At 44.9% G+C, this 144,179-nt stretch overlaps 2 protein-coding genes and 1 long non-coding RNA gene across 3 annotated transcripts; 1 reads left to right on the forward strand and 2 right to left on the reverse strand.

The window, feature by feature from the left end:
- Positions 1 to 1,022: 1,022 nt before the first annotated feature.
- Positions 1,023 to 3,358, reverse strand: FOXL3 (forkhead box L3). Its single transcript, XM_068146746.1, has 3 exons — positions 3,187 to 3,358; positions 2,245 to 2,413; positions 1,023 to 1,926 (listed from the first exon to the last, which is right to left on the reverse strand). The coding sequence occupies exons 1-3, from the start codon at positions 3,291 to 3,293 to the stop codon at positions 1,444 to 1,446; spliced, it is 759 nt and encodes a 252-aa protein (XP_068002847.1). The 5' UTR covers positions 3,294 to 3,358; the 3' UTR covers positions 1,023 to 1,443.
- LOC137445211 (uncharacterized) lies at positions 1,395 to 39,922 on the forward strand. Its single transcript, XR_010988368.1, has 4 exons — positions 1,395 to 1,484; positions 32,796 to 32,931; positions 37,759 to 37,848; positions 39,387 to 39,922. It is a non-coding gene; the product is annotated as an uncharacterized lncRNA (long non-coding RNA).
- A 720-nt stretch (positions 39,923 to 40,642) lies between these two features.
- On the reverse strand, positions 40,643 to 119,966 carry FAM20C (FAM20C golgi associated secretory pathway kinase). The gene is made up of 10 exons (XM_068146745.1): positions 118,204 to 119,966; positions 115,775 to 115,947; positions 106,187 to 106,265; positions 56,843 to 56,935; positions 54,942 to 55,057; positions 44,682 to 44,862; positions 43,975 to 44,084; positions 41,667 to 41,748; positions 41,476 to 41,535; positions 40,643 to 40,951 (listed from the first exon to the last, which is right to left on the reverse strand). Exons 1-10 carry the CDS (start codon positions 118,713 to 118,715, stop codon positions 40,699 to 40,701), a joined length of 1,659 nt encoding a protein of 552 aa, XP_068002846.1. The 5' UTR covers positions 118,716 to 119,966; the 3' UTR covers positions 40,643 to 40,698.
- Between the last annotated feature and the right edge of the window lie 24,213 nt (positions 119,967 to 144,179).

A 144,179-nucleotide genomic window follows, 5' to 3' on the forward strand; every position in this document is an offset into this window, starting at 1 on the left:
AGCTTCTGCATTAAAAATTCAAGTCATGCCCAAGCATATCTCTAGCACAGTTTTGCCTCTCTCATACACCTTCATTTACCTTTAGTTCACGTTGCAAAGATCATTTTCTCTCTCTCTGTGTAATTGCTTAAAACCCCCAGAGTCCTTGTCTTTTTTTTTCACCATCATCTGTGCTAGGTGAAGCTTGTTGTAGCCAAGCCCAAACCAAGATTTTGTGGAGTCTTTACTGATGGTGCCATTAGGCATTGGGAAGCAATTAATCATGAATGAGTTGCATAAAGGCAGGTTCTCAAATGCTTGTTACGGTTCAGCATTGTCCATCAGGTTCTGCCCTGCAATATCCCACCACATGCAAATGGTGATGAAATGGAGCTCATGATCTAACATTGCCCTCTCTAAATTACAAACCTCACCAGCTTGGCTGAAATTGTATCAAGTACCACTTTGGTAATTGCTTCCAAGGAGGATCAATAAAGTCTATTTAATAGGAATATGCAATTTGTCTCAAAGCAGGGAGGTGGAATTCCGGCCTTGGTTAGCACTGGATGAAGCTCCTTGCAAAGCTGGGTCTCCATTCACGCTTGCTAAATGAAAGATGTTCAAGGACTATCCTGCAGCATCTCAGGAAGCTTTCTGACAATACAAGGGGAGAGGGTTATGTTTTATTAGTTTCTTTTTTAAATCAAGGCATTAGGGAGGTTCTGTTCCTCTGTCACATCACCCATCAAAGTCAAGCAGAGTTCAACAGCTGTGCAATTAGCTTACTCGAAATGATTTTGAATACAATTTCACTTCGACAGTTTAAGCAATCCTGCCCTGAATGTCAACAAAAATATACTTTAAATCCCTCTAAGTAATTGCATTTTGGAAGGAGTGGTGAATTAAAGCTGCACAACAGTGTGAAACATGGTGTTACAACAAAAAAAAAATAAGGGAAGACAAAGTGGTTGTCTAGGTTTGCTTTGAAGAAAACAAAGTTGCCCCCCTCCTCCTCCCCCCCTCTCAGCCAGTGTAAATCGACAGAATTACACTGCTTTAGATCAGCTTAAGTTCTGACCTATATACTTCAGTGGAATTAATCCTAATTTCCACTGGTGAAAGTGGAATCAACTTCACTTTAATACAGCAAGGGGTGAGCAGTGAGTCTCTTTTCTGTCAGATTTTGCTCGAGAAAAGGAGAGTCTCTGTGGTGTGGAATGATGTCCACAGCAGTTCAGAAAACAAAGTTGGGATTTCATGAATTTGAGCATAGCCAAAGCCAATCTTGGTAGATGTTGTTTGTGCTTTAATCTCAGCAAAGTTCTTAGGGCACAGGCAGAGGTCAGCTGGTGAATCAGTAACCCTTTCTGAGAAGTGCTCGGGAAGCAAACGAGGAGGCAGGCAGCTGACTTTCAGTGACATGAGGGCTGCTGAACACACTGCAACGACCACAAACAGATAACATCACATTGTCCAGAACTGGAGATTGATTTGCTGGGCCTCCAGTAGGTGATATTTACTTTCTTGCATACGATATTGAGATCTCAGGACAGGCAGAGGGTCGGGGGCTGAAAGGATGTAATCAATGCTGAATTTGATTTCGGAATCCGATTTTGCTAAGGAGGAACTGCTTAGGCTCTGCCTGTTAGTCATGCTGTTTGGAGCAAGCCCACGAGCCTCCAGTAGTCTTGGGCCTGATTCAATTCTTTCGTGTTTACTTTCGGGAGAGGAAATGTTGTTTAAAGCAGAGTCCATGGAAGACATGTTGGAGGATGAAGGACTTTTCCCTCTGCTTGGTCTCTGCTCCTTATGTTCCCTTTTCATGTTCCTCCTCCTTCGTCTCCGCCTGTAGTTCCCATTTTCAAAGAGATCCAGCATGGATTCGCATCCCGTCGCAAAGCTCCAATAGTTTCCTTTCCCCTTCTCATTCCCTTCTGTTCTGGGGACCTGTATTTATTTAAAGGCAGTTCAGTATTTGTATGTGTTACAGATGCTGCTGCTTAACATCTGCATTCATTTACATTCAAGAATGGTGTAAACACACAAGACAAGCCTAGTCTCTTTTATTGTACGAACAGGATGCAAACTCCGTCCCCTCAATTTGTTATCTATATCTATTTATATCTCTAATTGACAACCCAGAGAGCTTTTAAGTGATTTGCAGCTCAGCTGTTTGTTTCCCTTCTTTCCCAGTGATGAGATTATTCCTACATCTATTTCTTTTCCCAGCCAGTGTACACATAAATATACAGTTACTGATCTTACCTTTACAAAACAACTGTTAAGTGATAAGTTATGTCGGATGGAGTTCTGCCAGGCTCTTTGATTTGATCTGTAGTAAGGAAATTTCTTCATTATAAAGTCATAAATGCCAGAGAGGGTGACTTTATTTGAAGGACTTTGCTGGATGGCCATTGCAATTAAGGCAATATAGCTGAAAAAAGGAAAACTTGCTGTTACACCATCACCTCACTCACACACTCGGTTTTTAGGACCACATGGGTAGGTGTGTGCCTATATTCTGCTTACAAAAGTTTTCCTGGTGGATTTGTGCCCTGACCTAAGACATCTGAGGGCTAAGTCTTGAGTGTGGTTGCTGCCTCTCCTCTGAGAGTCCCTGGGGTGATAACTCCAGGCAGTTAACTCCAAACTACGCTGTTTGCCCTGGAACTCAGCACAGACTGCTTAGGTACAGGAGGATTACTGAAAGATCACCTACTTCTCAAGCCCCATCAGAAAAGTTTCTCTGACCTGGAAGGCTGCAGTGAGGCAGATCAGGCTCAGAGACACAGTCACTGGAGACCTTGCCTGCTTGAGGAAAGGACCTTAGGTGCCCCTGTGAACATCTATACTATGTGTCTTCCCACCACATCAGGGATTATCTGCCTTTGTTTCTTCCATTGGCATGATGAACATTTAATTCCCCTTCTGGGGAAACCATGAGGTCAGAGGAGACCATCTGAGGTCTGGTGGCTCTACAGCATCCCAGAGTTGCTACGTCCCCACACTGGAGGAAACAAATCATGAACACTTCAAACACAGAGAGGGGGGGAAAGAAATTTGCCCACTGCTGTGCCTGCGCTGGGACCAGAACCACTGCACACACCTGGGGAGAGGTCCTGCACTCCCCAAGAGCTGTGACCCCACCATCCCAGAGCTCAGAAACCTCCCCAGAGATGGGGGGGACTTGGAAAAACTTCATCTTACCTGTATGCCGGTCTGGTGAATTTTTTCTCTTCATCAGAACTACAGGTAGGATAATCATCCCCATCGTAATTAAAGCAGTTATAGGGGTACTGCGTGTTGTCAAACATGGTCCTGCTCCTTGCTCAGCTCCTGTGGAGTGAGAGAGATGGAGTGATGTTTCTCAGAGCCTGGACTCCCTCCTCCCTTCTTCCCTCCCCTCTGTCTGTCTCGTTCCCTCTCTCCCCCCTCCTCACACTCGCTCTGCTCCGTGCATACACACTCCCCGTGATGGGGTGGGGATTGGTTTTGCAATTCTCGCGTCCCAGACAGCCCGTCTGTTAGGATATTATATTTGGGGGGTGGGGGGGGATTGGGAGGGGGTGGCTTGTTATTGTTGTTATTGCTGTTGCCTCCAATGGGGTGTTGGAGCCAGGCGGCTGGTGACGGATGGAGCTGGTGAATTGGGGGTGAACCTTTGAACCGGGGAGTGTGCACCGCCGGTAGCCCTGCTTAGCTCGCTGGGTGGTCCGGGCTGGAGCGGGGCCAAGCTCTCAACCCCTCTACCCACATCCCCCCCACCCCGCTCCCCCCCGCGCCACATCCCCAATGTGACAAAAGCAAACAGCATGATGTTAATAAATCAATGCTTCAAGGTCTCTACTTGGAAATTAAACTTTGAGAAGAGAGTGCAGCTCGCCCCAGCCCTCCCTCCCCCTTCCCCCGCCACCGAGTCCTCCCCCTTCCTATTGCTTCTCTCCCCAGTGAAGCAGGGTGGCTTTCTTATTTATTTATTTTTAGAAACCCCACGTACAACAAACAGACGTTCCAGGCAGTCATGCACGCCTGTCCTGATCTGCAATCTATAATGCAGCATAATGGACATAAATTATGTTTCCATGACTAAAGGAAAATGTGTATGTTCAAAGAAAGTAGAACAGAGGGATGTGAGGGACTACTGTCAAGCAGGAAAGTAAAAGGAAAATAGCTGTAGGCAGGAGAGCTGCCTGTGTGGGCTTTGATCTGAAGGATGAATTAGACTAATAGCCCTGTGTGTTGGCATCCAATACTGTAACAATTTAATAGTTTTTTCGATGCTTTGGAGTGTTTTCCAGCGAGTGATGTAAACTGAAGGCAGCACGCACTGTTGCAGGGGGAACTGAAAAGGTGTAAGCCACACGATAATTAAATTATTTGAAGACAGCTCTGTCCCAGGAACTAGCCCCAGGAGGAAATGGGTGTTGGAAAAGAGAAAGCAAATTGGTGTGCAGAGAGTTACCTGCATGGAAGTCTAAAAGGAGAACCACTCGAAATGCAACTCCTCTCTTCTATAGCTTCTCCCATACGAAGTAACCCCCCCCTAACCTTTTGGGGTTAATGGGTGCAATTAGGAGGAAACTCATCCATGTGATAAAGAACCCTCCAAAGTCATCCTGAAGTGGCTCCCGTAGTTTTGACAAAGATGGACACAGAGAATGGTTTTTCTTCTGTGGGATGTAACAATATATTGGAGTGGGGAGTAGGGGGAATCACATGCCACGAAAAAAAAACCAGCTACAAGAGGTGTTTTCATGGGACTAGGAAGCCAGAGCAGATACCCAAACCAAAAAATTATCTCCACTTAAAAATACATCAATAGGCATAGGCATGAGGCATCCACTGCAGAGAAGATCTTAATTCAAAGGGTCAGCTGCTGCTGCCTTAAGGCGTTACCAAGGCTTTAATATTGAGTAAGGTAGAGCAGATTCTGTGGTGGAGAATGAAACATGCAATGTCTGATCTTCAGTCATACTCTGTCCAGCTGGATGAGAAGCTTTCAAGTAAACAAGCAGACTGGCCACAGGTTGGGGAAGATATTCCCTGACTAATACCTGTGATTTTTGAGACACAAGTAGATGTCTACTTGGACTTTTTTTTTTCTTAGCAGTGATTCTTTTCTTTGGAGGTGTTCTACCTCCCTGAAATTTTAGCAAATCAGAGGGTCTTGCTTCTGATTTCTAACCATTTTGAAAAAGCAGAACTGGGTTAGTTGATGCTGATTTTGCATGACCTATTAGTGTCCTTTTTTCAGGTCTTCATATTCTGTTTATCAAAATTGATTTGCTAAGACAGTCAGACCATAAAACTTGGACCAAAACCTGTAGATATTTGCTGACAGTGTATGTTGGGTGAAGTTTTCTGTGACAGGACTTAGGGGAAAATGATGGCAGTGTCATACATTTAGTAATGTTATTTATCTCATTTCCTGTGTTTCATTGCTGTGTTGAGTGTAAGCAGCTCTGCCATGCCTAGCACCCATTGCAGCTGCTGGTTATCTCTACCCTCTGTGCCAGAGCTCATGACCATTGCATTTCTCACCCATCTCAGTGGAACACCACACTTAAATTTCCACCTCAGTGGCTGGTTTGGGAGACTGAATTCAGCAAATGGAGGTGGGGCATAACAAGCAGTGCTGGTGTCCTTGAGCAGCATCTGAAGAAGGAGTGAGATCGTGGGTGGGTGCAGGGGCAGCTCGGTAAAATCCATAGGAAAGTCCTGTCAGTGCCATTTGTGCAACACATAATCTGTGGATAAATATGATTATTTCCTGATAGCCAGCAGTGGGCTGGAAGATTTAGTTTCTGGCTCTGTAAATATCACTAAATTCACCTGCTGTGAATTCATGTAGACCACAAGGAGGATGCAGACCAGTTTTGAGCCCTGTGAGATCAGAAACAAATCATACATTCTCTCTCATAAACTTGCTCCTGAAATCCAGATATGCAAAGCCAGCTCAGTAATTCCCAAGGTGGTTTTGGTTTTGCCTCTTTCTTTTTTTTTGGTTTGGTTAGTTTGGTTTGTTTTTAAAGCCAGCATACTGATATGCTCTCCCCAAATGAATGTTTATGGTCCCATTATAACCCCTTGAAAATAATCTTCCTGAAGAAATGCTAACTCGCTCTCCTGTGTCTCCTGGCGGAGCTAGCAGGTGCCATGCCTGTGGTGGCAAAACATGTTGTACAATAGCTTTTTTTCCCCCCTAGCATTTGTGCAGCCATTACAGCTGAACTAGGCTAACCATAACTCATCCCTGTCATTACCATAAAAGCATAATTTTTTGCCAGGCTAGTGTTTTCTTACGTTGTATATTTTCAGAACAGAAAGTTGTAAACCATTTGATTTGAGCTTGTAAATAAGCAATAAAAATGCTGTGAGTGATTTCCACTCCTTTCCTCCCCCACCCCTCCCTTTCCCCCCCCCCCCCCTTCTCTTTTTCTTTTTTTTTAACATTGATATTAAAAAGTTATTTGCAATTCTGGTAATTATGACACAGCTTGTGAAAGTCATCCATGAAATACAGAGTGGTCATAAATCCAAACAAGGCTGAGCTACTGATCATTGTAGCTCCTTGGAATAAGAGTCCCTCGGTGTGCAGGACTGCTTGCTGACACCCCAGTTCTTCAGTGTTTCCCAGCATGGCTTCTCCTGCTTTCTCACTGACACTTGAGAGTCAGAGCTGTTTGCAGCTTAGAATCGTAGAATCATAGAATCAATAAGGTTGGAAAAGACCTCAAAGATCATCAAGTCCAACCTGTCACCCAACACCTCATGACTACTGAACCAATGCACCAAGTGCCACGACCAATCCCTTTCTGAACACCTCCAGGGATGGTGACTCCACCACCTCTCTGGGCAGCATATTCCAATGGCTAACAACTCTCTCTGTGAAGAACTTTCTTCTCACCTTGAGCCTAGGACTTGATCCCAAATCTTTTTAATTTATCATAGAACTGTTTGGGTTGGAAGGGACCATTTAAAGGTTATCTAGCCCAGCACCCCTCAGGCAGGAACATCTTCCACCAAATCAGGTTTCTCACATCCCCATCCACATTAACCTTGAACATTTTCAGTGATGGGATGTTTGTAACTGCTGGGCAACATGTTCCAGTGTCACACCCTCACAGGAGAGAATGTCTTCCTTATATTCAATCTAAATTCACAGAAAGAGTAATTGGCCAGTGGAATGTGCTGCCCAGGGAGGTGATGGAGTCCCTATCCCTGGAGGTGTTCAAAAAAGGATTGGGCATGGCACTTGAAGCCATGGTTTAGTTGTCATGAGGTGTTAGGTAGTAGGTAATAGGTTGGACTTGATGATCTCTGAGGTCTTTTCCAACCTGGTTGATTCTATGATAGTGATGCATTCCATTCCATTCCATTCCATTCCATTCCATTCCATTCCATTCCATTCCATTCCATTCCATTCCATTCCATTCCATTCCATTCCATATCAGCCTTTCTTCAGTGTAAATCAGCAGAAACAAGTGGTGGCCTTCAGCATGCTTTGGATCACTCAGTGGTAGTCCATACCAGCAGTACACACATTTTTTTTTAGTACAAGATCTGCAGCTCTGGCAAGTAAAGGAATGGATGAGGAAATGAAGGTGGTGGCACTTACATTTCTGTTTGCTTTGGTATGTGAGAAGAAGGAGAAGGAGAATTCCCCAGACTTGGATGGGTATTTGGTTGTGATGGCAGCTCATACCCTATCATATAAGGGATCTTCTGCCATTCAGCTCAGTGACTCTCATTTATAGGAAAGCATTGAGTCTTGCCACATGGTCCACCTGCACTTCAGTCTAAATTTCTCTCTGCTTCACCCATGTCTGTTGGTTGAATAGCTTTCCCTTCTGCTTCTCTTTTGTGTTAATACGTAGTACTTCATGGAAATACAATTTGCACCACAATTTGTGGTTTTTCTGTTGAAGCTCAGAGGGAATTGTTTGTGTTTCCTAGCTAGGGGATTGTTTGGAGAGGCTTTCCCTCATCTGCATGCCTTCTAGCTGCAGCCACGTTAAGACTCATGCATAAAACACAGCACAGGTTTCTACCAAACCCGGGAACTTGGATGAGAAACCTTCAGTAACAATTCATCACGTTAGAGGTGGTAAATAAGAGAGCAGCTATATAACTAGCTCAGACATATTGTCCCTGCCTTAGCTAGAGGTGGAGATTCACAAAGCATATGTGAAAATCCATTTTTGGCGGTGCTCAGTATGCTTTGGTAGTGAAAAATAGAGAAAGGATGCTTTTCAGGGTGAAAAATCATTTCTTCCACCTCCTTCTGGTTTCTGACTAATGGCCAAACCTCTTTCTTTTTATTCTTTCAGAAGTTCCATCTGGCCAAACTGAGGGCTTTCCACAATCTTGGTAAGCCCTGTGACCACACTGTCATCAGGATGGATTACATTTCCCTCTGGGCCATTGAGAGTTTAGATGGCACTTTCACCAGCTGCCCTGCTCCACCACTCTCCAATGCAATGGGCTGCTCTTTTTTTCCTAACATTACCTACCTTTTCTAGAGAAAAAGAAAGACTTTTCCAATGAGATGTTCTCAAATAGGTGAAGTGATAGCCACTGTGTGTGTGAGAAGCCAGGAGCTGTGGAGAAAGCCTGCAGGTCTGTGAGACCAGCTCCTGGGAGCACTGACTGTCCCGGTGGACCTATGCACACTGACATTTGAGGATAGACTGTGAGTAATATCACACAAATGCTCCCTCCAGTATATTATTTCTCCTTTGCTCCCATGAGGTGATGGCTTCAAAGGCAGTGAAAGGAGAACGTGGACAGGTCTCAAGCTTTTAGACATGTAGGAAGTAAAATTATTCAACCTTTTTTAAGAACCATTTTTCTACTTCCAACCAAAAGTGAGGGAAAGAGATTTTAAAAGGCTAGCAAAGAATTAACAGAATGATGTGAGTTCCATAGGAGGATTTTCAACATAGAATCACAGAATCAATAAGGTTGGAAGAGACCTCAATGATCATCAAGTCAAACCTGTCACCCAAGACCTCATGACTACTAAACCATGTCAACAAGTGCCACGTCCAATCCCCTCTTGAACACCTCCAGGGATGGTGACTCCACCACCTCCTTGGGCAGCACATTCCAATGACTAACAACTCTCCTTTCTCCTCACCTCAAGCCTAAACTTCCCCTGGCGCAGCTTAAGTCTGTCCTTGATTTACACAGGACCTCTGCAGGAGGGATGCTGGTGATTAAGAGGACACATCCCCATTCAGATTTTGGGATTTGGTATCCTTGTCCTCCTCAGTGGCAAAAATTAAAACCCTCCTCTTTAACTTCACAGACAGATGGGATAAAACACACTAGGGACGTGGAAATTTGCACAGGAGGACTGTCCTTTGTGTTGGTGGGATCGTTCCATCCCCCCCAGCTTTGAAGGTTTCCAGAATCACTGATCCATGAGGCTTTTGGAGACAAGTAGGAAGAGCCAGAGGGTTTGAAGAGGGGATAAAACTGAGAGGTGATGCCTATTCCTTGCCACACAGCACACCTCTTGGACCAGCACAACAATCGTGCCTTGACTCAGTCTACACTTGTTTACCACACACGGACATCATCTTGGCACAGCCGCCATACCTCATCCCTCTTTGGTCATTTCTCATTTCAGCTATGTACAAAATCATTTGGCTGTAGGCCTCACTTCATACATTGTTTGAATTCTGCACCAGGCACAGCTAATAACTCGGGCCAGGAAACTTGTTCCAGATGTTAATTAACTCCCTCTGCATTAACTGGAATCACACAATTAAGGCCTGATTATTTATAAAACCATTTTGTTGAGAGAATTAGGGGAATGAACACAAACATCCTGGCTCACACTTTCACACAAATGTCCATGTGCTGCTAAATTGTGGAAACTGGCACAAGTTGTCCCACGCATTTATTTTCAGCCACCATAATTATTCTAGAGGAAAAAGGACAACAGTCAGCCAGGCGTGGAAGAGCAATGATGAAGCAAAGAAGACAATTCCCAGCCAACATAAGGTCTACTGCTGTGGGACCAACAAGCCTCAAAGATGTCTATCAAGTACTCCCTAAGCAATGTGTCTCTCCTACTGCTGCAAAGCTAAATGGCAGAGCACCCTCTTCTTAGCCCCTCACCAACTGCAATATGTAGGAATTTGGTAGCTGCTACTGGAAGAGGCTGCCCAGGGAGGTGGTGAAGTCATCACCCTTGGAGGTGTTCAAAAAGTGTGTAGACATGGCAGTTCAGGACATGATTTAGTGGGCATGGTGGTGTTGGGTTGATGGTTGGATTTGATGATCTTTGGGGTCTTTTCTAACCTTAATGACTCTATGATTCTGCTCAGGGGCTGGAGGGCCTAGCCAGTGTCACATATTTCTTGCTTCAAGAGATTTTTGGGGGTGTCACACAAGCACTTGATAGATCCATGATACAGCAAATTTGAGCTAGTTCAAACCTGTTGCTCCCATGTGCCTTGCACACAGCAAAGTGGGGACTTTCTAATCTCTGATATTGCAAAGTGGACAAATACAAGGCAAGCAAACATGAGATGCCAGCAAACTTTCCCCAGGCTGGCTGAAATCGAGTTGGGGCTGTTCAGTCTGCAGAAGAGAAGGCTCCGAGGTGACCTAATTGTGGCCTTCCAGTATCTGAAGGGGGCCTACAGGAAGGCTGGGGAAGGACTTCTCAGGATCTCAGGTAGTGATAGGACTAGGGGGAATGGAGTGAAGCTGGAGGTGGGGAGATTCAGGCTGGATGTGAGGAGGAGGTTCTTCACCATGAGAGTGGTGAGACCCTGGAATGGGTTGTCCAGGGAGGTGGTCGAGGCCCCGTCCCTGGGGGTGTTTAGGAGCAGGCTGGATGAGGCTCTGTCCAGCCTGATCTAGTGTGGGGTGTCCCTGCCCATGGCAGGGAGATTGGAACTAGATGATCCTTGTGGTCCCTTCCAACCCTGAATGAAACTATGAAACTATGAAATCATGGTGCTGTAAGTGCAAAGGTCCCCTGGCTGTGCAGGTCAGCATCTTCTGGATGGATGAGGAGATGGGGTCTGAGCTGCTGGAGCACATGCACAGCTTGTCTATGTTGCCTGTGTTTCCAGCCACCAGATGGTCACTGAGAAAAGCCATGACTCTCCAGGGACTGTCTGAATCCATTCTGAATCAAGGGGCCATTTGTATCAAGAATCCCTTGACTCCTGAATCCTCCCTTAGACAGTAGTGCTCATGGAACCAGAACACAAAGCTGTGGGGCACAGGGAGACTAAGCAGCTGACGGTCGTTCACTGCCTCTCTCTGCACCCCGTTGGCACCTTCAGCATTACAAACCCTGCACCCTGGGGAGCAGAAGGGAGATGTTGTATTTTGCTGATACTATTTTGAATTTGAAAGTAATAATTCATTCCAGTTCACTTACTCATAACTCTCACCCACGCAGATGTTTTCTGGGAGCTGCATGAACAGTTCCAGAACAACACAGATCAAACTGTTGGGACAAAAGTAACTGCCAACTGGACCCTCAGTGAGTGCTGTTACTGAAAAAGGATATGGTAGGCAGGGACCCCATCTATGTTTGTAATTGAGGAGATTACCTCTGTCCAGGTTCTCCATCTACCCATTTCCCTTGAGGCAGAATCCCTTGTAATTTCTCAGTGAACTGCACTTGTGGCTGCATAAACCTTATGACATTGCAGTTCTCTACTGTCTTTAAAAGGAGATCACACTTTGTGAGAGGTTTCCTACCTCTTAGTTACCAAGTGGTAATTACACTTCCCCTACTATGATTCCTTTGCCACATAACCCATCCCTCCTATAACAGAGAGATTTGATGCATTATTTCCCCCTGTAAGTTCAATTGTCAAGGTTTTTCTTCATTCTGAATAATTTTGATAGCACCAGTTAAAAGCACTCAACTTCATTCCAGGATAAACACTTGATGGTTAATATGTCAGGGGCTTTGATTACATTTCCCTCAATGCCAGGCATAAGCCTGCTTCTCCTCCTCTGAATTAAAGTAATCATTCACAGTTCATCATTTATCATCCTTCAAGTATTTGGGCTGTCTACCACATGAAAGCAACTCTCTGCAGAGAATCACCACCTAATATCATATTTTGAGGTTTCAGCTGATAGCTCCTTAAAGAGGTGTAAGATCCCTTCTTGCTTTTTTCCATCCTTTTCATCTTGTGAGAGGTCTAAAGAGAAATATAGCTTTGATGTCTGCCACCTGAAGTGCATTCTCACCGGTAGGAGTTTCAGGTGAAAATATTGGTCGCATGATGCTAGTCCTTGGATCTGCTGTCAGTGGGAAGGTTGGGAGCTTTGCTGCATCTCTATTTGTGAAGTCATGTTTTATGTTTGAACTGGGTAAGTGTGAGAAAAACAATGGATGTGAAAAAATATAAACCAGCTTTGTTTCTGCCTCTTCTCATGAAGTTGTGACCTTAGGTCCCTGTTCTTTATCAGCATTTCAGTTTGATCAGTCTGAAACGCCTTTGGGATCTAACAGTGTCTGTAGTGCTAAAAGTTTCTCACTTTCCTTATGCTCAGTGTGTCATTGCCTCCTTTAGACAGCTAAAGTTAACAAAATCAAACCTTTAGGAAACTATTTAAAGGGGAGCTCAACTTCTTCCCATTCATTTGGTGTGTGGTGCTTCCAGGCATATGGAATGCAATGGAATGGAATGGAATGGAATGGAATGGAATGGAATAGAATAGAATAGAATAGAATAGAATAGAATAGAATAGAATAGAATAGAATAGAATAGAATAGAATAGAATAGAATAGAATTAGAGTAGAGTAGAGTAGACCAGGTTGGAAAAGGCCTTTGAGATCATCGAGTCCAACCTAGCATCCAACACCACCTAATCAACTAAACCACGGCACCAAGTGCCCCATCCAGGCTCTTCCTAAACACCTCCAGTGATGGCGACTCCACCACCTCCCTGGGCAGCACATTCCAATGCCCAATAACTCTTTCTACGAAGAACTTCTTCCTAACATCCAACCTAAACTTCCCCTGGCACAGCTTGAGACTGTGTCCTCTTGTTCTGGTGCAGGTTGCCTGGGAGAAGAGACCAACCCCCCCTGTCTACAACCTCCCTTCAGATAGTTGTAGACAGCAATAAGGTCTCCCCTGAGCCTCCCCTTCTCCAGGCTAAACACCCTGATCTCCCTCAGCCTCTTCTCACAGGGCTGTGCTTCAAACCCCTCCCCAGCTTTGTTGCCCTTCTCTGGACATGTTCCAGCAAGTCAACATCTTTCCTAAACCGAGGAGCCCAGAACTGGACACAGTCCTCAAGGTGTGGCCTAACCAGTGCTGAGTTCTCAATAAACCACACATCTTGATGAAGAGTTAAAGATTTCCTTATCTGAGAGTCAAATTCTGTGTGTTTTCTGCCTAACCCGTTTTTGCAGTAGCATGTCAGACTAGATGTGTGAGCCAAGGGATGATTATATACAAGCACACCTCTCAGTAAGTGGGTATTTGTCAGGGTATTTATTTCTCTTTAGTAGCTTCCTTGTTTTCTAAGGTGTTCATCAATTCCTACAAATAATTCTCAGGACTTCAGGATTTAGAAATATTGGTCCTAATTCTTGAGCTCTGGATAGAGCATTTTGGGGGAGATAATAGATGATGACTTATATGCATTTAACTGCTGGTGTGAGTGCCTAGGCAAACAGCAATTTATGAACCTTCAAGGATTTGGGGACTCTCTATTTAGCTGCACATGCCAAGGCTGACAAATAGGATCTCAGAAATCATGGGGGAGCAAAGTCAGTGCTCTTACCATGCAAAAGCTATTCTTAAATCCAACTGCTTATGCACTCATCTGCTTTAATGCTTGTGAATAGTCCCCAAAGAGAACAAAATACATCTCTCCTTGCAATCCTCAGCCCAGCAGTATGGTGAAAATGGTATTATACAAAGTTGAAGCTTCACAAAGAGCAGAGCTTGGTTTGTGCCCCATTTACTGCAGCCACACCTCCAAGGGCAACCAAATAACCCAACCTTGCACTTGTCAAAGAGGGCCACAAGCACAGGACTTGTAGCATTCCACACCACAGCAGCTGCTTGGGGTGAATGGGAGCAGAGAAGGAAGAGTTATGTGGGAGGTGACAAAGGAAGTGACATGACCCAGGAAACAACAAGGAATGTGTCTATATTTGACTGCAGATCCTGTTAACGATAGCCTTAAGTAGCAACTTCAGTGTTACCATTTGCAGACTGCCCCATAAAGAGGTGATCAGTGGGTGGAGGTGAGATGTGGGGATGGTTTTGACTATCCTTTCTTTATAGCTGCTGCTAGTCTTGACAAATTGCCATTTTCATTTGATTTTTTTTCTTCTCTCCTTTGCCACCAGTCGATTTGGGGGGAAAAAGATTAGGTGCAACCACAAAAATGAATTCTAAATGCTCTGAGGCTCATGAAGAATGTGCTGACCCTCTAAAACACGTTTTGCCACTGCCCAACACACTGATCTGGTGAAGCAATGATGCAAGACAGACCTCATTGCACTCTACAACTACCTGACAGGATGTTTTAGAGAGGCTGGTGCTGGTCTCTTCTCACAGGTAATTAGTGATAGAACAAAAGGGAATGGCCTCAAGCTATGACTGGGTAGGATTAGACTGAATAGTAGGGGAAAAAAATCACAGAAAGAGTGATCAGACATTGGAATGAGCTGTCCAGGGAGGTGGTTGAGTCACCAACCTTGGACATGTTCAAAGGTCATTTGGATGTGGTGCTTGGGGGGGATATGGTTTAGGGGTGAACCCTGCAGTGCAGGGTTCTCAGTTGGATTTGGTGATCCTGAGGGTCTTTTCCAACCTGAATGTTTCTGTGATCCTTTATTTTGCTTCATGTCTTTAGTTTTATCCCAACCAAACGGCAGTGTGCCCTTGCTAAAAAGAGAAGCAGTGATCTGCAGCAGAAGTAACCCTGCTAAGCAAGCTGCAATGTCTGACAGCAGGAGAACAAATATGGCGCTTTGCTAACTTAATTCTTTGCTAACTTAATGAGAAGGGACCTGGGAGTACTGGTGGACAGTAGGCTGAATATGAGCCAGCAGTGTGCCCAGATGGCCAAGAAGGCCAGTGGCATCCAGAATAGCGTGGCCAGCAGGAGCGGGGAAATATTCTGCTCCTGTACTCAGCACTGGTTAGGCCTCACCTTGAGTCCTGTGTCCAACTCTGGGCTCCTCAGCTCAAGAAAGATGTTGAGTTGCTCAAAGGTGTCCAGAGAAGGGCAACAAAGCTGGGGAGGGGTTTGAAGCACAAGCCCTATGAGGAGAGGCTGAGGGAGCTGGGGTGGTTTAGCCTGGAGAAGAAGAGGCTCAGGGGAGACCTTATTGCTCTCTACAACTACCTGAAGGGAGGTTGTAGCCAGGTGGAGGTTGGTCTCTTCTCCCAGGCAAACAGGGACAGAACAAGAGGACACAGTCTCAAGCTGCACTAGAGGAGGTTTAGGCTGGATGTTAGGAAGAAATACTTCCCAGAAGGAGTGATTTGTCATTGGAATATGCTGCACAGGGAGGTGGTGGAGTCACTATCACTGGAAGTATTTAAAATAAGACTGGATGAGGCACTTGGTGCCATGGTTTAGCTGATTAGATGGTGTTGGGTGCTAGGTTGGACTTGATGATCTTGAGGGTCCTTTCTGACCTGGTTAATTCTGTATCCTGTATTAGCTGACCTCAGCGGTACCTGGAGTTATTTATTCACCATGCTTGGGAATGACCTGAAGCAGCCTCGTACCTGACATGGAGCTCTGGGCTGCTGATGGCAATTTATTCTGCAGAAGCAGCCTATAAACAGGAGCAGGGGGGATCCTGAAAATTGCTCAGATGTGGAGAGATGCATTGGTATTGACAAAGCACATCGGGGTAGGGTTAGGATTTCTAAGAAGCAGGATGTCTGCACTTAAGCAGAGGATTCTATTCTGGCACTTAGTGCAGAGATAGGAGATATCTGCTGGCAGTGAATCACTGTGTCCTGCCAGCTGAGAGAAGTGGAGCATGAGAGTTTTATGGGTCAGACAATGCACTTTTGAGCTATTCTTCAGTAACTAAGCTTGGAAGAGAACCCTTCTTTCTTTGCTCATTTTATTGAATAAGTAAAAACCAGACAGTAGAATGAGAAGGTTGTGGATCATGAAATCTTATTTGCATTTTGAAATTGAACTCAGTGGAAAGCTTGGATCCCAATGGCTCTAAATTTGGAGCATGCAGAATTCATCTCAGCCTTCTTGTGGTTAAGGGCCTACATATCTCTCGCTAGCTTTTGTGGGGGGAAACTACTGAAAAAGGACATTGCAACTATTTATGTATGCTTGTTTGTTTGGTATGGGGCTGAACAGCATCAAGTAGAGAGCCAGAGATGCATTTAGATTAATTCCCCTGGAATATGGGTGGGGGGTGAACATGGTCTTAATTAAAGCTTGGAGTTTAGAAGATTGTTTCCCAAGGTTATTTTTGGTTGCTGGAGTCTGGATCTGAAGTTTGTTGCCTGGCTCCAGCCCCAGTGCATTCATATCTGATTTGGGCAACTTAAAGCTTAATCTTTATTTGGAAGCAAAGGAGAGCAACCGTTCACTTCACAGACTGCAAGGGATGCCCCAAGTTTTCCTCAGGACAGTGCAAAGCTGGGAAATCTGAGCCTTATAAACTGATCCTTCTTGCAGCCTGTCAGTGCATTTTGTTTCCAGAGGAGAGGTAGACTGGGAAACCTCAGAATTTCTTTGAGAAAGAGCACCACCTTTGTGTCACAGTAGCCATCTGAAAAGATTCCTCATCCTGTTGTCCTGCTCTTGCATCTACTCCTCCATGCAATGGTGCTCAATGGCATAGGCTGTGCTATGATGGGAGAAGTGTTGGGAGGAGAAATAGTGATATGTTTGAATGGGATGCAGAGATCGCAGGGACAGATCCAGCAGCTTCACATCAGGAAAATCCTGTTCCCCTCCATCTGCAATGGAAAAGGCAATTCATGGATCCCACAGATAATAAAGCATACAGACATAAGTGAGGGCTTATTTGCCAGGATTCAAAGGGACTGAACTACACAAGTCTTATGAGGAGTGGCTGAGGGAACTGGGGTTGTTTGGCTGGAGAAAAGGAGGCTCAGGGGGACCTCATCACTCTCTGTTAAGTAGCTGAAAGGAGGTTGTACCGAGATGAGGATCAATCTCTTCTCACAAATATCAAGCAACAGTCCAAAAGGAAACAGCCTCAGACTGTGCCAGGGTAGGCTTAGCCAGGATATTAGGACCCTCTGAAAGGGTTGTCAAGCACTGGAACAAGCTGCCCAGGGAGGAAAGATGTGTAGATGTGGTTTTTAGGGATGTGGTTTAGGGGTAGACTTGTCAGAGTAAAGCTAACAGCCAGATTTGATGATGTTTAAGTCTCTTCCAACCAAAGTGATTTTATGATTCTAAAATGCCTCATATTCATTCTGAGGGAACTAATCTAATGGAGCTAATGAAATCATCATAAGACCTGCATTATGTGAGGTTCTCAAAGAACAATTAGATTTCAAGATGTCATGTCAAAGTGCATTCAGAAAGTGGCAGAGCTGTGATTCTGGTGCATGTTGCCTCTACAAAAATGCCCTCTGAAATGGTTTGGCTGTGTTCTGGACCACAGCACTGGGAGGTTCCCAGTGGAGCACCAGGATCTGGCAGGATGCAGGGACCTGGCAAGGGAGCACAGAGCTCAGTGGTCCCTTCTGCTCCATGTAGGGCAGGGTTTTCTTCTACCTTTGCCCACTTTGTGCTTCTCTGACCTAAGCAGGCTCACACAGGTTTGAGGAACAGGGGAGCACAGAGAATTTCTGAGCATGCAGAGATGATGAGGATATGCATTTTTTTAAAAGCAGAAGGCATGAGAGAGCTCTGTGCACATCATTGTGTACAGCATTGAGGCACAGAATAGAGTCATGCCCTGCTTTGGCTTGGAAAGGACCTTTAAAGGTCATGCAGTGCAATAGCTGCACCAGGGGAAGTTTAGGCTCGAGGTGAGGAGAAAGTTCTTCACAGAGAGAGTTGTTAGCCGTTGGAATGTGCTGCCCAGGGAGGTGGTGGTGTCACCATGCCTGGAGGTGTTCAAGAGGGGATTGGACATGGCACTTGTTGCCATGGTTTAGTAGTCCCGGGAAAGATGTTGACTTGCTGGAGCGTGTCCAGAGAAGGGCAACAAAGTTGGTGAGGGGCTTGGAACACAAGCCCTATGAGGAGAGGCTGAGGGAGCTGGGGCTGCTTAGCCTGGAGAAGAGGAGACTCAGGGGTGACCTTATTGCTCTCTACAACTACCTGAAGGGAGGTTGTAGACAGGCAGAGGTTGGTCTCTTCTCCCAGGCGGCCAGCACCAGAACAAGAGGACACAGTCTCAGGCTGTGCCAGGGGAGGTTCAGGCTGGAGGTCAGGAGGAAGTTTTACACAGAGTGATTGCCCATTGGAATGGACTGCCCAGGGAGGTGGTGGAATCGCCATCACTGGAGGTGTTCAGGAGGAGACTTGATAGGGTGCTTGGTTGCATGGGTTAGTTGATTAGGTGGTGTTGGACGATAGGTTGGACACGATGATCTTGAAGGTCTCTTCCAACCTGGTCTGGTCTATTCTATTCTATTCTATTCTATTCTATTCTATTCTATTCTATTCTATTCTATTCTATTCTATTCTATTCTATTCTATTCTATTCTATTCTATTCTATTCTATTCTATTCTATTCAGTTATATTGAAGGTTGGACTTGATGATTTTTGAGGTCTCTTCCAACCTTACTGATTCTATTATTATATGATCCTTGCAGGTTGCTCAGAGCCCCAGACAACCTGACCTGGAATGTTTCAAGGGGTGGGGTCTCTACCACCTCTCAGGGATGGGGCATCTACCACCTCTCAGGGCAGCCTGTGCCACTGCCTCACCATACTCAATGTAAAAAACCAAACTTCCTTATATCCAGTTTAAATCTCCCTCCTTTAGTTTAAACTATCACCCCTTGTCCTGTCATTACAGGCCATGACAAATGAACTGTAAAGGTTTCTTCCTTGTTAGAAGTTGATCATAGTAACAAAGGATCAAAGGAAGAGCCTGGCGCTAATGAGGGCAGGGCAGAGTTACCAGGGACTGGACTGTGTCCCTGAAGTGTTCCATCCTGCTGCAGCACACACAGCCTCCTGCCTTCATGCACCTGGCCAGCAACCTGCATCGAACCAGGACAGACTTTCCAATAGCATTCGTTCCTGCAGAATATTGTCTGGCCAGCTTTGCCGCACTGGTTCCCCTACAGGAGCTTGCAGAGCTGGGTGCTGCTGCCGCTGCCCTCTAGATGGTGCAGTCTGATAACAAATTTGAGGACAGGTTGGCGTTTGCTTGAACCGGGGTCTGCCTCCCTCTTTCTCTGGGCAGAGATTTGAAAATTGCATTCACGGGAGGGCACGTTGCCAATGACTGAGAACTGGAGCACTGCACTGCTGCTAATTCCCTTAAGTGTTGGGATGAGATCCAGATCCATATGGTGCATGCATATATCCTAAAACCTGGTGCACTGTACTATATTGTCACTTGACACATTTTGCACATCATGTGGAATGCTTTAGGTGGAAATCTTTCCTCTCTGTTTAATTATTAAAGCTTTCTTTTATTTTTAATCCAGGAGTCCATGTCAGAAAATGCACACCCCCATGGAGGTCAGGCTGGGAAAGAGCACAGAGCAGAGCAAGAGACCTTGTTTAATTGGTTTGAATATTTATATCTCAGAACCACAGGCTGCAACCGCAGAATGTTAGTGGACAAAACCAGCAGTGTGCATGCTGTGCTGGAGAGGAGATCATTCACAAGGCTGATCCCTGTCCATTGGAAATGATTGAAAGAGAAATAAACTAAAATGGGAAAACAAACACAGAGTCATAGAATTGTTGGGGTTGGAAGAGACCTCAAGAGCCATCTAGTTCCAACCCCCCTGACATGGACAGGGGCACCTCACACTAGATCATCTTGCTCAGAGCCACATCCAGCCTGGCTGCAAAAACCTCCAGGGATGAGGCTTCCACCACCTCCATGGACAACCTGTTCCAGTGTCTCACCACCCTCATGGGGAAGAACTTCTTCCTAACATCCAATCTGAATTTACCCATTTCTAGTTTTGTTCCATTCCCCCTAGCCCTATCACTCCCTGACACCCTAAAATGTCCCTCCCCAGCTTTCTTGTAGCCCACATCACGTACTGGAAGGCCACAATTAGGTCTCCTCGGAGTCTTCTCTTCTCTAGACTGAACAGCCCCAACTCCCTCAGTCTGTCCTCACAGGAGAGGTGCTCCAGCCCTCTGCTCATGGCCCTTCTCTGGACGTACTGGAGCACCTCCAGATCCTTCCTCTAATAGAGGCTCCAGAACTGGATGCAATACGCCAGGTGGGGTCTCACCAGAGCTGAGTAGATGGGGAGAATCACCTCCCTTGACCTGCTGGCTATTCTTCTCTTGATGCAGCCCAGGATGTGATTTCTTCAAATGCAAAAACTCCACTTCAGACAGAAGGTAGCAATTTAAAGTGAAAGCCCACTCCTGAGCCGCTGATGGAAGAAATGCACCCACTGTAGTGGAAAAAAAGGGCAACATACACCTCATGAGATTGAGGATGTGTGCAAATGAGAAGCAGCAACACAAACTGGAGATTGCATGGACCAGAAAATTAATGTAAGGGGGAGATATATATTAGTAAACCCAAAGCAGTAAGGGTTAAGGGGTGGTGGTGAAATGGTTTTAAGCAAAAACATATCCTAGCAACACCACAGGCCTAGTATTAGGTAGGGACATGGAAGCTGACAAGGGAATGGAAAAGGGTGATGTGTCCAGCAGATAACTTCTGTATTTGGAAAAGAAGCTCTTCTCTCACATGAGCTTGGCTGGTACCTCCTGGTCCATCCAGCTAGGAACATGTTAAGCATTATTTGCTAGTGAAAAATGAGACTTTATTGTTCTCACTGCTAAACATCTTGGCCAAAGAAGTCTCTGACCCATGAGAATTCATTTTTTGTTATCTTGAGCACAACAAATTGCAGGACTAGAAGGATGCTACTGCTATGTCAGTACTTAAGTAGGGTGAGCCATTCCCACCAGTGGGATGTCTTGTCATCCAAGAGGTGGATAGTGAATCCTGTGAAGATAAAGTACGGGCAGGGCTATAAGTAGCATTAAACAAATAGGAAAAAAAAGGTATTTTCCAGGTAAGGCCTAAGTTTACAAAGCTGTTAATTGTCTGCATGTGTTCTGATTGCTGGACTGGAGAGTAAGTAAACAGAAGGATGTCATTTTGCTTCTGATCAGTCACCCATGATGGCAGTGATGGGACTGAGGTTGGGAGTGACTGTCACTGAAGCTGAAGAGGAGGTTGCAAGGGAATGTTAACTCTAGGATATATGTGTAACATGGTGAAAAAAGGCAGCAAAATAAGTGACACATTCAGACAGGAGAGAAGGCATCAGGAGAGGCTGCCAAGGGAAGAAGGTCACTTTACTATTTCCTTGTGTCTTCAAATCTACTGTAGTTGCCTTTCAGGTAACTGCTTTGGTCAGATAATTACTGGGTTCAGTCCAGGGATACCTGGTGAAATGCTGACATAAAGGAGATCAGGTCTAAAGGTCGCCTCCTGGCCTTTACCTCTGAAGCAAGGAAAATTGTCTCTGAAGAAAGATTGATAGAGACAGTGTGGGAGAGGAAAGGATAAGCTGGGGATTTTCTTCTCCCCTCTTGTTCACGTATCTTGAAGTTAGTTGCTTTTTATCTGAAGCTTTATAGGTCTCTTACTCTGCAGAATAAAATAACAATGTTTGCAAAGGAAGGCCTTGAGAGATTTTTAAGGACTTTCAGCACCTGTCAGTATTTGAGGACATCCAGCACCGCTCTGACCTAGCTGCCACCCAGGTGCAATACAGCTGTGTTGGCACAAAGTTACACCTGAGCTCAGAAGCCACACAGAAAGGCTCCTTCCTGCACATTTCAGCAATTCACTGTGTCCTCCAAGGTAACACATCCCCTCCAACACCTGGTAGGTCAAGGTGCCACTGCTGGGGATGAAGGCATCAAATCTGAATCTGGGGAGCTTGCCTATGGATTGGGCACATCCATACCAGCAGCCACCCTGCCCAGCAAGAATAGAATAGAATAGAATAGAATAGAATAGAATAGAATAGAATAGAATAGAATAGAATAGAATAGAATAGACCAGACCAGGTTAGAAGAGACCTTCAAGATCATTGCATCCAACCTATCATCCAACACCATCTAATGAACTTCACCATGGCACCATATCTCCTCCTAAACACCTCCAGTGATGATGACTCCACCACCTCCCCAGGCAGCCCATTCCAATGGGAAATCACTCTCTCTGCATAGAATTTCCTCCTAACATCCAGTCTGAACCTCCCCTGGCACACCTTGAGACTGTGTCCTCTTATTCTGGTGCTGATTGCCTGGGAGAAGAGACCAACCTCCGCCTGGCTACAACCTCTCTTCAGGTAGTTGTAGAGAGCAATTAGGTCTCCCCTGAGCCTCCTCTTCTCCAGGCTAATCAACCCCAGCTCCCTCAGCCTCTCCTCATAGGGCTTGTGTTCCAAACCCCTCCCCAACTTTGTTGCCCTTCTCTGGACACGTTCCAGCAAGTCAACCTCCTTCCTAAACTGAGGGGTGGGGCTATTCTATTCTATTCTATTCTATTCTATTCTATTCTATTCTATTCTATTCTATTCTCCTATCCTATCCTATCCTATGCTATCCTATCCTATCCTATCCTATCCTATCCTATCCTATCCTATCCTATCCTATCCTATCCTATCCTATTCTCCACATTGCAAAGGAGACAGCCTGACTGGAGCAGCTGGGACTTCTTCAGATCAGGGAATGTGGTGGCAAAGAATATGCCTGTGAGGGTTTTGTTTTGGTGGGGTTTTTTGTTTGCTTGGTTGGCTTGGGTTTTTTGTTTGTTTTGAGTTTCAGTTTGTTTGGGAGGTTTTGTTTGGTTGGTTTGGGGGTTTTGGGTGTTTGTTTGGGTCTCTTTTTTGTTTTGCAATAGACTATAAGCTCCTGTCCAGTGGTTTTTTTTTTCTTAAAGTACCATCAGAAGTGAAAGGCTACATTTAAAAATGTATAAGCAGGGACTTTCAGCACTGCATGCCTTCATTCATAATTCACCAGTGCTCATTTCTAAAGAAGATTTGATATTTTTACAAGGTAGCTGTACTCTCCAAACCTCTCTTTACTTTGCAGTCAATGTGTGATTAAGTGGAGCTCACTGAAAAGGAGGAGAATGAAGCGAGGTTTAGAATAAGGTCACCCAGATAGCCGTGAATTGCTTGTAATCTGTACGGAATTCATCTGTGATTGGGAAAATGTTGTTGCATTCCTGTTTGTACTACAGCTGTGGGTTTGGTGCTGGTAGAGTGGCTTTTCTGCAAACACCTCTATAATCTTGGCTAATGACTATTATTCAGCTGCCTGGTGGAGAGGATGTCATTCTCATCTCTCTCCCTGGCCTACCAGAGCCCCACATTTCTGCAACCGGTTTAGCAGACTGGCCAGCATGCTCCAATATCTAAACCAACCCCAAAGGCTTTGATTTAGTTCTACTGCAAAGACACACTAAATCTGTTTATCCAAAGTCAGCTTGTGCCAGAACAGTGAAAGGGACTACATTTCAGCCATAATTTGGGTCTGAAGTGTTATGTTTTAAGTGTTGTTATGTTTTAAGCGTTGTTATGTTTTAAGCAGCAGCAGCATTTCATAGCACCTCTCAAGGTCTGGAAAGGCTTGCTCTTGGCACAGCAGATTGGTGCTGTTGTACCTTGGTGAGCAGCTCCAAAAGAGCTGGACTCTGGTCCACAAAAGCAGAAAGACTCTGGTACAGGTCATGAAGTCCCTTGAAGTGAGAGCACTTAGTGCTGAATAGAAGCACATAACTTTATTCAAAAGTCCATCATGCACAGGCTCCTGCTGGCACCAGCAAGCTGGTACCTGCTACTTTGCCACATGCACATGGACTGCTGGCCAGACCTAGTGTTGAGACTTGCATAGATGTAAGCTGGGAGAAGGACGAGGAGATGTTTACTCTAAAAAGAGATACCCACAGTTTCAGTCTCCACAGTAATTAGGAGCAAAGCACTTTTAAAGCACCTTCCCTGCACCTATTATACAGGCACAGTGTGAGGTGCAGCCATTAATCAGACAAGCTGCTGGAGGTAACTACTAATTGAGAGCAATCTGACTGCCTGAAGTTTCCCTCCCTCTTTCCACCCATGCTGAAATATATCATTTGCTCTGTATATTGGTGTTTGAGAGCAGGTTGTGGCAGGCTGTGGTTTTTACACTTCTGCTGTGCAGGGGATTGGAGGAGGGGATAAGCTGTGTTTGTACAATAACAAAGCATAGAATCATAGAATCATGGAATCAACAAGGTTGGAAAAGACCTCAAAGATCACCAAGTCCAACCTGTCGCCCAAGACCTCATGACTACTAAACCATGGCACCAAGTGCCACATCCAGTCCCCTCTTGAACACCTCCAGGGACAGGGACCCCACCACCTCCCTGGGCAGCACATTCCAATGGCTAACAACTCTCTCTGTGAAGAACTTTGTTCTCACCTCCAGCCTAAACTTGATCTGGTGCAGCTTGAGACTGTGTCCTCTTGTTCTGGTGCTGGTTGCCTGGGAGAAGAGACCATCCCTCTCTTGGCTACAACCTCCCTTCAGGTAGTTGTAGACAGCAATAAGGTCTCCCCTGAGCCTCCTCTTCTCCAGGCTTAACAACCCCAGCTCCCCCAGCTGCTCCTCAGTACTTGCTGCTTTATTTTGTAGCCAAAATCATAATTTTCATCCTCATTTTCACTTTCTGATGATGGATGTGTTTTTTTGGGTTTGGTTTTTATTCTCATTGTGATCATAAGAGAAGGGTGCTACTGAAATCTTTACTAAGTATTAACCACAAGAGACTTCTTGGTGTGGCGTTCCCTCTCTTAGGCACTCTTATCTTTCCTCTTTGTGGCTGGCCGAGGTGGGTGAGGAGAGAGATTGGCAGTTTGGGCTCTTCTGTACAAAGAGGGATGAGACAGTAACAGTCCTCCAGGTTACATCTGGAAAGGAGTGGGGAATCATTGCTAATTGGATGCCACACAGCCCTACATGGGGGAGTGCCCCTGCTTGGTTTTCTCCCCAGCACAGTTTTAGTATCCAAAGGGAAGTCTTTCTGGGGAAAATGTAAGGAGAAAGTCTCTCTAACAAGGCAATTTGGGGACAGTTTCTGTCTAAGTTTGTTTTCATGTAATCTTCAACTAGATCTGGCTTATTTTTTTCCCTTTCACTCTTCACTTCTTCATTCTTTAGGAGTTGCCTAGGACTTAGTGATGAAAGCCTGCCTTCTTTCCTCAAAGGACTGAATAATGGAATTGTTTTGGTTGCCCTTTCCCCCAGTCTGCTTGATGTTTATATCTATTAATTGTTTTCCCCCTCTCATTTTCTCATTTCCCACTGATATCACAGAAAGCCCTGAAGAAAACAACCTTTGATGGAGAAAAACCACATTTCAGAAGACAACTTCCCACCTCCAGTGTTTGAGGATAATTAGAAGATTGAGTTTAAATGGCTTGCAAAGCTGCTTATGCTTTTTTTTTCCCCTTCCACTACCTAAACCAGCTCATTTCTCTGTGCAACTTAGACATGCCAGGCACTTTCTCATGCAACAAGCAAGATGTGACCCCCTCTAAACCTGTTGTCCATGTCCTACCAGCTGTGATTTTAAGCAATAATTTGTAGCATCTCCTGCCACAATAAGTCCTGGGGTTTGCCTACTGCTTTATCTTCCACATGCATTAGCAACTGAGAATTGATTAACTCAGGCATTTTCCAAGGCAGCTAAGTCCTGTGAGTTTCCATAGATGGGCAAATTGAGGTGAAAAAAAAGGCAGTGATGTCACAAGATCACAGGAGGAGTTGAGATGAATGCTGCAATCATGGAATCATAGACTCATAGAATCAGTCAGGGTTGGAAGGGACCACAAGGATCATCTAGTTCCAAGCCCCCTGCCATGGGCAGGGACACCCCACACTAGATCAGGATGGCCAGAGCCTCATCCAGCCTGGGCTTAAATACCTCCAGGGATGGGGCCTCAACCTCCTCCCTGGACAACCCATTCCAGGGCTTCACCACTCTTATGGTGAAGAACTTCTTCCTCGCATCCAGCCTGAATCTCCCCATCTCCAGCTTGATTCCATTCCCCCTAGTCCTATCACTACTTGATATCTTGAGAAGTCCCTCCTCAGCCTTCTTGGAGGCCCCCTTCAGTTACTGGAAGGCCACAATAAGGTCACCTCAGAGTCTTCTCTTCTCCAGACTGAACAGCCCCAACTCTTTCAGTCTGTCCTCAGGAGATCTCCTTCCCAATAACTTCTGGCTCCAGATGAAGGTACACATTAATCACAGGATGTAGCCTTAGATCTGAGTCCGGTTAAGGTTTTTCACTTTTAACAAAGCCCAAGCTGGGAGTTCAGTGGAAAAAGGCTTTTGAGTCACAATATATGGCAAACATATTCAGCACAGATGGTATTTTCTAAAAGTAGCTGTTTACTCCTAGAATTACTCTTCTTCCTTCCTGTGGCATTTCTTCCTCATTCTGTGGTTCTTCTGCCCACAAAGTTGTCTTTTTTCAGCATATTTCTGGTGGCAATTTTAACTCTCTTTAAACCAAAAAAAGGCTATATAAAAACAAAACACCCCAAAACCTTCTCCCTGCCTTTGTCTTTTTACCTTCATGTTCCTCTGTGGCAATGTCCTGTCCTAATTATGGGGAAATGTAGACTATTTAGTTCTGTTGGAAAATGTCATTTGTCTTCATATAGGAGGTCTAATTAGCAACTGAGTTCATCTTGCTTTTTGCTCAGCCAAATGTCACTCCCTGTTTGTTTTGTTGCCTGTGCTAATGTCTAGGTAAGGAAATCAAGAATAGATTGCAAAAAACAAAACCAAAAGGGAAATGTATCTTGTTTTGTTTTCTTTTAGAAAACTGCTCTCAGATGCACTCTCCTCCTTTCACCTTTCACCTGCCATAAAGGACAGCAGACTGTCTCAGATGTCTGCAACCAGGCTCTGTGCAAATCAAGAGGGATCAGGATTTTATTAGAATAAACCTTTATTAGAATAAACCAAACCAGGTTGGAAGAGACCTTCAAGATCATCGTGTCCAACCCATCAACCAATCCAACCCACCCAAACAGCTAACCCATGGCACCAAGCACCCCAGCAAGTCTCCTCCTGAACACCTCCAATGACGGCGACTCCACCACCTCCCCGGGCAGCCCATTCCAATGGGCAATCACTCTTTCTGTATAGAACTTCTTCCTAACATCCAACCTGAACCTCCCCTGGCACAGCCTGAGACTGTGTCCTCTTGTTCTGGTACTGGGTGCCTGGGAGAAGAGACCATCATCAGCCTGTCTACAACCTCCCTTCAGGTAGTTGTAGAGAGTGATAAGGTCACCCCTGAGTCTCCTCTTCTCCAGGCTAAGCAACCCCAGCTCCCTCAGCCTCTCCTCATAGGTCTTGTGTTCCAAGCCCCTCACCAACTTCGTTGCTCTTCTCTGGACTCGTTCCAGCAAGTCAACATCCTTCCTAAACTGAGGGGCCCAGAACTGGACACAGTACTCGAGGTGTGGCCTAACCAGTGCAGTGTACAGGGGCAGAATGACCTCCCTGCTCCTGCTGGCCACACTGTTCTTGATTCATTGACCCAAACCCAAATCTTTAGGCACCTTAGTGGGGGGGTGGGGGGGAGAACTAGACCAAATTAAATACCGTAAAGGTGCTATTCTGTGTAAGCCTCACAGTCCTGTGTCAAGACTCAGCTTTTGGATTCCTTAGGTTCAATCCTGAGCATTGGATTCTCTGTTATTTAAGCCATATTTCGTTTCATTGTGGACAAAGATGACTTTCCACTGGTGCCATATTCATTAAACTACCTCTGAGTCCATGGCTGTATTGAAAAGTGATGCTCATTAAATCTTGGAAAGCAAAGAACTTTGTCTCGTGTATGTTGGAAAGGATGAGAGCACTTGCAAAACCTTCTTTATAGAAATAAAAATCATCCCAGAAGGTGCAGAATTGGTTTTAATTCCTGTTCTACACAGGTTGCTTTGCTAACAGTTGCAACTAATATTGGCTAATGTTCTTTCTGGATGTGTCAGATCCTGAGCTGCATCAAGAGAAGTGTGGCCAGCAGGTCAAGGGAGGTGATTCTCCTCCTCTACTCAGCTCTGGTGAGACCCCACCTGGAGTACTGCCTCCAGTTCTGGAGCCCCTATTACAAGAGGGATATGGAGGTGCTGGAAGGTGTCCAGAGAAGGGCCATGAGGATGATCAGAGGACTGGAGCACCTCTCCTATGAGGACAGACTGAAAGAGTTGGGGCTGTTCAGTCTGGAGAAAAGAAGGCGCCAGGGTGACCTTATTGTGGCCTTCCAGTATCTGAAGGGGGTCAACAAGAAGGCTGGGGAAGGACTTCTCAGGATATTAGTTAGTGATAGGACTAGGGGGAATGGAATGAAGCTGGAGGTGGGGAGATTCAGGCTGGATGTGAGGAAGAAGTTCTTCACCATGAGAGTGATTGTCCAGGGAGGTAGTTGAGGCCCCATCCCTGGAGGTGTTTAAGCCCAGGCTGGATGAGGCTCTGGCCAGGCTGATCTAGTGTGGGGTGTCCCTGCCCATGGCAGGGGGGTTGGAACTAGCTGATCCTTGTGGTCCCTTCCAACCCTGACTGATTCTATGATTTATGACAACCCCAGAGATTCTTCCCTTCATATAATTAAGTTGGATTCCTGCTGAAGTGTCTCATTGGCACCCATCACCCTGTTCTCAACACTCATTTACCAAATAAAATTAGAGACACAGATGCTGAATTTTGTTTTGTCTGCTTTTATCTTTTAACTCTCCACTTGCTAGAAAATTCAAGGCATCCTATCTCTCAAATCTGTGGATCTGCACTTATGTTAGGGGTAATGGAAAAGAAAAATGTAGTTATGAAATGGTTTTCTTGAGGGGGAGAAGAAAAAGTATTGTTGTTGGTCCTGCTAAAGCTATATGAAAAAGCATTGGCTTCAGATTGCATGGAATATGGGACTGAAAATATGGAGCCAAGTGGAAACCTGCAGTGCCAAACTGTTTGCAATTAATCCTGGCTCACCAACGCTTGGAAAGCAGATTTTCAGCTGCTATTTATTACATAGCACCCTGGAATGGGCAGGCAGTGCCTCCATTCCTCTGGCAAAATAGTTGTCTGTTAGAGAAGAATTAATCTGTGCAGGAGACAGAGCTTTCTCCAAGGTTATGCCCTGTGCTCCTGCAGGGAAAAAAGGGGCTGTGAGCAATGCTTGTGCTCTCACTTCCATCCTGATGTGGAAGTGCTATTTTTCAGGCTTTGCTTTCTCCAGTGGAATTGGAGTAATGAGATCTGTTAAAAGCAGGGGGGGGGGGGGGAAATTTCCTAGACAAAATATATACTTCAGTATGTGCATACTGTATTGGTTGAGCAAAACCACCCTTGACAGATGTCAGTCCCTCAGGGCAGCATTGGAAAGTGCCCAAACATTCTAACAGTGGCAGCAGGATCATCACTGCAGCCTCATGGCTGAGCAGACTGAGCAGGACCAGGGAAGACCAGAAGAATGACAGCTTTCAGGTGAAATGTTGTAAGGCCCTTTTTAGGAAGTAGCTATGGTTATGAAATTTTCCAGCATTTTATTCTTCTTGATGTATTCCTGTGAAAGATTAAAAAAAAACCCTTTTCCTTACCAGTCATTTGACTTTTGGTCTTCAGAGTATTCCTCTATCAGGAATAGCATGGCCAGCAGGAGCAGGGAGGTCATTCTGCCCATGTACTCAGTACTGGTTAGCACCTTGAGTCCTGTGTCCAGTTCTGGGCCCCTCAGTTTAGGAAAGATGTTGAGTTGCTGGAATGTGTCCAGAGAAGGACAACAAAGCTGGGGAGGGGTTTGGAGCACAGCCCTGTAAGGAGAGGCTGAGAGAGCTGGGATTGCTTAGCCTGGAGAAGAGGAGGCTCAGGGGAGACCTTCTTGCTGTCTACAACTACCTGCAGCGAGGTTGTAGGCAGGTGGGGGTTGGTCTCTTCTCCCAGGCAACCAGCACCAGAACAACAGGACACAGTCTCAAGCTGCACCAGAGGAGGTTTAGGCTGGATGTTAGGAAGAAGTTCTTCATAGGAAGAGTTATTTGCCATTGGATTGGGCTGCCCAGGGAGGTGGTGGAGTCACCATCACTGGAGGTGTTTAGGAAGAGACTTGATGGGGTGCTTGGTGCCATGGTTTAATTGATTAGATGGTGTTGGATGATAGGTTGGACTTGATGATCTTTGAGGTCTCTTCCACCTTGGTTAATTCTATTCTATTTTCCATAGCCACTCTGTTTAATTCTTGTTGTTGTTGTGCTTTCCCAGATATACATTTCAGGAGGATACAAACCCCACTTTTACTGTTAATTGGAAATAATTTTGTGTGTATTGTAGGATACTCCTGGTGCTGAATTTCCAGTGGAAGACTATCCACATTCCTTGCTTGGGTGGGACCATTCTCCAGGTTTCTTCCCAATGTCTCAGTCCTTGTGTGGGCTTGATTTTCTCTTTCTCCCTCTATTTTTATGTTGCTGAAGTGAAAGCATAGAAATTCTCTCCTGTAATAGTTGCCCTTGGCCCGTTCAGGTTTTCAGCATCACAACCTTTTAATAAACCTGGGCACGTAGAACTCCAACAGCCTTTAATGCCCCTTTAACGATGGGGAAGAGCAGCTCCTTCCATTCACAAGCACCAAGCACATTACTGCAGTCAGGCACAGACTGATGGTCTCATGAGCAACACTTATTTCCACTATTGTTCATGCTCATGCCAAAGATTAATTTCTTTGCCCACAGCAGACTACTTGTCTGATTTATTTCTGTGTATCAAAGGGACCCTACCCAGGGCTCTGGCTCTCCGCAGACGTTGAGAGGACATCCAATTATCAGTTCATCATTTCAGTTTGATTAAATGATAGTTATGATGAGCAGCCCCACTTGTATTGTGTCCTCTGCTCTTTTGTGTTGCTATTAACACACACTTAGGGCTGGCTGGGCAAGAGAGCAGCCCTTGCCTGAATGCAAAACCAGCTGGACTCAAACCAGGCCTTTTTAGCGACTTCAAGGGACCTTGGATCCAGCCTCTGAGCTGAGTAGTCATAATAATTTGCTTTTTCTCAATCACAGGAAACTTAATGCTTCTAGATACAGCCAGCTCAAACAAATACATATTCAAGTGAGAGTGCACCATAGGTGGGAAGAGAAATATAATTGCACCCAATTTTGCACTTGCACTTGTCCTCTAGGAGCTAAAATGAGATTTTTAATACTCTTCTTATGAATACGTGCATCTGCTCTGCCATTTTTTGCATAATGAGCACATCCCTGATACTTAAAGAATTAGCTTCCTTTCTCTCTAAGAGATAGGCAAAACGAGGCATGCTGTTAGCTGCATATTTATTCATTCATTCATTCATTATTATTTTTTTTTGCCTGGAGCACACTGGGCAATCCATCTTGTTCCCAGGAAACCCCAGGGGATGTGGAGCAGGCTCGGCGTTCAGCTCAGAACTCAATTATCACAAATCTCATCCTATAAATTGGAACATGCTGCAGAGAAAGAAGGAGAAAATACAGCTCCCCATAGTACATTTCCTGAAAGAGAGAGAGAGAGAGAGACAAAAAAATGCTTTTGGACAACTGCCTGGAGAAATTTACATTGGAGAGAAATTATCCAACCTCCCCCAGATCCATGCTGCAGGAAGACAAGGGGCTGCTAGCTGTGCTTCCAAATACGTTTTGCCACATCATGGTTTCATGTGCTGAGCAAAGTCCAAAGCAGCAGTGATAAACCCAGACAGCATACATCAGCCTGGACTCAACTATCTGGAACTCAGACATGATCCTTCCCTGAAAGGAAAGCATCTTTTATTGCTTGACTGAACCAAATCAGGAGCTTTTATTTCCCTGTTCAATGACTCAGAGGATAGTTCTAAGAATATATTATTTTCCAAAGTGATTCAGATGCTAGAAAGCTATCAGGAGAGCACCTATAGGGTGTATCCCTGCAGCAGGATTTATGTCTGAGTGACATATATCTCCCTCTGGGCTGTGCTGGGTTAGGTGAGTTGCTACAAAGGGGCTTGAAGGCTGAGGAATGAACAAGAAGGTTGTTGCCTGACTGAAGTGGTGCCTAACCAGTCAATTAACCACAATTCCTGGCAACCTAGGGGGATGTGGAAGGAAAGAGCTCTCAGGCTGCTGTGGGATTCTGTTAGACAGGCAACGTACCTGTGAGTCACCAGCACTCAGCATCTGAATTACCCAGTCTGGGGTGCAAAGTGTGGAGACCTGATAAATAAGTGTCTGAACTTGTTAAAATGCTAATCAAGCACGACAGGCTTGAGGTAGGATGCTCTAATAAGAGTGAGGAGGTGTGAGATGGTCTCATAAATATGCAGCAGCCTGCCAGCCGATTTGTAGCCTCATAGACTGCACAAGACTGTAGAGTCCAACTATTTTTCTTCTGTTTTTTTGTTGTTGGTTTTTTTTTTTAGCCTCTCTCCTTAGTAGGTGACATTTATTTTTCACTTGTTGCAAAACCAAGCCCCATGAAAATAGTTAAGGGGTTACTCTTTAACCAGGAAGCACTTGCACCACCACAAAGTCAAATAAAACACTGGTGCAACCATCAAGCTCTTCTAATTTGTAACATCCTTATTTGCAGGGTGTTTCTTGGAAGCTCAGGCAAACAAGGCTGTACCCCTAGCCCTCTGCAGCTGCCCTGGGATGGATCCAAACAAACCTGAAAGCATGACTTCACTAGATCAGATCCTCCAACAGGAAAACACTGAACCCTTCTGGTGAGTGTGGAGGCTTTGTGGATGGCTCTGCCACTGGCTATTTAAGTAAAAAAAAAAACTGCTCTAAGGATCTTGAACAGTATAAAAACTCCTTTCCACTGCAGCTATCTGGAATGGAATGGAATGGAATGGAATGGAATGGAATGGAATAGAATAGAATAGAATAGAATAGAATAGAATAGAATAGAATAGAATAGAATAGAATAGAATAGAATAGAATAGAATAGAATTAACCAGGTTGGAAAAGACCTTCGAGACCCTCAGGTCCAACCTATCACCCAACACCATCTAATCAAATAAACCATGGCACCAAGCACCCCATCAAGTCTCTTCCTAAACACCTCCAGGGATGGTGACTCCACCACCTCCATGGGCAGCACATTCCAATGGCCAATTACTCTTTCTGGGAAGAATTTCTTCCTAATATCCAGCCTAAACCTCCCCAGCTTGAGACTGTGTCCTCTTGTTCTGGTGCTGGTTGCCTGGGAGAAGAGACACAACCCTCATATGGCTACAACCTCCCTTCAGGTAGTTGTAGACAGCAAGAAGGTCTCCTCTGAGTCTCCTCATCTCCAGGCTAAGCAACCCCAGCTCCTGCTGCCTCTCCTCATAGGGGGAGGCTCATTCCTACATGAGCCATGGCACAGGTTTTTAACCTTATCTTGGCCTTTTCACAGAGAAGACCTTGCTTGCATCAAACCAGAAGACAGTCAATAGGCTCCTCTAGCTTACCCTGCTCTTAGCAGCTGTTAAGAGCCTTTATGACAGCAAGGAATGAGAAGGACTTGCACAACTGAACTCCCAGTTAGCTTTTGGTTGTTTTTACTTAATCTGTTACCAACACAAGGAGGTAAAAAGCCATCACAGCTACCATGACAGAACCACCCTCTGCAAATGGCTTGGTGTTAGAGAAATGCTGAAGGACCAAACCCCAGATTTCAATGCAGCTTCCAGGATACCAACTGAAGCTTGAAGGCACTGAATGCACAAGGATGTATTTTTTTCTCTTACATCAGACAAGTGCATTGCTTGTGCCAACATTACTTGCAGTCTCTCCTGGTGCAGGAAAGAAAGGGTTTGCTCTGATGAATTGAGGGAGCAAAGTTTGGCAAGGCTTTTCTGAACAAACAGAAGCAGGGGCTTCATGTGTAGGTATGGATAGTGCAGAAGGTGTCCTCAAATATAGCCCTCCAGTGGTCCCTCATTAGGGTAAAGTGCTTGGTCAGGCTCTGGAGGAGTAAGTGATTTCACAAGAATTACCACACAAACGCCCACAGAAGTCTCTCAGATGTGTCACAAAGGGAGGGCTCTGCAGGCATGAGCAACATTAAGAAACTTGCTGCAAAGAGCTGGTTCTAAAGACCACTGCCAGCATTTAAATGAAGCTCCAATTACAATGCAAAGGCTTGGCTATTAGATGCCTCCATTTATAAATAATGAATTTGGGAGTTTATTCAGGCTAAAAAAGCATCCATTAAACATGGAAATGCAGTGCAAGTCCATGAAGCAAACCACTAGAAATATGGAGAAAAGATAAACAATGCTAATAAATTATTTAAGCTTATAGCTAAGAAAGCCTTAAAAAAGTCAGAGCAATCATTCATCTGCAAATGGGGCAGTGAGAGGAGATAATGGACATGAATTCTCCTCTGTAAAACTCTCAGTGACTCCACTGATTAGGAAGGAGTTGCTTAAAAACCTGCAGAAGGGGTTGTGATTTGGTCTGGAAAATGCTGTGCACTGGATGTGGCTCTGAGCAACCTGACCTAGTGTGAGGGGTGCGTGCCCATGGCAGGGGGTGTGGAACTAGACGATCCTTGAGGTCCCTTTAAACCCTAACAATTCTATGATTCTAAATTTACTCAATGGTCTAACCAGAAAAGCCTTTTATTGACACTATTTACAAAGTCCTGCCTGTGGCAAAGATTCCTGGTACTGCTCTGAGAGGTTACACAAACTCTTGTGGTGAAGGACTAAGGAGGATTCACCAGAAGACTGCAGCTTGCAATTTTGGAGAGCCTGATTTGAATCATAGAATCATAGAATCAATAAGGTTGGAAAAGACCTCAAAGATCATCAAGTCCAACCTGTCACCACAGACCTCATGACTACTAAACCATGGTACCAAGTGCCATGTCCAATCCCCTCTTGAACACCTCCAGGAATGGTGACTCTACCACCTCCATGGGCAGCACATTCCAATGGCTAACAACTCTCTCTGTGAAGAACTTTCTTCTCACCTCAAGCCTAAACTTCCCCTGGCACAGCTTGAGACTGTGTCCTCTTGTTCTGGTGCTGATTGCCTGGGAGAAGAGACCAATCCCCTCCTGTCTACAACCTCCCTTCAGGTAGTTGTAGAGAGCAATAAGGTCTCCCCTGAGCCTCCTCTTCTCCGGGCTAAACAACCCCAGCTCCCGCAGCCTCTCCTCGTAGGGCTTCTGCTCGAGGCCTCTCCCCAGCCTCGTTGCCCTTCTCTGGACACATTCAAGAGTCTCAATGTCCTTCTTAAATTGAGGAGCCTCCTCTTCTCCAGGCTATTTGCTCAAGTTTACAAATCACAAGAGGCTTTGTGCTCCATTTCCAAAGCTCAGCCAGAGATCAGAGCAGTGAGTGCTGCACCTGGCTTATAGATCAGTGTCTCCAAGGAAGAATTTCACCCTCAACTTGCCTCTGTCACTTTTGGGTTTGGATTTTTCCCCGTGCTTGGTCCTCCTCAGCTGCATTGCTTCCATTCTGCTGACAGCTTTAACTTTCATTTGTCGTTTAGCTGTGTGTGAGGGTTTAGGAGATGCACGCAGATTGTAGTCCTCGCTTGATTTATGGCACCTTCTCCAAGCATCCAGGTGCTCCAGTGAGCAGTGCCAACATGCAGAGATCACTGTGTGTCAGCAGACTCCAACAGCCACCCCTGGAGTGACACATGGCTAGTGTTAGTACAGCACCAGCAGGTGGAGGGATGAGATCTTAAATTATCTGTCTTTTGGGTAGGATCTCTCTGAAGTTCCCCTGGGAGGTATTCTGGAGTTGTGTCAGGGTCAGCTAAAGCATGGGGGTGGTTTTCTAGGTATGTCTATCAATCAGTGAGCACCCTTCTAGAAGAAGTGGCAGAGAAATTTATGTAGGGATCTTACTGTGGCCAAGGCACAATGTGACCCAGATTCCCCCATTCATGAAAACAGAGAGTGCTCTGATCTGACACCTCCAATTTGGACATATTCTGCTTTAGCTCAAGCTGCCAATTCCATCTGCAAACTGCTGGGTTTGGGCCCATGTTTGAGTGAGATTCAAGACACAGCACGTGCTACTTCTGACAGGGGACAGGAGCTGATTGTGTTTGAAGGTCATTTGAAAGACAGCAGCTGATTTTCCAGCACACATATCTCCATAGAGTAGGTTGGATAGAGATGTGGGCATTTGCCCATCCTGCTCAAAATTCACTTTCATCTCCATGTTAACTTCATAAAAGTTGCATAAATGGCAAACCTTGGAAAGCATTTAATACCTCTAAAAGGATGGAGCAGCAGGTAGCAAATATTCCAGTAGCTCCTGAAGACAAGCTTTTGCTTTGACATCACATTAGGGGTTAGAGGCACTGTTACTGCCAAATCCATAGCCTCCTTTTCACTTATGCCTCATTTTTACCCATGGCCAGAGCTGCTCTGACCTCAGCTCTCAGGCTTTTTGACCCACCAAATTGTCTTGGTTTTAGGTGTTTTTTTCCTAGACAGCCCCCCAAAGCATTGGATTGTTACTTTACTGATGCAAATATAGAGGCAAGCAGACAATTCGGTTTGACCTGAGTCTGGCTGGAGGCCACCTATGACTTAGTTTTAGAATAACAAGAATATTGTCAAGCAATTCAGCAGTTTCTAAGTGGTAATATGGGAAAACTTATTACAGGCAACTCAACATTTCCCTCAAATGTTCAATTTACAGTTTGAAAAGAATCTTCCAGGTGCATGTTCACTTCTGCAAGACTGAGCCCCAAGTACTTTAGTGAAAACCCCCTGGCAAGAAAGTCCATAGAAATGACCCATGTCTGCAATAATTTCTGCAGAATTCATTTTGTGGCCTTACATTTCAGTACCAGAAGAAAGTTTTCTCCCTCAGGATGCAAATTTTCAAGGCTCTAGCTTATGTTCAGCTCCAAGCTGGGAATTCAGCACTCTTAGGCTGGGGCCACATAAACCTTGACCCAGGGAGAGTCCTGAGGTGGAGCTTGGATGTGTTAAGGGCACGATGCCACTGCTGCAATGGAAGAGAGCAGGATGTCCCCCTTGAACCTATAGGTACCAAGTACAAACACACTAGCAGAAACTGGAATAAGCATTGGACACTCCTCCTTGTAAAGCTCACATAAGACAAGTTCATTTTCAGTTCAGTGCCCAAAGGCAACAGTCAGGCTGAAATCCCAGGCTACCTCCTCCTCCATCCTTCTTGCTGTTGCTTACAATACAAACCCCTTCAGGCTTCCAGCTTGTATGTACATCATGGGCTCTGCCCAGTACTGCTGATCACAACAGTGATACTCAGTTCAGACAATGAGAGTTGGTTTGGCTTTTTTTTTCTCCCTCTTTAATTTGTGTGAACTTGCTTTGATGCTCAAATAACAGAAAAGCACCAAAACAAAATTATGCTTTTTTATCTGAACCACCCAGGAGAATACAGCAAGCTACTCCAGGCTGTCAGATTCAGTTGTAATTAGGTGCTTTTAGAAGCATGCTATCTATTTTTATCTGTTATTTCACGTGCATGCTATATTTATTGTGCTGAACACATCATGCCCCCGACAGACTACTGCGGATTTCTTGGTCTGTTTTTGTCTAGGTGCTGCTGTTAGGCACATTTGGGGAGCTGGAGACAAACCAATTGGATTCTGACATTTGTTTATCTTCTTAGAGCGAGTCTTTCTGTCTGGTAAGTATGCAGGACTCTTAAAGAGCTGTTATGCTGCATCATGCTAATCTTCCTTAGTTCCTGGATTACTGACCTAATGCACAGTGACAGCCCTTGCAGAGCCATTGTCTTGCACTGCAGTAATCTGCTGTCACATGTGTGAGCTGAAGTACACGACCTCTGCACGCCAAACCCACCGTGCCCTCCCTACAAGGACCCCCCAGAACCAAGCTGCCCCTGTGCAAAGATGCTCTCAAACTGTACCCACTGCTGAGACAGCTGAGAAAGCCCTCCTTGCCTGCAGAAGGCTGTATTTCACGCCAGAAGAGCAATGCCCTTTGCCAAATAGCTCCCAAAAACCCATGAGGTTTTCAAGAGAAGAAATCTGAGCCAGCTGCTAGCTGCTAACAGATGCACCCCAAAAGCAGAGGTTTGGAGTCACCGTCCCTGGAGGTGTTCAAGAGGGGATTGGACGTGGCACTTGGTGCCATGGTCTAGTCATGAGGTCTGTGGTGACAGGTTGGACTTGATGATCTTTGAGGTCTCTTCCAAACCTTATTGATTCTATGATTCTACTCTAACCTAAGACTGCATAGCAGCTCTTTCTCTCATTCATAATTTTAATATGCTGAAATGCCTACATTTTAATCTGTCTGACTACCAGCTTTTAAAGTATTTGTTTATAAATCCCTGAGAAGAAAGACATAAAATGAAAGAAATGACAGCTTTGAATTATAGATGTGCTGAATATTGTCATAATAAGTTCTCTCCTCAACCAAAAAGGGCGATGAGGGATTCCTTCTGCACCACACCATGTTTTCACAAGTCTTGCTCAATTTATAGCTTGTTTTGAGGCTGAAAGTCTCCACTCCTATTACCAGAACTCAGCTGAACGTGATTCAAAACTATTTGGTTAACCATGTCTTTTTTATCTAGTTAATTCAGGGTAATCCAGTTAATTTTTCTGGGTTGTGCAGGAACTTTTGCTACTCAAGTCAAAGCCACTGATGTATCAAAATCCCCTAGGCAAATTTTAAACCATAAGAGGTTTTGCTCTACGGCTTGTTTCGGCAGCTGTTAATTGCAAGAGCAAGGGCTGCTGAAATTCACAGGATCACAGGATGTTAGGGGTTGGAAGAGACCTCTGGAGATCTTCAAGTCCAACCCACCCTGCCAGAGCAGGACCATCAAATCTAGCACAGGTTGGATGGGAATGCATCCAAAGTCTGCAGAGGAGGCCACACAACCTTTCTGGGGAGACTGTTCCAGTCCTCCATGACCCTTACAATAAAGAAGTTCTTCCTCACGTTGAGGTGGAACTTCCTGTGCTGTAGTTTACAACCACTGCCCCTTGCCCTATCGCAGGTTGTTCTTCACAGAGAGAGTTGTTAGCCATTGGAATGTGCTGCAGGGAGTTGGTGGAGTCACCATCCCTGGAGGTGTTCAAAAAAAGGATTGGAAGTGGCACTTGAAGCCATGGTTTAGTAGTCATGAGGTCTCGGGTGACAGATTGGACTTGACGATCTTTGAGGTCTTTTCCAACCTTATTGATTCTACAGAAGCCAACCTTATGGATTCTGTGGTTTCCAGCCCCCCAGTCCTTATCGGAGGTGCAACGAACATGAACCACCAATTCCCTCCTTCAGCTTGCTGTGCTGCTGCCACAAAAGGGGATGGATATTTGAACAGCTGCCTCTGGAACACCTGGCTGGTGCGCACAGCTCCGCTCTGACAAGACTCCCAGAGGGAAATGAATCCATTTGGACACGAGGGCTACACATTTTGCCATATCTTTATTGCACTTGTACCACGTTGCAAACAATTCCACAAAAATGCTGCAAAAGTAAAGCCTAGAGCTGCTGAAAGCAGCTTTTTCTTTTTTTGTTTGCCTTTTTTTGTTCTGTTTTGTTGGTTGTTTGTTTTGGTTGTTTTTACCCCATATATGTATATATTTACACAAAACTATCAAAAGCAAAGTTGAAAAGGAGCAGCTCAGCTATGATAGTCTAGAAAGATAAGAGCTGCCACCTCGTTATGGACAAATAGTACAACTTGTCATTGTGGTTTTTTTTTACATCACTTTGTAAAACCAACATTCAAGTATTCCTGTCAATGCACAATTAGTGAAATTCCCTTCTGGTAACCACTGTTATTTATCATTATTATTATTATTATTATTACAATTACTAGGTTTTTTTTGCCTTTAAAGGTTCATAATGCCTTAACCCTTTAAATGCTGAGTAGCTGGCGGGGGGATGGGGGGGGAGAGGGGTGGGGGAAGGGGAGGGCTGGGGAGGGGATAAAAAGCATTCAATTTAAATAAGATACAGTGGATTAGAGCACTTAAAGGGTTAACACAAAATCCTAAGTGGACTGTCGGCACAAATAAAGTGTGAGTCACAAAATGACGCCAGTCCCTCGTAGTCCGGTTTGGTAGGCAGGTCCGGGGGTTCGTAGATATGCCATGTATAAATACAAAATATTAAGTAAAGGCCTCCTTTCTATACAAAACAAAAAAGGACAGGAGGTGTTTTGCTCTCAGAGTGCTGTCTGGTAGTGATCTGAGTATTTTCAGAGTCTCTTTCACAACCTCTCTGTAGGAACTAAGGAAAAGCATCACATTAGACTTTTAACTTTTCTTAATGAACTAATCCTTTTGCAGAGTCTACACTTTACCTACTCCAGGAACAACGATATCTCATTGCTGAATTCACTGAATTCACAAGTGGCATACACAGTCTTTTGCAAGACTTATTTTTCTTTCTTTCTTTCTTTTTGTTTTTTATCTTTTTATATTCCCCCCCCCCCCCTCCCCCCCTCCTCTTTGAATCTTCTTCACTTGGCTGGTAAAAACGTAGCCTTGCAATGTCACTACCTCTCGGTGGTGACAGTGTTAACGTCAGCGTTCAAGTCGTTTTCAACCACATTGTCATAGCCATCCTTTTCTATACAGTCACTAACAGCCTTGAGGACGATCCTCAGCCGCCTGTCCATCGCCTCCAAGTGAGGCTGGTAGAGAATGGGAGCTATTTTATCTTTTAGCAAGGATTCCTTCATCAAGAGACTGAGTTTGTACTCCTCCTTGGCTAACAACTGTAAGCGCAGATAGGTAGACTTCCTTATTCTAGGAGAAAGAGGAGAGAAAAAATGCAAATCAGTATTTTCATCACCATTGATCCAGACAGGGCTAAAAGGCTTAGAGTCAGCATAGTAATGACGGCATAAAAACTGTTGCTTAGCCTGGAGAAGAGGGGGCTCAGAGGAGACCTTATTGCTGCCTACAACTACCTGAACGGAGGCTGTAGCCAGGTAGGGGTTGGTCCCTTCTCCCAGGCAAGCAGCACCAGAACAAGAGGACACAGTCTCCAGCTGTGCAGGGAGAAGTTTGGGCTTGATCTTAGGAAAAGGTTCTTCACAGAAAGAGTGACTGACCATTGGAATGGGCTGCCCAGGGAGGTGGTGGAGTCCCTGTCCCTGGAGGTGTTCAAGAGGGGATTGGATGTGGCACTTGAAACCATGGCTTAGTTAGTCATGAGGTGTTGGGTGACAGATTGGACTTGATGATCTTTGAGGTCTTTTCCAACCTTACTGATTATGTCATGATTCTATGATTCTAAAACAGGAAACAACTCTGGAGGTGAAACATACCTGCAGCACTGGTTTAAAGGCACCAATATGGAAAGTTCATCATGGGAATATTTTCCAAACCTATTTAAAAACAAAAGCAAGAACATGACAAAGACTGCTTTAAAGACTTTCTTGTCTTCCTTTTTTTTTTTTCCTTTTCTTTTCTTTTTTTTCTTTATTTTTCCATCAGAAAGATTATTAAAGGTGTTTACCCTCTTCCATTATCCAAGTGGATAATAAACGTTTCATTTCCAAACTTCTCAAAGGTTTCATAGTGATGTCGATCCATGTTACCTACAGAATAAAGAGAAGGGAAAAAAAAAGTCCAGTTTCACTCTGGCTTTCTGCTGGGAGCAGGTCAGGGCAACACAAAAGCCATGGTTTAGCAATTTCCCACTGTTCCCCAAATGTGACAGCTGGGTAGGGCAGAGAAAGTACTGAGTCTGCTGAACTCATTTGCTTCTACTGTGAAACCCCTGAAGCTTGCAGTATTTGAAGATGGGCTGTCACCCATACCTGTCACCATCCCATGAGCCCTTCAAAAAACTTGTAGACATGGTTTAGTTGGCATGGTGGTGTTGGGTTGATGGTTGGACTTGATGATCTTTGTGGTCTTTTCTGACCTTATCAAGCCAGCAGTGTGCTCAGGTGGCAAAGATGGCCACTGACATCCTGGCCTGCACCAAGAATAGTGTGGCCAGCAGGAGCAGGGAAGTCATTGTGCCCCTGTACTCAGCACTGGTTAGGTCACACCTTGAGTCCTGTGTCCAGTTCTGGGCCCCTCAAATTAAGAAGGCCATTGAGACACTTGAATGTGTCCAGATAAGGGCAATGAGGCTGGGGAGAGGCCTCGAGAATAAGCCCTATGAGGAGAGGCTGAGGGAGCTGGAGATGTTTAGCCTGGAGAAGAGGAGGCTCAGGGGAGACCTTCTTGCTGTCTACAACTACCTGAAGGGAGGTTATAGCCAGGAGGGGGTTGGTCTCTTCTCCCAGGCAACCAGCACCAGAATAAGAGGACACAATCTCAAGCTGCGCCAGGAGAAGTTTAGGCTCAAGGTGAGGAGAAAGTTCTTCACAGAGAGAGTTGTTAGCTGTTGGAATGGGCTGCCCAGGGAGGTGGTGGAATCACCATCCCTGGAAGTGTTCAAGAGGGGACTGGACGTGGCACTTGGTGCCATGGTTTAGTCATGAGGTCCTTGGTGACAGGTTGGACTTGATGATCTTTGAGGTCTCTTCCAACCTTATTGATTCTATGATTCTATCATTTTGTGACTCTATGCCTCTGGGAGCTATTCAAGCTCTCTGAAGCTTTTATACTTAACCTCTAGAGGACCCATCAGGAGACAAAATGAACCTTCTTGCCCTCCAGCAATCATTCCTGGGGTGTGCCAAGGAAATCCCTCTCAAGCACAATGACATTGAACGAGTTATAGATGCCACATATGGCTCTTGAGGTATGATTTGGCCTCTTCTGTTGCAGCCTATTATAGGTATCTCAGCAGTGGCAGAGGATATGTCCATGCTGAGAGAGTTGGGCTTGTTCAGCCTGGAGAAAAGAAGGCTCTGAGGAGACCTTAGAATAGCTTTCAAGCATTTGAAGGGTGCCTGTAGGACAGCTGGAGAAGGACTTTTTGGAAAGGCATGTAGTGACAGGGGGAAGGGTAAGAGCTTCAAACTGGCAGAAGCTAGATTTAGATTAGACATTAGGAAGACATTCTTCACCATAAGGGTGGTGAGGCACTGGAACACATTGCCTAGAGAAGTGGAGGCTCCACTTGAGGCCTTGAGGAACCTGGTCTAGTAGGCGGTGTCCCTGCCCATGGTAGGGGATTTGAAATTGGATGATCTTTAAGGCCCCTTTCAACTCAAATGATTCTGTGATTCTATGGCAAGTGTCTGAGGATCAAGTTTGTATATTGGCACCTCATAGGTATACTCTAAGTGTAGAATATGAGAATGTCCCAGTGTTAACCACTGAGTAGGCTTGGGATAGGTCACCATTACCTGCTTGCTAATGATTATTCTATTCTGATCAGGTTACAAATTAAAAACCACTTTCTGACATACACCACAGTTGCTTTATGACTAAGCAACACCTCCCTCTTTTTCCTCCTTCTGACAGCTTATAGAACAAGCAGCAGTTAATGCTACTGCAGGTGGAAAACAATGTGCCAAAAATGAACAGTCCTTGAATGTGCATCCAGGAGTGATACATTACAATGGTAAGGCACTCACTAAAGCAAACTGTGAAGCCCTTAACTGTTGTGAAGGAGACTAGCCTGACCTGCATTCATCATCACTCTGCATTTCTGAGCATCTTTGTTCCTTTAATCTGCACTGATGGGAATACATAACCATGGAAATCTGCGTTTTCTCATAATCATCTGGACCAGCACACAAAGTGAATGCAGCTTCAACCATGCTTTAGCAAACTGCTGAGCTCTGCAGAGCAGGGGAGAAAGAAATGCTTCTTATTCCAATTAAATGTTGCATTTAATGCTTGAAAGGGATGAAACATACCCATTAGGAAATCAAAAACTGTCATATCCATTATATCCAGGATTCTGGTCCCACTGTCATATGGGGGTGTTTGTTTAACCTCTTCACAATAATCTGGATCAACTTCCCATCTGGAAAAGCCAATGGTTAGACATTTTAGGCAACATGCAAAGTTTACTGAGTGTTTTGAATTTTATACATGTAACTATAACTATATCTTGCAAAGATCTGGTTCTACCACATCAGGTAGAGGCAGCAAATTCTTCAGGCTGCTCCCAGTAATGCAGGCAACCGATAGAGATTATGACTGATGAAAAGGAAGAAAAATCACAAGATTGAAAACTATCCAGCTAATAGCTTCAAGATTTAGGAGACCAACTGCACCATCAGTCATATAATGAGAACATCTGAGACTTATTTAGGGCTTCTAATAGCAGTGAATCTTTCTCCCTCTGATAGGACTTGGACACATCCTGCTGAATCCTGTCAAAGCCACTGGAGGTATCTGTCCCACGAGGGAATTATGTCACTGAAGATCATCTCAGGTTCAGGATCATGAGCTGGAGCTCCTTGCAACTGCCCCTTCCCAGGAGCTGGACTCAGTGAAGAAATGCAGAAATTGTCCTAAGCCTCAATGCTCTATGTCAGGCAAGGGCAGTAACTGCAGCACGGTTACATTTTCCTGTCACCCTTTGCAGGTGGTGAATTCTTTGCTCACCACTACTCACTCTGCTTTCTTGCGCTTGTGGTAGGAACGTCTCCAAGGGTTTCTCCAGGTTTTCCTCTTAGCTAAGGACAAATCAGGGAGGAAAGCAGCCAGAGACCCTTCAATCTGATCTGGTTTTCCACAGAGGGCGTGTTCTGTTGAGCAGTAGTAGGAGCATTCCCCATAGAAACAAATGTTGTTGGCTGGAAGTAAAGGAAAACAGTTTCAAAACCTGCCCTTAAATCAGTGTTCCAAGAATTCATAAAAGCCCTGATGTATGTATGAGCAGAAAAATCTGAGGCCCAAACCCCTGCTACCACACAGTTTTCTTCCACTGAAACCACCAGAAAGACATTCATCTCAGTGGCTGGGATCACGTCCTATGCTGAGTAATATGTGACTGGTTTCAGTCTCTTTACATTCCACCCTCCCTCCCCCCAAATGTTAATATTCTATTTAATCATCTCCCTTCTCCCCTCATTTTCCCAGAATGATAAATCCTTTGGGATATATTTGCTACCCCAGGCTGGAACCCCGAATCCCGCAGCTGAACAGGTGGTCTGTGCCCAAACCCAAGTCACCTTTCCAAGTCTTGGCTCATTTCTTTAAGAACAGACAACAACGTTTCATTCATTTACTTGCACAGTATGAGAAGAACTGGCAGTTTTACTAAGGAGAATTATTTACTGTGAAGAGCCTTGTGGGTGTGTGTGTAGAAGGTGGAAATACCACAGATGTGACTCTTGTCAGCACACATCCCCGACACAAATTTCTTCCTCCACACATCAGGCTATTCCAACAGCCCCAGAAACAAAAAAGAACCTGCCACAGGTTTTGGAGCATGTGTTACCTTAAAACCTCCCCAAACCTGCCACCATGTATTTCTGTACCCACAGGAACAACCACCCCTTTACAAGAACCCCCTCCCCATATAAATTAACTGGAGGTGGGAGAGAGCAGCTCACCCCCAAGCCCCACGAAGGTTGCACTCTGAACAAGAGCAGGAGCACAATGTTGATGATCTTATTGGTGTGCAGTAATTCTTTCAGCATTGCCTAATGCACATAAAATGCTGTTAGAGGAAGACTGTGTCTTTTCCTCATGGTGATGCATGAAGCTGAGAAGTCACATTGCTTCCTCATTCCCCACAAGGCCTCTAAATTCAAATATTGCTTCTGAGCTACTCTTCCTTTGGGTAGGATCAGTATAACTGTGGCAGGAAGGGCTGGTGAATAGAGGGAGATGATTTTCTGCCTGCCACAGAAGACCATGTGTCTCAGAAAGGTAAGCTGGTGGACTTTCATCTCAGAGATGCCCTGCGGCATGCTGCCCTGCACATTGCTGCGATTTTTCCCTGTCCAGACCCAACCTACAGCAGGCAAAGAGATGGCACACTGCTGGTGGGTAATACAGGGAAGACAAGGAGTCAAGAGGAGAGGAAGCAACACCAGCCCTGGTACTAGGGAGGTAACAGGAAGGAGGGAGAAACAAGGCAAGGAGCTGAAGGAAGGAGAAGAATGTGGAAGAGCAGTAAGGTCTCATGGTGGTTTTGACTGTATTAATTAACTGTATTATCTGAGACCAACTTCTAACCTTGGAATTGCATCATAAAATTGGACTACAAGGCTGATGTGTTGCTACTTGACAGTTTGTCTCAGCTCCATATTTCCAAGCCTCTAGTGATGGCCATCTGATTTGTCCATGATGTTATGATTACCTTACCCTGGACACAGCCTTTCTGAAACCTTCCACTGGGACTGACTCAAAAGTGCCTCCCATATACCTGTGTATATTTACACTGACAAGGCTGGCTCTTACCAGTAAAACACATCCTGACTCAGTCCAGAAATATTTACCTTGTGGTCAAAAAAACCTCCTTGAAAATTACTGGAAGAAAAGTACTTCAGGGAAGAGAAAATTAAGAACAAAAATTTAGAAAGGAAGGAAAGGAGTTCTCAGCAGGTCTGTAGTTTGAGCTTTGTCATTAAAAGTGGTTTATGAAGCAGAATATCCTGTCTCAAAAATGATTGCAAAAGCTTTTTCTTACATGGAAGGCATACTCAGTCCCTTAACATTTTAAAGGAACAGTAGTTTGAGACTTCCCATGAGGTAAGACATGACCATGTTCTTGGCCAATAAACCACTCAGCTTGTCTACTTCCTACGAGCTCCAGCATGAATCTTGATGCTGCTCATTACAGAATCACAGAATCACCAAGGTTGGAAGAGACCTCAAAGATGATCAAGTCCAACCTGTCACCAAGGACCTCATGACTAAAACATGGCACCAAGTGCCATGTCCAATCCCCTCTTGAACACCTCCAGGGCTGGTGACTCCACCACCTCCCTGGGCAGCCTATTCCAATGGCGAATGACTCTCTCTGTGGAGAACTTTCTCCTCACCTCCAGCCTAAACTTCCCCTGGTTCAGCTTGAGACTGTGTCCTCTTGTTCTAGTGCTGGTTGCTTGAGAGAAGAGTCCAACTCCCTCCTGGCTACAACCACCCTTCAGGTAGTTGTAGACAGCAATAAGGTCTCCCCTGAGCCTCCTCTTCTCCAGGCTAAACAACTCCAGCTCCCTCAGCCTCTCTTCATAGGACTTGTGCTCAAGGCCTCTCCCCAGCCTCATTGCTGTTCTTTGGACACGTTCAAGAGTTTCAATGTCCTTCTTAAACTGAGGAGCCCAGAACTGGACACAGTACTCAAGGTGTGGCCCAACCAGTGCAGAGTACAGGGGCACAATGACTTCCCTGCTCCTGCTGGCCACATGCTACACCTATTAACCTCCACACAGAAACTCCACTCATCTTTCCTTTAAAGCAGCTCATTAATATATTACTGACAGTGATGTTCTGTAAAACCTTTTGACAAATTGCAGGAGGAAAAAAGCATTGATGGTCAGGGCAGCTCAGGAAACCCTCAGCTTCTCCTTATACACCGGATGCACCAGCTTCAGGGCCATCTCTGTGGCCCTCCCTCAGACTTACCCAATTTGTTAAGTCTAAAATAAAGTGTAAAGTCAACATCTAGACAAAGCCACCCCAGGGCAGGCCTTGGGCATGTCACCCTGCAGTCTATAATCCCTCATGGGTTTCCTTTTCAAAAAGGCTTTGCGGCACGCACTTGGCGTGGCTTTTGCAGCGCTAACACAGGTGCCTCAACTTTGCCTTTGATCACCCTAGCAAAAACCAGGAGGTCTTCATGCCTCCCTGTGAACCTCCTCCATAATTCAGGATGAAAGGGAAGAGCTGTCCAAGCACCTGTGGGCACCACTGCCAGCTGCAGATGGTCTGCAAATGGGGAGGACCTGACTGGGCCATCCAGACCGTTGGGGTATTCTCAGTCAATAAAAACTGGGGAGAAACATCTGTGATTCATACTCTGAAAAGCCTTAATGCAGACAAAATATGTTAAGGGGTTCCAGGCTGCCACAAGGGCTGATTTACAAGAAATCACACACAGATGCTGCTTGCTGCAGGCTAGGAGAGAAGACTTAGGTGATAAAAGGAGATCCTTTATTTCTTGCATGCCTGCTGCCTTGGTGGGAAGCCCGGGGTCTCCCTCACACTGCAGCCAGGGTCTCCCTCACACTGCAGCCAGGGTCTCCCTCACACTGCAGCCAGGCTTTGTCTCTCCACTGATTTGAAGCTGCAGTGGGGCTTGTGCTTAAATTCAGCTGTGTCAGCATCCCCTGAGTGTCTGTGGAAGGAAGGAGGAACCCCCCCAGATTTATCTTGATCGCCTGAGACAATTTGTCTTCCAGGGTTGCTATGACCTGACTTCCACCTGGCAGTGGGAAGGCAAGGCTTGGTTATCAGCCACTGAAACAGTTCTGCAAAGGGCAAAAAGCTCAGCAATGCCCCTCCTGTGCTAGTGCAGCTTCTGCTGCTCACTATGTAAATCTGACCTTTCAACAAAAGGAATTATATTAAACACAGCATTTTGCACAGTGGGAAGATAAATACTGTGTTGAATAGTCTGCTTCTGAATTTAACTTTGGGAACAATGAAACTCTGCTCCGTACTGTCGACGAAAGCAATTGGGACTAATCATTTGACAGTAATCACACAGTTGCACCCAGATAAATCTTCAGGAAAGCTGAGGGGGGCTGTGCCAGTGGTGGCATTCACTGGTGCAGAGTGACACAGCCAGCACGTGTGCTTGCCTGCCCCATGCTGAGCCGATCAGCCCTGCTCTGTCTGGGCTCTTCCAGTTATTGGAGCACCTCTCCTATGGAGACATACTGAGAGAGCTGGGGTTGCTCAGTCTGGAGAGAAGAAGGCTCTGAGTAGACCTTATTGTGGCCTTCCAGTATCTGAAGGGGGCCTAGAAGAAAGCTGGGGAGGGACTTTATAGGATATCAGGTAGTGATAGGACTGGGGGAGAATGGAGCTAAACTAGAAGTGGGTAGAATCAGACTGGATGTTAGGAAGAAATTCTTCACCATGAGGATGGTGAGACACTGGAACAGGTTACCCAGGGAGGTGGTGGAAGCCTCATCCGCGGGAGGTATGTAAGGCCAGGCTGGATGGGGCTCTGGGCAATGTGATCTAGTGTGAGGTGTTCCTGCCCATGCCAGGGGGGTTGGAATTGGATGATCCTTGAGATCCCTTCCAAACCTGAGAATTCTATGATTCTATTTTCCCTATGGGCACAGACCTGTGGTAATTACTCTCCATGGCTCTGCGGTCCAATTTCTGGGGGTAGCGGAGGTGAAGGGATGCTGTACCTCAAGCTGCTATTAAAGAAATTAACTGCTTTGATTGATACAGAATAGACACCCTGATATGTCTAGCCTAGCTCTTATATATGGCAGTGAGATGAAGCAGACTGAATTACCTGGGGGAAAAGTAATTTTTAAGGTTTCTTTAAAATGTAGGAGAAAAAAAAAAGAAAAAGAGGTACCAAATATAGAAGAACATAGTTCTCATTTAAGACTTCAAGGTGCAGTAGCAAGTCTCTTTGAAATCTAAGTAGGTGACCCACATTCTGCACAGCAGGTTGAGGGTGAAATTCCAGCTAAAGAAGCAAACCCAGTGCTTTGCTGACAACTGCACGCTATGAGCAGGATTCAGTCTTTCAAAGGCAAAAACTGGAGGGAAAGGGGAGATGAGGTCTAATTGTAGCCTAGTCCTTCTCCTCCTATTAAAATTGCCCAGCCCATAGAATAGAATAGAATAGAATAGAATAGAATAGAATAGAATAGAATAGAATAGAATAGAATAGAATAGAACAGAACAGAACAGAACTAACCAGGTTGGAAAAGACCTTCGAGATCATCAAGTCGGGCTGCTCAGTCTGGAGAAGAGAAGGCTCTGAGGTGACCTAATTGTGGCCTTCCAGTATCTGAAGGGGGCCTACAAGAAGGCTGGGGAGGGACTTCTCAAGATATCAGGTAGTGATAGGACTAGGGGGAATGGAATGAAGCTGGAGGTGGGGAGATTCAGGCTGGATGTGAGGAGGAAGTTCTTCCCCATGAGCGTGGTGAAGCCCTGGAATGGGTTGTCCAGGGAGGTGGTTGGGGCGCCATCCCTGGAGGTGTTTAAGCCCAGGCTGGATGAGGCTCTGGCCAGCCTGATCTAGTGTGAGGTGTCCCTGCCCATGGCAGTGGGGTTGGAACTAGATGATCCTTGTGGTCCCTTCCAACCCTGACTGATACTATGATACTATGATAAGTCCAACCTATCACCCAACACTATATAATCAGCTAAACCATGGTACCATGTGCCTCATCCAGTCTCTTCTTAAACACCTGCAGTGATGGTGACTTAGCTTCCTCTCTAATCCAATACAGGTGTTTCTGTACAGACCCCATCCATAAGTACACCTGCAAAAGAAGCAACCTCCAGGAATTCGTGCTCCTGCAGAATGGGTAGAAACAGCAACAGCAGCAGCACTGGCAAACCAGAAAGGAAGGGATGTTTACACATGTTGAAATGGCCAATGATTGGCCATTGGAATGGGCTACCCAGGGAGGTGATGGGAGTCACCATCACTGGAGGTGTTTAAGAAGAGACTGGATGAGGCACTTGGTGCCATGGTTTAGTTGATTACATGGTGTTGGATGACAGGTTGGACTTGATGGTCTCGAAGGTCTTTTCCAACCTGGTTAATTCTATTCTATTCTAAACGACTTGAAATGGTGGGAATTTGTAATGTGCAAGCTCCTTCTTCATTAAAACCAAGAATTAATCTTCCAAAGCACCAGAGAGGCAAGAGATCCTGAGTGATATTGCAAGTGTCTGACTTTCATTACCTGAGGATGAAAGGATAAGATTCATAATGAAATCCACCCAAAAATCCTGGTCTGGTGATCGAAACTCCAACTCATTACAACAATTGAGAGCCAGAGTGTTTGTGTATTCATCTGTATATTTCCTGTGTGCCATCCTGACAGCTGAACAATCATTCTCAGGAAGAAAAGGAAAGAGTGGAGATACTGTAAAATACTTCTATTGAGATATGCATGAGCAGGCATTCAGCTAGCCTGAGCAACTGGAGTACTGGAAAGAGTCCTCAATGTTTACCAAAGCAGTGCATGAAAAGATCTTTCTTTCACCTGCTCAAGATAATAGCTAATTCAGAATTGCTATTGTTTGTTGGGGGCAAAAAAAATCATAATTCCTTGGAATTGGTTAATATGAACAAAAGCATAGTGCTTACTGGCTGTGTAACATTGATTCCTTTAAGCTGCTGCCTCAATCACTTGAAAACGAAGGCTGACATCGTTAATATGTCTCTTTTCTTCCCCCCTAGCACATTACCATTTGTTTGTAAGAGTAGCAGGGCTACTGCAGCCTGCCTTAGTGCAAAGGATGTAAAATTAATTTCAGTAATTACTGACCTAATTCCATTCCTCATGTTTAGTCCAAACTGCCTGGAAGTGCACTTTTCTGCAGCCTGCTTTCTCTCTGAGCACAGCCTAATGCATCGACTGACCTGCCTGCTCGCAGCCATTTCCGCTTCCCAGTGGAAGAAGGGATGCAACTCTGCAGCACACTCTGAAACCACCACTGCCTGCAGCTCCCTGGCCCTGATTTCCATGCCTCAGGGGACAAATGAGATGGGCCAATGCATGGAAATGCTGTAAGGTTTCTTTCAACACATCCCCACACTGGTTCAGGGAGCAACACAGTGCATTGAGGAGAATCATCAATATTTACCCTCTCAGTGTTTCCACTGCAAACAGTGGGCTCCCAGCCTGAGGGGAAGAGCTTTGTATAAAATCAATTCCATTCAGTGCTCATTGAATTCTGAGATGCAAATGGGTGCATGGAGAGGGATACAGTGCCAGCAGAAACCATGTGTCCCCGTGACCAGTAATTGTCACTGGGCACTCCTGGGGATGAAGATGCAGAGACACAGTCCCCCAAAAGGAAGTCCCTGAGGGGCCTCAATAGCTTAATGCAGGTGCAAGACTCTGTACATCACACCTACATTTCTCACCTGTTTAACCATCTCGCCCTCCTTTGCTGCCTCTCACCTGCCAGAGAGGATAAACCAGCCTCTCTAGTCTTCCCCAGTCTCCCTATTCCCTCTCCATCTGCACCCCAGTCCACGGGGCTCATCTCAGCACCCTCCTTCTCTTCCCCCCCCCCCCTTTTTCAATCCTCAGCCTGCTGCTCCAAGCTGCCTGCTAGGCTGGTGAATTTGCTTCTAAATGCTTAATTTAAGACCTTTATTACTTCTTCATTAAGCGTTAATTAACGCCTGCCTCGTAAGGTCACTATGAAATACAAGATGGAGGCTGGGCATATGTTAATGAGAATCCAGCTAATTAAACTGGGGACTTGTAGTAGGGAAGGACTCTGACGAGTAGCCAACATGATTTCGGCAAAGTCTGTTGATTCAGGAAACGTGAAATTGAAATAAAAATGAATCGCTTAAGCGTTTTATTCTCCCGCAAAGCGCGGTTCAGAGTTCAGCAAACATTTTAATTGAATTTATCTGGGGCCTCTAAATAAATTTGAATAAAGGATTAGGCTTGGATCATCCCATGGATGGCTGGAATTTCATAACGACAAGATAAAGATCGTCGTCCGAACCAGCAGCCTTAACGCTGCGCTGCCCTGCCCTGGCTGCTGTAAGCTGCTCAGCACTTGAGTACAGTTTAGTAATACTCAGCAATCACTCAAGTTCACCCCTAAGCCTTGATAGAGAACCTGGGAAGCCTAAAAGCAAGCAAACCTGCTAATCCACATCTTACTTGCTAAAATGGGAATCAAATGGCTTATATCTCAAATGAGCCCAAGTACCTCGTGCACATGAACAGGCAGAAGATTTTTTTTGGTCACTTTTATGTGTGTTTATCTACCAGCCAAAAAACCCCCAACAAACCAAACCCAGACAGAGGGTGAGAAGGAGAGAAAGCAACTGAGGCACAGGTGCCTGGCTGAAGCATGAAGAAATGTCTGCACATCAGGCTTGGTGAACACTGTCACAAGGACTGCACATGTAAAACTGGAGCACTCCTAGCAGAGGGCACAATGAAATCTCTTTTAATTATGTAATGGGTTTTACAAGAGAAGTTGCTGGAATAAACAACTCTCTGCTCAACTCTGTCCTGCAGAGCTGAACATAAATATGAAGCTAAAAATAGCAGCCACAATAATGACTTTATCGGTGATCACAAAAGTGTGATAAACATTTTAAGAGACAAAGCTCTGTAATGACAGGGCTCTGGTTTCTGCTAGCAGCCAGAAATTACAGTTACATCAGGAGAAACTGTAATTAAGCCTTGGGATGGTGACTTTAGGGATCTGGGATAAACAGCTTCTGGCCAATCACACAGAGAGCCAGGGACAGATCTCTGGAGATTTCTGCTCCAGATTGCCTGTTACACAAGTCACAGCCCCAGTTCAGCAAAGCACACTTGCACGCAGCTGAAATAATATGAGTGAGGCTCACTGGAAGATAGCTGCCTGCTTTAAATTGAATATTCTTTCCCTGAGAACATACCTAAAGAGGTCAGACTGAGGGAGTTGGGGCTGTTCAGTCTGGAGAAGAGAAGGCTCTGAGGAGACCTAATTGTGGCCTTGCAGTATCTGAAGGGGGCCTACAAGAAAGCTGGGGAGGGACTTTTTATAGTGTCAGGTAATGACAGGACTAGGGGGAATGGAAAAAACCTAGAAATGGGTAGATTCAGATTGGAGATTAGGAAGAAGTTCTTCCCCATGAGGGTGGTGAGACACTGGAACAGGTTACCCAGGGAGGTGGTAGAAGCCTCATCCCTGGGGGTTTTTAAGGCCAGGCTGGATGTGGCTCTAATGTGAGGTGTTCCTGCCCATGGCAGGGGGGTTGGAACTAGATGATCCTTGAGGTCCTTTCCAACCCTAACAATTCTATGATTCTAAGCATGTATTAACTCAGAACCTTATTTCTCCATCTCAGCAGCCCAGATGCTAAACAGAGATGGTACCACCTTCTCCCACCTTTGCTCATCTTTACCTGCACCAGTTGTGTATTCTGGTGAGCTGGGCATGGTTTCACCCTGTGTTTGTAACATTCCCACTCTCTAAAGCTCCATCCTTGGCTATGGCCACCAGATGTTGTGGAAGAGTGAAGAGTAACAGAGAGTGAAGTGAGTCGGCAACCTGATCTAGCGTGAGGTGTCCCTGCCCATGGCAGGGGGGTTGGAACTAGATGATCCTTGAGGTCCCTTCCAACCCTAACAATTCCATGATTCTATGATTCCTGGGGTCAACCCTCAAGGCAAGAATGAGAACAATTCAAGTCACTTCTGCTCTGAATTTGAGCCGGAAGCAGGGTATGTTACACATCTATTTGCTTGACTTCTATTATTTTCTCTTCAGACTCCTGTTGTAATAAAAGCTGAAATACATAACTCTGAGAAAAGTGGGGATTGGTCCTCCAGTCAAAACCAAGAAACAAAAGCATCTGACCAACAGAAGTGATGGATGGCATCGTGGTCCAAAAAAACCCCAAACCTCTAAATAACTAATGAGCTAAGTAATAAGGTTTTGGGTAAACTGAGAGCAACAGAAGAAATTGCTTTAGAAATTGCTCTACATAAAACATTTGCTGAACACATTGCTTTTGTGAGCACAAAAGCCTGTCTCTGCAGATAATTTGTCAAGGGGCAAAGGCACTCCATTCAAAACAATGAAGTCTCCTCTGTAGGCTGTGTCTCCACATTCACTTTTATTCTAAGGTGTGGAAGACAGCTCTATTAGAAATGTCTCAGCAATTAAGCAATCTACCCATCCTTCCCTTAAGTACATGGTTGGTGAGATAGAAAGAACACAGTGTTATTTCCAGGGCTACCTGGTGAGATGAAAAACGTTCTCCACAACTTCTTGTCCCGAGTGACGTCTCGTATTTCTCTCGTCATGTTCACAAGTCTGCCTGCAACCGGTGGCACACGGCGGAAATCCAGGATCCTGGAAGAGGAAGAGACGGAGTTTATGGAAAGGATTAAAATGTGATGAGAGTGGTTAGCTTTTAGGAAGGTTCACTCCACTCTGAAGGCCCATTTATATGTGGTCATTAAGGAGCAAAAAGAAGCCTATCTATTTTAAAGTGGATAATCCTCTGCATATTATAAAGTATGTCCTGGATATGATGAGCTCTGGCTTGCCTACACAGTATGGAGCAGAGGCAAAATACAGAGGAGTCTGGGAACACACTGTTCCATGATGAAAATGAAGATACATAGAATTCCAGAACTAAGAGACAGCAGAAGCTTAGTTTCGACTTTCTGCTACTTCAGGATCGTTAGAAAACGCATTTTGCACACCAATTTTTAAAGTGACCTGAGGAATGGTAATTCAGGGCCTCTCTTCCATACCCACCATCTAATAGTTGGGGTTTTTTCCCACCCCTGGTAATCTTAGTATTTGTTTGATATATTTTCTTCTGCTCCTCTCTGTTTTAGCACCTCTATGCCAACTTAAACTATCTCCATGAAGCTAAAATGTTGCCCACAGGCAAAGGCTGAGCGAAGAGCCTTCCTCCACCCCAAACTCCCTTGCCTTAGCAGATCATTAAAAACTCCCTGTGAAGTTTTACAGTAAAAAAAAACAAAGTCCCCTTTCAAAAACCTCCCCATAGGTTGGGATTTTTGTGGCCACTGCTGATAAGATTTTCTGCATTAGGTAGCAACTGCTTTTTCTGCTTACTGTGGGGATATTTAACGTGTCTCCCTGCAGGAACTCCATTAATGGGTTTTCTTACAACACTACCTGCTTAAAATGGCAACATAAAATATAAATCAGGGCTCAATGTCAAGGTCAACAACAATAAAATAAAGAAGTCCCTTGAAGGCTCTGACTAGGATGGTTCTTAATGGCAAATCTACCCTCTGCCACCCATTGACAGGCTCCTTTATCCTAACCATCGACCCAGAATTCAGCAATACTATCTGTACCCCCAAATAATTTCTGGCCACAAAGCTTTCAGCTTTTCAAAGGATATTTCTTGGCACTTCAGAGTTTGAAAGAAGCTTCACTTCTAAGTCAGCCTGTGAAATGCCATCCTGTCTTGCCATACAGTTAAATATTAATCACTGATTATTAATTACTGCTCCTCATCTGGGCAGTCTGAGAGGGCTTCGGTCCCTTCCCAGTCTTAGGGTATCTACCACAGTCTGCACTAATTCTGCCTGGGGAGACATCTTCAGCTAACAGAAGCATGGCAGCACCACCACCCCTCTCTCCTTCCCACTGACTTGTGCCCTAGATACACTCCTGATATGGGACAGCCCTGGCTTCTTGCTGTGAAACGAGAACTCTTTCCCCATCTCAATTATTCTTCTCTGAATACCCACACCATTCCCTAGGTCCCTCTTGGATTTGCATGCCCTGGAGCTAATTGGGGTGAGCTAGACTCCTGTCACACTTCTGTGACATATTTCCCAGGAGATGGGTCCTCTCCACATGCAATTCAAGATCCCATTGGGAAATTCATTTCTTGGCTTCTATTCAATATAATTTCTCTTTCTTTCTGAGAATAACTTCTTGCTAGAGCTCTCATTCCCAGAGCAACTCACATTTCCTAATTGCTAATCTACCCTTTCATCATCTGCCATTTCATTTATTCATGGCGTTTGCCCACCCCCTGTTCCAGCTTCCCCTCCTTTAAAAGCAATTCAGTTACAGAGCTGGCCAAGTGCAGAAACTTATCACAATCTTCCCACTTCCCTTTCAATGCAAATCCATTTTACTTGCCTGTCCAAATGAAATGCTGCTATTTCTGCATTATGCCTCTCATAGTCTGAGAAATAAAAAAAGTCAGGCGGGGTTTCTTGTTCTCTGGTTTGCCTGCAAAGAAAAACAAGGAAAGTGTTTTAATGATGGGTTAGTATTTCTGAGGAGCAGTACCCAGCCATCAGTATGTTAGTCTGGAGTTAAGTATTGTTTGCTTGATGGAAGGCCCTTTAAATACTTCATGAGTGCATTTTTTTTTCCATGTAGCCTTCATTTTATCTTCTTTTTTTGTTTGTAATGAATAGGATAGGATAGGATAGGATAGGATAGGATAGGATAGGATAGGATAGGATAGAATAGAATAGAATAGAATAGAATAGAATAGAATAGAATAGAATAGAATAGAATAGAATTAACCAGGTTGGAAAAGACCTTTGAGATCATCGAGTCCAACACTATCTGATCAACTAAACCAGTGAGCCAGGTCCTGGCATTGCGCTGGCACAGCCCAGGGCAGGCCCAGGTCCAGAAGGTCCAGGCTGTGCCTGCTCTCTGGCTACTGAGGACAGGCTTCATGTCTGCCCTGGCCCCAGCCATGCTGGTAATGTTTCACCAGTCATGTTCAGGGCCCCACAAGGGTGCACTGTGAGACACTGGAACAGGTTGCTGAGAGAAGTTGTGGATCACCCCATCCAGTCTCTTCCTAAACACCTCCAGTGATGGTGACTCCACCACCTCCCTGGGCAGCACATTCCAATGGCCAATCTCTCTTTCTGGGAAGAACTTCTTCCTAACATCCAGCCTAAATCTCCCCTGGAGCAGCTTGAGACTGTGTCCTCTTGTTCTGGTGCTGGTTGCCTGGGAGAAGAGACCAATCCCCACCTGTCCACAACCTCCCTTCAGGTAGTTGTAGAGAGCAATAAGGTCTCCCCTGAGCCTCCTCTTCTCCAGGCTAAGCAAACCAAGCTCCCTCAGCCTCTTTTTCTTTCACTAGTCCAACAGAAAAAAACCACCAAACCCCAGGAATTCAATACTTGTGCACACAGGCTGCTGTCACAAAGCTCTTCCACTCAAGACCCTTGCTCTATTTAACAGGATCTGGTTTGTCACTCTCAAACATTTCATTAGTGACAGCGGTGAAGACAATGTCACTTCATTAAATTATCATTAACTGCAATTATGAAATTTCCAAAAGCAATAACATATTCCCCCCCCCTTCCTCCCCCCTCCCATTTCATCTTTGGCAGCCATGCAGCTCCTATCTAAAGGATGACTCTCCCTTTGTGTTACTTGGAGCCCAAAGTGACATGTTTTTCTTGTTTCAGCAGAAATGGGATCGCTGCAGTTTGATGGCCGTGACACATGTCATGTTTCAAAGAACATTAACAAAACTGTGCTCCAGAGAGGATGCAGAGTTTGTTGTTTCTTCAGTTTTAAGAAGCAATGGGGGGAAAAAATGTCGTTCTGTTGGAAATGGAAAGGCTGAAGCTTCAACACCAAACTCCAGGGAAAAGAGAAAGAGAGGAGCAAATCTTTAGGCAGCTTCCAGCTGTGATGGCTTTTGGAAGGTGCACAGCTCAGGCAGTCGACCAGTACTACGTCTGGGTGCCACCTCAAACCTGCATCATGCCCTATTTTGAAGTCTTAAATGAGAGATAAGCACTGTAAAGCTGTTCTGCAGAGCATCTGCAAGGGAGGACAGCTCCCTGGAAGAGGAAAACAAAGCTCCTTCTCCTTCCCCGCTACCGCAGGTGGGCAGCTGACAGCTTGTGCATCACCCATGCTACACATTGCAGTTAAAACACAGCTTCTGCACCAGGATCTTGAAAGGCTTTGGAGTGGTATTGGTGCAGCAGAGCTCAAACCTTCAGAGAATTGGCAGTAAATCCCAATTATGGAGCTTACTGGGAATGCAAAGCTGTGTCCACCCACCACCATGGCTACTGGGACTGGTACCTGCCCATGAGCCCTCCTGCATCCACAGGGCTGGAGAAACCAGTGAAGTCTTGGACTTCTTAGTTATATGAAGACTTTGTTATGGAATCAGCAGAGTTTAAAAGGCTGATATACTTCCTTTTTATATCAGTATCATGTTGAGGTACTCCATCTCGCCCTAAATGATGAACAATTGCCATTACAGACACAACATCAAGATATTTGACTTGTGTCCAATATAACCCAAGGTCAGAGGAGCCTCCAACACTCCAGTGATGCTCTGGAGCAGTGACTATTGTCATAGTAATGAGAGCAGAAGTCCTGCTAGGGCAGGGCTGTGGCTGCAAAGGGTTCACAAGGAGACAAGCTAAAAGTGAGCCTGGCATCAAAATGAAGCATTTATTTTGCTTTGCCTGTGTAATAAGTGTAAAAGGGAAAAGTGCATGGCCATGAAGAGGAATCCTGGAGAAGCAGAAACCTACGGCATGTCATGCAGCAGGCTGTGAAATCACGACAAGGCCCTAGGAGAGCTGCAATCTTGTGTGTATTACCCTCAGAAATGAAGAAATGAACCCTGCATACCAATTCAAAAGAAGAGATTAACATATTTCTGCTGGGCAGAAAATGACACATTTCTATAGAACATTCCCTCTCCTCCTGATTTTAAAATAGCCAATTTCTTTGAGAAAACCCCAAACACCACAACCCAAACAACAACAACAAAAACCAACAGAGAGATTCACCCCAAGCAGCTGCAAACTTTACACCAAAAAAATTCAGAGGGAGACAGAACCATCCAAAGCTTTTGCAAACTTCACACACCTCAGCAGCGCTGATAAGCCACAGAAAATACTTCTAATTACCTATAATCAATGCCATCTGCATTTGATCTCCTAAAGACCCTAAACAAATCATGGCTGCTCCTTTACAAGGAAATCTTGCTCCAGAAAATCAGACTTAAATAAGGACTGGACCTCAATCTTGCAAGCACAGCTAGACCCCGAGCCTCTGCGCTGCCTGCTCGAGATGCCGGCAGTCAGTAGACCACCGCCGGGATGGCTCAGTCTCTCTAATTTCACTTTTCCATTTGCTCCCTGCCACCCCTGGCAATGGCTGGGGATATTATTCATTTGGGAGTTAAGTATAGCTGTCCTGCAGGCTCAGACTTGTTTGTCCATATTTCTCTCCTGTCATGATGCATTATTAAGTGGTAGTGCACCCTCCTAGAAAACCATGAACTCGATTGTCTGAAAACCTGCCAAAAATGGACACCAAAGCCACAGTGCAATCCAGACAATGGCAGTAACTTGTATTCTATTACAGGAAGGATCTGGACATGCTCCAGTATGTCCAGAGAAGGACCATGAGGATGAGCAGAGGGCTGGAGCACCTCTCCTATGAGGACAGACTGAGGGAGTTGCGGCTGTTCAGTCTGGAGAAGAGAAGGCTCCGAGGAGACCTAATTGTGGCCTTCCAGTATCTGAAGGGAGCCTACAAGAAAGCTGGGGAGGGACTTTTTAGGGTGTCAGGGAGTTATAGGGCTAGGGGGAATAGAAAAAGACTTAGAAATGGGTAGATTCAGATTGGAGATTAGGAAGAAGTTCTTCCCCATGAGGGTGGTGAGACCCTGGAACAGGTTGCCCAGGGGGGTGGTGGAAGCCTCATCCCTGGAGGTTTTTAAGGCCAGGCTCTGAGCAAGCTGATCTAGTGTGAGGTGTCCCTACCCATGGCAGGGGCATTGGAACTAGATGATTATTGAGGTCCCTTCCAACCCTAACACTTCTATGATTCTGTGATTCTTTGAACCCAACTATTCATCACAAAAACAAACTCCCAAGTTTCTTCAGTGCTTCAGGTGCTTCCCACACTTATCTACAGGAAAACACTCTCCAGCCACAAGCCCCACGGTCCATGCCCATGAGAAACATGCATGGTACCCACTTTTCTGTCTCTTGGGTATATTGGGAGAGACCTTTGGCTGTTTAGTCTTGAGAAAACTGAGAGGGGATCTGGTCAATGTCTATAAATACCTGAGGGGTGGGTGCCAAGTGGAGGGGGCCAAGCTCTATTTGGTGGTGAGCAGTAATAAGACAAGGAGCAATGGATACAAACTTGAACACAGAAGGTTTCACCTCAACATGAGGAAAAACTTCTTTGCAATGAGGGTGACTGAGCACTGGAACAGGCTGCCCAGAGAGGTTGTGGAGTCTCCTTCTCTAGAGACTTTCAAAACCCACCTGGATGCATTCCTGTGTAGACCAGCCTCGGTGACCGTTCTTTGGCACGGGCTTGAACTTGATCTCTGGAGGTCCCTTCCAACCTCTAACATTCTGCTATTCTGAATGTAGACTGGAAGGAGAGCTTATCAACCCCCTAAGATACTTTACATTCCTTATGTTTCTTTGCAAAGCTCTGCAGAACTACAGTGTGGCAGATCCAAACCTGAAACCCTCTCCTGAAATAACCTTGAACAATCTTTTCTGCTGACTTATCCCAACATCCCATAGATAAACCAGTCACCTTGTTCTTTGGATCTGACTTTAGCTGGCAAGAGATTCAAACATATGTTTATTGTCAATTTGATGTCTGTAGCAGCACCTAAAGAGATTTGTTGGTAATTCCTCAGCCACAGTAAGCTGCTAACTAGCAAACCAGCAAACACTAACCCGTGTGATGATCATACCCTAAGGTACACAGCTGAATTGAAAAAGCCACATGAGGCTAACGCAGTTTGGAATCAATGGACTGTTAGGAGAAAGGCTTTAACAGTGTTAAAAGGGCACTTAGATCATAAGCTACATTATTTTTTACTTTACCCAAATGTATTCATACAGGATTTGATGTTGTGCACCTTAAAAAAGCTGATCTTTTTCAGTGTGCACAATCTAATCAATGCATTGCTTAGTTTGGTGCTGGTTCTTCTAATGATCTAGTCTTATGCATATGCATGAAGAGGTGGAAGATCAAGTTGTGCTCTCAGCAATGCTGCTGTACAGTCAGCAAGTCCTATCAGTTACTCTGGCTTCAGATGGCAGGAACTGGCCCTCAGTCTAGGTGACAGGCTGGCAAAGGAGCACGCACTTTGAGCCCCTTTCAGGTCAAGTAAAGTATCTTAGGTAACAACACGAAATGATCCATCCCATAGTATGTTTTAAATCAGAACTGCAATTTAAAGTGGAAAAAAGAAAAATCCCTCCAACCCTCAGGTTATTTTGTTTTTATGACCTGATGGGGACTGAAGGTCATTTTCTAACAAAATCACACACCTGAGATATTTGAGCAAACAGAGGCAAGGAGGCTGGGGAGAGGACTCAAGCACAAGCCCTTTGAGGAGAGGCTGTGGGAGCTGGGATTGTTTAGCCAGCAGAAGAGGAGGCTCAGGGGAGACCTTCTTGCTCTCTACAACTACCTTAAGGGAGGTTGTAGCCAGGAGGGGGTTGGTCTCTTCTCCCAGGCAATCAGCATCAGAACAAGAGGACACAGTCTCAAGCTGTGCCAGGGGAGGTTTAGGCTCGAGGTGAGGAGAAAGTTCTTGACAGAGAGAGTTGTCAGCCATTGGAATGTGCTGGCCAGGGAGGTGGTGGAGTCACCAGCCCTGGAGGTGTTCAAGAGGGGATTGGATGTGGCACTTGGTGCCATGGTTTAGCAGTCATGAGATCTGTGGTGACAGGTTGGACTTGATGATCTTTGAGACCTTTTCCAACCTTATTGATTCTATGATTCCATGAAATATGCTAAGCCCTCTGCAGAAGGGGATGCTTCTGAGGGGCAATAAATGAAAGCCCTTGTCAGAGCTCCTCAGTGCCAGCAGTAACATCTCACAAGGTGCAGGATGGAGGCTCTGCACAGGTTGCAGATGGTGGGAGAAGATTTCTGGCAGTGGCTCTTATTTTGCAAACAGTTGGAATCTGGTGATCCTCTCTTTGGAGAAGGATTTGGCAGATATTTATAATGGCAGGCTGGGAAGCTGTGGAGGAGAGACAGATGGAGGTCTGTTGGTACCGCACACAGTTAAAAACTACACAGTGGCACCAGACCAATTACAGTGTAAAGGAGGAGACAAATCAGCAAGGTAACACTAGTAGAGGAGAAATAAGAACTAAAGGGAAATCGAAGCCCATGAATATTTCCCTGCCATGGCACAACTTGGGAGAAAATGCAGTAAGTGAAGTGATCTTAAAGAGGACAGGGACACACTTGCACTGACACAAGACAAGTTCTGGGCCCCTCAATTTCAGAAGGACATTGAGACACTTGAACATGTCCAGAGAAGGACAACAAGGCCTTGAGCACAAGCCCTACGAGGAGAGACTGAGAGAGCTGCGATTGTTTAGCCAGCAGAAGAGGAGGCTCAGGGGAGACCTTATTGCTGTCTACAACTGCCTGAAGGGAGGTTGTAGCCGGGAGGGGGTTGGTCTCTTCTTCCAGGCAACCAGCACCAGAATAAGAAGACACAGTTTCAAGCTGTGCCAGGGGAAGTTTAGGCTGGAGCTGAGGAGAAAGTTCTTCACAGAGAGAGTTGTTAGCCCTTGGAATGGGCTGTCCAGGGAGGTGGTGGAGTCCTCGTCCCTGGAGGTGTTCAGGAAGAGAATGGACGTGGCACTTGGTGCCATAGTTTAGTAGTCATGAGGTTGACAGTAGACATGAGTAGACATGAGGGTGACAGGTTGGACTTGATGGTCTTTGAGGTCTTTTCCAACCTTATTGATTCTATGATTCCAATATGCAACTGTGATCTGATCTTATGGCTAGAAAAGTGAGTCATGCTTACAAATGCAAGAAATAATAAAGCTACTCTGATAAATTAACAGAGTCAGGAGTAAATCTGGTGAGTCAGCTCATTCCTACTTAAGGCTGGGACCTGTTTTGGTGTTTAGCAGTATTTGAGTGGCTTGTGTGCAGAAATGATTGCAAAGGCTCAAGTTCTTCTGAAATATTTGTTAGGGTTGGGTTTGGGTTTTTTTTGGCAATTACTTGACGCCCCAAACCCAACATTACTAATTTCTTGGGTTTTCTTTTTCTGCTGTGCTAGTTTTAGTGTATATATTCATTGCATTCCATTGTAGGTTGTAGGTTTGCTTGTAAATACAGCTTTCATCTGCTTCCATACTGAGCTGGTCTGGCAAATTTAATGGGGGAGGGGGAAATTTCACCCCACCACATCTGCCATTCCTGAGCCTCATCACAACAATGGGGCTGCAGGCTCTGCAGACTCCCTGCCTTTGCAGAAAATGCTGTTCCAGAAACAAAACCTTTAACATGGAAATCTATATTTGGTTTCCAGGATCACTCACATGCACCTGCCTAAATTACCAGGATTAACACCCACCAGGGCCATGTATTACTCGAAAGAATCCTGCCTGGATGCCAGACCTTCTCCGCTCTGGAGGGGTCCTGTTATCTGTACAGCAGCCAAAAAAAGCTAGAAACGAGGGCAAACAGCCCAATCTGAGTCAAGTGTTATCCTGACAGACACATGCTGCCTTCCTGTGCTGCAGTCCAGAGACATTGCAGAGACACCTTTTGTGTCAGCCCCGTGTCTCTTACCTAATGAAAGGACGTGCTGCTGGTTTGGAAACAGCTCCTTCTAAATAAATTGCAGTCCTGCTCTGACACGCAATCAGGGGAATCAACTGCAGGGATTAGGGATGATTATGGAGCACAACAATGAGCTTTTCCACAGCAAGGAGCGGGTTTGCTTGGGCTAGACCATTTTGTAGATGGGAGACCCTGACCTTCTCGAGCCAGGGAAATTCAGCAGCAGCAAAATCACTAAGAGACGTCCGATGAGACATGGTAATTGCATTGGCAGGGGCACAGCTTACCAACAGAAGTGTCATTTGTCTATCAGAACAGATAGCTAGAGATTATTTGGGTCTACCCACAGCTATAGGTTTCTGTGTTTCTTTGGAAAGCAGCTTTTCTCTCTTCCCATGTAGTAGGAGAGGCTGAGGGAGATGGGGCTGCTTAGCCTGGAGAGGAGAAGGCACAGGGGAGATCTTATTGCTCTCTACAACTACCTGAAGGGAGGTTGTGGACAGGTGGGGGTTGGTCTCTTCTCCTGGGCAACCAGCACCAGAACAAGAGGACACATTCTCAAGCTGTGCCATGGGAGGTTTAGGCTGGAGGTTAGGAAGGAATTCTTCCCAGAAAGAGTGATTTGCCATTGGAATGGGCTGCCCATGGAGGTGGTGGAGTCAACATCACTGGAGGTGTTTAGGAAGAGACTGGATGGGGTGCTTGGTGCCATGGTTTATTTGATTAGATGGTGTTGGGTGATAGGTTGGACCTGAGGGTCTCAAAGGTATTTTCCAACCTGGTTAATTCTATTCTATTCTATTCTATTCTATTCTATTCTATTCTATTCTATTCTATTCTATTCTATTCTATTCTATTCTATTCTATTCTATTCTATTCCATTCCATTCCATTCCATTCCATTCCATTCCATTCCATTCCATTCTATTCTACTCTACTCTACTCTACTCTACTCTATTCCATGGTGTTTAACTACCTGTCATGGAGCCAAGCTGCAGGCTTAACAGTTAATGTACAGTGTTACCTAGATGATAAAATGCACTTAATACAAGACTAAAAGGCTGCCACTCAGCAGTTTGCTGCTGTTTCAGTTTCTTGCTGGCCTGGGAGAGACTCAGGGACTTCTTGTATTTGGAAGCACCACAGTGGGGCTTTGTAGGCTGCCTCTTGCTCCAGCAAGCACCAGATACTCCATCAAGTCCAGAGAGCCTTTTTTTCTGAGCACAGACAGGCATGAAATCTTGCCTACAAACTTCTTTGTAGCAGTGGAAAACTCAGGCTGAAAGTCCAGTGTCTGCTTGCAAGATTTTCTACATTCACACACATCACCCACAACTCTTATGTCAAATTGGATTGTGCTGCAGGGGGATCTAGAGTGTCCTGAGATGATCAAAAGCTTATTATTCCAAGTGAAGGAGGCAGACCATGAGGAAAAAAAACCCTGATGTCTCTCAGGCAGCTGCAGTCCATAGGAAGGTACTTAGATTTTGCAGCCTTGTTTCACCCAGGAGGGCTTGCTATGCATTTGGCACCTGTTAGAACAGGTGGAAAAAATGCCACTTAATTTTAGAATACATTTTAGTGACTTAGGAAGTCCTTAGGAAGATAAATGATATTGCTAATGCAGCTGCACCTACAGTAGTGAAGATTTCTGGTGCCTATTTCTGACTCCTTATGGAGTCTTGGCAGCTGATGGCTTTGGCTTTATCAAAGCATTCTGCTACAAAGAGCACTCCCAGGAATGATACGAGCTGTTTACAAGAGCAGAATATGGTCCAGAAAATGAGTGGCCAAGGCAGGAATGCAGAGACATGCAATTTAAGTGGTACAGAAAAGATGTTTGGCCTGTTTCATTGCTACCATCCCAATGACAATATGGGTCTCTGCAGGATATTCAGGCTTCTCTCATTTAACTAGCAGTTCTGCAGCTAGGAAAAAATGAGAGAGTATTTACTGTGGCAGAAAGACAGAAATTCACACAGGGATGCAAAAGCAATAGGAATAATTAGCAAAGTGCCAAAAGGATAAATACCCAGATCAGGCTATTGCATGCCAGCCCTGGAGTGCTTTTCTCCTGAGCAGAGGAAGAGAGCTTGACAACAGCACATGCTCAAGGACCAGTTAGCTTCATATAAATCATAAACTTCTGATGCAGAGAATGCCAATAAGCTTCTGAAAGAGCATTTGTATACATAAACATCTTGTTACCTGGCACAGGAGGATTCTGGGGAGAAGATGGAGAGAAAAATCCACAGAGAACCAGTATATTAAAATGGGGTTTCTTTCCACTTCCAATTGCAGAGTCGAAGCAAAAAGGGCTCAGGAGGTCACCTAACCCATCTCCTGGCCCCAGGGCAAGATTGGCTAGACCTAAACCATCCCTGACAGACATTGCTATGACATGATCTTCAAAATGTCCTTTCACAATCCCATGGATACAGCCCCATCCTCCTTGCCCCCATGTGCTGGCCTTATTCTGCTGATTTTCAGCCTCACCTTTGCCCCTCACTTTACAATCAAGACAAAACTGTCACAGTAGGCTGTGCTGCAGCTGACCTGGGTTCCTTTCCTAGGAAGGAATACATGCAGTAGATATGCCAGAACAACCATCTCCCATTCCTGAAAAGAGCAGCTCCAATCCAAGACCTGGGAATTAAGCTTTTAAACCTTTAGTCTGCAGATACCTCAGCTCAGAGGCCCTTCCTTCACTAAGCACAATTCCTTTATTTTTAATTCATTAAAAACCCAACCAGCCTGAAGCCTTGAAAGCATACTTCTGACATTCTCCTTAAAACCAGCACTGTTTCTAGAAGACAATGAAGCAACCTCTGATTCCTCTACACAGATCAGGGGGTTTGTGAAAATGATGTGCAAAACTCGTTCCTTGCTCAGTGTGGCACCAGGGAGAAGTTCCTGCTATCCCATGCATGAGATGTATAGGTGGAGAGAGATAGAGAGAGAGGAAAGAGTGAGAGAGAGATGATAGAGATAAAGAGAGAGAGAGATGAGAGAGAGGAGAGAGACATATGAGAAAGATGGAGAGAGAGATGGAAGAAGAGATGGAGAGAGAGATGGAAAGAGAGATAGAGAGAGAGATGGAGAGAGAAATTATAGGAGAGAGAGAGATGGAGAGAGAGATGGAGAGAGAGATGGAAGAAGAGATGGAGAGAGAGATGGAAAGAGAGATAGAGAGAGAGATGGAGAGAGAAATTATAGGAGAGAGAGATGGAGAGAGAGATGGAAGAAGAGATGGAGAGAGAGATGGAAAGAGAGATAGAGAGAGAGATGGAGAGAGAATTTATAGGAGAGAGAGAAAGAGATATGATAGAGATGGAGACGGAGATGGAGATGGAGATGGAGAGAGAGAGATAAAGAGAGAGATAGAGATGATAGAGATATAGAGATAGACAGAGAGATGAGAGAGAGAGAGAGAGAGAGAGAGAGGAGATTTTTACCTGAGCAAAACCTGAGTTACCACTCCTGTCTGACTACGCAAGCAGACAGGATGTGAAGGGATAAATAACCAGGGTAACTAATATGATGCAAGAATATGAAATATTAATCTTATTCTTCACTAAAATATAAGAAGAAGAAGAAGAAGAAGAAGAAGAAGAAGAAGAAGAAGAAGAAGAAGAAGAAGAAGAAGAAGAAGAAGAAGAAGAAGAAGAAGAAGAAGAAGAAGAAGAAGAAGAAGAAGAAGAAGAAGAAGAAGAAGAAGAAGAAGAAGAAGAAGAAGAAGAAGCAGGCCAGACATTTTACTCTTCTTTGGGGCTTTTCTCTTCCTTCTGGATTTTGTATTAATATCTCAAAATACATGCTCTCTATACCACAATGCCCTCACTGACATTGTGCTGACAGTAAAGTCAAGGCATAATCTCTCCAATCATCATTTCATTGTCTACCAGCACAGAAGAATAGCTCTTTTTTCTCTTTTTTTTTTTTTTCCCCCCATTCATTCTTTTGAGCCTTCAGATACATAAGACATGAAGAGAATCTTTGATCAGCACAAAACAGATAAGAGTATGATCAACTGGGAAAATTTCCTTCAGCAATTCAGAATATTACTTCCAGTTCTGCCTAGTAAGTAGCTGCCTGTCACCACAGGAAAAGCAAATAGGAAAAAATAATCAGCATAAGCATATTTGTCAGGATGTCTTCCCTATCCACGCTTTTCAGCGTGACAGCCAGCAGTCCCCTTCCTGCTCCCGGGGAACACAGCTGAAAAGAGGAGGTGCTGTTGATGAGGCATCCACTCTCAGCCTGGACAGATCCCAGATTCACAGATAACAGGTTCTTCACCATGAGGGTAGTGGAACACTGGAACAGGTTGCCCAGGGAGGTGGCTGGGGCCCCATTCCTGGAGAAGCTCAAAGTGAGGCTCAGCAGAGCTCTGGGCAGCCTGATGTAGCTGAGGATGTCCATGCTTGCTGCAGAGAGGGTTGGACTAGGTGACCTTTGTAGGTCCCTTCCAATCCAGACCATTCTGTGCTTCTGTGTAATCCTTATATCATAGAATCAGAGAATCAACAAGGTTGGAAAAGACCTCAAAGATCATGAAGTCCAGCCTGTCACTCAAGACCTCATGACTACTAAACCATGGCACTAAGTGCCCTTCTTGAACACCTCCAGGAATGGTGACTCCACCACCTCCCTGGGCAGCACATTCCAATGGCTAACAACTCTCTCTGTGAAGAACAACAACAACAGCAGCAACAATATCAACAACAACATCAACAACAACAATAATAAAGCTGAAAAGGAAGCCAGACAAAATGCTGTTACAAAGATCAGCCATACAAAGCCAGAGAGATGAGCTCCAGTGCTACCAGACTCTAGATGGCTGTTTGTAGGTGCACTTAAGATGTCTAATCAAACACATACATCAGTATCTAATACCATCTGCTGTGGTACTGGACAGGATGTAACCAGGCAAGTAGAATCATTCTTTACAATATTTGCCTGCATTTCCTGCACTGCACAATATCTCACATTTAAGAGGCAGGTACAGAGTTAAAGAGCAAGCAAGTTTAAAATACTTGAGGTGAGATGAGTTTTTCCAGCATTATGGGATAGTGGCTGGTCTTGATCATCCTCAAACAGCAGCAGCACTGAATGCTGGGGTAAGTGAAATAAAGATGCTTTTCATAACCACTTTTGTAAGTTGTATACAGGGCTGCTTCTGTTGTAAGTAATGACACACACACAGCTGCTTCTCGGTCAGCAGTGGGGATTGAAGTGTCTGTTTCCAAAACCAGAAGCTCAGGTCTTCACACTTTGATTTAAAGAAGCCTTCCCTCTGTGCAGGGTGCTCAGCAGGAGGTATAGAATCCATACTGGAATGCTGATTGAGCAGGAGGCAGCACATGCATGCAGAATTGCAGGTGTGAAAGTGTGAATTGCTGCAAATTCGCCTTCCTCTCCATCTTTTGGAGTGTTAGTGGGAAGATGGGATGTGAGATGGGGAGGAGAACGCTGATGTGGCTAGGTGGCAGTGCCAGTTGGCTAGAAATATCTTCTACCATACAGGGCTTGTACAGCAAAGCAAATGGATCACTGTATGAAGTGAAAGGCAAGCTCTAGGAAGCTCCCATCACTAATTCACTTTGCAGATACAAAAATTCTCAACCCAGAAATAGGGTTTGATTCACCTTTGAGACAGACACCGGACTTGACATACGGGAGTTAAAGGATTAAGAGCTACTTGACAGCACAACAAAAGTGTCCCCAGCGCCAACATTAACAGGGTCAATGCTGTCACCACAGCAGGGAGAAAAAAAGCCTCACAGCAATTAAATAAGCAGGAGACATCACTAATGAGGTGTTACAATGATACTTTTATGCCTTTTTTTAAGGTATCTTCATTAAGAAACTGTACCAGTGTCAGTGGTCCTGCCCCTGTACGGTCTGGATTCCTTCGTGCTCGCAAAAAAAGCAGTGCGAGCATTTTTGCCATGCCGAGCCCATGATATCTGTCATCCTTCCCCTTGATTTATCCCTTTGAGGCTCTGTTGTACATTGTCTGCTAGCCCTAAACTGCAAACATGAAAAATGACACAGCTGCAAAAACTATTTTTGAAGAGCAGGCAGCGCAAAGAGAGCTCAGTGTGAGTGAAGGTGCCTTCGGCCTTTCTTCGGCATAAAGACCGCAGAGTGCTTTCTACAGAGGCTTTTTTCCAACATAAAATGTTTGTAGAGCTCTGAGAGCACAGGAGGGGAAATATGTGTAAAATTAGAAGTCTGAAGCACTTCTTCAGCCCTGAGAACGCTATTTAATATGTCTGGGGTCATTAAGGGTAGAGATTGAACGGAACAATAACATTAAACATATTAGAAGCATAGCAGAGCTCAAATTTCTTTCAGCTTGTTGGATTTTTTTTTTCCCCTTGCACTGTACGTGATGTATGTGCACCACTGAAATCCCAGGCTTCAAAACAGGCTGTAAGAAGTAATTACTGTGAATCTGATGCGTTGACAAATAGCTTCTACCTTTTTATTCCTTCCCATCATTATGAGAGCCATGAATGCTAGCAAGCTTGTCCCCAAACTCTCCCAGGAAGCAGGAAAATATTAGCACTGTTTTGTTAGCAAAAGCTGCAAAACACGGAGCTGTTAAGGATTCAGCTCTGCCCTAAGCAAAGCACTCTAGCCTCATTAAGCACATGCTTAACTTTAGGCATACATATAGCCAGTGAACTATATGTGTCCTTGACAGTCAAGCACAGACTTAATACTTCCTTGGAGCTCTTTTGTGTTCAGCACTTTGCAAGCACAAGCCAGCGATAAGCATCAGATCCCCGCAGCAGCCCTGGCTGCTCACCCTGTCCACAGGAGAAGGAGATTTTTTCCTTCTTCTTCATAGTTTCATAGTTTCATAGTTTCATTCAGGGTTGGAAGGGACCACAAGGATCATCTAGTTCCAACCCCCCTGCCATGGGCAGGGACACCCCACACTAGATCAGGCTGGACAGAGCCTCATCCAGCCTGCTCTTAAACACCCCTTCTTCTTCCACCTATGACAACAACTACATTGGGGGGGTGGGAGTGTCATTCTACCAAAAGTATGAACCACTTTGTCTATGGGCTTTGGCAGATCCCAGATACCACCTTTCATGATGACACTGAGGTCTACAGGTCCTAGGTATGCTCAAGACTCTTTGTATAGAAATAACTGCACCATGAAAAGCAAAAAAAACAAGCCCCAAAGTTTTCTCACTTATATTGCCAGGCTAACCAGAAATAAGACTCTAATCCTGGCCTTCAGTGTGCCTCCTGCCTCACACAGGGAAACACAAATTCATCTAGAAAAGCTCAGACATCTTCCACGAGCTCTCACATTCCAGAAATGCTGTTTGAGCAGTGCCAGGTAGAGGAATGGGCTGAAGGGTCACAGGCAGTACACATGAGCAATACAGACTCAACGTTTTCCTCTCCAGCCCAAGTGGAAGAACTTGTTTGGACTGAATACTGCCACAACCAGAAGCACCACAGTGTTTGCACTCTGTATCCAGCCCATTTGGTACAGGCTTCCTGGTTCAGTGTGCAGTTCAGGCTTTGAGTTTCTCCTCTCCTCTCCTCCTCTCTCAGATGAAATAGAATCATAGAATCATAGAATCAATAAGGTTGGAAAAGACCTCAAAGATCACCAAGTCCAACCTCTCACCCAAGACCTCATGACTACTAAACCATGGCACCAAGTGCCACATCCAGTCCCCTCTTGAACACCTTCAGGGACGGTGACTCTACCACCTCCCTGGGCAGCACATTCCAATGGCTAACAACTCTCTCTGTCAAGAACTTTCTCCTCACCTCCAGCCTAAACTTCCCCTGGCACAGTTTGGGACTGTGTCCTCTTGTTCTGTTGCTGATTGCCTGGGAGAAGAGACCAATTCCCTCCTGGCTACAACCTCCCTTCAGGTAGTTGTAGAGAGCAATAAGGTCTCCCCTGAGCCTCCTCTTCTCCAGGCTAAACAACCCCAGCTCCCGCAGCCTCTCCTCGTAGGGCTTGTGCTCGAGGCCTCTCCCCAGCCTCGTTGCCTTTCTCTGGATATGTTCAAGAGTCTCAATGTCCTTCTTAAATTGAGGGGCCCAGAACTGGACACAGTACTCAAGGTGTGGCCTAACCAGTGCTGAATACAGGGCAGAATGACTTCCTGTTGCTGCTGGCCACACTATTTCTGATGCAGACCAGGATGCCATTGGCCTTCTTGGCCACCTGGGCACATTGGTGACTCATGTTCAGACAGCTGTCAATCAGTACCCCCAGGGTGCAGTTCTTAAGACTGTATAATCAGGATAAAAGCTAATACAATCACACCTCTCTATTAGCCATACAATGCAGCTCTCATTTTATCATGGCTTGGAAAAATCAATAAGAGGATGCTCAGGTTCCAGCTATTAAAGTGTAAAACCCTCTGAAATGTCACTGGTTTGTGTCATAGGTGGCCTGTGTATATCTGCATTCATATAGGGGAGCTCCACTTTCCCAAGAACCCCAAAGGAGCGACCATGATAGCTTGTAGCATGCTTCCTCCTCCCATCCCAACTACCCATGCAGAAGTCAAACATTTTCAGGATATTTTTTTGTGGTTTACCATTCAAGAGCTACTGGATAGCATTCTGTGATACTGAATTGCACTGAGTTAAGTGCCCAAGATTTTGCAAGTAAGTAATTACTGTCAAAACAATCAACAGGACAGAGCCTACATGGAGTGTATGTGTAGACTAACACATTAAAAAAAGAGCTTGAAATTATCATCTGTGCAGTGAGCTGCTTTTACCAGCTATGGATCTCAAAGTCTGGATACTGTCACAGTATCACAGTATCACAGTATCACTTAGGTTGGAAAGGACCCCGAGGATCATCGAGTCCAACCTATCAACACAGACCTGTCCTCACATCTAGGACAGAATGAGAAATAGGGAATCAGAACAGCAAAGCATCTTGTGCAGTTTCCTCCTGCAGACTCCAGATGTGAGTGCCAGTGGATGGCTCAGCTCAAGCCACTACATGCCAGTCTCCACCACAAGTGCCCTCACACTGAGATTCAAAGGATGTGCTGGTGCCCAGTCCTTCCGACAGTCAGAGGGACACGTTCACCAGGAGAACAGCAAGTTTTGCTTCTAAAGCTTGTTTCAATCCTCAATTCTGAGAATCATCCATAATTATGCCACTGAGGACATCAGGCATGTGGTTAGTGTGAGATAATTGCTCCCCAGGGCTGAGTGTTTTTAATTCCTCAGAGGTGTGATTTCCCAATAAAGCACACCCACCCCTGCACTCGCCTTACCCCTGCTATTAACATTCCTTAATGGGTGGCAAAGGGTGATGTTCCTCCCCTGAGCTGGAAAGAAGGTGTAATTGCCTGTTTCAGACTACTTTGTGGTTACAAAAGAAATGGAAATTGCTCTGATATGGTGTGGCATTTCATTGCTCTAATCAAACCAACCAGGTAACCTCTCTCTTTTATTATTTATTTTCACTCCTGTCTTATCACTTCTCCTTCTCTCAGCAAACATGACCCCTGAGAAGGATGTCTAACTTATCTTCTACCCTAAGCTGGTTCTGCAGTTACCAGGTGAACTTCCATTTTTTTTTTCAGTGTTTTTTCCTTCCAGTCAGATTTTTGCCTGAACAAGGAATTCAGAACAGCACTTTCCTGCCTCTCACTCCCCAGCTCTGCATGGGCGCTGGCTCCATCCTGCTGCGAGAACCAGAGGCTGATTCTCCCTGACAGACACGTGTCCCACCTGGGTTATTCCCATCTACAAAGTGTTACACCTCTGCTGTGAGGACAGGCTGAGAGAGTCGAGTTTGTTCAGTCTGGAGAAGGGAAGGCTCCAGGGAGAACTTATTGAGGCATTTCAGTACTTTAGGGGCTTATAAGAAAGCTGGGGACAGACTTTTTAGCAGGGCCTCCTGTGACAAGGGGTGATGGTTTTAAACTAAAAGAGGGGACATTCAGACTAGATAAAAGGAAGACTTTTTTTTTCACAAAGAGTGTGATGAGGCACCCTCAGAGGTTGCCCAGAGAGGTGGTAGATGCCCCATCCCTGTAAACATTCCAGGTCAGGTTGGATGGCGCTCTGAGCAACCTGATCTAGTCAAAGATGTCCCTGCTCAGTGCAGGGGGGCTTGGACTAGATCACCTTCACAGGTTTCTTCCAACCAGAACCATTCTATGTTTCTAATTCTGGAATGTACTGACATCACCACTTTGCCATTTTGAGCATTTCTCAGGTAGTTACTTTATGACTGGCAGCTGCCAAGGTGTTTTGTAAGCACAAATACTCCAGGGTCCTCCTAAAGCTCTTGAGCGTTTGGGAACAGTGTTTCTCAGCTTTGGTCAGAGGATGCCCTATGTTCTAGGAACAAAAAATTCCACACATCCTCTTATTAACCCAAACATTCCACACTCTGGCTGAAATACGAACTTTTTAACTTGTAGCTTTCTTAACCTCAGATGTTCATTTATGGCATTGAGTAAGAGTGTACTGCATTGGGAGCTGAGAGCCTTTTTTCACAGAGTAATTGTGCTGTTTTACAAAACTCTAAGAAACTTCACTTTCTCTCTAAAATTCTCCTTTTTCAAGCTGGAAGCCCCCACTGTTAATCCATATTTTATATTAAGGGCACCACATGAGTCAGAAATTACACTGGAAATTACACATCAGGGTCCTTTTAGCTTGCAACCCTCGGGACAGAGGGTGGATTAATGCTCTGCAGCCCACAGGGAGTCGCTGTGTTACTCCCAGGGGAAAATCAAGCTGTATTAGCATCACTTCCCTCTTCTGCATCTCCACTGAGGAAAAGGATTTTAACCTCTTGGCTTCCACAGGGGCTCTGCTGCTGGAGGCTGCAGGTTCACTCCCTGCTCTCCCCAGAGCATTATCTCTTTCCTCCTTTAATCCTAGCCACAGACAGAGCATTTCAGAAAAAAAAACCCAAACCCAACCCAAACCAAAAACCAGAGGCTTTGAGAAGCATCACTTAAAAGGACAACAGAAGCAGGATTTCAAAAGGGCTCAGCATTGGCCTAACCTGCTCCCCTTAAGTGAAAATAAAAACAGATCTACTGAAATCACCGAGAAATGTCCCGCATGAAAAATAAAGATCAGAAGGATGTATGGGGAACTGCTCCACAGCACTACAAAGGAAGAAAGACTCGCTGCCTTTGGCTGCTCGGGGCAACTGCTGTTTTATATAAACATCTCCCATCAAGTGCAATTCATTTACTGAACTCCCATGCTCAAGGTGCAGAGGAATGTTCATGCTTGGTGGATCACAAAAAGCACATCCGCTGCGAGCAGGCGAGCAGATGAAGAAGGGCACAGCTGTGTGTATCTGTCTCTCTGTGTGCTTTTCACTAGCAAGACTCAGCTAGCTGAGTTAGTCCCCAATGTGAAACTGGTGTGTGCTCTCCCCCCTTCATCAGGCTTAGAAATACATTTTGGCTAATTGAAACCTGAAAGCCTACCCATGTTGAGGTTGCTTGGTAAGATGAGGGGCGATTACACTAAAGTAGGCAAGAGTTGATCATAAAAAGCTTCGGGAAAAGCAAAAGCACAATAAAACAGAGAAAAGAGTAGAGGACAAGAGAAGGGAGGGAAAATCTGTGAAAGATGTGCAGTAAAACCTTTCATGAAATGGTATTGTTGCTTTTTTTTGTACAGAGCTGATTTATGACATGCAGCTGCTTTTCCCTAGCAGTGCAACTCCGGTTACCTCTCCTTGAATTTCTCACCGTGTTTAAATGTCTGCAAAATACGAAGCTTATCTGCTGTACAGTGTGATAGCTATGTGTGTCCACAGCCCACAGGAGTTTTGTTGGAATCTGATTTCAAAGGCAGGGCTATGTTCTTCCTGAAGCCAAGGGCACTATTATTTCACTTTTCCTGCCCTTTACTACAAACTGTGAGGCTGTTTGGTGGAGCAAAGCGATTGCACGATTTGATCACTGGGCTTCATCATCTCATTCCTTCGGCGCTTACTGTTTTTCCCTGGGCCTGATCCAACTTTCCCTTTACTCAGTGAAAGGTCTCCCATTGAGTTCAAGGTGAACTGGATCAGGAAGGACAGATTCAGTTCATTAACCAGGACCCAAATTTAAAGGCCAGCAAAGTCATGGGAAAAGCCTCCTGCTGACTTCAGTGGAGTGTGGAACAGATGCAGATTAAAGTGAATAACTAACGAGCCATCTGTGACAGCAAACACCCAGTTCTTGCTTCATGCCTGGATGTGGGGGACAGAAGACATAACCTCTGTGTGTTTAGTTTAAACACATCCATGACATCTTCCACAGCTCCAGCTAATATCACGGCGGATATTGCAGGATTAAGCAAGGGCAGGAGCAGAAGAGTCTTAAATTAATATTGGAACTTCAACTCTGCCCAAAGCACATTGAGCATCTGATGCTTACAGGACTGGGATCTTAGATAAAAAAAGAATACACAAGTGTTTTATTACAGATCCCTCTGGTTTTCCTCCTTAGCAATCTCCAGAAGGGAGCTATTACCAAATGCCTGAGTAATTCCCAATAAAGCTGAGTGAAGATCTTCATTTTATCACCTATATTGGTAAGGATGAAATTCCCATTTGTTTCTTCCCCCCCCAGGCACTGTTTCCCATGCAGGTCACAGACAATGATTGTATTGACAGAAATGCTCAACAGCAATATGAATGTTAAGAAAGTATTACAGGATTAGTTACACTCAGGCTCCTTTGTGGCTGAGTCAGCTTATTGGCTGAAACAGGTAGAAGGGGAAACCAAACCAAAATCAGACAAAATTAAGTAGCTTCATTGCTCACCAACAGGAATACCTGCAAAATGATCCAAGGGAGCAAAGCAGCATTATAGAATCACAGAATGTTAGAGGTGGAAGGAACCTCCAGAGATCATGTCCAACCCCCTTGCCAAAAGCAGGATCACCTAGGGGAGTCCACACAGGAATGCATCCAGGTGGGTTTTCAAAGCCTCCAGAGACTCGAGGTGAGGAGGAAGTTCTTCACCGAGCAAGTCATGTGTCATTGGAACGGATTGCCCAGGGAGGTGGTTGAGTCACCATCCCTGGAGGCATTCAAGAGGAGATTGAACGTGGCGCTTGGTGCCATGGTCTAGTCATGGGGTCTGTGTGGATGGGTTGGACTCAATGATCCTCGAGGTCCTTTCCAACCTAAGTTATACTGTGATACTGTGATGTCCAACCCCTTTGCCAAAAGCAGGATCACCTAGGAGAGTCCACACAGGAATGCATCCAGGTGGGAGGAACCTCCAGAGATCATGTCCAACCCCTTTGCCATAAGCAGGATCACCTAGGGGAGTCCACACAGGAATGCATCCAGGTGGGAGGAACCTCCAGAGATCATGTCCAACCCCTTTGCCATAAGCAGGATCACCTAGGAGAGTCCACACAGGAATGCATCCAGGTGGGAGGAACTTCCAGCTATTATGTCCAACCCCTTTGCCATAAGCAGGATCACCTAGGAGAGTCCACACAGGAATGCATCCAAGTGGGAGGAACCTCCAGATATCATGTCCAACCCCTTTGCCAAAAGCAGGATCACCTAGGAGAGTCCACACAGGAATGCATCCAGGTGGGAGGAACCTCCAGAGATCATGTCCAACCCCTTTGCCAAAAGCAGGATCACCTAGGAGAGTCCACACAGGAATGCATCCAGGTGGGAGGAACCTCCAGAGATCATGTCCAACCCTTTTGCCATAAGCAGGATCACCTAGGAGTCCACACAGGAATGCATCCAGGTGGGAGGAACCTCCAGATATTGTGTCCAACCCCTTTGCCAAAAGCAGGATCACCCAGGGGAGTCCACACAGGAATGCATCCAGGTGGAAGGAACCTCCAGAGATCATGTCCAATCCCTTTGCCGTAAGCAGGATCACCCAGGAGAGTCCACACAGGAATGCATCCAGGTGGGAGGAGCCTCCAGAGATCATGTCCAACCCCTTTGCCAAAAGCAGGATCACCTAGGAGAGTCCACACAGGAATGCATCCAGGTGGGAGGAACTTCCAGCTATTATGTCCAACCCCTTTGCCACAAGCAGGATCACCTAGGAGAGTCCACACAGGAATGCATCCAGGTGGGAGGAACCTCCAGAGATCATGTCCAACCCCTTTGCCAAAAGCAGGATCACCTAGGAGAGTCCACACAGGAATGCATCCAGGTGGGAGGAACCTCTAGAGATCATGTCCAACCCTTTTGCCATAAGCAGGATCACCTAGGAGAGTCCACACAGGAATGCATCCAGGTGGGAGGAACCTCCAGATATTGTGTCCAACCCCTTTGCCAAAAGCAGGATCACCCAGGAGAGTCCACACAGGAATGCATCCAGGTGGGTTTTGAAAGCCTCCAGAGAATTAAATTTGCCATGCTATTTTCTACACATGCATGGACCTTTTTTGTCACATCTTTAGTCACTCAAAGCTTCACCCTTTGATTTCTAGCATCATGTGCACTGGTGCCATGCCATCACATCAATCACACTCTTTACATTAGGGATTTCACCTACATAACTGCTGTGAGTGTGAGATGGACTGCCCGGGCAATCTCAAGGCACTGCCACCTCCCACCACCCAGCTAACAGAAAGCAGAGGGCAGAGCAGTGTGAACACTGAAAAAAAAAACCCAAGTAACCAACAAGCCCTTTCATAAAGCCCTATAAAAATGATCCCCTCAATTGTCCTTAATGCTTTTCACTCAGAGGAGGAAATAAGGCGGATATTAGCCTCTTGGCTTAGTGCACTTAGAAGACACTGGAGAAACCTGTGTGGACTAGATCAGGCTAAAGCAGTCTCTGATGTGTGGTAGTTTTAGGCTATGCCTTTAAAAGGTAGCTGCAGATTTCAAGCAGGAAAGTAGAAAAATATAAACAAAACATAAACCACTACTGGGTGTAAAAATGAAAACAAAAGATGATTCTAAACATATTCATTGGATAAATGTCTGGGATAAGAGGAGCTGCATCGTAACAATTCTTCACATTTCCATTTCACATTCCCATTCCTTTTCTCTTCTGATCTTGGCTGTTATTGCTTCACCCAGCAGATAAAGTGCTTCTGGCTGACCTTGGGATAAGTCTAAGACACTGCTTTCTCTCAACTCCTCTCTCTCTCTTGGGACAGGGGGAGCTTGGGGGGGGGCAGAGAACAAACTTCTCTGGTCTTTTAACCAGGGGGGGATTTTGTGTTGTTTGCTAATTGTAAATACCTGTATAATATTGTAAATACTGTACATTTTGCACATATTCATTGCATTCCATTGTAGAGGGTAGTTTTTTGCTTGTAAATACAGCTTCATCTGCTTCTGAGTTAGTCTGGCTGAAGTTGATGCTGGGGGGAAACTTCAACCCACCACACAGCTGGTTGCAACACATGCTTGCCAAAAGCTCTGCACTAGCACAAGTTGCTTCACATCTTGCTTGAAAAGGATGGGGGAAGAGTGTTTAGGACAAAGTTCATTCTCACTAAAACCCCATGAAAGACTCTGTCTGGACACTGCTTATGAAGTTAAGTCTTTTTAAGACATATTTCCAGACACACCTTTTACTCCTTCAACATACAGTAAGTCTTTAAACTACATCCTAAGTCCAATTGGCTTTAGAGCAGGGCAGTAAGCACTGTGGCCAAACAGCAGATCTATTTTTAATATGACCTTAATAGTTCCATCCTGCCATTAGGTACATGCACACTGCTCCTGGGGACATTGCAAGACTTCCCTTGCATCTTGCAGTGCTGGTCTTGCTAATGGTCAACATTCAGTTTTGTAAATTTAATGAAGGCATTGTTTCCACTTATGTACAGGTCAGATGGCAATTGCAGAACTATTCACTTGTTAGATGGCTGCAGATTCCCTGCTGATGCATCTGATTATTTGTGCACAACGTGCATCTCCAAAGAGATGACCATAGGGAGCGATATGCTTCTGCCTTATTATTTCAGGGGTTTTAACGGATGTGGCTCTGAGCAAGTTGATCTAGTGTGAGGTGTCCATGCCCATGGCAGGGGGGTTGGAACTGGATGATCCTTGAGGTTCCTTCCAACTCTAACAATTCTAAGATTCTATGACTGGAATGGTTTACACATTCCTTTGTTATTAGAAAGAAGGGATAGTCACTCGTGATAATGATGTGCTGTAGCTATGCTTTACATCTCTGAAGTTGCTGCAACTTCTTTCTAAAGGCTTATCAAGGATCAACTACCTGAAATTGTTGACTTTTTTATCTTGAAAGTAAAGATGAGAGAGTAGATTAAGGCTTTTTTTTTTTTAACAGAAAGGAAAAAAAAACCAAAGACAGTGAGATTTTGGGGCTTTTGGAACTATTCTAAGTGATCCAGCAAAAACTTTTCACATGAGCCTGATGCTCAGTCGAGTTCCCTCCTGCACAACGTCCCTGTGTACCAGTTACACTTAACTCCCACTCTGAAAACTAATCTCTTCCAAAACCACTGGGCAAACACATGCCCTCCCCGTGGGTATCACCTTTAAGGAATGGAAAAATCTAACCTGGATTGCAGAGAGCAGACATGGTCCACTTCCAAAGCAGACTGGGTGGCTCCAAGTCGGTAAAACCCCTTTGAGTGCTCTGCACACAGCTGGGAGGGAGGGAGGGAGGAAAGGCACAAAGACATGCAAAGCTGCTTTGTGGGAGTTTAAAATCTGTCTCTGGGCTGCAACTCATTGATCTACAATTAGACTTAGGGATTCAGCTTCTCCTCCAGGAACACTAAGCATGGTGACATTAAGGTTTGAAATGAGATCCAGCAAGGTCTGTGAATTGCAGAAGAATTTTCTTGCTTCTTTATCAATGCAACTACTACTGTAACATTATTTGACTAAAAATAACCAAGTCAGTTACAGCTCAGAATGTGATCAGCCCATAAATAGTTAGATAAGCTCCTTCCAGGCACATCATGTACTTGATTTCCACTTGCAACATGTTCTAAAACTCTGCTTATGCCTAAGTATCGCCTAGCAATAGTAGGTGGTACGTTGTCCTTCCTAAACATGCAAACCAGTCCTACCTTATTGAGCAAAGGGATGTACCCATGGATGATCTTTGCTGTCTGTACACTGCCTGAGCAACCATTACTGCTGCAGAGGAGGTGTTTTACCTTCTGAATTGCAGACTTCAAACAGCAACACGTGCTCTCAAACAAAACCAAGTCTGTGAGGAATTGATGAGGCCTTTTCCTTTCCACAACTGCTCAAATCAAGTTTCATTTTTGTTGCTCTCATCAGCTGTGCATGTTTGGGGTGGCAGGGGAGCCGTCAGAGCTCTTCATTTCACTGCACCTTATTCTGCACCTTCAAGTCTTAACCTTGGGTTACAAATTCAGGTCCCACTTTGATGGCTCATAGTTTGACTGCCATGGTGTTAAGTTAAACAACAGTCTCATTCCACACTGTAATTACTGCAAACAATGTCATCATCTGAGGTGTGCATTGCAGGGTTGTGTATTATTAGCTGATGCTGCTTCTGTCACTGTTCATCACATAAATATTCTCTTTACCTGCTGTGTCTGTGTGTGCCTGAAAGAACCGTGGCATTTTTAATGGCATAATTTCCTAGGATGAACTGAAAAGCAGCCCAGCATGGCCTGCATTATTTATATGCTGAGCCCTACAAATGGCAAGGAAAAATACTGTAGATTTCCTGGAAATCAATCTATTCATTATACTGAAGCCTTCTGCATAGCAGACTGGATGTCACTGAAAGAATTTAATTACTACCTCAGAAGTATTTTCATTTTGCTGGATTTGTAAGAACAGCAGCAACAACAACAACAAAAAGAGTGTCTAGACACATTTTAATTCAAAGACAAAAGGCTCTCTACCCACCCAAAAATATCCCATGCTGATCAATCTCGGAACATGCCTTACTGCTGCTGCTAATCAGGAGAAAATCCTTAGCGTTTTTACAGCATGAAATAAATTGCAGGTTGAGCCAACTGGGAATACTAATGACAGAAGCCATAAAATATTTTGTAACATCAATTACAGCTAAAGGAAAAGGACTTGCACCAGAGATCAGCAGGATATTTTGCAACCTGTGCTTCATTTAAGGCTATGATTCCTGAACATGATCTGGGAGTTGATTTGCCAAGAAGGGTGTTCAGGAATCTGTAATTGGCAGCCAGGCCACTGTGGTGCTCCCGCTGCTCAGCTGCAGAATTAACTCAGAGGGGAGCATGCAGGTCTGTTGAATCTACCTGACAACTCTCCAGGCTCTACCTGAGTTTTCCAAATCATACTGGAGTCATATAAAGAACCTGATTTTGGTTAAAGAATTCATGGGGTATGGTAGGTTGAGTCCAGACCTAAAAAGTGACCTGAGAACTAACGGAATCCTCTTTTTAAAGCACAGATTTGTTTGTGCATGTTCCTTATTGTTATGCACAGCCTCCTGACCAGGGAAATGACTATTTCTGACTCCTGACACACAGGATTTATCAGAGGAAGCCGCTGCTTTCTGCTTTACACACTATTACATGCAGTAAAATGAAATTCAAGTCATCATCTTAATTTCCCTATCTTGTTTTAAAAACTTTATGGTTCTTAAAGGACCTTATAAGGATCATAGAATCATAGAATCTGACAGGGCTGGAAGGGACCACAAGGATCATCTAGTTCCAACCCCCCTGCCATGGGCAGGGACACCTCACACTAGATCAGGCTGGACAGAGCCTCATCCAACCTCGTCTTAAACACCTCCAAGGACAGCGTCCCAACCACCTCCCTGGACAACCCATTCCAGGGCTTCACCACTCTCATGGGGAAGAACTTCATCCTCACATCCAGCCTGAATCTCCCCACCTCCAGCTTCATTCCATTCCCCCTAGTCCTATCACTACCTGATATTCTAAGAAGTCCCTCCCCAGCCTTCTTGTAGGCCCCCTTGAGATACTGGAAGGCCACAATCCTTCCACCTTGATGGTTTTGCCATCTTAAAAACAGAGGAGAATTAAATGGAAACAAGGATTGTGACAAGGGAAATGTTACAGCTCTGGCCAGCCTGATCTAGTGTGGGGTGTCCCTGCCCATGGCAGGGGGGTTGGAACTAGATGATCCTTGTGGTCCCTTCCAACCCTGAATGATACTGTGATACTATGATACAGGGAAGGCAAAAAGTCACACTTTCATTCCCTTCCCTCTTCCCCATCACATGAAAATTATCTCCTCACCCCAAAACAAACAAATCAGTTGATTGTGAAGCAACCTATTGGAAAGAGCCTGATGCAGAATACATTCCCAAGAGCTGCACACCACAGGGAAATAATTTCCCCACCCAGATACAGCTCCTATTCCTCACGCTAGACTTGCTGCAGCTCCACACTCGAGACAGGCAATATTTGGTCACAAGGTGGTTAAATTAAATCTCTCCTCGACACAGAGGAGTCATCCACGTTCAGCCTACAGTGTTCCAGCCAAATAATGCTTTGTTAATGATGTCTGCAGTTAGATGACAAATCAGGCTATTTAAATTGCCTCAGCACACACATCCTTTACAGGCAGTGTATCCAAGTAACCATTCTAGCACAGCTTCAAAGGTGGGAGGGAGAAAGCAATAGCTAATTTCTTCAGCTAGGTGGAAAATTAGTCCTGCAAAGATTTGTCTGGTTTGTTATGGTCAATTTGAAGGGAAAAAAAAATATATATATATAAAAAATTATTATTTAAGAGGAAAAAAAAAGGTATTTGAAAATGTGTAGCTGTGCAAGAAAGGACAAAACAATTGTCCTTCCAAAGTACAATAATGGCTGGGTTTGCTTCTGAAAAGAAGGGAAAATATTTCCAAGCCCTCCATAGGAGGGTTTTCTGTACTTTAAGACATGTTAGCACCAACATGCTTCAAATGATAGGGGGGAAAAAAAAATCGGTGTGGAATTTCAGATGCTGCAACCCAATTGCCTTGTTGTAAGTTTAATGCTAACTAAAATCATAGTATCATAGTATCAGTCAGGGTTGGAAGGGACCACAAGGATCACCTAGTTCCAACCCCCCTGCCATGGGCAGGGACACCCCACACTAGATCAGGCTGGCCACAGCCTCATCCAGCCTGATCTTAAACACCTCCAGGGATGGGGCTTCAACCACCTCCCTGGACAACCCATTCCAGGGCTTCACCACTCTCATGGTGAAGAACTTCTTCCTCAGGTCCACTCCGAATCTCCCCACCTCCAGCTTCATTCCATTCCCCCTAGTCCTATCACTACCTGATATCTTAAGAAGTCCCTCCCCAGCCTTCTTGTAGGCTCCCTTCAGATACTCGAAGGCCACAGTAAGGTCACCTCGGAGCCTTCTTTTCTCCAGACTGAACAGCCCCAACAGCCCCAACTCTTTCAGTCTGTCCTCATAGGAGAGGTGCTCCAGACCCCTGATCATCCTCATGGCTCCAAAATACCAGATACTTGTAGGTCTTTATTATTTTTTCTCTCCTCCCTAAGAAAAGGTCATTGGCCATTGGAATGTGCTGCCCAGGGAGGTGGTGGAGTCACCATCACTGGATGTGTTTAGGAAGAGACTGGATGGGATGCTTGGTGCCATGGTTTAGTTGATTAGGTGGTGTTGGATGATAGGTTGGACTTGATGATCTCAAAGGTCTTTTCCAACCTGGTTAATTAAATTCTATTCTATTCTATTCTATTCTATTCTATTCTATTCTATTCTATTCTATTCTATTCTATTCTATTCTATTCTATTCTATTCTATTCTATTCTATTCTATTCCATTCCATTCCATTCCATTCCATTCCATTCCACTCCACTCCACTCCACTCCACTCCATTCCATTCCATTCCACTCCACTCCATTCCATTCCATTCCATTCCATTCCATTCCATTCCATTCCATTCCATTCCATTCCATTCCATTCCACCCCTTTCCTTGAAAACTATGTTGGAAAACGTGACTCGTTTACTTCTCACCTAAACAGGAGAAGTAATCGTTTCCAGCACTCCCTGAGGATGCATTTAACCAGAAACTAAGCCAGATGTAGAAAGCTCTGCAAAGGTTTTCATTCCTCTCACCAAAAAGACAAAAAAGAAAAAAGAGTGAGAGAGAAAGCACTAAAAAAAAAAGAAAGAAAAGAAAACTGTAAAGCAAGTCTGAAGGTATTACCAGGTTTTAAAGCACTGCTGGCCTTTTGATTCCCCTTAAAATCAGATCACATCACAAAGAAAACACAGCATATGACCAGCTAGAGAAGGTCACATTGCAAAAGGATGCAGGTGGTCTCATTTTTTTTTAACAGCTAAAGTAATAGAAGCACAAATCTTCCAGCCACCAAAGAGCCTCTCCTGGTTTGGCAATTGCCACGTATAATATCTGATGAACTCTGCTGTCTCACTGCTCAAGGATAAAATCCCAGCAGGCAGGGGCTGAAGGAATAGCTACACAGTCAGAGGGGGGTGGGGGTGGGGGGAAATCTTATATTATTACAGCAGCCACTTATTTTACTCACCAGAATTAAAACCTCTTCACAGATAAAAGTGGGGATTTTTGTTATTTTCATCCCACAAAGCAATTTCAGATTTCTATAGGATCATTCAAAAGCAATTAAAATCCTGCTCCTGTTGATGGGTTTGTATTCCTTGCTCACAGGGATGTCAGGCTTTGAAATCCAGGGATGTTGAATGTAATTCTTTGGGGCTTTGGAGTCACTGCTGAGCGCCAGAGAATACTCTCCGTAAAGTCCACAGATATTAAATGGCTTTGGTAGCACCAAAATGGTTTCAAGGCCCCCAGCTATTAAAATCTAGAAGATACTGCAAGAAAGAACCAGGGCAATACCAGGCAATTCAATACACTGCAATTTCACCCTTTTAGAGAGTGAATTTTTAGGGGAAGTGAGAATACAATAATCTAATAACAGCACAGTTAGAGAAGAGGAACCAGGGAGCTTTTCCTACTGCATCAAGAGTGAGAGACTTACATTGCCAGGGAAATAATAAACAACAAAAAATAACAACAACAACAACAACAACAACAAAGAAGAAAATCCTCCACAAACAAGCAAGTAAACAACCCAAACCCAGCATCTACATAAAAATGATTCACAGCTCTCATCCATTTAAAGGTCTGTGTCATTTAAAGCCAAACGGGAGACTCCAATAGCAGCGTTTGTTTTGGCTTCGCTTTACACAACAAAGGAAATTGTTGTTAAAAAATGTAATTCAGATGTCAGCAGCACGAGGCTGTTCCCAGCTGCAGAGATGCAAAATGGCAGGATTAATGCTGCTAAGCCTGAAATTGCATGGGAGGGATGAACCCTGATATGTGAACCTGAATAATAAGAACAAGCCATGCCAAGCGTAATGGGTTTCAGGCAGCTCCTCCTGCATGGTAGGTACCATTCTGATCCTTGAGAAGCTCTTTCTCCTGCCAAAGGATGCAGCACATAATAGGAAAAGTGTAGGGTCAACAATATTTGGAAACAAATCCTTGCCAAAGCATCAGTGAAATGCTGATCAGTGATTATGACTACTGGCTTATCAGCACCACTGATGTCTTATTGAGACTGGCATCGCCCCAGGAGTCAGATGTTTGTGGATAAACAGGGTGATTTCTTTTCTTAGGCCACACTCAGCCTACAGAATTGCTGCATTGTTGCTCCTTGAAAGGCAAATGCAGACAAAGTAAGCTAAATAAAGCTATAATCATACTGCTGCCTGACATAGGAGATTGTTAGAGGCCACTAGGCAGAACTGGCAGAAGATATGGGCTGGCTCAAAACGTTTAAAGCAAAATAAAGACTTCAAGGGCACCAGCAAAACCCAGCTGAAGTCAGCACAGGAAGAATTTGTCCCTTCTGCTGCCGTTCTGGGTGAAGCTCAGCACTTTAACAGGGCTTGAGCTATGGAGCGCAGCTCGGAGGTCATCATGCTGGAGCTAAAGCAGAGTGGCAAGGATAGTCTTCTGTCCTAACTTTGTGCTTTCATAGCATGGTGTGACAGTCTAATAAGTTTGTCTCTCTCTATGTGAGTCAACAAAGATAAAAGTGATAGCAGAGCCACTGGAAAGAAGGTGGAAAGAATCCTGTCCACCAATCCTGGATGCAAATCAGCTTGTGATTGCATCGTGATAACACGGGACTACAACAATGGACCCAAGGACCCAGCCATCACACCTTTAGGGCAAGATAATCACCACCTGTTTCCTGAGCTTTGTCTGGATGGAGACAGGGTAGACGGAGATTCCCCCCTCCTCCAGCCAGGGTCTTGCCCAAACACACAGATTTCCTGCCACTGGAATTCCTGAGGGACAATATTTGACTACATACCTAAGGACTAAAAAACTGTATAAAAGACTTGAGCAACTGCTGGTTTGTAGAGAGAAACAGAGGAGAGAAACAGAGGAGAAAAACGGGGAGAAAAACGGAGATGAAGGAAAACACAGGAGACGGGCCAGGCCGCTGAGAAGCCGGGACAATGCTGCTCCGGAGAAAAGAAGCTGCCCGGAGGACCACAGCTCCAGCCAAGCCTCAGCATCCTTTCTCTACAGACCCAGGCTGCCCAGAGGAGCCTCAGCACTGTTCCTGTATCAACCCAACATCTCCCCAGAGGACCACAGCTGTTCTCCAGCAAAAGCCTCACCACGGTTTCTCCACAAACCAAACATCTCCTGCAGCACCTTTCCTCCACAGACTTTAACTGTCCTGGGGGGGATGAGGGGTGTGGTAATATAATTCCTTTCCTCTTCTATCTCTCGTCTCTCTCTCTCTCTCTCTTTTCTCCCTTTTCTCCCTCTTCCTTTCTTATGTCCACTTTATGTAATAAATAGTCTAGCTGTTGATACTTTGGCCTCGTTTGTGCCTTTAATTTCACAACACGGGAATATTTAAAAGAACTGTGTCTCCGGACCGAGACATCTAATGTCTCCGGACCTTGACATTTAAATGGCGTAGTCGGCAGGATTCCCGTGCAGTGAAAAGTATCACAGCAAAATTATTGCATTTCTGAGAACCCCGAAATGTGTGTGTGTGCCTGAGACGTACTTTTAGTACGAAGCGAGAGTGGAGTCCAGATTCGCGTTTCCACTCGCCCGCGAGGGAAGTGGCCGGAGAAGGACGAAGCGAAATTTTCAGAGAGACTGTGTGGGAGTTCTCAAAAGCTTTAAATGTGTGTGCTTTCTCGGGGAAGATTATCCGGGGTACAACTGTTGGTTTTACAGTGTGACCTCCTCGAGAATCCTCTGTACCCTGCTTTAAATTTGTGTGTGCATTCCCGGGGAAGATTATCTGGGGTACAACTGTTGACTTTATAGTGTGACCTCCCCGAGAATTCTCAGTACCCTCTTTTAGGAAACCCAGTGTTGGTGATATTTGTAAAGTGTGGCTTTCCCGAGAAGCCCAGTATTGCAGCAAAAGTTGAGAAACTTCTGCCGGTGTGTGTTCGCTCAGGGAAATAGTGTGACTTCCTTGAGAAGCCCAGGTTGTTGTTGTTTTTTCTTGTGTGTGGCCTCTCCTGAGAAATCTATTGTGCATTTTTTCGTGGAGAAGATTATTTTGGAGTAAGCCTTTTAAAAGTGTACGTTTTTCCAGGGAAGATTTTGCTGGTACAAACAGTGTTTTGATCTGACTTCCCCGTGAAACTTAGTGCCCTATTAAGAAATGCTTTGTGAAACAAAAGAGATGGCCCGGAGTGAGAGGCTTTTTAACCTTTTAGAAGTTCACGGTGCCCGCCCATCTGTACAGGTACTTGACTGGGCCCGTGAAAATTGGCATAATTTCCAGAGTGTGGCTGATAGAATTGTGGCCCTGCAGAAAGATGCAAGAGCAAAAGCCGGGAAAGGCAAAGGTTTTATTTGTGCGGTTTTAGGTGCCTGTTTAGCCGCCTCAGTGAAGGAGAAAGAGGTATGGCATGAACAGAAGGATAAAACTATTTCCTCTTTGCAGGACTTAGTTTCGTCACTACAAAGCCATGTTGCCACTTTGAAAGACGTAGTGGCAGATCTTAAAATTCAATTGGAAAAGGAGAGGAGGCAAAATTCGTATTTGGACTCAAAAGAGGGTGTGAATTACTTGGAGTCTGCCCCTATGTGCCCTCGGGCAGAACTGACAGTGGCTAAGGAAGCTGCTGCGCATATCAGACCTCTCATTAAAACTGAAGTTTTATATGAGGATGGGGAGGTTACCCCCACTATCACAACCAAAGAAACGCCTTTCTCCTACACTGAATTGGCCAAAATTCGTAAAGAATTTGCACGCTCTGCTGGGGAATCTGAGGTGGAATATGTCTGGCGAGTTTCAAAAACTGGAGGTGATCAGATTCTGTTAACAGAAGCTGAAGCCATGGGCTATTGGGGTGATAATGTTTTTCTAACTACAAAAAACAGAAGTGGACCCTGGAGTCTTACGCAAAGAGCTGCCTATTGGGCAGGGGGGTTTGATCCAAAGGAGAGGGGTGAACCCCTAATTCTGCGGGGAGGGATGAATCAGATAATGGAGAATGTGCAAAAAGCTGCATGCCTGCAGATGATATATGAAAGGGAACTAAAACATCATTTTGAATCCCCTCTTTCTATCCTGGTGGATGCAAACAGAATGACTCCTTTGATCAGGGGCCTCTCTGACTTGCTTAAAATAAGAGGTATCCAGCTTCAAAAAGAAATAGCTAATACCCCACTTTCTTCCAGGACATGGCAAGATGTGGGGAGGGAATTATTAGATTATGCTAGGCAGTATAGTGTACCTGAGGAAATGAAAAAACCTCAAACTAGAGGCTTGAGACATGTGAAAATGACTCACCCACCAAGCCCCCAGGGCCAGATGCGCCGTATTCCTAGTAGGCACCTGGCTGGGGGCAGGGAACACTTGAATACCCGGCAATATTGGTGGGGGGTGGGTCGGGAGAAAGGTATTCCAAAAGAAGTGGTTGATGGGGTAGCCACGAGACAATTACGAATCATTGTGCAATGTTGGCCCGAGCCTAAAAAGAGGGCTGAGGTCACTGCTCCCCTCTTGGTGGGACCATTTGATGAGGGGAGGGATATGGCCCCCAGGGCAACTAAGGGCTTCACTTCCCAGCGGTGAATTGGGGGGTGAAGCATGAGTCAGGAGATCACCAAAAAATTGTACTTGGTTTGGAAAAAGGCCTTTGTTTGTGTTTAGCTTGGCTTTGAGAGAACCTGAAACAATCAACGATACTTACAGGCCCATTCAAAGTAATTATCACCTGAGAGGGTGGCTCTGAATGGTAACCTGGAAATACCAGTTTTGTATGTTTCAAGGTTGTGTTTCTTATTTGTGTTTCTTATTTAAGTTCTAATGCTAAATTTAAGTTCTAATGCTGAAGACTACCTGATGTATTGTCAGAAGGACTTGTCTTGCTACAATATGGAAGACTTCTCAAGTTTTGCATCACAGAAGACATCTCTTCAAGGACTGTACTTTCCATAACCCCGCAGACATTCAGATCTGGACTGAAGCTCTCACTTCAATTCCAAACTGAAGGACTGACGGGGTGGGGGGGTATGGGTTTGTTTGTTCTCCTGGCTTCCAGGAGGAACAAGGATGCTTTCACCTTGTGTAATTACCTGGTTTAATTTTGTTATATTTTCTTAGCATTGTCAATCTTGTATAAATCCCTGTTGTATACAGTGATTCAACATGTAGTGTCCAACATGCAGTTGGTGTCTAATGATGGTGTACAACAGATTTGTGCTGTTAGCCAATCAAAACTTCTGTCTATTGCAAAAATTGTTTAAAACTTCTTTCCTTCCTTTTCCACTTCTTTCCTTTCTTTCCTTTCTTTCTTCCTTTTATCTTTGATTGACGGGGTGGTGTGACAGTCTAATAAGTTTGTCTCTCTCTATGTGAGTCAACAAAGATAAAAGTGATAGCAGAGCCACTGGAAAGAAGGTGGAAAGAATCCTGTCCACCAATCCTGGATGCAAATCAGCTTGTGATTGCATCGTGATAACACGGGACTACAACAATGGACCCAAGGACCCAGCCATCACACCTTTAGGGCAAGATAATCACCACCTGTTTCCTGAGCTTTGTCTGGATGGAGACAGGGTAGACGGAGATTCCCCCCTCCTCCAGCCAGGGTCTTGCCCAAACACACAGATTTCCTGCCACTGGAATTCCTGAGGGACAATATTTGACTACATACCTAAGGACTAAAAAACTGTATAAAAGACTTGAGCAACTGCTGGTTTGTAGAGAGAAACAGAGGAGAGAAACAGAGGAGAAAAACGGGGAGAAAAACGGAGATGAAGGAAAACACAGGAGACGGGCCAGGCCGCTGAGAAGCCGGGACAATGCTGCTCCGGAGAAAAGAAGCTGCCCGGAGGACCACAGCTCCAGCCAAGCCTCAGCATCCTTTCTCTACAGACCCAGGCTGCCCAGAGGAGCCTCAGCACTGTTCCTGTATCAACCCAACATCTCCCCAGAGGACCACAGCTGTTCTCCAGCAAAAGCCTCACCACGGTTTCTCCACAAACCAAACATCTCCTGCAGCACCTTTCCTCCACAGACTTTAACTGTCCTGGGGGGGATGAGGGGTGTGGTAATATAATTCCTTTCCTCTTCTATCTCTCGTCTCTCTCTCTCTCTCTCTTTTCTCCCTTTTCTCCCTCTTCCTTTCTTATGTCCACTTTATGTAATAAATAGTCTAGCTGTTGATACTTTGGCCTCGTTTGTGCCTTTAATTTCACAACACGGGAATATTTAAAAGAACTGTGTCTCCGGACCGAGACATCTAATGTCTCCGGACCTTGACACATGGCCTGCCTAAGAAGTATGTGACCATCCACACACAGAGCCAGCATTGTATTACAGACGGATCCCTTGTCACTCACAGTACCCTATCCTACACTGCAGAGAGCAAAGGGAGCTCGAAAGGCAATGACTGATTTAATTTTTGTCATGTTTCCCTCCCTCTAAACACAGCAATAGATACAAATAGTCTTACTCCTGCAAATCACGTTTGAACTGGGGCTGTCAGGAAATGAAGTGGGGGCTGTAAAAGGTCGTTCATTAGTGCTGCCTTCTTTATGAGCTTCTTGGGTCCCAGAGACAGATGGGCTTGGGAGTGCAGCAGAACAGGGGACTTGTGCCTTCAAAGAAATGACGGGATCCAGACCTGCAAGGAATTCTTCCCCTCATCCCTTAAGATTGTGGGGTTAATTAATAACAGGTAATTAACGATGTGTCAATCATCACAAAATGCAGCCTGTGTGAAAAAAACCCTGCCCCTCGGGGCGATAAGCATTAAGGCCTTCCCTGGAGCTATGTTTTAAAGAGAGCCCCTGTGACAATTTCTGTGAAGCCTGGAAGAAGTTGTTTTAATCCTTTTATCTCAGGCTTCACTTCTGCCCAGAGCCAGCCTCCCACAGGAAACCACCTAGCAGAGGTAGTTAAAAAATAAACAAACTGATGTGCTGCTACCTTCAAGGTGAGTTCCTGGAGGACACAGGACAGTGCTGGGTACTGGCCATCCCCAACAAAATGAGGCTTAAAGCATGTCAGAAACTACCTTGTCCTGAGGGACGGAGTAGCAGGGACCAGGGAAAGAATGTGGAAAGGTATGATCTCTGCTGTGAAACACCCCATGGCCAAATCAGACACCCCATTGCCAAGCCTGTTCTTCCCATGGTGACTTCAGGACGGAGGGGCATTTGGACACGAGCACTGAAGAGCTCTGCTCTCACTCCTCTCTGCCAGATGAGCATCCCAGGCTCTTGGCTGCTGGTACATTCATGCCCATCTGCTTGCATGGCACGGTGCCCACTCACAAGTTGTCAGACAATTTCACGGGTGCCAAAAGAGCCTGGATATGAATAGGTGGCTTGGATATGCTGCAAAGCTCATCCCTTCTGCATGGTCTCGCTGACTGCTAACGGAGCAGGACTCCAGCTGTGCTCACACTGCCCGGAGCTGTGGACTCGCTCCGGACCGGTGCTGCCCCGCGGAACTGCAGCACGAAAGTGGAGGCTTTGCTGCTGCTTCAGGCGAACCATTAGTGCCCGGAGTGCTACAGAAGCACATAAAACCAAGTATCTGTACCAAAATACCCAGTGCACACCAAGATAACGTGATACAATCAGCAGAACAAAAGCCCAGCTCTTGGAAGCACAGGCATGAAAGGAGCAGAAACCCCTGCGGCTCCCCACGGGCAGTGACAAGTAGGTCAGGCACAGCAAAAAAGGGCACATTTTGGGCTAAATTCCTTGTTACCCAGCTCTTGTACCTGGGGCCAGGAGGAAGAAAAAAAGAATAAGAAAGAAAAAACCCATGTTTTCAACTTGGAGCTGGCTCTGGGAATAGGAAAATCAGACAGGTAATGAGGAAAGCAGACTCTGCCCTCCATGGGCACCATGTTTGGCTGGTGTCAAAGCCCTGAGATGTCAGGTTGGTTGCTGCCGGAAATGATGGGGGACATGGAATCTCATGGTGGCACTGAGTCCATGCTGAAGGTGAGAACTGCTGTTCCTACCTTGCCCAGAGCTGGCACAAACCCTCCTTGCTGCAGCCCATCCTTCTGCTGGCAATGACCCCTGGTCCTACATCTCAGTCTTAGGTAGAAAAACGAGTTTGCTTTAAATCGTCTCTGTCACCATCAGCCCCAGGAGGCAGAGCTGGCACTGGAATCACAGCATCGCTCCCTCCTCCTGGCTGAGGCTCATTCAGGGCCCTGACACAAAACCCAGGCTTGCAACATGAAAGGCTGAAAAACCTCTGGGTTTTATGCTGCAGGAATCAGATTTTCTGCTTAATAAACCCCTAAAGAATCGGATGCAAAAGAGGTTTGTCTGAAAATTTTGGCCGAGTTATCCTATCACGGTGATTCAAACGGGCACAAAATAAAGGGTAACACAAATAGGCCAGGTTGAAATTCCTTTTGTGCACCACGGGATAGAATCAAACAAAATCCAAGTAATTCATAGAGAAAACTAAAGAAAATACTATCCATCATTGCTATACTTCCCCCTTTAAATCCACAGATTAATTAAACAGATTCATTTCTTCTGCTGCATCATGCCAGCTCACCAAAGCAGTTTAAGATCCATAAGCAGACTTTGTGTGTTTGAAGTCTGTGTGCAATATTTCTGCTATAACAGGTCTCTCTGCACAGCCATGGCATTATTTGTCCTCTGCCTGGGTGACCGCTGCTGCATGAAGGATTTGAACCATTGATTAGCGACGTTTACAAAAGGGGCTTGAAGTGCTAACAGGATCAGTCGGGCGCCGCTGCTGAGGACAGTATCTGGCTTATGTGCTGGCTGGGGGTATTTTATTATCCACAGCACATAATCCAGCACTCCAAACCGCTTCTATTTACAACAGTTTTGCTGTCCCCCTACCACTCTCCAGCTCCCACACATTTGTCGATGCTATTTACTCTGGGTTTCTGCTACCTCTTCATATGTAAATGAGTCTTTCAGGCTTTCTCACTTCTATTTACCCACATGCAGAATGTTACAGCAGGGTGGAAAACTGCGAGTTGAGAAGAAAAGTACCGATGCTATTGAAGCAGACACTGAAAACGCTAAAGTCAAAAAAGGCCAGTGTGTCCTGGAGCTGTGTTATTAACAGCTGTTGTCGGTATTTTAACACATCTGGTTGGTTGGTTTTATTTATTTTTTTTAATAGCAGTGAGTCACCAACAGCACTCTGCTGCAATTTGGACATGCGCTGGGCACTCTATCCTAAGCCTCTCAGCTTGGCCAAAACCTTCCTGTCTCAACTTGCAAGACACTTCTTCATTCAGTTAATTCCCAAATGCCACCCAGCTTCTGCATCATCGCTGACCATAGGACTGTGTCACCTGAATTGGTGCCCTCCACCAAAGTTGGACATGAGACCTCAGCCACTAGACACACTATTTCATCAGCTCCACTTCACTGCTGCTTATGTCTTGTCCCTTCCCATAGCCAGCAGCCCTAACTCAGGAAACCTGTAGAAATGTCGAGGGCTTTTAATGAGCAAACAAACTTCAAACATATCTTGGAGCTAGTGACCAAATCCCCATCTGCATCCTCCAAAGCAGTGGGGATTCCAGAGCTATCCATCTATGAGATAGGAACCAGGGGCAGAGGGGGAGCAATTAAGCTCCATAAAACATCCAAAAATAACTCCTCCCAAGGAGGGAAAAGACCACGGTGCAACTCGCCTCCAGGAGACAGCTGTGTGTGCTGCTCCAGAGAGAAAATTGCCACAGCCTCTGCTTTATGCCACAAGTCTTGCGCAAATCATTTTCCCCCCTCCCTGAATTTCAGTCTCTTGAGCCTAGTTTAAGGATTATAAATTGTGGAGAAACAGAGACAAATTCCCATGAAATATTTCAGGGCAGTGGTATCTGCATGTCCCACTGAGAACACTCTGGACATAGGTTTTTTTTCCTTAGATTTACTAAGGACATCTTACCTCACTGCTACACCAATGAGTCCCCTGTGTGCCAAGCCCTGTTACCTAGCAGTAAATTACAGGTTATGCATTTCATGCCAGATCTTCTCTTGACAATGTTTGCTGCTTTCCTGCCCTGCTGATACAGGGCAAAAAAAAATGTGTGCAATAAGAAACTCAGGAACTGAAAGTGGTTATCTGATGAAAAGGCAAAGCCACAGAATTTCTTGGTATGCAGAAAATTAAAATGAAGGAGTAGTTTAATTAAAATCAGACACTGAAGATGCTTCTTTCCTAATACACTGTGGTAATGTAAGGGGGGAAAAAAAAGGCATAGATGTTAGCTGCTGCAATAACTGGCTTTTAATGAAAAATAAACACCACCATGTCTTTGTTCCCCAAGACTAAGTAGCAAGATTCTATAAGCACTTAGATAGAGGGCAGAGACAATTCTCCTCTGCTGTAAAATATGACAGCCCACTCAGCTCTCCATGAAAATGGTAGTAAGGGGCAGGTACAGTCAGTACCTGTGGCCCTTTAGAATGGCAGGGAAGGGAAGGGAAGGGAAGGGAAGGGAAGGGAAGGGAAGGGAAGGGAAGGGAAGGGAAGGGAAGGGAAGGGAAGGGAAGGGAAGGGAAGGGAAGGGAAGGGAAGGGAAGGGAAGGGAAGGGAAGGGAAGGGAAGGGAAGGGAAGGGAAGGGAAGGGAAGGGAAGGGAAGGGAAGGGAAGGGAAGGGAAGGGAAGGGAAGGGAAGGGAAGGGAAGGGAAGGGAAGGGAAGGGAAGGGAAGGGAAGGGAAGGGAAGGGAAGGGAAGGGAAGGGAAGGGAAGGGAAGGGAAGAGAAGAGAAGAGAAGAGAAGAGAAGAGAAGAGAAGAGAAGAGAAGAGAAGAGAAGAGAAGAGAAGAGAAGAGAAGAGAAGAGAAGAGAAGAGAAGAGAAGAGAAGGGGAGGAGAAGAGAAGAGAAGAGGAGGAGAAGAGAAGAGGAGTAGAGTAGAATAGCATAGTATAGCATAGAATAGCATAGAATAGAATAGAATAGCATAGAATAGAATAGAATAGAATAGAATAGAATAGAATAGAATAGAATAGAATAGAATAGAATAGAATAGAATAGAACTGAAACAGGTTGGAAGAGACCTTCAAGATCATCACATCCAACCTATCATCCAACACCATCTAATCAACTAAACCATGGCACCAAGCACCCCATCAAGTCTCCTCCTAAACACCCCCAATGATGGCAACTCCACCACCTCCCTGGGCTGCCCATTCCAATGGGCAATCACTCTCTCTATAAAGAACTTCTTCCTAATGTCCAGTCGAAACCTCCCCTGGTGCAGCCTGAGACTGTGTCCTCTTGTTCTTTGTTGTCAGTGTAAGACACAAACAAAACCAGGTACTGTGTTATCACTTGCTGGAGAAGCAAATGAGCTGGAGAAAACATGAAAGCCCTAAATTATTTGTGCAAAAAGCCTCAGTCAGAGACCACGTGGGTGATGCTTCTGTGAGCTGCAGAATGAAGTCTTCTGCTAGGAGCTGAAGAAGCCACAGGGAAGTCAGGGGAGAGGGATTCTGGGGAGAATTTACCAGATGTGGTGTATGGAAGCATTGCAATGCTGAGACGTGGGATGGGGCTGAACTCCATAGACATGGGGATAGATAGCAAAACATCTTTGGTTTGCTGGAGGAAGATCTGCTCTGTCCTCTCACAGGACACAAATTGTTCTATCCTGGCTCAGAGTGGCTCCTGCCTTGCTCCAGGAGGGGATAATCCAGGGCAGCTTGGCTTGGGACAGCACAACAGAGTTGGTGCCAAAAGAGAGGGAGAGAGATTTGTTTTCCCCTTCCAAGCTGCCAGCATGATGAAATACTGCTGTCAAAGATCCCTACAGATCCTAATCTAAATGGACAACCTTTGAGCTACCTGGACTTTGCAGACTTTGACTCTTGGGTCACTTCATAAGCATACTTGCAGAATTTGAGAACAAATTTCTCCTGGGCTGGATGGGATTGGTTAATATTTCAGCCAGTCACTGCTGAACTGTGGCACGTGGAAATGCAGTGCACAGTGACAGACAGAAGACCGGATTTCATTGCTGTCCAGGGCCATCAGTCAGCCTCAATCCTGATTCAGCTCCCCTTGAAGTCACTGCAAATTTTCCAATCTGCAGAAATGAGATTTGGACCAGAGGCACTGCTGGGTCCTAAAAGACAATTTGCCTTGAAATGCTAAAGAAACCTGATCAGATGAACAGGATCAGTTATAAAAGAGAAAAAAACAGTTCATGCATAATACACCAGAAGTTAAAGAACTAAAACATTACACAGCAACCTCTGCTGTTCTCATTTAGGACCACATTCAGATCTCATGTACTTTAAATATCAAGTGATGCAATTCATTCAGTTTACTCAAAATTTATTCCTGAAGTAAGTACAATCAAATCTGCCTGTCAGTCTCACTCAGGTAAGCATTTCATCAGGGATTTGGTAGGTAGGGATTTGAATGCCCTTAAAGAGGCCCAAATCTCATGGCTGAGGTCCACAGAATATCTGATTACTGATTATTATTTCCATCAGCAAAGAAAACATTTCTCCTTCAAGAATGCAAGGAGACAGCAATTTTAAGACACACCTGTATAAACTGAATGCTGGCACTGCCAGCTTCAACCTTTCTGACTAGTTTGTTTAACCTTTGGTCTCCAGCAATGCACCTTGCCCAGAACCAGTGTTCTCCAATGGCCAGCAGAATCATAGAATCATAGAATTGTTAGGGTTGGAAGGGACCTCAAGAATCATCGAGTTCTAAACCCCCTGCCATGGGTAGGGACACCTCACACTCTATCAGGTTGCTTGGAGCCACATCCAGCCTGGCTGCAAAAACCTCCAGGGGTGAGGCTTCCACCACCTCCTTGGGCAACCTGTGCCAGTGTCTCACCACCCTCATGGGGAAGCACTTCTTCCTAACTTCCAATCTAAATCTACCCATTTCTAAGTCTTTTTCTATTCCCCCTAGCCCTATAACTCCCTGACACCCTAAAAAGTCCTTCCCCAGCTTTCTTGTAGGCTCCCTTCAGATACTGGAAGGCCACAATTAGGTCTCCTCGGAGCCTTCTCTTCTCCAGACTGAACAGCCCCAACTCCCTCAGTCTGTCCTCGTAACAGAGCAGATCCAGCCCTTTGATCATCCTCATGGCCCTTCTCTGGACATGCTCCAGCACATCCAGATCCTTCCTGCAATAGGAGCTCCAGAACTGGACACAATAGCTGTGTCCACACTCTGTTTGGGGGCTCCCCAGAGCAGAGTGGAGGGGTAGTACAGTAGCACAGCTTAAGCTGAGCCCCAAAGCATAGCAGCTGGGTTTGTACTTTGCCCAGCACTGCTCAGCCAGGTTTTGAGCAGCACATTCCAGTGTGCAGGAGTGTTAATCCTAGAAAGTTTCTAGCATAGCAGCCACTGTATGCATATCTCACTTCTTTAGCTGCTCAGAGAAAACATTGCAATTTGATTTAATTGCCATGTTGACTTATAACAGTGTGTTTATACTGGATGCCTGCCAGCTAAAATGCAACAGGTTTGCAAAGCGTTATTTCCTCAAAACCAGCATGATATGCAATGTAATACAGCGAGCAGGCTTCCAGTGGCCCCGATTCTGAAGTTCCTACCAACCCCTCTGACTTGGAAGCAGTGCTACCCATTTGGAAGAACAACAGCAGCCTAATTGATATGATAATCAGGCCTGGAGGCTGCATCTCGCAGGTACAACAGTCAAACTGGAGCTTCGGGAAAGGGAACGTAAATGTAGGAAATGAAAGCGATTAAGCGCTGTTTGTATTGCGGGGATCGTTTGGCCTGTTTAACATCCCCCCTCAGAAGGTGCATTATTTGTTGAGCAATCCTAAAAGGCAATCAAAGAGAAACTTAAAGAACGTTGCTAATCCTTTGTTGCTGTGACTTTTAAAAGCCAGTAAAAAGCTGTGCTTTGCCAGTGGAAACACAAATATTACCTTCCCCGTGACTTTGGCTGCTAGATTTCAGCCCAGCTAGCAGCACCTTTGAGTCTTTGAGCCAAAAGATATGCCACAGGAACATTACAGAAGCTGAGAGCTGAGTGAGCTTGGTTTACTTCTGCAGAGCACAAGTTTTGCACTAGACTGTGACTACCAGGCTCGAGATGAGGAGGAAGTTCTTCACAGAGAGAGTTGTTGGCCGTTGGAATGTGCTGCCCAGGGAGGTGGTTGAGTCACAGTCCCTTGAGGTGTTCAAGAGGGGACTGGACGTGGCACTTGGTGCCATGGTTTAGTAGTCATGAGGTTTTGGGTGACAGGTTGGACTTGATGATCTTTGAGGTCTTTTCCAACCCTACTGATTCTATGATTCTGTGATTCTAACAGCTTATTTTGTGATTGGCACTGGGATGGGTCACATCTCTAAAGGTTGCAGGAACCAGGAGATGCTCCTTACGGGTACCATTATTTCCACAGCAGCAAGTGTCATGAGGGATAATGGGGGCAAAAGTTATAAGGTGGTCAGCAGTGTTTGATCAGTTAATGAAGGGGATTTCATAGGATAGGATAGGATAGGATAGGATAGGATAGGATAGGATAGGATAGGATAGGATAGGATAGACCAGACCAGGTTGGAAAAGACCTTTGAGATCATCCAACAACTTATCATCCAACACCATCTAATCAACTAAACCATGGTACCAAGCACCCCATTCCAGTCTCTTCCTAAACACCTCCAGTGATGGTGACTCCACCACCTCCCTGGGCAGCCCATTCCAAAGGCCAATCACTCCTTCTGTGAAGAACTTCTTCCTAACATCCAGCCTAAACCTCCCCTGGCACAGCTTGAGACGCTGTCCTCTTGTTCTGGTGCAGATTGCCTGGGAGAATAGACCAACCCCCTCCTGGCTACAACCTCCCTTGAGATGATCACCTGTGATTCAAGGACACTGGATTTTGTGAGCCCCCAGAGACTTTTCTGTCCTGATGTCACAGAATCATAGAATTGTTAGGGTTGGAAGGGACTTTAAGGATCATCTAGTTCCAACCCCCCTGCCATGGGCCCAGACTCCTCACATGAGATCAGATTGCTGTGTTCTGGGGGGTTGTCATCACGTCACCCTGATGCAAATTGGTTCTGTTTTCATAAAGACTAAACCATGAACTTCAGCTACTGAAAGAAACAGCGACAGGGTACTGTGACTTGTCAAAACAGAAGAAAGGAAAGAAAATAGGCTAAAATTATCAAGGGAAATGTAAAGTTGGAACAGAACTGGCTATTATCTGTTGCAGTCAAACGTGAGTTCACCAGACACAGCAGTGTTTCTTTGAATGGAACAAATAAACCTCCAAGATTTTATAATGAATACCCTTTCTACACTTCTACAAAGCTGTCTATAAAACTGGGAATGAGAGATGTCATTCTTAAACACATACCACAGGACACTTTTCTCACAACTCTGCTAGCAAGGTATCATTTTCTATTCGATCCCATTTGGCTGTTCCACAAGGAACTGTAAAAACCTCTCTCAAAATCTTGGCACCAGCAGATGCAACAGGAATTCTAACACTGACTCTGCTGGAGCAAAAATCTCCTCCTTCAAGAATAAAGTCCTGGGAGGGAAAAACACAGTGTGCTGGTTTTGTGGCTGAGCCAGCTATTTAACTCCACCAGCTAAGGGAAACAAAGGAAAACCAAATAAAAGTATAAAGTGCGTGTTCCTCTTGGACAACCCTTTGTAATTTATGGCTCTACACCATCCCTACCTGACAAGTCACATAGAAAGCTGCGGCTGCAGATATCAGGGATCATATAAACACATTTTATTATGCTGTGCAATGCTAGCACAGTTAGACACACTAATCATGGGAGATGGGGAGGTTGCTGGGGTTTTTTTCCTGTCCCATATGGTAATAATTTTGTGTGATTGAACTGTTATGAGCTAAATAAAACTACACATTAACTCTAAGATACATTGCAAATACATTAAATCTTCCCTGGAGTTTTAGCAAATACTTGCATTTGGAAATTAGCAAAGGAATCCACACTAGGCCAGAGGATTTATAAATAGATTTGGCTGCCTCTGCAATACTTTATGGGCAATTATTTCAGAAATGAAGATCCAGAGCCACAAATAAATAAAATAATTGCTGCTGATCAGGCTTTATTTACTGCTATCACATTTCCCTGACTGTTAAGCTTCCCTCCTCTCATTTGCTCCACTAGCCTGAATCAATGGCCAGATGAAGAGTTGTCACTGAATGCCAGACACTGAGCACAGAAGGTGCCAAAGGCTGCTTCTGTTTTCCCCATTTCCAAATCCTGCCTGGGCCTTTCTGGAGCTGGCTTGCTCCCTGAATAAATTCAACATGGAATTGGGAGGCTGGGAAAGGGCACAGCACGTCAGATGAGTGTATGTTTTGCTGTGACTCCCTGCAGAAGTCACTGCCAAAGGTCTGCATCTGGAGTCCTTCCCCTTCTGCTAGCAGATGCCTGGCTGTGTCAGGGAAGAATTCACAAGGTCTCCCCTATCAGCTGCAATCCTGCTCAAACAGGTATCAGGTCAGTTTGGTAGATACTGAGTACAGCTATATACAGCAAACCCAGCTTTCCACATAGTTCAAATGAATCAAATCCAAGGGGAGACTGGTCTCTCTCCTTTAGATTGGAAAAGACCTTTAAGACCATCAAGTCCACCTGTTAACCTGGCACTGTCAAGTTCACCACTAAACCATGTCCCTAAGCACCACATCTACCCATCTTTTGATGTACTTCACACCATTCAGCTTGCAGTACTTCAGATCCTGGACAGGGTAGGGAATTCTGAATTATCCAGTTTTCCTTGGGATCAGGCCTGAAATCCTACTTGACACCAACCTTACTCTCTGAAATAAGAGTAGCTCAGTTCAGTTTAACATAGAGGTTGTGTTGCCCCCTGGGGTTCATGAGAAGGTTGCTTGTATGAAGAGGCTTATCAGCTCAGGAGAAAGAAAACCATCATTTCTCCTGCTGTGAAAAGCCATGGAACTGATAACACAGCAACAAAGTGGAAGACATAGATTGCACCAGGTGGAGATGCCCCTAGCTATCCACCAAGCACTTCCTCCAGTGAGCTGATCTCAGATGTAGCCACCAGGCTGACATTTTATGGGTTTCAAATTCAACTATTTAGAAATAAAAAAAAGATCAAATATGTCTTTCACACTGCCAGTCTCAATGCCCAGAGGTGTCTGGCCCTGATCTGTGAGCCTCCTGTCCTGGAAAGGCCACATTCAACCTTGGGAAGCCTGTGTCCGTGGGAAGCCAGGGTGCTGTGCAGAAAATGAGGGAGCAGCAGAAACATCCTGGAAGGTGTCTCAGAACTGAAGAAGATCCTACAAAAATAAGTTTCACAGCTGGAAGGTGTCTATGAACTCCAGAAGATTCTACAAAAGTAAGTTTCATAGCTTTGAAACCTGATTAATTTACTCTTTTTGTTTGTTTGGGTTGGGTTGGTTTTGGTTGGTTTTTTTTGGTTGTTTGGGTTTTGGTTGTTTGGTTGGTTTTTGTTTGGTTGCCTTGGTTTTATGCTTGTTAGGTTTTGTTTTGGTTTGTTTGGGTTTTTTTTCCTGGCAGCCCTATGAGAAGAGGCTGTGGGAACTGGGGTTGTTTAGCCTGGAAAAGAGGAGGCTCAGGGAAGACCTTACTGTTCTCTACAACTACCTGAAAGGAGGTTGTAGAAAGGTAGGGTTTGGGCTCTTCTCCCAGGCAACCAGCACCAGAACAAGAGGACACAGTCTCAAACTGCACCAGGGGAAGTTTAGGCTGGAGGTGAGGAGAAAGTTCTTCACAGAAAGAGTAATTTGCCATTGGAATGTGCTGCCCAGGGAGGTGGTGGAGTCACTGTCCCTGGAGGTGTTCCAAAAAGGATTGGATGTGGCACTTGAAGCCATGGTTTAGTTAGTCATGAGATGTTGGGTGACAGGTTGGACTTGATGATCTCTGAGGTCTTTTCTCAACCTTATTGATTCTATGATTCTATGATTCTAGGCTTCTCAATGCCTGTGTCAAGAAACGATGCTGCAAACCTCTCCAAGAACTTCATTAACAGCAACAGAAATAGGAAGACTGACACTAGCCGAGTGTCTGGCTCCCTGTTCACTGTTACCAGAATGAAGACAAATCCTTGCAGACATCCTTATTCAAAACCATTAATGTGTTCAGCAATGCTCAGCAGCGTTGCCACTGCAAGGTGTGAGGCCTGGGAGCACAGCTGCTGAATGCTCTTAGCGCTGCTTTTTCCAGCGGTGTGTAATGCAAAGAGCAGTGAGAAAATTAGGGTGTTGCTGCCCTTCAAATCAAGCAAAGGGAATGATTAAGACATCATCATTTTGTGTTACTGTTCTAGTGGATGATAATAATTGCTTCTGCACAGGAATGTGGCTATAGCTCTGTTGTCATCCATCATCTTGCTGAGGCTGTGTACGGCACAGGAGAACGGGTAAACTTTTGATTTGACCTCATTAGCATTCCCAGAATTACAATGTCATACCAATGATAAAGATTGAGATTATCTGCATCTGAGCAAATGGAGAGGAAAGAAATCACAGCCATGTAAAAAGCCAACAGCATGACCACGATTCTGCCAAATACTTAGTGGCTGCTCAAACCTGCCTGCAGCTTTCATGTGTAGGAATTGTGCTTATATGCATCATAGAATCAGTCAGGGTTGGAAGGGACCACAAGGATCATCTAGTTTCAACCTCCCTGCCATGGGCACACTACATCAGGCTGGCCAGAGCCTCATCCAGCCTGGGCTTAAACATCTTCAGGGATGGGGTCCCAACCACCTCCCTGGACAACCCATTCCAGGGCTTCACCACTCTCACGGTGAAGAACTTCTTCCTCACGTCCAGTCTGAATCTCCCCACCTCCAGCTTCATTCCATTCCCCCTAGGCCTATTACTACCTAATATCCTAAGAAGTCCCTCTCCAGCCTTCTTGTAGGCCCCCTTCAGATACTGGAAGGCCACAATAAGGTCACCTTGGAGCCTTCTTTTCTCCAGACTGAACAGCCCCAACTCTTTCAGTCTGTCCTCACAGGAGAGGTGCTCCAGCCCTCTGCTCAAACTCACAATACAGGGCATGGACCCATGCAGGGCTGATCTGCATGAGCATTCAGGGAAAGGGCAGAGAGAGGAAGGGAAGATCCCCTCTGGAGTATATCCCCTCTGAAACTGCCTTCCCTTTGAGTTGGCTGTGATATGTGTGCTTCCTCTGACCTCTCCCAGCCAATCAGTGATCCTCTAGCAACATGGAGAAATTTGTGTGCAATTTGGGAAGCAAAACACAGAAGCACCTGGCCTTTGCACAAATGCCTTTTGCTGCCTGGAAGTCCACAGGATTTCCGGGTGATTCCCAGGACAAATGAACGTAAGGAGGGTTCCTGCTCAAACTTAGGCTGAAGTAAAGTGAGGCCAATGATTTGACCTCTCTGGCAGTCAAGCAAGAGCAAAGCAAATCTGTATTTGTCTGAAGTGAATCTATGGCAAAATGTAGAGTGAAACTGGGAATTTCTCAGTCCGCAGTCAGTAGTGGAGCCCTGTGAGCTGTGCTCCCCACTACAGCTATAAGGCAATGCCAACACATATTCCAAACTGCTTGTTCTGAGTTACTCTAGTCTTTTATGGACCATCTTACAGGAAATTAACAGAACTTCCCTACAGTGGGAACAAAAGAAGGAAATGAATTTATTATGCCAGTGGTACCCTTGGCACAGATACTGAGTAGCTTCATTAAACACTTTAAAACCCTGAGTGTCTTTGCTAAACCCTCTACAGTAAGTACAGAGTCATTTTCCTTATTACAACACAAACATACAGGTCAGGACTCAGAACTCATTTACATCTCCTTTGTATCTGAGTAACTTTCCTCATCTCCATGGGATCTGGGCAGGCACAAATCAAGGCTGCATTATCCTAGTCTTTCCCTTTCCCTCTGGACTATCTTGCAGTATCACTCTCAGATAAACTCAGGTTCACAGAGTCAGCCTAGGCACAGCCAAATAACTAACACAACCCTCTAATACAAACAACAATAAATCAACAGATCAAATTATAATTTATCAGACAATTACTATTCAGCTCTTCCCAAGGCTGTTCTGGACCATCTCTCCTGCCTGGCCATAGTCCAGAGGAGCAGCAACGCTAGATAAAGCTCAGCTCTGAGGAGTAAGTTTACATGAGAAAGACATGCTGGAAACATCCTGTATTTATGAAGAGAGATTTCAAAGAGATCAGAGAGAATAAAATTCCTGAGAAGACTGTAATGTGTCTGAGGCCCCCTCAGCATCTCCTCCAATGACCAGTCTAAGCAGGGCAAAGCTTCAACAGACCCCAAAGCTCTACATTTGGCAGCAAGCCTTGGGAACCAGACGCATTAACCTTGAGAGATAGCGCAGCAAACTTTTAATGGCTCAGAAAACAGCAACAGGCTATTGCACCACAATTTCACATTACAGCACAGACTTTTTTGTTTTTTTCACTTACTTCATTGGCTTGAACAATGCCTGCCCATAGTTCTGGAACGTCATGATCAGCTTCAGCTGGGTGCCTCCTGATTTCATCGCTGTGGGAGAAAAACAAGACGGCGTTGAAATGCTGCATGTGGATCTACTTACATCCAGCTTCCTTGAAACAGAATAATCTATCTTTTGCTCTGTGTTAGATGCAGCACTGCAGTATCTGAGCACCAAGCAGGGCAATCTTAACTGGGCAACAGATTATGCAGCGGGTGCAGAGTGCAGGGGAGGGCTTTCAGCTGCTAACCAGGGCTAAAACCAGACTGTACTCCCTGATATGTCTTTGTCTTCTTGAATTGGCCACAACGGGCTTCAAAAACAACCTAACTGAACAGCATGCATAGGAATAGACCAATGAAGTCCTGTTTTCTCCATCTTCAATTGCTTTCACAGCTCATTTTTATAAGGAACACACATGGGGAGAAGAGATGGGATGCTTTCGAAGATAACTACAGCTGGGACGTACAGTTCAATGCACAGCAGACAGCTCCTTAATTAAAAGTATGAGCAGATACTACAGCAATCTCTGATCTCAGCTGTGATTTTAATTGTTGCTGAGCAGTGGAGATATGTAAATTCATCTCCTCTATGCACAATGGATATGTATCCAAGCCCATCCATTAATTTCAACGGATCCCAAGGTGGTTCATACAGGAGAGGAGCAGAGCCGTGCAGTGGGGCTCTGGCTCTGCTGGAAGGGTGGGAGAGGGCACAGGGAAGCAGCAGGATCTGCAGTCTGCCCTGCACACTGAGGGCCATCTTTGCTCCAGTATTACATGGGCTCTCTTCCCAGCTCAGGGCTGATGGGAATTTAAGACTGACCTTTATTCATACCAATCTGAATGTTTCGAACAATATCATGTTAACATCCAGATGGCAGTGTTTCTAAAATCAGAGCTATTTACACATAGATATGTAAGAATTGATTAAAAAGGCATTTTACCAGAACAAGAGGACACAGTCTCCAGCTGCGCCAGGGGAAGTTTAGGCTGTCTACAACTACCTGAAGGGAGGTTGTAGCCAGGAGGGAGTTGGTCTCTTCTCCCAGGCAATCAGCACCAGAACAAGAGGATGCAGTCCCAAACTGTGCCAGGGGAAGTTTAGGCTGGAGGTGAGGAGAAAGTTCTTCCTAGAAAGAGTTGCTGGCCCTTGGAATGTGCTGCCCAGGGAAGTGGTGGAGTCACTGTCCCTGGAGGTGTTCAAAAAGGGATTGGATGTGGCACTTGGTGCCATGGTTTAGATGTCATGAGGTGTTGGGTGACAGGCTGGACTTGATGATCTCTGAGGTCTTTTCCAACCTTATTGATTCTATGATTCTATGGTAAAAGCCACTTAAAAAAAGATACACTTTGGCAACCCATCTCAATCAAAACTGCTCTGAGGAAATGGAATTACCTATACCCTGACTCCTTAATTCTCTGCTGTGCTCAGAGGGGTAGGCCATGGCAGTCGTGCCTGTATGGATGAGTCAGTCCTTTAAAAATGCTTCCTACGAGTGATCAGATAATCAATGCCTTTCTTTACAGTTCTGAAAAAACACTCATGTCAACTGGAGGACTCTATAAATGTCAAGTTACCCTGCTCTGTAAATTTTGGCTTAGAGTTGCCCTTGTTCCACCTATGTAGCTCATACAGCTTTTTTTCTCCAGCCAATGCCATTAGCTGCACCTACTTTAATTACTCATCTCAGTGCCTTGCTGCTGATAGGTCAGCAGCTCTTTTTCAGCACTTGTAACCTATATTTTTGCAACAAAATGCTATGCAAATCTGCTCAGTGTAATTATACTTCTCCTAGAATAAAATCCCTCCTGCCTTTCTGTTTTGCTGACCTCAGCCTTCTCTTGCATTTCCACTTTTCTTCCCAAAGGAGCAAATAAATAATTGGAAATTAGAGGACATTAAATAATTTGCACTGAACAGGTAAAGCAGAAACATGTGTCTTTTACATAGTAAACTCCCTCTCTTGCTCAGAATAGGTCAGTTGATCTGCACTGGAGGGAAGAAGGAGCAGTAAGCTTTTTCATACCTAGTCCACAGCCTGAAGACAATGAGAAACAACAATTGTCTAGCCAAAACCCTACACATGCTGGCCTAGGACCATCACAGCCTTGTTACATGCTCTGGAAACCCTCCTGGTTAGTCTGGGCAGCAGGCAGATGGAGCTGTCCTTACCTCATGCCCATTCTAAATATGGGCCATAGCCAGGACCAGTCCCCACTACTTCCCTGCTCAGCTGCTGCCAAAGGCACAGGATTTGCCCAGCTCTTTATGGCACAACCTGTATTTACATGGCCTATCTCCACACAGGCCAGAAACATCAGCCTCAGAACTGACTTCTGTCTGCCTGACACAAGTCTCCCCAGCCCACCAAGCTCAACACAGCTGCATGCAGACTGCTCATACCAACTAAATGCCAGATGGTTGGGTTTTTTTTCTCTAAAAAGGCTGTAATTTATGCTTTTTCATTCAGCTCTGAGGAGCTCAAGGCTTAGAGGTTGGCTCCCTCTCCTCTGTGAGACATCTATGCTCCAAATACACCAAAGATCCTTTAAGCCCATCAGAGAAAAGTGAAGGATAGAATCTGTTCTGAGGTGCCCCTGGGAAGCCGAGCAGTGGGGAGATGGGGGGGGATCACAACAATGCAAATAAGAATAAAGAATGTTCCAGCATGCCCTCTTCCAAGCACAGAGTTTCAGATACACCAAGAAGACTGGTTTCTCAGCAAATTGAAGCCACTCAACAGACAATGAGTTTGTTAGCAGCTGAACTCAACAACGAGTGTGTCATCACCAAGCAGGCAAATGTTCGAAGAAGATTAACAATTCAGACTAATTCTTCTGTGAGACACAAAGGCCTGGTTTCCTGTCAGAAGGAATTGAGCTGAACTGAGACAAAAGCATCTCCCTGCTCTTTTCAGATCCATCTTATTGTATTGCTTTAATTGGTTGCAATAGTAGCCTCAACCAAACACAAGTTTTGCTGGCACGCCATCCTTCCACCCTGCTAGGAGTAAACTTTGGATCGCCTCAAAATAGCAGCTGCCATTGGTGGGAATGGTGTCCCCTTGTGGCTTACAGCTGGGCACGCTGGAAGCCACATGCATCATGGACAGCAACCCATGCCAGAGCTCCACGTTGGCTTCCCCACACATCATCTGGACTTGTGTACAGATATTCCCACTCTGGCTGCTAGCTCAGCGCCACAGATGCAATGGCCAAGCTGGAGGTGGTTCAAAGCCACCCTCCAAATCCAGACTAGTTAGATTCTAATACTGCAGTGCCTGCACAGAGGGAAACACCTGAGTTTAGACTGTCCTTTCAAACTCAGAAAGACTCTTTATGCACCTCTAAACTAAGCAGACTTGGGAGTAGTCTAGGCTGCCCAAATCTTGGGGGTAGCAATGCCAGAATAGAGGAGATCTCACTGGAGATTATTCACTCAGAACTCTACATCAGATTATTTCCCATGTCCTAACTTAGCATTACATCTGTGTACTGGCTTCCCTCTCATCTTCTGAATTGTATTCCTTCAGGAAATCCCTTTCCTGCCCAGACTTCAGTTAAACACATTCCTCTGGCTATTATGGCCAAACAGTGGGAGCCCCAGCATCTTCCAGAAGCTTATCTCAAACACTGCTTGCTCATCTGGAGATGCCCTTGTGCCTTCATGTACTGCCAACAGGAACATCACTGAAGAATTTATAATACTCAGAAGCAGCACATGCAATTTTCCAACTGGAGGGTGCTACACCATCACAATCTGTCACATCTATGATCAGCAAGCTTAGGTATTGTTATGGCCTTGCAACATAAGACTGTATTGACTCCAGTGGAACCACTAGTCACACTCTGAATCCATTTTTGGTTTGTTTTGTGTTGGTTTAGGTTTCTGAATGTACTGTAACATCATGGGTCATGAACAGCTCAGTAATAGAATTTATAAACCTCCTAGCTTCCAGCAAGTACCTCAAATTAAGTCTCATACTGGCACAGTGTTAAAAACAAATCCCACTGCCCTCATTACTTTCTGTCTTCAGGCAACCCAAAGCCTCTCTTTCCCCTCCCTCCACAGATGGAATGGGAAGCAGCATTAACCTTTCCTGTTAACCCAGTGCAAGGGCTTTTGGGTGTGATCAGAAATCTTCCTAACTTTAGGAGGCTTTGCAAAAAGATTCCCTGAGCTATCCTTTTTTTCCTTAGTGTCTGTGGGATTAGAGTCCAAAGACTAGTGAAACGGTGGGATTCCTTCTAGTTTCTCTCATAGATTTTGGATCAAGCCTTCAAGAATCCCCACTCCATTTATATGTGTGAGGAGCCTGTTGTCACTGTCACACTCCAAGTCTGCTGCTTCCCCTCCCTGTCCCCTCCTCAGTACAAGACCTGAGCTTTCCTCCTGATCCACAGACACAGATGATAGATATCGTCTATCATCTCTCAATCATCCTTTTTTAAATGTATGCTACACAGTTTCTGTCTACCATCTGGTACCAACTCCTAGTGGAGACACAACATTGCCCAAAGGGATTTGCCCCAAAGGGATCTGGAATTTGAATTCCTCTGGCTTTCTAGATTCTCTGGTTTTCTGCATGGTAGTCCTCTGCCTACTGGCCTGTCTAGACTGCATGGTCTTTGGACACAGAGTGAGAGCCCCCCAAAAGAATCTCTGAACCTGGCTTTTGGTCAAAATCCAAACACCACTTAAAGATATATTTATTTATGCCAAGCTGATGCCTGAGAAGTGAGATCTACTCAAAGCCTCGGAGGCACTTAACATCTGAAACAGAGGACATCCAGGTCCATCTTGGATTCTTATTTATACACCAAACTTTAACACAAACATGTTGATTGGCTTTAACAAGCAATACTCTGCCCCAGGCTAGGGACATGGCCCTGTACAAGCTGTGAGGAACATATTTCAAAACAAATTCAAACCCTCTTCATATCTTAATTTGGGTTTGCTCAGTCAGTTCCACTGACTTATTTTTTAAGGCCTTTCTTGGTTTAGTCAACACTTCTGGAGGGAAAGAGATCTGTGGAATTATTCAGAGGCTTTGCTGCACATTTTAAGTCCCCTCCTTTCATCTGGATTTGTACATTAAATCAACTTGTTGGCTCTTGGCAGATTCATTGTTTTCTTATACAGTAAATCAATGGTGCTCCATTTCATTACGCTTTTCACACATTCTCAACAGGACTTTTCCCCTTCTTTTGCACGAGATTTTCATCATTTCCTCTAGCATCTGAATTTATACTCAAGATTTAGCATCTTGCCTTTTTAATTTTTTTCCTCCCCTGACTTGAAGCAGAGTCCACCTTAGTTAATTGCAGCACTTATTCACTGCGTGAGTAATCTTGCGTGCTTGCTTTCTAATTACTGCCTGTACAAACTGAAGGCACTGCAGGTTCAGAAATTAACTCAGTCAGGTAATGTTTCCAAACCTTTCCAACCAAAGAATTTACAGAATCAAAGAAATAAAACCCAGCTAATCACAGGAATTACAAAAGCCTTTTCTGCTCCCAGGCAGTCCCTCAGCACAGCTTCTCTGGACAGCAGTACAAGCAAGATCAAGACCATATTGCCTCTACAAAGCACTGTTCTTAGACTGCTGACAGTGCTGCCACTTGTAAATATGCAAGAAAATAGCTAACTATGGTTATTTATGCATGCAGTAAACAGTTATGAAAGGCAAAGGAATTGTGCAATTGCCTGTGCATGTGCTGCTTCTGAAAACTGGGCTTCAGTGCTCAGTGGAAAACAATTCTCTCTAGGCTCCTGTTCCTGGCAAGAGGAAATTTTCAGTGAATTAAATCAAATTAAGAGCTATGCCTTTGTGCTGAACGAAATGAATAGGAAATACATATATTGATGAAGTGCACAGGATACATCATCCACTTGAAAGCTCTGGGTAACCCCGTCCTTTTCAAGGCCAGCTCTAGGTGTCACTGTGGGAACTGAATGTGATGCTCCTTTCCCAGCCATGGATTTGTTCCATTTAAACTTTAACATCAAGAAAATGTCACCTTGGTGCTCCCTGCTCTTGGGAATTGCTTCTGTCACCGTTTTCATTTTGAAATAACACTGCATGTTACAGAGACGTGTGAGCAGTTCTGCTAGATGGCAGGGGATCAATCTGGGCACCACTCTCCTCCATAAATAATGCAAGCTGAGCAGAGAAATTACAATGTGGCTAAGAAAGCTGTTTAGCTGCAGTTTGGATCTAATTACTGTAGGTATCAAGGACTCACACAGCAAATCACCTAATTCTATTAGAGCCCAAGGAAATCTGAGCACTGGGAAGAAACTGGATAAAGAAATATCCCACTTAATCTAATGCATGTAAGGCTGGGTATTTAATTGTCCTGCTTGCAAAAAGAAGCCTGAAGGCTGGGCATTATGAAGGGTTGCATTTATTTTACCTTTCTAACCTGGCTTCTGTGCATCTGCCTAAAAAAACAAACCAAACAAAAATGCAAAAAGCAAACTAACAAAAATTGGATATATGGGGTGTGACCATTTGAGGCTGTGCCTTTAAGAAAGGGACAGTACTGGAACACTGTGGCTGAATGGGAAAAAAAAGCCCCAGACAAATGAGAAGATATGCAGGAATATGCAAAAGAAGGTGGCAGCCCTCTAAATGTCCTTTGGTCAAAGATATTGCTCTTTATTAATCAGCTTATATGCTTTTGAATCCTGCTGCTGCTCTGCAGTGAAGCTGAAAACCTGGCAGGTGTTATTTTAAAACACAGAGTTGAAAACCCTCCCAGAATTTACAAGGTAAAATAAGAGATGCTTCACTGTGTAACAATAATAATAGTGACAACAATGATGATGATAATAATAATAATAATAATGTGTATTAATTATGTGCTCTTTCTGCTTTGCAAGCTGACAAAGCTCCTGAATCCCCACAGAGGCAGGCGGTTGATGCTACCAGCAAAATTCAGATCCTGGTATGTCTGCCTTGGCAAAAGCCTCCTTCTATTGCTATAGACTTGACTTTAGACTGGGATTTACGTGTGAGAATAATTTCCTGTCAGTTCCCACAGTGACTGATGCCTATACCAAGCATACCTCATGTTGTAGTCTATGGAAATTATGTTGCTTCACTGACAGAAACCATGGCTCTGTGTTTTTGTTAGGGGCATAAGAGGCCCTACCGTGCTCTGAAGAGCCTTGTTCAAACATTAACAGTGAGACAATCCCATAGGAAATTGCTAATAACAACCATAAATCTTCTTCTGTGGTCCTGTGGCCCTTTCCCCCCATTGATGTTAAAGCTCTATCAAGATCATAATTAATGGAAACCTCCTGACACATCCATATGACACACTAGGTGAAATCATAGCCCCAGGGAAGTAAATGGCAGAACTTCCACCTACGTCACTGGGCTCAGGATTTCACTCCTACTTTTTTATGATACCCATTTTGCTGCTAGGTTAATTGAAGCATAGAGGGGTTAAGCAACATGCCCAGAAGCAAAGTGAAGATCAAGCCCAGAAGAGCAAAGTGAAAAGTACTAAACTATTAACTTCTCATTCCTACTGCCTTTTTTCTCCCACCAGTTTCCACATCGCTACATCAACCTTAACCATCCCACTACACTGCAGAAGTGACAGACTTCATGACTTAAATGCTGCTGAGTTTGCTGCAAACACCCTTCAGATCCTGCATAGACACAGCTGAGCTCTAAAGTGAGGAAGCAAAGAGAGATCGATGCACTTAGCAGCCATGCAGTACAGAACACTGCTTCAGCCAATGGTTTTTGTGTAAACCTCAATAGCTGAACCAGGAGATGGGTTGGTTAAGCATCACCTCTGCACAAAACTGGAGACAGCCTGGGCACTGCCTGGAGCACAAGACAGATCACAGCCTGCATCTAATCCTCAATGGTTGTGCTCAAAGAGCAATGACAACACACGTTACAAAGTGCTGTCTCCATCCCCATTTGCATGTGGGGATTTCAGAAATCAGTTAGTATTGAGGGAAGAGGTCAGGAAAGGTGAAGGCTGTCTCAAGGAGAAAATCACTCTGGCCATCTCCATGCAGTGCTCACCTTACCCTCCAGCACAGATCAAAGGAGCAGGGGTAGAGTCTGCTGCTACCTGCAGTGTCACACGTAAGCTAGAGAAGGGAAAGCACATGGCTCAGTTGTCAAACCTGATCTCCTTACTTAATGAATCACTCCAATCCAGAGTTTTGGGGGCAGAAAGCCCATCATGGGTTAATAAACAAGCCTGTGCTTGTCATCTTTCATGAGATAAGTCATGCCTGGATCCCTGAATCCAAAATGTTGGATGGCACCTGGGTACCACAGACTGCTTTATTCAAAATCCAGCCCTGGCACAGCTCAGAGCAGGGCTGTGTGTACAGCCACTGAACAGCTCCATTCATGGAGAAGAAGCCCTCGTGTGGCATCCTGCATTTCACACCTACTCTATCCGGATCAGCAATGTGAGTCCACTCCTGATGACCAAGGATCTCCTTTATTTCTGCTCAGCAGCCTCTGTGATTCACAGGATGGGAAACGCAAACCTTAGGACTGCTCATGCTATTCTTGCCCAGGCCATTTCCTGCTGAGGCCAGGGGAATTTTTGCCTTGCAGGGTTAAAGACCTGCTGACCTCATCCCACAGTGCCAACACACCATCAGCACTTTTACAGAGCTCCTGCTATTTCATCCCTCTGAAATGGACCTAGCAACTTTGTGGTCAGCGCAAATACCTTCATTTTCTGCATGGCCAATGGAAACCGCTGGCTCTGCTTCAGCTCTCTACCCCTGGAAACCACGAGTTGTACATTTGTTTAGTAACCCAGGGCTTTCATTTGGGGTTGTGCCTTTTTCCATCCCCCCGCCCTGTGCAGCTATGCAGCTGTATTCAAGGAGATGCATGTTGTTATTAAAGAGCCCTGGATGAAAGCCCCAAACTGTCTCACCTTGTTTAACCAGAGCCAAAGGTTGACATGGGCACATCCCTATTGTGGATTTACAAGCGAAATAAACAGAGATGAACCCTGCTCAGCAGGAGGCTGGCTTGCCTGGAGCTCCCTGCATGATGCCTGGGGAAGCTGCAGCTCTTCCAGCCGCAGAGCCCCGCGGTGCCGGATGCTCCTGCAGCCATGGCTGCAGGGCTGCGGGTCAGCCGCCTCGCCTTGTCTCGCCTTCCTCGGGAAAAGGAGTGCTGCCAGACGCAGCCTTTTAAATACCAATCACCCAATAATACAAATCTAGCTCCTGCAAGAACCTGCCTGCTTTTTGCCATCCTTTTACAAATTGTCCTATTTATTTTCAACAACAGAATAGTGCACTCTCAGCCTGATGGTGACTAGAGGATCTCTGAGACGAAGGGGATTTGCCTTGCTGGCAGACTTTGCAATTGCTCAGGTAATACAGAGCTGGCAATACCTCTTTACAGGGCAAGTAAGTGCAGATGTTGAGGAGCAATGCTGTAGGCACACCAGGGAGAAGCCATGCAAAAGATTAATATTCAAACAGCAATGAGATCCTGAACAATGAGCAAATAACCATAAAAAAGCAAATGACAGATGTCCAAACATACCAACACTGGTTATCTTTTGGGAGACCAGGTCTTGTAGTAAAGCCTCAATTGCAGGATTATGTCTGGAATACAACTCGTACCGATTAATGCCAATGTGGAATTTTAACCAGTTTGGGTAGGAGTCTATGGAGGTTTCTCCAGTTGGCAAAAATTCTTCATTATCTTCATTTTGCCTACCACCAAAAAAAGAATAAAAAAAATAAATAAAAGAACACAACAAAAACCCAAAAATGAGGAGAAAGAAATAATGTTACAGTTTGTAACAGGCATCAAGAAACAGGGCTTCAAAATGTGACAACTTGGAAAGGCAAAGCACTACCGGGGGTGGGAGAAGTCCCCGAGTCGTCCCTGTACTGGCTGCATGCCCTGAGCTTGATCCCACCTGGGGCCAAGGGGGAGCTGGAGCTGGATTTTCACCTCCATTTAAAATCATCCCTGATTTAAAGCCCATGAAAGTCAGGAGCAAAACTCAGAGTGACATCACTGAGCATTAGCAGAGGCCCTTATATAGCAGAAGCACAGAGCTGTGAATTTTATACTGTGTTGAGGCTGTGTTACGTTGCACACAGCTTTTACAAGCGTGACCCAAACGACAGCATCACCCTGAACCTTTATTTGACAGAGACCTGGGCCTGGAAACCAAGAGTGCAGCAGTAACTTGACCTCTTGTACAAAAGGCTCCCACTCTCACTTCTGGTTTTGTTTTTTTTTTCTTTTAAAAAGAGTGAGAAGAAATTGGACCAATCTCAGCTGGCTGCTCAAGGATGGTTTTGTCCCTTCCCCAGCAGTAGGATACTATTACAGAAAAGAAGTGTTAAAATTCATTTGAACTCTGAAATTTCCCATTAGTTGTGCGAACTCTGGCTGCAGCCACCGAGGAAATTATGTACAAGAAGCAGCTGCATTATGGACATCAGTGATAATTCCACTTTTCACCTACGGAACACATTGTCACATATCTTCCATCCAAAGTCCTCTGTGGTTTTAGTCATCTCCAGATGTTCAGATGTTTGTGACTTGACCTTTCTTTCTTTCCTTCTTCCTTTCTCTTTCTTTCTTTCTTTCTCTTTTCTTTCTTTCTCTCTTTCTTTCTCTCTTTCTTTCTTTTCTTTCTTTCTTTCTTTCTTTCTTTCTTTCTTTCTTTCTTTCTTTCTTTCTTTCTTTCTTTCTTTCTTTCTTTCTTTCTTTCTCTTTCCTTCCTTCCTTCCTTCCTTCCTTCCTTCCTTCCTTCCTTCCTTCCTTCCTTCCTTCCTTCCTTCCTTCCTTCCTTCCTTCCTTCCTTCCTTCCTTCCTTCCTTCCTTCCTTCCTTCCTTCCTTCCTTCCTTCCTTCCTTCCTTTCTCTTTCCTTCTTTCTTTCTCTTTCCTTCTTTCTTTCTTTCTTTCCTTCTTCCTCTCCCTCTTTCTTTCTTTCTTCTTTTCCAGCACTTTTCCAGGTTTTCTTCACTTCACAGTCAGTTTGGATTATCAGATAGAAGGGCCCTGGACGATTCATATGGTGGTGAGGAGGAGATCAGAAATATTTATCTTCTCTTTCTAAAGGTTTATATCATACTGGCTGCTCTGTGGCTTGACAGAGCTTTTGCATGGTACAATGCAGCCGTTTAAACATTACAGTGGCAGGGTGTTTGGAAGAGGGTGCTGTTGTATCAGACATGGCTTTTGATTTCTCAGTCATTTCTCAGCATTTCTTGCAAGCCAACAGGGCATACAATTCACAGAGGCAGCTAACTGCTTTGAAGGCTGGAGAGCAGCACTGGTGTTAGGACCCAGGGAATTAATTGAGGATGAAAAACATAGCACAGATTCGATCCTGAAGGCAGAAATACCTGCTGGGATGGTTGCCTTTGTGATACTAGACCTTGCTTTTCAGAAAAGTTAATGCATCACTGCCTGGTCTTATTGCTTATCCCCTACACCTCAGAGCGGGGAGGTGCTGGAGAGAGGCTCACTGTGCTGCTCCTTCTTATGCTGTTTTCTTGGCAGCATCTGCCTCTGGCTGCGGCTGGGGATGGGACATTGGGGCATACAGACCTTTGACCTCCAGCTTTCTCATGCTCTGTGTTTATTCTGTATTTCATGACATTTACTGGAAGGAACACAACCGGTCACGCTTGTGTGCCACTTCTCTTTCTCCTGGTGACACCGAATCACTCTGTTTAACCCTCTGCCTACTCCAGACCGGCCATGACATCAATTCTCCCTAGCGCTCGGCTAAAAAACAACGTTATAAAACAGAAGGCAGCCACCCAGGGAAGTGCCGTGCCACGTTTCCACACCGACCGCCCAGCACCCTTCCAGGCCTCCCCACTACACTCCCGAGGCACCCCTGCCCGGGCCAAACCTCACTCTCGGTACCGAGCCCCACCGCCCTGAGCTGAGCCAAACCGTGTCAGTTTCCCCCTCGCCGCGCCCCCGCCCCGGCACTCACCACTCGGTCTGCTCGGCCGCCCGCGGGTTGAACCTGATGTCGCTGTTGACATTGAAGAGGAGGTCGCCGTCGGCGAGCGGGGGCAGGGCAACGCGGTAGAGCGGGTGCTCGAAGAGGGCGGCCAGCGGGGCAGCGGCGGCGGGGGGCGGCGGGCGCGGTGCCCCGGGGGGGATCAGCCGCCGCGTCCGCGCTCCCTCCGCCCCCCCGCCGTCCGCACCGGCTCCGCCGCCGCCCCCCGCCGCCCGCTCCGCCGCTTCCCGCGACTGCGAGGAGAGGTTGGAGCCTGGCTCGGCGCTGAAGTCCTGCAGGATCCGCAGCGTGTGCTTGCTGGGCCAGCGCGGGGCGGCGCGGGGCGGCGCGGCGGCGGGCGGCGGGCAGGAGCAGCCGGGGCGGCCCTCGGTCCCCCGTCGCTCCAGCCGCGGTAGCAGGTCGATCATGATGTGCATGGTGCAGGCGACGAGGAACACCATGAGGATCAGCACCCGGAACTTGCGGACCAGGAGCATTTTCATGGCCGGGGCGGCTAATAAATTACCGGGGGAGGGGGAGGGAGGGGAGGCGGCAGGGTCGGCCGGGAGCGCTTTCGTGGAAAAAGCCCGGGCGGGCGTGGGTCTTCCAGCTCCCCCCCCGGGGTTTTGGCTTTCTCCTTTCGGATCGGGATGCGAGCGATCAAGTCAATAAAGTTATCTCCATAGGCGCCGAGAAATAAACAGGCTAAAAACAATAGGTCCTCATTTCTCAGTAGCATCAAGAACTTAGGAGGGGGAGGGAAAAAAAAATTAAAAGGAAAAACAATTAAAAAAGGAACACCGGACCGAGCCTTTAAAATCAATTGGAAAACAATGCCAGCGGCATTGTTATATAGAGAGCCATCTGTTCACGGTTTCTCTCTCGTTTTATTACAGCGATCACAACAAAAAAGGGAAAACTGGTTCTTGAAAAGAAACCGGCATCAGACACTAGCTGTGATTAAATAAAATAATCAAAAAATGAAAAGACGCAGAGGAGGGGGGGGAGGGGAGGAGGGAAAGGAGGGAAGAATAATATTAAGAAAACCTGGACGTAAAGGCAGCAGCAGAAAAAAAATCATCCATAATATTTGGCTGTGCTGGAAACGCTGACTCCCTTCCTTTGAATCTGCCCAGTGATGCAGCAGAAGCGCTCTCCCGCTCGCTCTCGCTCCCTCTCTTCTCTGAGACTGTTTAAGAACATTGGCTGGAAAATCATTTTCTTAGAGCAGTTCCAGTTTCTTCATCCATCGCGTCCAGTGCTCGGGAGAGATTAGTACGTTCAACTGAGCTCGAGTCTGGGTGGCTGCTGTATCCAAGCTGGGCTTTTGCTTTGGCTTGGGTTGGTTTTTTTTGGCTGCAAAACTGTCTGATGGCACAACTGCAACATAAAGGTTAAATATGGCACAGAAGAAGGGGGGGGGGGGGGGGGGGGGGGGGGAAGGGAGGGGAGGAAGGATTAGAGGAAAGAAACTAATATAAATCAGTAGAGGTTCTTTACAGCAAAGAGGTCCCTGCTTTGATCTCTGCTGGGTTTTACAGATCTGCCTTTTTTTTTAAGAGAGAGAGAGAGAGAGAAAGGAAAAGAGAAGGGGGGAGAGGAGGAAAGATGGGGGGAGAGATCTTTGGCAGGTGCAGAGTGAAAACCTCTTTCAGCTACACTGAATTCTGGAGACTGGTTGGACTAGTAGCTCTGCAGCTCCAGCTTTCAGTGGGTGTGTTAAATATTATGAGCGAGCCATGATTCCTGCCTTCCTCACGTCATAGTTAGGAGATTGGCTAAATAAACGCTACAGTGATAGTAACAGGAAAACCTCAACCAAAAGCTGCCTTTTTTTTTTTTCCCCTCCCCTCCTCCCTCCTTCCCACCCCTCTCTTCATTCTACTGCAGCTCCAACTGGGGCAAGGAGAGGGCGTCTGTTCCACAAAGGTTTCAAAATAAAATAAATAAATAAATAAATAAAAAACATTAAAGTGGTAGCGGAGAGAGGAATCTGCGCTAACAGCACAGCAAAGTATGAGCGCGGTCAGTGTGCCAAGGCTGGGAGCAACGATTCTGCTCTGTCATTGTCTGGGCTGAGAGCTGACTGCCGCGGCTCTCCCCCTCACGCCCAGCCCCTCTCCGGAGCAAGGTCAACTCGGAAAGCCGGGTGCTCCGCTTCCTCCGGAGGAACAGCTTTATTTTAATCCGAGATCCTGCGGGCTGTGATAATCCGGGAGCGTGCTGTGGCGTAATCTGCCTGCTCTCCGGCTGCTCTTAGCTGCGCAGTCAGCTCCCCGGGTGGGTAGCCCTAATGCCTTATGGAGCTGGTTGGTGGTCCCGAGGTCAGCGCAGCCTCTGGAGCTCAGCGAGTGCCGTTGATGGTTGTCTGAGGTTGAGGAGAGTCTGGAGGATGGGACAAGCCACTCCAGTGGTCTCCTGGTGATCAGGCAGAGATGCTCTGGGCTGCTAATTTTGTCTTTTGAGCAAAAGGGTCCGCTGGATTTTTTTGCAGGGTTTTTGGGCTCACTTTGATCAGAAGCTTTTTTTGCTACTGCAGGTGGAAAATACCTGTCATCAACATTTGCCCCTTGTTCACATGAAACAAGGGGTTAGTAGGGTAACTTCTCTGAGGCTGCATTCAGAGGCAACTTCACCTACATATCTCCTGCTTGCCCCTTTACATCCAGGGCAGGAACACCAAACCTACTTCAGTAGGCTAACCACAGGTTGATGGTCTCTTCGTGACTACAGGTCATGTTTTAAACTATAAATCCTTTCAGTGTTCAGTCTAACAGTATCTGGAGCTTCAGAGGCCATCAAGAGTCCTGCAGACTGATCAACAGTCATAGAGTGGGGCTGCAGTATCAATGAGAAAGGTAAAGTGCTGCTTCTCCCTACCCTCCACCTTTCCACAAATAATCTCAATGGTGAACATGCTGGCCCATTTTACCCTGGATTAAGCAACATTAAAATACTTCTTCCCTCAAAAGTACTGTCCCTCTGTCCCAGGGTCCCCCCAGCACTTTTCCTGAACTGGATGACGGAGCGCAACCAAGCAGTCACTGCTTTTCCAATGGAAAGGAAAGACTGATGAAAGCAAACAAACAAAATCCCTGACAGGGTCATGATCTTATCAATTGCTCTGCACCTATATGGAGGAGCAAGACATTCTTTCTTAGGGTGACCTCTTAATACCAGTGTTCAGTAGATGTAGATGCGGTAGATGCAGCACTTAATTCCCACAGAAGCCATAATGTTACCCCTAGATCCTCATAGTACATGTGTGATTAATTGTGGCAAAACACTTTATTATGGAGCCAGAAGCAAGGCTTTCCATCTTTCCCCACTTTTTCACCAAGATCAGTCATCTCAGTCAAAGAGTATCTGGCCATCTGACTATGAGGACAGGAACAGTGGTATGTTGTGTGCCATTGCCTCCCACAAATACCAAGTCTGTAGGGTTCTGCTTGGGAAATTGAGTTCAGTTCGTAAGGTAACTACGTCTCTATATAGTGAGCTTATGCACAGCTTATTATAACCTAGTTCAGCAAGCTGACACTTTAAGTTCATCAAGAGGAGGCTTGCAGTTTTGGTTCAGCTATGGAACCCATCACTGCTGGAAGAGGATGTGATATGTGAATGCCATGTGGGAGGATATCACTTTGGGCTTGGGCTAGGGTTTTTTTGCTTGCCTGTGTCTGCAGGCTTTCTACTGTTGAGTTTCTGGTGGTTTAGGGAAGTCACATGAGCTGGATAATCAAGAAGACAAAAGGAGACAGGTGGAAGCTAGAGCCTGTGCTTCAGGGACTGCAGCGATGGAGGAGGGCAGTCAGAGCCAGGCCTTCAGGAAGGGTGAGTGCAGGGTATAGTTCTATTCCCTCTGTTGTGGCTTTTCTAAGGGGTTCTGAGCGATCTGTTTGTAGTGCTTCATGTAAAGACAGATCATATAGCATGCTATCTGCTTCAGTGTGGCACAGTAGGGTTGGTGGGGTACAGGTTGTAGGTACATGGAACCTTTTTCTTGGTGACCTACTAAAGGTGAAGGCTGTGACACTAGGCAGGGTGTGAGCTTCAACAGGTATGATGAAGAGAAAGTTGCAAATTACCTACATGACTTTTTTTAAGCTAAAGTTGTTAGAATGTATTTATTACTTTGCAGTAACAGAATGTGGTGTTAAGCACATTGTTACTTCACGTGCAAGAGTTATATTATGGAAGCAAAATTAGCTTTGAAACAGAACATGAGCAACTAAATGTAATCATTTTCAGGGCATTCAGAAGGTGAAATAAGAGTGTTATGAAATTGTCCCTGTGTTATGAAATTGTTCTCATCAGTGTGACCTTTGGTGCATATTGGTTGAGGAGGGTTTCATCTAAACTGTGCCTGCCTGTGAACTGAATCTCCTTAATTCTCTTCCGTGAGCTTTTTGTTCCCTGTGCCTTTCAAATATTTGAGTTTGGTCTGAAGATGAGAGGCTGGTGGATATGCTCTTTGCCTTCTGCAACAGACCTTTGTGGACAAGTTCTGCCAAGATCAAAGTTCCCTGGAGATGCAAATAGAGAGGAGATGGCTTATCTCCATGCATTTTCCCCTCACCTTCCTTTCTTTTTTTGTGGGGTTCAGAATAACTAAGCCTCTCTTTTGCAAGATTACACTTGCCACTTTGGGGGGGATCTTTTTAATATTGCAAATAGAACTAGTCAAGGAGCAATGTGGAATTCTCTGTTTCCAGCCTCTCTTCCTTCATCCTGGAGACTGTTAATGATCACCACCACCAGTATATTACAGTCCTTCTGTGCTGATCAGTAAAGCAGGGGAATGACGTGAAAACACATCTAGCTTTTTCTCTCCTGTGTGGGCTCCAAGTCTAGCTCATCTCTGCACAAGGAAAATACCAGCTTCCCTGCTTTCCCATCCATTTTTCTCATGAATATGGGTAGGAATACAGTCCTTCTCTGGTTTTGGAGCCACTGGGCCTTGGGTGTGAGTGAAGGGCCTCTCCCACCTCCCTATTCATCTGTTTGGGAACACAAAGTGACAATCTCAAGTTTGCATTCCTGTTGGTGGCCCCATGAGGCTAGCAGGGAGACTTGTGTTTGGGGCATGCTGGAGGTGGGAACCTGAATTATCTGCTGGACTGGGAGGACTCAGGTGGATCATTGTTAGGAAGCCACCAAGATACTTCAGGAGCTGGTCTGCAGGTCAGGTCAGCCTGGAAATTGGTCAGCAGCAGGAGATTAAGGAGACAGGGATAACAGATAAGGAGCAGGTAGGGCAGGCAGGCTCAGGGACCAGGTCTATGGCTGGAGCAGCTTCCCAGGACACCCTCATTACTGACACTGAGCAAGTGTGAGCTTAGTGCAGAAAAGTTGTTGTGCTTGTGCTGGGATCTGGGGTGTGTGTAACCCACTTCCTTTTCCTGCTGTAAGGGAAGAAATGGGGATTTGTGTCCAGCCAGCTGGATTTCAGCCCTGCCTCCCTGTCTATATATATACCTTCATGCCCCAGCCCTGCAAGTGCAGTGTTTACATGCAAGTGACTTTCCCTTGTTTTGAACTACTTGCCTTGAAGGCTTGGAGTTGACGGTAAACCCAAAAGAAATTCACAGTTTCAGAAGTGAGTTGTTTATTTTACTTTCCAAGGTCTTAGTCTCAGTAAGAGAAGTATAAATATTTCTCCTTATCTAAACTCTATGCCTTCATGTGGAGTTTGAGTACATGGCAAGCAGCTTTTCATCTCTTCTGTGCTGCTGTGTTGGACCAGCTTTACCCCTATAATTGCCAGCATTATATAAACAAGGAAGCAATCCAGAACAAGAGGGCACAGTCTCAAGCTGTGCAAGGGGAAGTTTAGGCTGGAGGTTAGGGAGAAGTTCTACACAGAGAGAGTGATTGCCCATTGGAATAGGCTGCCCAGGGAGGTGGTGGAGTCACCATCATTGGAGGTGTTCAGGAGGAGACTTGATAGGGTGCTTGATTGCATGGTTTAGTTGATTGGGTGGGTTGGATGATAGGTTGGATGCGATGATCTTGAAGGTCTCTTCCAACCTGGTTTATTCTACTCTATTCTTAATGGAATATTATGACACTAATAAGTTGTTGCATGCAGGTGATTTCACTGAAATGAATGAAATTAAGTCCCTTATATAAACTCCTCTCTCTTTTTTTTTTGGCCATCCAATCAAACCAGCTTTTTCTCTCTTAGACTTATTTTGAGTGCTATTGGAAAACTCATCATGCAACCATGAGCCAAGGTGGCTTTGGACCTAACATCGATGTTACAAATTAACACTTGGTGCTTTGTTTGCACGTTCTACCTTTGCTTTTATTTAATGGCACAATCAAGCCTTCGGGGGGTGGGGGGGGGTATTGACATCTCTCCCAGAATTTCTTCATTGTTCTGTGCATGAATTACTAACTTATCTGCTGGTGACATCTACGTAGAAGTTTATTTCCCCCATTTTTTTGTTTGCTTGCCTCACTGAGCCGAGACAATGGTCACTGTACGTGCTAATGCATGTGGGTAACTAAATGAAGCATGGTTTGGGGTGGGTAAACATCCCCAGCCATTATTTTTCTGTTATAAGTTTACAGCCCTCTGATGTAAAGCCTGAATGCAGCAGGGCAAGCTGCAGGTCAGGCTTGAGTGCACATTTTCAATCAACGTAATATATTTTTATTGTTGCTTCTAATGGAAAAAAATGGATTTTCCTTTCTGAAAACATCTATGATGCTGAGGGCATCAGCATCATAGATCCTGAGGGCATCACATGCTGCTGCCTAGGGTGCTCTTCCTGCTCTCCTCTTTCCTCCCTCTAGAGATTCACATGCTGACCCAATTTATTGGTGCTTTGCCTTTTAAACACAGATCACCCTGGCAATCTAATGGGTGCTGCATATTAACATCCCACGCTGTGAAAATCGCCTCTATTGCTGAGGAATATGCTTGATACTAAGCAGAAGGAATCTCCAGAACTCTTGTTGGGGTATGAAGGATGAGTGATACTTGTTTGAAGTGATGTGTTAATTCTTTTTTCATTTAGAATAGAATTAACCAGGGTGGAAGAGACCTTTGAGATCATTGAGTCCAACCTATCATCCAACACTATCTAATATATTTTTCTTTCTTCTTTTACTTATATAATAAGGCAATCTAATATCTCAGTTGCCTTCCAGCTTAGGATTTTGTTAGCTGTGTGACCTTTTCTTTTTAACCAAGTGGCCTCCCCCAGATGGAACAGGCAGTGTGGCCTCCCCCAGTGAAACAGGCAGCCTTTCCTTCCTGTAATGGTTTTGTTAAGGTTGACTGGAGGGGCATTGTGCTGCAAGCTTGAGCTAAATAGTGATGAGAGGAGGGACATGTGATTGGCTTCCCCTGTTACCAGCAGAGCTGGCTGGTACTGTCACATCATCAGAACCGGGCAAAGGTGGCTCTTCCTAGAAGTGAGTCACTAGCTGCCACTAATTTCAGAAAGCCAAAACTTCCAGCTTCAACCTTTTTGCTCTCAATGTTCCCATTCTTTAATTTGGGATATGATCTTCTGGATTATCCAAAACCCTAGGGATTGCTTGATAGACCTGTTGAAAGCAGAGAACTCATTCTTTAAGGCAATGAAACAGGCAGCTTTCCTTTGCCTGTTTTTCACTCCTCAGCTGTTGCTGCTGCAGATCAAGGGTCAGCTCCTCAGCTGGTATCAGAAAGGCCTTGGTTTCATTGAAATGCCACCTAATTATATCAGCTGAGGAGCTGGTTCACAATGCTTAATTCTTCCATTGGCTGGAACAAAGAGCTGCCTGGCAATGCAAGAACAAAACCTGTTATTGTTGTTGCTAGAGTAATGTGATTGGCCTGTGGAGGGACCACATTTGCTCCAGTCATTCAAGTGAAGCATTAATCTTCCGTATAGCTACATTACAGAAGGGGTGAAAAATTACCTCCTTATCTTGTCATGACAAAAATTAGCTGTTGGGATGTTGTGTTCTTATCTAAAAAGTCATCATTTAAACTAAGTCAGAACAATTATCTTGATGTGCATGATATAAAAGCATGCACTACTTGAGTTATCCTAATTTCATCTTCCTGTAACAACTGATTACTTTCCAAAGACTTGTGATCAAGTAACCTCTATTCCTCGTGGACTTTCTGAGTTCAGGCATTAGTGCATGAATCTTTTTATTTTTAAAGTGTATAAAAACATGGCTTGCTAAATTACATATAAAATCATTTTGCAGATGCACTGAAATGGATGGAGCTCCGTGATTTATGCCTGGAGAAAATGCGTCCTGATGATATAACAAGATGTAGTTACAGATGCAGACAGGAAGCTTCTGCATGCTGCAGCATGCAGTCGTGTACAGACCCATCTGAGTGCACACAAAAACATGAATGCATGCACACATGGGCAGTTTAATTGTATCCTGAAGAAGCTCTTCTGGGAATTTTTTTGTTTGGTTTGTTGCTGTCTAATTTGGATTTGTGTGGATGTTTTGACTTCTTAACTTGAGCTTTTTGCCTCTTGGCTGGATAAATATTCAATCAGATGATTTAAAAAAACAACACCTTAGGAAGCAAGAGGGCAAACCACAAAGACATTTTAAGCATGCCACAGCCTGAAATAGGAATTAAAACACTAATAGAAAGCTCTCATGGGAGAGTCTTACAGCTAGGCAGTGTAACCTAACAGGCTGCAAATTACTCTGCCCCCAAGAGGCACCAGGATTCTCCCCAACTTGGATGCTCCCTGGCTATGTGATGCTGGATAGTTTCTTCAGTTCTCTTTCCTTATCTGGTAGGAAGGGTACCCAAGAGCATCTTGAGATCCATTAATAAAAGCGACTGCAGGAGAGAGATGATATTTGAGGTCTCATTTCTTTGGAGAGTTATTCTTACACCTGATTCAAACCTCCTAAGAAACTCAAACTCTTAACAGTGTTCTACATAGGAAGGTTTGAAACACTGGGACTTTGGGTGAGTCCTTGTGTCGTGAACCCCCTTAAACTTAGTAGAGTCTTCTGTTGGCTACTAAGATTAGGTGGTGAGGACCTCCAGAGCTTCCCTCCACCTCCTCCACTTAGCAGGCTGGGGTTTCCTGGGACCATTTCATTGTTAGTGATTTCCACTACTTGACCCTAATCTGCCTGTTTCCCTAAGGATTTTTTTTTGCACTGTTTCACTTTCTTGGGTGGTTCTATTGATATTTTTCACCAGTAAATGCTAGTGAGTAAATAATATTCTCTTGCATTTGCCACTGGAGGAGGGCTACCCATACCTTCCCACCTAATAAAGCAGCTGTATTGTTACGGGGAAGGGATGATCTATGAGCATGTGAGTGTGTCAGGGTGCTGGGGACAGGTTTGTTTTCTGGCTCTCTTACTTTGTGTCAAGCCTTGGGCTTCTCCACGGGATGCTTTTCAAACACTTGAGACAGCTTAGCTGCCTGAACTGGAAGCATAATTGCCATGGACTCCTTGTAAGTCAGACCTAATTGCCTTCAGGGTTGTCACTTAGTTGAGAGAGACCAACATAGATTTCCATATATAGGTTGTGATAATAAGACTTGATTTATCTTCTCTGTCTCTTCAGAAGAGGAATGCTTTGAGACAGAGCCTATCCTTTATTCTGTGTTTGTGGAGTGCCTACAGCAAGAGAGCAGTGTCCTCAGGTGGAATGCAGGTTAGAAGGATGTGGATAATGTCTATGAACAGTGCCTGTAATCCAGTGGTGAAAGGAGTTGCTCACTTACCTTCTCTGCTGGAAGATAAAAACTTTGGGCAGCTGCCAAGAAATGTGTCAAGGTTGTAACTCTCCGGTGGGCTGCAAACACGAATGTCAGACGTGCAAAGTGAAAGTGGTTTCAAGTGCAGGCTTTTTCCTTCTCTGGCTCTTTGAAGATTGAGGTAACTTTAAAAAGAAGAAAATAAACCACGTTTCCATGGAAATTTTTTGAAACCAGAGGAGGGAATATTAGTGTGTGCGCTTTGTTCTGTGTTCTTCACAGCTGATAGAAGTCACGGTGTAAATGGACCTAATGGCTGAGTGACCTTTGATAAAACCAGACAGGGAGTCTTTGTTGTTGTTGTTGTCAGTGATGGTGAATTTTTTTTCCTCTTCTTTTTTTGAGTTAAGTCTTTTTTCAGTGAAGTGATTCACCAGTTTCAGTTAAAACTTTGAGACAGGGACGCAGCGACAAGACAGATCGCGGTGAGCAACGAGGCTCAGTCAATTATTGACTAGCTCATCTCAGCACCTTTGTTTTCCTTCCTGACAAAGCATCACGACCTTTGTATAGGGAGCTGAGCCTCTGGGAACCAAGCACTGACCGTTCTGGGTGCCACTGTGAGAAATGAACACTTTCTTGTTACAAAGCGAATTGAATTCTCTCCTTGCAAAGCTTTTTCCTATTATCTTTTAGATTAGTGTCTTGTGCATGGCTGTCTGCTCTGATTTCTGCCCTTTCTCATAGGAAAACATGCAGAATGGGTACAAGGCAGTGCAGGAGCTGTTGTCTTGTAAAATATTTGAGAAACTCAAGTAAAGCTATCTAGAGCAGGGCTGGTGTGGCCCAGATCTCAGCTGGAACTCTTTAGACATGATTGCCACACATAAAAACGCTAATACAGTGACTCATATAAATATGAATCCTTTTTCAAATGGCTTATCTGCTATTTCTACTGGAACTAATAGTTTCAAGAGCACAAGGGGTTTGTAGTAACTGTGGCTGTGAAGCTCTGTTGTGCTCACTTTCTTGCTGTGTGATGGTATGCTTCTCCCTCTCTCCTCCAGTTGTCTTCAAGTACAGATCACTAACCTTCTGGCAGGTTAGTCAGGGAACAGGGTCTGGATTTCTCTGTGCCTTTTGCATGGATATTACTTCTGTCAGGACTGATGTAGCCAGAAAACTCTGAAAAAAGAGCTAATGCTTGAGATCCCTAAAGACATAGTGCCATGGTCCTAGAGTTTCTTGCCTTGACATGATGGGGAAGATGCTGTTGTAGTTGGGTCAGCTCTCCTCAGCTTGAGGTGAGGAAAAATACCCAGCTGGCCTCCTTGATTGTTCACTGAAGTCAACAGAAGATCTTCATCTTGATAATCTGACATTAAAGCACTGAGCAAATTAAATTGAAAGGCCAGTGAAGCCCTTGCACATTATGCCATCACCAAGAGTAGAGGTCCTGTTCAGCTCGCTAACAGTCAACGCTTTCCTGGACTAAGTTCTGCAAGCCCCATATTCATAATATTTGGAACCTTACACTATATGAAGGTGTCAAAGGCTTTTAACTTGTTAGCCATGAGGTCCACTTCAGAATTCCAGTCTACAAATGAAAATGAGGCAAGTCAGTCAAGTGAGAAGGGTAATAAAGTGAAAAATAAACTCAATATTTGCGTTTAGTTAAGATGTGGAGTGATGCAATAAAGTTCCTGCTATCTGATTGCTTCTGTGCCACAGAAAACAAATAAGTGAGCCAAAAAAAACCAAACCAAAACCCAAACAAAAACATGAAGAGCAGAACAACAGCAGATCCCAAATTGCTTCAAAGACAGCGCAGTGAAACTGGGAGGGTTTAAAAAGGGGGAAAAAAAAAAGGCTTTTGGAAAGAAACATTGAAAGGATAAACATCAAAGGAAGACTGAAACAAAATAGGAACAAACAAATTAAAGAAGAAAACTATGAAACAAAAGAACAAAATGCCTTCTAGAGAAGGCCTGGAAATGAAGGGCAGGAAGAAATAATGAAACAAGGGCATAGCAGAGTGTGAGATGCAGCTATGAGTATCATTTGCATAGGTGCTCACAGCCCAATATAAACACATGCTTTAGACTGCCTGCTTTAGAGTCTTTCATTTATTTTAGTGTTCCTTGACCTAGAGAAGATCATTATAGGTTGCTTCTAATGAAAATTATGGGTAGGCCGTAGGCCTTCCACCTTTAGTCTCTAGGGGTAACACAGAAATAACACTGTGGGTAGTTAAGAGCTGCCTGGAAGCTTTGCTTTGTACTACCAGAAGTAGCAGAGATGGGCAGGGGAGTTACAGATGGCAAAGGGCAGAGCACTATTGTGTGCTTAAATCTGAGTAACACTTGTGGATGTGCATACTGGTAGGGTGAGGGCTGCATGGGTGTGGGGAGGAGGCTGCTTCCCCTTGTGAGTCTGCAGTGGATGTCTGACAATGTGTGACTTGTGCTGTCTGTCACACATGGAGAGGTGCAGAAGAACATCTGAACTAATGCTGGTGATAAAGTCCATGGGGTTGCTTTACGCACGAAGGAAGATGCCAGTTCTCAGACTCTTGACACGTAGCTGTTGCTTGCAAACTTGACATGGAGATCAGCATATAAATTAGGTCCAAAAGGTCCTGCTATGCAGCTGCTCCAAATGTGTTCCCCTCTCTATCGATAGAGAGGGCACATTGACAGCAGCATTGGGGTAAGGGACAAGGCTTGCTGTGGCTGTACGGTGTGTAACAGATGCCCAAGAACACTCCAGAGTGAACCTATTACAGAGGCAGCACAAAAGTCACAGAGCTTAATCACTCTGTTTTCCACCTGAGTTTGTTATAGACCTGTGGCAAAATGGGAGTGAAATGGCTGGTGGATGTTTTGAGTCCAGCCAGACCCCAACTGTTTTTCTCATAAAGGGCTTCAAAGAAACCAGCTGAACCTCCCCCTTAATACTTAGCCTGGCATTTTGGTCTAGTCTCAGAAGGGAGACACTGGCATTGCTGCAAAACAGTTCAGGATGGGTAAGGATGCTGGAAGGCAATGAAATACAAATAGCCTTACCCCAGAGGGAAACGTTGGCAGTTTGTATGCCTCTGTAGCCTCTTTTCCTCCATTAAAGAAAGAGGCTGTGTTCTGATGCAGCAGCACTTTCTCATCTGCTGCCTCATTGCAGTGGCAGCAAGTAATGGGTGAAGACTGCAAACGTGCTGCTGTCTGTACCCCACCGTAAGTGCCATCTGAAGTAATTTAGCTCTTCACTCACTGGCACCTGACAGAGCCAGAAGGGCTGAGAAACAAACAGCAGAAAAAGGGAGTAAAGAGGAAAAGAGACTGAGGCTTAGTGAGGTGAGAGACATGGCAGTAGCAATAGCTTCTGAAGTCTTTTAATAGAAGGGTCTGTAGAAAATAATTTTCTCCTTTTCTTTACTCTCCAGACCCCAGTGTTCAAAGGGCAGGCAGCAACTCTGACTCCTGCCAGCCACATCCTCCAGAAGTACTATTCTTTTGACTTGGGCAGGCCAATGCCAGTAGTGGGGAAAACTTGCCCTGGGTGCTGAATATGCACATTTGCATTCTTGAAACCCAAGCTGAACTTTTATTTAGTCTTTCTGAGTCATGATTTTAAAAAAGAAAAAGAAATGCATGAATAACAGTTGTGGAGAAAAGCTGCAGAAACTGCTTTCTGGCACAAACATATGCAAGCCATATTTCTCCAACAATCATTTCCCATGGAATTTTAACCTCTGAAGGATAATGAAGTTAAATTGAACTGTAGGCTTTGTAACATAAGATGGCATTGTCAATTTGGCAGGTCTGACAGCCATGGAGCAGTAACACAATATGAAAGAAATGGTACACCCATATTTAGAGCAAAAAAACAAGGAGCTCTTCCCAGAGTCCCCATTAATGCTGCCATCCCTTGTGTGACTATGGCCATGTCATTTAATTTCATTGCATCATCTGAAAATGAGTGTGAAATTAGTACCATATGCAGCCTGCATATAAAGGCCAGGGGATAAATCACAGCGAGAGAAGATCACATTGTCCTTAAACAGGAAAAACATCGAGACTGTGGACAACTGAAATAACTAGACTCACTTTGCTGGTGGGCAAGTGGGCACATGGTGGGAGCTTGCCCTGCTTGGAGTGAAGGAACCCAATGGCATCTGTGTCATGATGTGGGCTGCTGATGTGTCATTACTGTGTCCAGTTCTGGGCTCCTCAATTTAAGAAGGACATTGAGATACTTGAATGTGTTCAGCGAAGGGCAGTGAGGCTGGGGAGAGGTCTGGAACACAAGCTCTATGAGGAGAGGCTGAGGGAGATGGGATTGTTCAGCCTGGAGAAGAGGAGGCTCAGGGGAGACCTTATTGCTCTCTACAACTACCTGAAGGGAGGTTGTAGCCAGGAGAGGGTTGGTCTCTTCTCCCAGGCATCCAGCACCAGAACAAGAGGACAAAGTCTCAAGCTGTGCCATGGGAAGTTTAGGCTGGAGGTGAAGAGAAAGTTCTTCCCAGAAAGAGTAATTGGCTACTGGAATGTGCTGCCTGGGGAGGTGGTGGAGTCCCTGTCCCTGGAGGTGTTCAAAAAGGATTGGATGTGGCACTTGGTGCCATGGTTTAGTTGTCATGAGGTGTTAGGTCTTAGGTAATAGGTTGGACTTGACAATCTCTGAGGTCTTTTTCTAACCTGATTGATTCTATGATCTGCTGCAGTATCACAGTATAACTTAGGTTGGAAAGGACCTCGAGGATCATCGAGTCCAACCTATCAACACAGACCCCATGACTAGACCATGGCACCAAGTGCAGAAGGTCGATGAGCCTTGTACCTCACCCTGTTGAGGATTTTCCCCTAATGGCAGTTGGCTGGGAGACCTGCATGTGCTAGGGGCTGGCTGTGGCTGGGATGGCCTGGCCAGCCAGATGTGCCTTTGCTAATAATAACAGGAGCTGCCTTATAAGCACAGCTCCATATGGGTTGCTTGCATAAGCCGTGGGGTATCGACTCATCTTCTCCTGGGCAGGTTATGTAATCGCATCAGAAATCAAACACACAATTTGGATTTCACCTTTTATTTTTATTTATTTTTTTTCCTGAACATCTGGCTGTTCACATTTTTTGCCTGCTGATTTTATAAGGGTCCTACTTAGAAATAGGTCTCTGTGCATGCAGGCATGGAAAACAAATGCTGAAAGGTTGCCGAGACAATGACCTTGGAATTAATTTTCAGATTGAAGTGAATATCATTATGTTTTCTCCACTCAGCTCAAAGTTTCAGTGAGAGCGGTGCTGTGGTGTGCTGACTTCTCTAGCCCTAGTGCAGCACTAATTTAAGAGTCCTTCTTTTCTCCAGTTCTGCATTGCTGCCTTCAAAATAAGCCAAGAGGAGCCCTGAAATGAGCCAGGATGTGACCTGAAGAGACCAGTTGACTTTAGCAGGCTTTGGAGCTAGCTTGTAAACAGTTGCTGGCAAAGAATTCTGCAGTGCCCTCACAGCATTTTAATTTCCTCCCTTTGTTGGTCTGAGATTGTCTAAACCTACTGACCTTTGGTACACACTGATCATCTTTTGGTTTTCACCACAGAACAAAACTCAGAGCGAGTTTTGCTGGAGAATTGTCAGAGAAGTGGCTGCAGCTTTTCATTTATTTGACTTCCTGCCTGAGGTCCATGCTGGCAGATATTTTGGTAGCTCATTATTGGTGGTGGATGTTCTTGATGTGTGTTCTTCAGAGCTGTATTCAAGGTATGTAGTACACCCTGGCCTGTGTTCCTTTTCCAGCCAGCTTCAGGGTCCCCTTCTCAAGTGAAGAGAGATTGTAACCCATTGCAGCAGCAACATATAAAGAACGGTTTCACGGCCTTGTTCTTAATGTTTTTAAGCCCAGGGACTTTGATGAAATGAGAAGATAAGTAGGATAGTCTGTTCCTTCAAAGCCCCCTCAGCATTTTTAACTGCATTCCTAATTATTGTAGCAGATAATAAGGACAATGCATGCAGCCACGCACAGAAACCAGCATTATTTTGTGCTTGGTCCATGTGTTTCACGTAGAAACCTGGATGAGAGCCAGATCAGTAAATGGCTGATTTTTAATGGAAATCAAACCCACAACAGATGTACTGTATACTGAAAAGAGTTAAAAATGACTGTTTGCAGTCCCTGTGCTTGCCTTTAAACAAAATACATAATATACAGAGCAGTGGTTGTTTAGCATATGGTGACTTTAACATTAATAATTGCCTCTGCTGTTTCTGGGAGTTTGCCAGGTTTTATGCAAGGGGGAGCCTTGAAGTGTATGACAAGCTTCACAGGCAGAACTTCTCCACTCTCAATAAGCAAACCCTCTGACTGCTACAAGTTGTGAAAATCTTTGTGACCACTTGCATGGCACACACAATGTTGTGTAAAGGTGTGCAAATGCTCACCAGAATCACCAAGGTTGGAAGAGAGAAGTTGGATCCCATCCCTGACCCACTGGGCACCTGGCTACTTTTATTTGGTTTGTGCCTGGGTAAATTGAGAAATTAATTCTGGGTCACACAGCCACCTTTATTTACTTCTTTATTTACCTTTTTATGCTGATGCCTCCTTTTTTTTTTTTTTATTATGCTTGGTACCAGTTCTTTCTCATTACAAATAAGAATAACTAGTTCAGCATTACATGGAGGATTGGCTGCATTGGCTGCAGAAGTGTGCCCAGGTGGCCAAGAAGGCCAATGGCATCCTGGCCTGGATCAGGAACAGTGTGGCCAGCAGGAGCAGGGAGGTCATTCTCCCCCTATACTCAGCACTGGTTAGGCCACACCTTGAGTCCTGTGTCCAGTTCTGGGCCCCTCAGTTTAGGAAAGATGTTGAGTTGCTGGAACGTGTCCAGAGAAAGGCAACAGAGCTGGGGAGGGGTTCGGAGCACAAGCCCTGTGAGGAGAGGCTGAGGGAGCTGGGGTTGTTTAGCCTGGAGAAGAGGAGGCTCAGGGTAGACCTTATTGCTGTCTACAACTACCTGAAGGGAGGTTGTAGCCTGGAGGGCGTTGGTCTTTTCTCTCAGGCAACTAGCACCAGAACAAGAGGACATAGTCTCAAGCTGCTCCAGGGGAGGTTTAGGCTGGATGTTAGGAAGAAATTCTTCATAGAGAGAGTGATTGCCCATTGGAATGTGCTGCCCAGGGAGGTGGTGGAGTCACCATCCCTGGTGGGTTTTAGGAGGAGACTTGATGGGGTGCTTGGTGCCATGGTTTAGTTGGTTAGATGGTGTTGGGTGATAGGTTGGACACACTGATCTTGAAGGCGTCTTTCAATCTGGTTTATTCTATTCTATCTGGCAAAACTGGATTAATTCATGTGCTGCATAACTCCAGACTGACTGCAATCCTAGTGAGAAAGGGATTTGTCTTTGAGTTCAGTACTATCCCAATGTGTACATCTTCCAGTGTGCTTGGCCTCATTGCAGCTGTCAAATGGCTGGGGAGCCTTTATGTAAATCATCTTGACAATACACATTGGTAAGCTAGCGTAAAGAAAGCATTTTCTTCCCTTGTGGATGTTATATAGTGGAAGGGCTTCCTCTCCACATCACAGTTAGGCTTTAACGCGCAATAAATAGTCTCCATGTAAGATATTCTGTGTAGACTCAGAAATAAGTTTTAAGGAACAGCTAACCAAACTACCTGACAGGTTGCTTTTTAATTTATTTCTTTTTCTTTTTTTTTTTTTTTTAAGAGGAATTTTACCTCTTTCTGCCAACTTCCACACAGTGCATTTTTGATTCAATATGTTACTCTTCTTTAAAAAAAGCTCTTGTTTTCCTAGCGTGCTAAAAAAAGACCTCCGAAACACCATGAGGCTACAGCGAAGAGTTGTGCTGGAGAAAACCAATATCATGTCTTTCATCCTTTGTCTGCTGTCCTTGCCAAACTTCTAATTTAGCAGCACACAGTAGTGCACCAAAGTGAGTCATGGATTCTTCAGTGTAATTACCACGCAGTGCACAACTGAGGCTGCAGAAGTCTGAGCCTTTTCCTGTCTGTCGTTCTTCCCTTCTACTCGCTTTTCAAATACCATATGCTTTGCAGGAAAGCTGTGCAGTGCCCCACAGCTTCCACCCTCTCTTGAGCAGACATGATTAAAACCTAAATGTTGAGCTAATAACTGAAAGGCCTTGCCTGTGTGATAAGCAAAAGAGACAAAAACATATCTGGATGGGGTTTTGTAGCTAGAGTGTGTATGATTTTTTTTTGGTTGGTTGTTGGTTTGGGGTGTGTGTGGTGGTTTTTTTCTTAGGCAAAACACCTTGGGTCAAGGCATCCAATTGCCAATTGTGGCACTTGGTGCCATGGTTTAGTAGTCATGAGGTCTTGGGTGACAGGTTGGACTTGATGATCTTTGAGGTCTTTTTCCACCTTATTGATTCTATGATCCAGTGATGAGTTGTAGGACTTGATATGAGATGTGAGTAAATGATGTGATGATGTGATTCTGTGATCTGCAATGACAACTTCTTTCCAATCTCAGTCTGAGTAGCCTGACAAAAGGATTTAATTCCTCAAATTCCTGGTTTGCTCTAAACACCAACTTCAGGAGTTAACTAGCTCCCTCTGTCTCACTTTTGCCTTTCTCTGAAGAAGGGAATTAATGTTGCCTGGTGTGTTTTTATTTTTAATCTATATCAAATCTTCGTGGAAAGTCTCAAAACTCACTACTGGGCCCTGGGCAACCTGATTGAGTTGAGGATGCACCTGCTTATTGCAGAGAGGGTTAGACTGGATGACCTTTGGAGGTCCTTTCCAACCCAGACCATTCTGTGATAAATGTTGGGATCTAGTCTTGCTGACATTTTAAAATCAGTTTTGCCTTGAACTGATTTTCACATGAGCATATTTGTCTTGCCAGTGCACTGTAGTCAGTGATCCTTACACATGAGGTAGTTGCAAAGGGCAATTGGAAAGCTCATGTGTTTGTTCAAGATCTGAGCCCATGAATAACTCAATTGCAAGAGAGTCTAAATGGCTTTGTGTATTATCAGAGAGATGTGATGGAGCAGCTGCAATTTGGAGTTTCAACACTGCTGCTGTATCCAAATTGGTATGCATTTAAGTGTGTTCATTGAGGATCTGACCTGTTTTAGAAGCGTGTACAAGGGCTCAGACTCTAAAAGTCTGTAACAAACCACAACATTCTGTGCAAAGGTGCTATGTCTGTCTTCAGAAAGAGCTGTTTCAAGCTATTCTTGAAATGTCACCACTTTTTGTTTCTGTACATGACTGTTACTTTCAACAGGAGTCTGGTGTGGGTAAGAGCTTCAAAATTCAACACAGCTGCTACAATAAATGGGAGCCTTTTTTCTTCAAACAGTGCAAGAAGATGAATCCTATTTGCAAACATGTTAACTTAAATGGGGTGTTGTGCTAAATATTACCTCTGTATCTGAATTATTCCTGCCTCCCTATCTGTATTAAATGCTGATTGCAGCACAGGTGCTACCAGAGCACAAAAAGCTGCGATGTTGCAGATCTGGGGGGATTTCATTTCCTTCAGCCACTGCCAGACTGGTTAGCATTGAGCAGTGTATCCTTTCTAGGTGTTGCAAAAGCCTTCTTCCTGAGCTCCTAACTGCATCAATCTGCTTCCTGCAGAGCAAGGATGCACAGGAAAATGTGGTAGCATTTCTAAAGCCATAGTTACATTTCAGAGAGCTACTAGAGAAATACTGCCGTTGCAAAGTCCAGCTATGTGACTGTCTCCACCTCCTCCTTTTCTATATGAAAGGGCAATGTGCCTCTCAGACATAAGTCTCTTCAGCAGCTATAGATGATAATTGATTTATTTTTATTCTTTAAGCTGTGACCATGGAAAAATACAATGGCAAATGATGTTAGAAACTCCCCTTGCACTTCTGGAGACTTCCTCCCTGCTTTCCCAATTACTGGTTTGTTTGCCACATCTTCTGGCTTGTGGCTGAGCCCTGCTCTCGTTTCACGCTTGGATAAAGGCAATTAAAGCAAAGGGCTTGCTGGTGTGAGTGGGGTCATGGTGATGCAGGAACACTCACACTTCACTGTCACTGTGCTCTGCCCACGCTACTAACAAAGCTCTCAACCACCCTTTTCCAGTAATTGCATTAACTAAACTCAATAGTCTCACAAATTCCCAGACGTGTCATTTCTTTCCCTCTCATAACTGTGTTTATAGAAATACACTGTGGTGAGAAGTTAATTCTGCATCCAGGCTGAATTAGATGTCTTAGGGTGTTTTTTTTTTTTTCTGAAATGGATTGTTTCAGAAAGGCAATGTTGCTGTTTTAAGAGCTTATGTGGAAGTGAGACTACCTAACCTAATGAGTTATTAGGTGTTCCTTTGCCTGGAAATGAAATAACAAGGTATATAAGGAGTATTGTTCTTCAGGTTATGGAGAGGTTAGGCTTGTCTATTATTTAATTTGCTCTCTTCAGTTGCTGCAGCATCAATAGTGTTTCTCCCAGTTAATTTCTTTGTAGTTCCACAGATATCTGAAAAGTTCCAGAGCACAAATGAAAACACTTTCAAAGAGTCCACAGTGTAAATGTGAGTGTACAACAAGAGGAGATACCAGCAAATGGTAGAACATACTTAGAATGAAAGACAACATAGTTATGTGAAAAGCTGGTGTAATCATCTGGGGTGGGTTACAAATGGATTATTTTCAGTGACAGCGTGTTGGATAGAGAGCTTAGATAGCTGAGAGTAGCTGAGGCATGGTGGATCAAATCCAAGAGGACACTTCAGGCACTGGGACAGCACAAACCAACCTTGGCCTACTCACTGTGATTATAATAGCTGTGTTAGAGAAGGGTTCAGTCTGAATGCTGCATTACTTTGATTTTTGTCAATTAAAGCCTGATGCAATTAGATGAAGCCCTTGCTCTGCACACTTGACACTGCAAGATGCTGAGGAGTCTGGCCTTGATCCAACGAAGCACTTAAGTGATTCCATTAGCTTAAATGGCACTACCTGTGTGCTTAAAATTAAGCATGCACTTAAGTGCTTTGCTGGGTTGATGCCAGCATGTGCAACGAGTAACAAAGTCAGATTCATAGTGAGCACCAGAGTCTTGCTTAGGTTTTTTTTCACATGCAGGAGGTCTGTGTGGTTTCATTTATTGCCTCTGTGGGCTTGCTCCTCAAGTTGTGATTTTGATAAAAATAAGTGGCGACACTGAATAAATCACCCTGAAAAAAAGTGCTTCTCTCACAGAATTCTTACTATTGGAATCTGTTCAGCCAGTTTAATGCCAAACTGAGCCACTTCAGCTAACAACATGAAAGTGTTTGAGGCAGTTAAATACAGAGACTGATGCCTTTAACCTGTGAATGTTTTCTGGGAGCAGCTGAAGAATATTATTTGAAGTGGCTGATGTTCTTCGCTGAATGAAGGCCGCATAGCCAGATGCCTAATGGTGTTCTTGGATTAAATGGAGCTACAGTCTGTGTATAATTGTGGTAAAACTATATCATAAAATACCATAATTATTATCACTTGGTTCATATACTGTTCTTAAAACAACCCAAAGGCACTGTTAAATCAGAAATAAGCACAAAGTCTGGAAAGTTAGAGGTCATACAGGTGCAAGAGTCTATGGAGAAATTTGAAGCGATTTACCCTAAATTAAAGAAAATGGGCTTGGAAGGGACCTCAGGAGGTCATTTAGTTCATCTGTCTCTTTAAACCACCAGAACTGTATATTCCCTGGTCTCCCTGAGCTATCTGTTTCAAGTCTTTACCATTAGAAAGTATTTCCTGATGCCCAGACTGAATTTCCCTAGCTGTAATTCAATCTCATTATTTCTTGTCTAACCTACCACACATGTGAAGAATAGATTATTCCCTTCCCATCTGCAGCAGTCTCAGGGCAGTGCTGAGCTGCAGCTCCTCCATGTGCATGCATACTTCTTGCACATTTTCACACTTCTCCTCATTTACATCCTTCTGTGATCTTGCTCTGGACAGCCACCTGTGAGGCACAAAGAAGGAAGGTGAGACTCTGCTCCCAGGGTTTTAGGCAACAGAAAGTCTAGGTGAAGAAATTCCATGTCTCTGCCTTGCCACATTTCATCAGAGGGTATCAGGTGGCAAGTCCCAGTATACAAGCCTGTGTGTGACTTTATTGAGATGGACTTTATTTTCTACTAAAGAAACAGTCAGTTCTTAAACTTGTAATTTCTTTTCCTTAGCTGCAAGTGATAGAGGGGACAAAGCTGTGGTCTGATGCAGCTCTTGCTGAAAGATCTGTGTTTATCCCGGGAAGCTGAGTGGTGGATTTGCATTCTTACTCTTTCCATGTGACTGCTGACTCGCTCCTCACAAAAGAGTCTCAGTTCTGGTGCTGAATTTTGGTTCTGTTGGGCTGGAGACAAAAGGCTAACACTGGTGCTGCTCACAAGCCATGCTGCAATTTCAGCAAGCCTTAGCTGGTCAGCCCTTCAGGAGAGACCTAAAAGCTGGAGGAGGGGCCCAAGGAAGCTGTTTAATACCTCCTCCAAGCTCAAGGGTGATGTATCTCAAACAGAGAGGAAGGTAGGCAAAAATGCCAGGTGGTCTGCATGGATGAAAAAGGCTCTTATGGGCACTCTTTGACACAAAAAAGGAGGCCTATGGGATTACTGGAGGGGTACTTTGTTAAAAGGCATGGGATGACAGGATGAGGGGTAATAGCTTCAAACTGGCTTTGACTGGACATTAGCAAATAGTTTCTTGTAACACATTGCCCAGAGAAGTTGTGGAGGCTCCGTTCTGGAATTGTTCAGAGCCACACTTGATGGGGCCCTGAGGAACTTGGTCTAGTAGGAGGTGCCCATGGCCATGGCAGAGGGGATATAACTAGGTAATCTTTAAGGTCCTTTTGAACCCAAACCATTCTATAATTCTAAAATAGAGGAGAAGGGAAGCAGCTCCTGGATGTCCTCTGCAGTGATTTAACTTAAATTCAAGAAAGCTCATTTCAGGCTTGGGATGTTTTAGTTTCATTCTAGTGATCAATTTCTGTTTTTCTATTAACACCTTGGCACACTTTATAGCCTCATCTCTCTGCATTTGGGCACACTTGAGGTGCTGAGTTTTCCTCACATGGCTCTACCAGTATTAAAAAAGAACCATTTTTTTCAGGAATACCTCTGAGGACATCCTGGGAACATCAGGAATTCAGAGGGCAGCTCTTGTGTTGGCACTTGTACAGAGCAACCCGTTCCTACATATGCATGCGCGCTGCTCTTATTACTATTCCTGAAGCACCTCAGGAAACTTCTGCAGTGCTTGGCCCTACCTTCCTTGCAGCTTTGATAATGCTCTCATCTTGACAGATGATACCCACGTGGGTGCAAAGCTGGTTATATTTACACTCTCCCAGAAGGCTGAGTGCAGTTGTCACAACTTGTCAGTGGTCAGGACCGAACAGTTCGCGGTCGGCGGGAAGATATTTTTCTGTTACAGACTTTGGCATGTTTAAAAAGGAGTTGGGTGACTGTGATTGTTAAGATGTAATCAAATACATTAAGGCAACTATTTTCTTCACCATTAATAATAAGAAACCTGGCAACATAATCTTCCCTTCATTCTCTTGTTTCACTTTCGTGGTGAGAAATGAAATGAAAGCAATCAGGAGCTCCAGGAGCCTTTCTGCTCTGTGTATTTTTGTTGTCACAAAATAAGTAGTCCTGTCATGTAATTTTAGTTAAAATTTTTCCTGGAGGAAATATGTCCTTTATCATAGCTCCTAAGTGTTCCTATAAACGAGAATTAGGTTCTTAATTTATCAAGGTACATAGGGAAACTCGCTTTTAAAACTCCACTTGCAATAGGTACGTGGTTTCGTTCGGGTCGCCTGCTCCAGTTGTAGTCTCCTTTGTGGTGTATTTATTTGTTTACTAGAGCTTGCATCATTTCTTTTAAATCCTCTCTAAGAGTTGAGGGATTAGGAAATGATGAGTTGGAGCAATAATTTTAGACCATGGTTAATATCTTAAATACTTCTCCACTACGGCAGGTTAAATAGTCACCAGCCTTTACCTTATGAAGCCTCACTTAAACCTAATGCTCAAAGATAAATGTTGTAGAAGTTGCCATTTAACACTTTTGTTTGACATGAGCTTACAGTGTTTTCTCAGCTGAGGAAAATGAGGAAAACTGAGTTGAAATGGCTGAATTCCATTATCTTTGATTCTGCTCCTTTTTAAAACCGACACTCTTTTCTGCAGTTTGTCTAATGGCTCCCTTGAGTTTGTTAACCTTTGTAATTATGCCATTTAATTTTTCATCTACCTCTTAAATGAATTTCTGTAGCAGATTCAAGGCAATTTCTTGATATTCTAGATTAAGCGCTCTGTTCCCACTAGAACCTGGAGTTCTAATTAGACCTCCAAGGTTGAGAACTACTGATGTGCTCTGCCAGTGCTGGTTTCAGATTGATCTAACTGTAATAACACAGACTAGCAATTTCCACTGGGAGACCTCAAAGGTAAACTGGGAGATCTCAAAGGTAATTCAGTCGAGTAGAGGAATACTTTCATTCTCGCTTTCCAAAGTGATAAAGTGAACAAAAGGAAGGTGAAATGACTTGTGGAAGATAACAGAGGTAATCCAAAAGTCCTCATTGTGAATGGCAAGACCCCATTCATTTCAGTGGTTTTGGAGGTAGTCTTCTGAACCAGGGCAAATGAGACTCAGTGGATTTATCTTCAGAGGCGGTAAAGGACGTGTACAAACCTTTTTTCTCTAGCTTAATTGGATTGCTCTTCAAACTGCTCAGCCAGGCAAGCTGAGCTTGCTCAAGGGGGAGACCCAGCTTCTGTGTTTTGGGTGACTGAAATCTGTATCTTGCTTTCACTTTTTCCTTACTTTTCTAATTGGTTAGAGAGAGAAAAATTGAAAAGAAACTCGAAGCATTGAGGTGTTTTGGATTTTGACCTCTGAAACAACTGTTTCAGTGAGCAGCTGAAAATGAGGGACTAAGAGTTTTATGATGGAGAAACATGAGAGGAAAATTCAGGTGATCAAGTGAGTGGCAGTTTCTTCAAATCCAACTCTTTGCTGACTTTTAGTGACACTCCAGATTGGGGTTGCAGAATGAGGCATCTTCAAAGGCAGATTTAAAAATGGTTTGTCAGGAATCGGATGTGCACATGACTCTAATCTCTCCAATTCATGTCACTGGGCAACTGTGAAATCCAGTTTTACAAACAAGGACTCTAAAAATAAGAGATTTTCCTTGTTGTGTGGAGCTCTGCAATCCATGAAACCAAGATTTACGGATATCTTGTGCTGCACCACAAGGGATGTGGATGACATTGCTGGCAGATTAAGGCATTTCCTGGCATTTACTAGCACAGTTGGTTGCATCTATGCTGTTATTAAGAGAGCTTCACTTCCAGCCAGGAAGTGTCTTTTGAAACTTGAATGGGACCCCAAAGACTTCTTGTGGGAATAAAATTTCATTTCACTAAGTGGTAGAGATGTTGAATCTCCCAGCTTTTGTTTTTCTGAGAGTTCAAGTGCCTTGGCAAAGCAAAGCAGCACCAAGGTGCCCCAAGGGGTTAGCCCTGAATCTTCTCATTGATGTCAGAGTAATTGCCCTCAGCACCTTTTCTGCTTTGTCTCTCACAGCAGAAATTTTTCCTCCTGGCTCTTTGGGTGATGAGGCTTGCAAGCAGAGGGCTAAAAGTTTTATAGTACCTGCTTTTTGACTTGATATTTCTAAATTGCCTTTGAGTACATGTTGTAGAGATAGAGAAAAGAGGCTGGGAAAAATATGGGTTATAGAAACCTGTTTTTTTAGAGACTGGCAAAGTGATGTTTGGTTAAGGTTGCTGAACTAGGCTTCAGGGCAAATACATGAGGCAAGTTTGAGCTAGCATTGCTATGAGATGTTTGCCTTAATGCTTCTAGGAACACTGTTGCAAAAGCTGCTTATAGGCGGAGTGAGGGAAGTCCTTGAGTTACAACCTGACCTCTCTATTTCTGTGTTGCTTTACCTTGCTCTGTGCCATGCCTGGCATGGGTTTCTCATGGCATCTCTGCCAAAGGCAAGACTTATGACCCTTAGGAACACGTTCTGTATTTCAGTGCTTTTATGGGCCCTCGGTTCATCCTCACTGGCTTCTCTTCTCAGTCTGAGGAGGTGAGAGCATGGTTTCTAGTTCTCTAACAGAAGCATCCTGCCTGTGTTCACAGCACACAATATGCTAAAGCTCTTTATTCAAGGACAAGGAAGTGTCTTTCCTGCAGCGTATTGCTT

This window comes from Melanerpes formicivorus, unplaced genomic scaffold (assembly GCF_026170545.1).
Source record: "Melanerpes formicivorus ecotype bairdi unplaced genomic scaffold, bMelFor1.0.p_v2 SCAF_14, whole genome shotgun sequence".
Classification (NCBI taxonomy): domain Eukaryota; kingdom Metazoa; phylum Chordata; class Aves; order Piciformes; family Picidae; genus Melanerpes; species Melanerpes formicivorus.

Coding starts and splice junctions, on each gene's coding strand:
- FOXL3 (XM_068146746.1), bottom strand. CDS start 3,293: ATGTTTGACAACACGCAGTACCCCTATAACTGCTTTAATTACGATGGG. Junction 2,414..3,186: donor TTCACCAGACCGGCATACAG/GTAAGATGAAGT, acceptor TCCTTTTTTCAG/CTATATTGCCTTAATTGCAA. Junction 1,927..2,244: donor TTAACAGTTGTTTTGTAAAG/GTAAGATCAGTA, acceptor AAATAAATACAG/GTCCCCAGAACAGAAGGGAA.
- FAM20C (XM_068146745.1), bottom strand. CDS start 118,715: ATGAAAATGCTCCTGGTCCGCAAGTTCCGGGTGCTGATCCTCATGGTG. Junction 56,936..106,186: donor GCATTGTTCAAGCCAATGAA/GTAAGTGAAAAA, acceptor TTTTCTTTGCAG/GCAAACCAGAGAACAAGAAA. Junction 44,863..54,941: donor AACGTTTTTCATCTCACCAG/GTAGCCCTGGAA, acceptor CTTTACTTCCAG/CCAACAACATTTGTTTCTAT.